Here is a 144179-nt window from a genome sequence, read left to right on the forward strand (position 1 = left end):
TGAAATATCTTTCAGATTTTCCACATTTCCAAAAATAAAATTAGGAAAGCTCCCAAAATAAAATCGTAAATACGCCACTGTATTATCTATCAATCTTATATATATATATATATATATATATATATATATATATATATATATATATATATATATATATATATATACCGTAAATTGCGTACACTTTGGCCCTTTAAGGGCAACTTTGGCCCAAATTAAGAGAAAGATTTATTTTTTTCTACATTGTTATTATGAACTCTATCAATAAGAAAAGATGTGGATCGAGGTATTACAACATTGAGAACACATGAATATTGGCGCTAGGGATTTGTTTCCAGAACGTGGGAAGCAAAATGTTAGCAATTGTTAGTAAGTAAACATTTATCATATTTCAAGTTTCACAACTTTTTTCATTGCATTGTAGTGACATATCCTGAATGCATAAGTAAGTAGAGTATAAAAACATGTTGATTAGTGAATATTAATAAGTTAATGCCTTAAATGTTTGTTCAATTATACACAAACTATTAACCGTTTAATTGCGTGGGGTAACATTGCCCCATATTTTCTGTGTTGGTAATGGCCAAATATTAAAATGAAATGAAATGAAGTCTTTAAGTTTTACGTCCCACAGTTATGCCGGTTAGGTTAAAGGAGACGGTGATAATGAGAAATGAATGAAATGGTGGAACAAAGAAAGTGGAAGGAAACGAGAGAACTCCGATAAAACCCACGAGCACGGTGTTTGTCCACCACAGGGTCTACACGGCGCGAGCTGGGATCAAACCAGGGACCCCAAGTCCCAGGGTTGAACGCTCTACCACTGAGCCACCGCGCCCCCTACCAAATATTAAAGATGAAATGGTGTACAAATGGTGCGATGTATTAAGGAAGATTAACCCCCCACTAGCTTCTAAAAGTGGATATTATACATTGCCTGAATTGCAAGAATTTTCTTCCTAAAACTGAGCAGTATGGTACCGGTAAAGTACTCTACCGTAATGAAGAATACGGTGCTCTTATTTTCGTATTTTAAGTATTCATCCATTTAGAGAGATTTTCATTGAACGATATTTTTGTTTTCCTCTAAACTGAACAAAGTGTTTTCACCCCTATGTTTGTAATATCGGTATTTTAAGTTAAGTATTCAGAAATTTGTAGCGTTCTTTTATAGATATTTCGTATTCACCCAAGTAGAATACAAATATTTTCATCAGACGATATTTCTCTTTCAATTAAAATTGAGTAAAACCATTGATAATTTCATCAATGTGTTTATAATACCCTGTTCTTCTGTTCTGCTTCTTAAATACAGTGCTACAATAATATCTTCGTGTATTAATTAGTCATTTTGACAAATGGGCTAAAGTTACCCCAATCATGAAAACTCTTGCATAGCGTCAAAAAATTGGAACAATAATCATCAGTCTTGGTCACACTGAATGTTTACTGCTCTCAAAAGAAAGCCAAAGAATTTCATTTTAACAAGGAGAAATGTCGTTAAATTACCTCCCTAATCTTAGAAGATGTTAGAATGGGAATTTTAAAAATTTTAAAAAATCGGCCAAAGTATACCCTTTTCGGTATATATGGTATATCAATAAGGTCATTGTGTCGAATATGCGCCCCCCTAAGGATAAAATGAGTTCTCAGGCACAGATGGAAGAAAGGAATCCGAAAATCAGTATGCAATTGGAAAGTTTAATACAAATGAAAATGAAATGAAATCTTTAGTTTTACGTCCCACGGTTATGCCGGTTAGGATAAAGGAGCCAGTGATGATGAGAGATGAATGAAATGGTGGAATGAAGAAAGTGGGAGGAAACGGGAGAACTCCGAGAAAATCCACGAGCACGGTGTTTGTCCACCACAAAGTCCACACGGCGCGAGCTGGGATCGAACCAGGGACCCCAAGCACCGGTGGTGAACACTCTACCACTGAACCACCGCGATCCCGAAAAGTTTAATACCTCCGAAAATAATACCATTAGCAAGCATGAAGAAAAATGTTTACAGAAAGGCATCATACACGAAAATAGGCCAAAGGGTGGTAAGGGCGCATATTTTCCGACGTTGGAGTAATATGCGCACCGTATGTAATTACGTTTTCTTACCAAAATGTAAAAGTACTGACAAGCAATACATCAAATATCTGATACCCTAATATTGAACCACGTTATAAAATCATACAATGAAGAAATACTGCAAACTTACATTATGAAAATACCAAGAAATTATGAAGAAACTTTTATGAAAGGAAACGTACATTTAATTTGTTTCTCTTTGGAACACAAAAACGATCTTTTGTTACCACTAAAGTACTTTCCCTGTATTAATAAATCATAAACGTAGTTCAAAATCCTTCTTTCAAGTATTATAACTTCTAACATAGGAAAGGAGTATCTGAAATGTCAACAAACTCTTGTGTAGGTATAATAAGAATTGAACAGTTACAAACAAAACACTATCACAAGAAGTAAAACTATCTTATTTGTGGCACTGATCACAGACGAAGGAGATCATGTCTTGGGCAGATACGCACGAAACATGATACCACACTGCGTATCTGATACACTGTATGCATTCTTGTTCATTTTCTTTTGTGTAAAAGTATCCATTACAGACACCGCAATAATTGCTTTTGTTACAAATTGCCGATGATGAATGGCCCCGCAATGCGATGTGTTTGTGACTTTCCTATTTTTCCTTTCCTGTTTTCTTTCTGAAGCAGTAGCCTTAGTAGGTCTTACCTGACGTAGCACAGTCATATAGTGATCAGATGTAAGAACAGTAGCACTTTTACGTTTTCTTCCCGTACGAGGGTTGCTATATATATTTCTGGCCTAGGCAACACTAAGTGTTGCCAGGTGCAATCTGACATTTCCATTGGAAAGTTTGACATTTTGTAGCATAAATGTACTCAGAACTTTTTGACTTACGACAATTTTTTTTTCTTTTACAGGTACTTGAAGAAATCAACTTGGCAAAAAAATGGAATTAACTCGTGAACATTTTCGTGCGATCATTTTTCACAACTTTCGACGTGGATTATCACGACAAGAGTGCATCGATGAACTTAAATCTTTGTATGGCGACGAAGCACCATCCTATAGCACTGTGAAAAACTGGTACAACGAATTCAATCGTGGCCGACGCTCGCTCAAAGACGAATTCCGTGAAGGTCGTCCAAAAACAGCCGTTGTGCCAGAAAACATCGATGCCGTACGTGAACTGATAATGCAAGACCGTCATGTGACTTACCGTGAGATAGAGGCATGCCTAGGCATTTCTTCCACCAGCATACATTCGATATTGCATGAACACCTGGCCGTAAAAAAGGTTTGTTCTCGTTGGATCCCGCACAATTTGACAATCGCTCAAAAGAAAGCTCGTGTGGATTGGTGTAAAGAAATGCTGAAAAAATACGATCGCGGTGCTTCAAAAGACGTTTATAAGATCGTCACAGGTGACGAATCATGGATCTATGCGTATGAGCCCGAAACAAAACAGCAATCGACCGTGTGGGTCTTCCAAGACGAGCCAAATCCAACGAAAGTTGTTCGTGGAAGAAGCACTTCGAAGCAAATGGTCGCCTGTTTCTTCGGCATAACTGGTCATGTGGCGACTGTTCCGCTTGAGCAACGTAGGACGGTCAATTCTGAGTGGTACACCACCATTTGTTTGCCTGAAGTCTTCGGAGAAATTCGAAAAATGAACAAGAGAAGACGAATCATTGTGCACCATGACAATGCGAGCTCTCACACATCGGCTCAAACCAGCGCATTTTTGACCGGCCAAAACGTCGAAGTGATGGGTCATCCGCCGTACAGCCCTGACTTGGCACCCAATGACTTCTTTTTATTCCCACACATCAAGAAAAAAATGCGTGGTCAACGATTTTCGTCGCCAGAAAATGCTGTTGAAGCATTCAAAAACCATGTTTTGGAGGTGTCTCAATCGGAGTGGAAAAAGTGCTTCGAAAATTGGTTTGAGCGCATGCAAAAGTGTATAAATCTTGATGGAGAATATTTTGAAAAACAATAAAACCATTTTCGTTGATAAATATTCGTATTTTCATTATTAGGCCAGAAATATATATAGCAGCCCTCGTAGTAGCAGATGACGTGTCACTGTGTGGCAATGGGTGCAATGACGCAAATGACGTGGTTGGCGATGGCCATTGAGATGCAGAACTGTTGTCATCGGATACACATGAAACATTGCTGCATAATACATTGGGTTCAGTTTGAGGCAATGATGCATTCTCATTAGTCACATTTTGTACAACCTGGCTCTCCTGATGGCATTGGCTATTGTCTTCTTCTGTTGGAGATCGTAAACCCGCAGATCGACTGTAAACATATGCAGGAATAGTATCTGCGTTTAACAGAAAAGTACTAGTTGCACGAAAAGCGTTGAGTGCCGTACCAACAGTTGCAGATTTATCCCTGCGACTATACACACAAGAAAGTAAACAAATTTCTTTTCGGTCAAGTCTACAGCCTGAGGTTTATTCCGACATTTGTATACTGAAAAAATATATTATAAATTTGAGTGCCACTCAGGTTCTTGCAACCCGTTTTGAGGTCTAAAGAGGTCTGGGTACCACGAAATGAAAAGTTACATAGAAATTTTCCTGAAGTCGTAATATGGTAACGACTGTAATAGGTAGTGTTTCTTTCGAAATCTAATAACAAAAGACATTAGTGGATTTTTAAAGGTTAATTTCACCTCCAGAGACTACCTCCTGGTGTAGTCGTCTTGCAGTTTCATGGGGAATTATACTCATCTTATTGTTCTACAGGGTGCGCGTTTTCCCGCAAAGTAGCAGGGCGCGTATTTCCCCAATCACAGTACACACACATTTATGTCGCCCTGCAGTGAAACTAGCATGCTGCTCCGAAAATTGCCAACTCCCTGTGCAAACCATGAATTGCTTTCACGGTGGCTACCGGAGTCGCAATAATCTTTGCTTTTTTTTCTCCTAAAGCACAATGCACAAACACTTAATATTAATCTGGCACTTTTTTGATGCCACACATACATATTCATACACTAAATTGTCCTTTTTGTGCACCAACACATAGCAGAGGTATGAACGTCTCCCTGTCAGTTAAGAACAACAACTTAACATAGCAACTTCTGTCACATGCTCTCCGTTTTCTTACGAAGTGCTCATTTTCCCCCGGGGCGTATATTCGATGCAATGACCTTATATATATATATATATAAATCAATAGTAGGTCTATATAGTATAGTAATATACTAATGTAAGACGTGAAACATATATTTCGGGGTCTCTTGCTTCGTGCCCCTACGTCAAACAAAACCTGAAATCACGCTACTGGTATGTTCTAATTAGATGGTTAATCCTTCCCCGTAACTGATCAAGGAATATTCTTGATTTTTCTGGGTGTTGTTCACTGTTGTAACTGAATTGAATCTGCCGAACTGCTTGGCTTACACTTGGATGAAATAACCCCTCTTGACTTCGTGTAATATCGTCTTAAATATACTGTATTCACAGGTACCTCAAAATGTTGGTCTAAATTTTTTTTCAAGTTTATCGTCCCATGGCCATGCTCTTTAGGCTAAAGGAGACGCATAATAAATGAAAGTGAATGATTGTGAAATTAAATTTTTGTGTTCTCCCGCCGGGAATCGAACCTGGGATCACATGTGATAGATATCGCCACTTTTGTTTTTAACTTAATTTCCCTAATTACTACTATTTTTTTAATTCATTTTACTAATTTCCATTGAAGTTTTAAGGGCAGGGACATGAACAGCGTAATATAGAGCACAGTTAAAATTCCAAAGGCTGTCACCGGGAATCAAACTCGGGATCACGTACACCAAAGGCTCACGCGCTAGCCACTAGACCAACATGGAGGGCTGAAAAGAATAATAATATAAGTTTTCCCAAAAACAACCCCGATACTTCGTTACAGCAAAGGCATAAATTGAATCGTCATGATTTTTTAGATGTCGCAGTGAGTGTAATCCAAAGTAAATTTACGGATCCGGAAAAAATCCGAATTCCAAGATAATTTTCATCAAATTTCAAACAATGAAATTCACTAGTATAAAAATCAGGGGAGACAATCTTCCGAACATTATAGCTACATTCTACGTTTTCGTAATATATATTCACACAAAAGCATTATCTGCTTTTAAACTATCCTAATGATTCTTGATCTCCATAGTATAACTTCATTAAAAATACACTATTACATAAATTATACACTTTTAAGCTAACATTTCGTTACTAATTTTTCATTTTTAGTTATTAATTATATTTTACTTCATAATATTTCAGTAGTGTAAGTTGCATCCTCAACCCCGTTTTGTGAGAAACTCTGTACGTAAAATATTTAGCAGTAAAATCATAGTACGTACCCACATCCAAGCAGATCATCCAAATTTTGAGTTTGAAATATGTTTACATTATTTTTTTTACCCATGAGTTGATCATGATAATACTAAGATATTTACAAATGGTGTCAAAACGCTATACAAAGAGAGTATTTGCAATTTGTTTAGTTACATGTGGATATGAACCACACAGACTTTCAAATCTTCATAAATAAATAAATAAATATAAATTTATGAAATTGTGTTCAGGTGTATTTTTAATAAGTATTTTTTAATAAGACGAATAATTTTAAAAATCAGCAAGTCGAAAGAAAAACCTCTTATAGTAGTTGTAAATTCATAACATTTATTCTCGAAATGAGCACAGATTTTTTGTTTTAAATATGTACAATAACATGATGATTCAATATATTAAAAAAACACCTATATAAACACATAGCTTTTAAATTTGTTTTTAGAAGAGAAGATACAAAATTTAATAAATAACGTATTACTAAGAATCCAAAATACTGTTTATGATGTAAAACAAAGCAATTTCGTCGTTTTTGAAATAGTCTAAATTTTAGAAGTCTGACATACAACTGTAAGAGTTTTAATTTATATTCAACATGATTTCATGATAATTATTTACGTTTAGTAAAATTCTTTCCTAACAAGTGAAGAGGACATATTTTTGCTGCTGTTTCTACTGCCTTTTTATTTTTATATTACGTAGAATGGATATAATATTAACAAAATTAGCACAGAAAACACAAAAGGACAGGTTTTGATATAAATTATTGATTACATTACATGAGCTATACATTACATACTTCTGCTATTAATCAGCCTTAAAGGAATCTCTTACGTAAATAAATACATTTTTATTCATGAAAATACAAGATAATCGAATTCTGTAACAACTGAAATTCGTAAGTGGCTAGCATCACAAAACTTAATATACGTAACTCAATTCTCAAACAACTTATCATGTATCTATATAGCTATGGCAATTATTACGCACACGAAACGTATGATTCATGTATTAAAACATGAAAATAGCCCTTCAGAAGTTGAAATGTAATGTGTACATATCTTTCTTACATTATATTAGTCCTTCCCAATTTAATCTTAGATATTTTTTGCTAAAAATTTTGTGACACTTAATTTTTTCCATAAGTTTTGCTTTGTATATAATTAAACAAACAATTTGATGAGTAAAACAATATATCAACATTTAAAAAACTACATACGTGTAACAGTTTCGCCAACATTTTGGTTTCAATGTGGATAGTGGATAATGTCTGATGAAGCCAAAGTGTTAGTTGGCGAAACTGTAACAAGTATGTACTTTTAAAATGTGAATATATTATTTTGCTCAGCAAATTGTTTGTCTTCAATTTTTATACTTGCTATTCATTTTAGGGAACTAAATTATTAATTTATCATTATTATTATTTATTGTTTTATGTTTTACAATTTGATTAGAATCTGAAATCTCAACTTGCATTTACAGAAAACAGCAAAGATTGCTCCTAAAGAGCAATGAATCTTACTGATATCTGTTTGAAACCTCCAATGTAAACTTTTTTGATATGTCAAGAACTCACAAAATAAATTTCAAAATATCTAGTTTAGATCCTACTTCCTTGTTTATATAATTCTTTTCAGAAGTGAAGTAGGCAAGGTAAAACTTTTCCTTGCGAAAATTATGAAGATTTTAAACATGTACGTATCTATATTTGTACTTCGTTTTAAAATTATCTAACGCTGTAACATGACAATCATTTCTTTCAAATGTGATTTTCATTGACAATATCCAATAACTTTACATAGTTTTTGAAATTCAAGTGTATGTGTAATTAAAATTAACATACATGAAATTCTCATAATGTAATTAATATTGTTGGTTTCTAAAGTAAATCTGTAATTATTCAAGGAATACAAGCATTAGTTTACGGAGCCAATATATATCAGAAACAGTCATTTTTTTAAAACTTTTGCTGAAATTCTGATTCTTTTTCATATGAGTTTATAGTATTAGTCGATTCTGGTCCCGTGTTTAATCATATGTGTTTCTGTCAGTTCAGCCAAAATGTACATAGTGTGCTTTCAAGGTTGAGAAATCCTTACGCTAATTGATTGACATTTTTTGGTTAAAATTTCCAAAGCTGAACTTATAAAATTTATTTTAATAGTTGTGGTAATGTTTGTCATCCTAAGTGCTCAACATTGAGTCATAGTGTAGGAATATATAGATATCTAAAGTTTAAATTTCAGAATTTAAATTATGCATTTAAACTTCAGTGAAACCACAATATGTATACCCTATAGGACAAAGATGAATCATATATAGGTGTAAATGATGATTGAAGAATTTGAGGAATGAATTAGGACTTAATGGGAGTACACATTATTATCCATTCCAACTTTATACGGTCTGGGATCGAACTAGAAATATTTCACACCAAATGTGAGCAATTAGTTATCACTCAACTACTGAGAATCTAGGATTAACCACACGTGCTCATTTCTTATACGGGGAAGATCCACCACAGTCCTAATATTGAAGCTTACAATTGTAGTTTTTCAAATACAATGCTATAAAAAAAACAATTCTCAATTTTTCAAACACAACAGTTCACATTAACAAAACAAATTGTATAAAACAGAAAGAGTATGATGTATATCGACCATGTGTGTGTTGCTTGAGCGTTAATATTTCTTATACATACTGCATTTTAATTTTTTTGTCTTAAAATATATGTGTATATCCCAAACAAGTTCATTAAAGAAATAAGAATGTGAGTAATTTTAATAAAATTAACAAAATCACAATATTTGGTTTCATTTTAGTCATCATTTTTTATAAAATATTCAGCTCTGAAAGCAACATATAATAGTTTAAACTTTAATAATCTAGGTTCAGAAATATTCATATTATTTAGGATGTTTTATGATTGCTTAAAATACTAAATATTTTTACTTGTACCGTTTTTCAAAATTATATTATTTCCTTCGTCAGCCTTTACTAAAAATTATTCAAAACTGAAATAGGTTAGAGTTGTATCTAATTATTTTATCGTAAATATTAATAAATAATAATAAGTTACGTCAAGATACTAGTATTATTGGTTACATTATGTGAGTACAATAACAACTATTACAATGTTTCCAAGTGCAGTATTCAAATTCTATTTTAAAAAATATTTCTTTAAAGATTTATATTAGAAATTAAGTTTAAAAATTTTGAACTCCATATAATTCTTATTGTAAAATATTAAACTCTTATCGTGGGTATAATTTTACACGTATATTTAGAAGAAATTATATTAACAATGTTAAATTTTGTGTAACATGTAGATGTTTCAACGTTTAATATTGTGAAAAAACATTCGATCAGTATATCAAGACAATACAATTAAAGTTGAAATTATATTTTCCAACGTTAGCATAACGCACACCGATTAAAGAATTTCAAGGTGATTGTCCAAGTCCATGAGCATAATAAAAGTCATAAAGTATTATATTCGTTAAGTTTTAATCATTAGAATATATGTTTTAAATATTGCATATATTTAAATATGCAAATATTTGTTAAATTTAATTAAGATACTTGTAATTTCAAACAGTTAATAAACAACTCTATTTTCGATAATTTCATGAAAAAGTTTGGACATATATATTACTGAAGATTTAGATTATCTAGTAATACTCATTTGCAATTATAAGTAACAAGTATAAAAAATAAAATTAAATAGAAATGAATCAATAAGTTTCTGTCACTATCAATTTTCATTAATGCCAGATGAAAAATTTTATTACACCTGATATGAAAAACTAATTTTCCACGATTGTTTAACTATTACGACTTATTGCTTCATTTATACTGTTCCTTTGATACTAATAAAAAGTATTTATTGTAAAATGTGCTATGTAACTTTTCAAATAATGTTTCAAATTTTAATGCAAATGCTATTATTAAATTTAATTTGTTAATTATAGACATCATATAATGACTAGAAACTATTTTTTTTTTTTTGCAAAAGTTAACTGTTCAGAGTTTTACTTGCTTCTTCAGATAGGGAATTTTATTCATTGCGGCCAATTTTGTAGTAAATCAGATCTTGATTATTTATTCACTTTGTTCAATGACCTTAGCAATACTTATTTATTAGCTATGTTGTATGATTGGTATTGTTTATATCACTACCGGTACATTTCTGTACTTGAAAATTTATGTATTTGATAAATAAGTTTGTACTGTAATTTTAGGTTATATTCAAAACACTGTCTTTTTGTTCTACTAAATCTTACAAACACTGTCAACAGAAACATGAAAACATTTTTTTAAATCACTTTATTATAATACCAACAACTATAAATAATCATGTTGATATAGATTCTACAAGTATAACAGAACAAAGTAAAAAAAATTAACAAAACAATTAAATTATATTTAAATACTGACTATATGGTATTGTTCTTATTGCCGATCTATTAATTGAATATCTGCACAATTAAAAAAATAAAACCATGCAAATTGACGAGATGTCGACAATAATAAAATAGTAGATTTTTCTGTAGAACTCATGTGCTACTTTTGGGATAATGTTTCATGTATTCGATTCTTTACATTTCCAACTCTCATCTTTGAAAATATTTAAAATATTATGATGGCCACAAATTTGTTTTATAAATTTTCTCTATAGTAATACTTTTTACTTAAGACTTGACATTTATGCAGTAACCATCACTATATGTTGCAGATGAAGTGTTTTTGGCCGAAGTAATGGGTACATACGATACTGATAATGCCTTAAAATTATATGAACTCCATTAGCAGCTTTTCACCTGTAATTACTAGTTATTCTTGCAGGTGAGGATATATTTCGTATCACATCGGAAATGTATGACCCAGAGAGTTCGAAGCCATGAAAGCTGCGTAAAGGATCAGAGTGCTAAAAATGCAGGAGCAGATAGGACGAAAAAGTGTGATTGAACATAGAAAAAAAGTCTGGTTCGTTATATATACAAAACCAAAACAATCTTTTCCAATTTATTCTTTGATTTTCCTTGATATTTGTAAATAATGTCATTCAGAACCATTGCGTTTCACACATATGTAGTCTCTATTTTCACAGTTTATACATGCGTCATTTTCTTGGAGAATTGTGTTCGTCAAAGATGCTAACCAAGATAAGTAGACAGTGCACACTGTATTGTGCAATATTCTTGTAATCAAGACTTATGGTGCCACTCGTACGAAAATGGATAGTGCTTTAGTGTTATACTCATTATAATATTTTGTGTGTTTCAACGTGCACCAAAAATATAGAATTCCTTCTTTGACACAGACTTTTTGGAAGAAAATTAACATAAAATAAGAAATCATTCTTACATTATTCCATTAGTACGATTTCTATGGCACTAGTGTTTAAATTGCATGTGTAGCCTTGTTGTACTCATAAAACACATATCTTCTAACTTATCGAAAAATACAATGTCGATGCAAATTAATATCTTCCATATCCCTCTTTCCTGTACTAATTTTAATCGTAAAATTACCAAAATTATTGTTTTGCCGAAAGCGTGTAAACGTTTACATAAAAAATCTTGGACTAGTTGCATTGCTGTAGTAAGCTTTGATTAAACATAATGCACAATTTTGAGTGCAAGATTACCTTTGATCAATATAAATTAAATAGTGTTGTGAAAAAATCAGGAAAAATTATCACAATGTACACTATAAGTGACATTACATTATTACTGCAGACTTACTTTTGATTGACATACAAATAATAACTATAAATTAGTAAGGTTCGAAGAATTTAAACTCACTTCGATCTGTATTATAATAAAGTGATAGAGAACATTTGTATCATGTTAATACTTTGTTAGTATGCACTGTACATAATTAAGAAAATTTTTACATTTTCTTTCGTTTGTAATGTTTCAATACATCCACAACCGCATCCCTCATAGTCATTGAAGTCATAAACAGAAATTAATATCTTCATGCTCATATTTCTTTCTTAAGTATTAGATTAAAACAAAATATAGACGTATGCTGTGCTAAAGTAAATATGAACCTAATTATATATAATTTGTGTAAATCACCACTGTTAGGATTTTGTATTACTGCATATTAATTACAAATAAATGTAATTAATAGACGTGCAATTAACAGAGCAAATGAAATCTTGATCGAGCATTGAGATGGTGTATTAAAACACAAAGGTAAAAAATAAACTTTCAGAAGCAGTACCGTAATTATTTGTTTAATTACTCCATACTCTGCAAATAATTGAAGTTATATTGATATGTGAACACGAGTAAATTTACCCTTGAAACAAAGAAATAACATGTATTAAGGGGAAGAATATACATACAGATGAATGTTATTCAAGTAATCAACATAAGCACATGGCAGTGATGCAAGATATTTAAATCATCTATTGATCGTTTAAACATATAGATAGAAGAAATTCAGTTTAAGTACACATGTACCTGAATTCCAATTGAAAAATTCTTTGTAAAATTCATTTTAGAATGAGTATAATATCATTGCTGCATACATATACGCACATACAATGGTGAAACGTTATACTTAGATATTTTAAACGTTTGTTCCAGAGTGGATTTTGTTCTAAATTTTCTTCACTACAAATGTGTGAAATTTAGAATACTCTAAAGTTTATGAAATCCAGTATTGTTTCTATCATTTAATAAGATCTACATTGGTCACTTTATATTTTAAAAAAGACAAGACTACATATTCTAGAATAAAAACAATAATTATGATCGACTAGAGCAAATTAATGAATATGGATGACTAGTTTCAGCAACATTTATGAAAGGCAAAAAGCGTGTAGATAATAAGTGTAATGCGTAGGTCTCCATTACGATCTTTGTAACACACTAATTGTTTTAATTACTTTGATAAATCACACAAGGGTTACTCGATACTTGCACATACTGGTAAATAGTGTAAACAACATAGCTAATACCTTGTTATATTATGAAGAGGAATATGATATAATGATGAATAAATACATATTTATTTATTCTTTTTTTGACGATGTAACGTAAACTTTAATAATAAAAATCTTCCATGAATGCTAAAGAAATGAATACTTCATTCAAGTTTGCAACCATCACAATCAAATACCTTCTACATTCCATACTTAAATCAACAATCAATTTCATTTCCCATCTTTTTATCACTTGAAATTAAACGGTCTCGCTCCCTCACTTAAAGAAACTTGTCGAAATCTGTTTTTTTCTCAAATAAACTGTATGAGATATAAATATATATATACTGTATATCTGAAGTCTCTGTTTCTTTCTTGTTTTCAACTAAAATACGTCGTTACATGATAACACATCGTCCCTTCTCAGCCCACGGATTGTTCTTTTTATCTGGGGCGTGAATTAGGGGATCATTCTTCTCATTCTCTTCTACATACTCTCTCATCCTGAAAAAAAAAGTAAAATACGTTAGTATATTATGTATAGTTGGGTACGATTTTTATATCATGTGTCACACATTTTGTAGAAACATCATGAAAAATTGCTTTGCATACGTATTATTCAGCTAAATTGGATATTCCTTTGCCACTTTTTATCATCAATTTTCATCACTGGCGTCAGCAACACATAAATTTTGGGGGGACAGACTACCGGGGAAACTAGGGTGTATGGAATTCCCCCCAATAGAGAGGAGACCTGCCCCGGAATCTTTTTAAAAAAAATTAGTCTTCGTACCAAGGTTGTTTTGTTTAAAACAAATGATTAAAACTTCTCGACACCAGTCAAATATGGATGGAAGTAAGAATAAAATAAATATTTCTTCTGTTGCATTTTTGGTTTCTTTGAAAATTACTCAAGTATGATTGGAAGTAAGAAGAAAAATATTTCTTTTGCTGCCTTTCTTTTCTGGTTTCTTTGAAGGTTAGTATAGTTAGGATGAAAGTAAAAACAAAATAAAATAGCTATTTTCTCTAAACATTTTTGAATTTCTTTGAAAGTCCAGTTTGGCTGGCAGTAAGAACGAAATAATCATTTTCTCTGCTGCCTCTTTTAGTTTCTTTCAAAGTTAATTATGACCTACGTAATAACAAACTATCTTGAACAAACGAAATTTGATATAATAATGCACCCGATAAGTACCGTCTAAAACCGTGAATCTGACAGGGTAAAATAGTAATTAGGATACTACTAAGTATACATTTTTCTTCCGAAATACTTAACTTACAGAGTTAGAAACTTCTCCTTCTATCTTAAGTGGTTGTCTTCATTCTGTGATTAAAATTGTGTCAATCGTTATAAGAAGGAGATGTAATTATCGTATCTGTTGAACTGGGCGAACGAAAAGTGTACGGAAAAGATTAATGATGTACAGGATGAGGGAGAGAAGAGGGTTGGATGGCTTCAGGAGATGACTGTCATTGAGTAATCTTGATGAATGAGGTTGTGATTCTTTCCTTAATGGTTCACACAATGATCTCTCTAATAAATACGGAAAGCATGTTCAAAAGAACAGAAAGTGCGAATGCATTAGTCTTGCTACGTTGATGACACATGCAGTGACATGTTATCCAATCACACATTCCAACATTGACACATATCATGCTTAAGTGCACAAACATACTACAGATTATGTTACAATCTTGATGGGATATTTCCTTTTGATTTGGAACTTGAGAAGTGACAGGCTTTCTTCTGGGATTCTAAGGATAGATTTTATCTTAGGTAATTTGCTGCCTCTGAAGTTTATTTGGAAGTAAGTGAAGTATAAATGGTAATAGGAGCAAAATAGACATTTTCTTTGGAAGTTGGTCAAATACTAGTACGATTAGAAGTAAGAAAAAAAATTTCTGTGATGACTTTTTGTTTTAAACGGCGTTACAAACATCTTGGCATTTGAAGGCGGCGCTCCAAGTTCCCTTTAAATGCTGCTAGCAAATGAGAGGCCAGCGGTATTGCCAGGTTTATTTTGTACACATCCATGTCTATCCTTTGCTACCTGATCACGCTGTAATTCGTCTGTTTAGCCATATCCACACCCCTTAGCATTCGGCAACATCGTGTCAGAGCTTGCGTTTCATTCGTTTAGCTGAAATGCCAAGATGTTTGTCACAGGCTTTAGTTTCTTTGGAAATTAGTCAATTATGACTAGAAGTAGAAACAAAATAAATATTTCCTCTGATTTCTTTCCTTTTTTTTTTTTTTTTTTTGATTTCTTTAAAGCTTAGTCAAGTATAACTAGAAGTAAGAACAACATATCGATTTCTTTTGCCTTTTTTCTGGCTTCTTTGAAAATTAGCCAAGTATGGATGGAAGTAACAACAAAATAGTTATTTCCTCTCTGCACTTTCGGATTTCTTTGGAAGTCAATTATGACGTGGAAGTAAGAACAAAATAGCTATTTTCTTTGCTGAATCTTTTACTTTCTTTGAAATATAATTGTGATTGAGAGTTAGCACAAAAAAGCTATTTTCTCTTTTGTCTCCTTTAGTTTCCTTGAAAGTTAAGTATGACTAGAAGCAAAAATAAAATAGCTTTTTTAAAAAATAAGTACTCTTTTGAAAATCTTCTACTGCAGCGCTGCGGTCGGATTCCGTAAAGCTTGAGTTTTTTGTTTTATTCTCGTTTTTTTTTTCGAAAAGTACGCATGAAGAGTCATGCTAACACATAAATATTTGTTTAGTTCAATTGAATTCTATCGACTCTTACCTTTGGATATCGATATAAACACGAGGTGTGTTCAAAAAATATCGAACCTTATTTTTTTCCCGCGTAAACCAATGAAGCGCGGGACACTTTCTTCAGTGTAGATGTAGAGGGGACACTCATGCGCAGTAGTGATTTTTTTTCGGCCAGCAAAAAGCGTCAATCGCTAGCAGTCGGCCAACGAGTAAAGACGTGTAGTGAAGGTCGTCGGATTTTTTTTTTTTTTTTATGACAGAAAAACTTGAGCAGTGATATTTGGTCATGAGGAGAGTGTCTGCGTAATTTGATTCAGGCTTTGATCGCCAAACACAACATTCATATGTGTCGTGAGGCTTTCTACTCACCCAACATGGCCCCGTGTGACTTTTGGTTATTTGCTAAATTGAAAAAGCCACTAAAATGGTCCCGATTTGAGTCAAGAGAACACATCATGCGGAGTACGACGGCATGGTTAATCAAAAGATGGAAAAAATAAAACTCCAATGAACTCCGTATCAGACTCTATAACTGAGAATCAAAAAGGTATTGATGACATAAGTGTAATAGATTATAAAATTTAATAACATAAAGATTACATAAATTGTAATAGCTTATATATAGCGTAGATATATTTTATAAAATATTCCTGATAGTCTTAATTTTTTGTACTATAAACTAATGGGTATTTTCTCGTATTAATAACAATATAAAATTAGAGGCATTTTAATTACTAATATATTTAGAACAGTGGTTTCCAAGACCTGACCCAAGTGACCCGACCCGTGATCCGATCCGATTGACCTGACCCGACAACCTGACCCGAGCTGACCTGACAATCCGACCCGAGTAGCCTGATTCGACAACTCGACCCGAGCTGACCCGACTGAGCCGACCCGACCCCTTTGAGAGCACTATGGTCACGACACTGGGTGAACGCCAAAATGCACTCCAATTGGGAATTAAACCCGGACCACGTGTACCGAACTCTGACACGTTAACCACTAGCTAGATCAAGCGGGAGACTTGTATATGCATCTTAATGAATATTTGGCACTTTTGAGGTTTGGTTATTTCTTTTTATAAATGATACCAATGTCTGACGTGGGAGAAATTTATTTTTTTTCTTGCTTTAGTTCTATGTGACGAAATTTTTATTCAAGATCACCTGCTCCGACGGCGGGGGTCTTCTCGGAAGGCAGTAGCAAGAGTCCCTTGGAGGAGACGAAAGGAAATCGTTTAACTATAAGGGTTGAGGTAACGGGAGAACACCTGTGATTTTTTCCAACCCTTCAACTTTCATTCCAAAATAGTTTCTTATGATTCCGGGACCCGCGCCACTTTGATTTTCCTTTCTCGGTAATTAAAATGTATTTTACAGTATATATAGTTGCAAGTAAGAAGATACATAATATGAATTTTGTAACTTAAAATTTAAAAATACAGTATGATATTTAATTATAAGGTACTAATTTTATTTCATCACTTTCAGCCCAACAAATGAAATTCAAACAATTCGCTCCCTGGGTCTTGGTCATCAATACTGCGTCTTATCCTTTGTCTTGCAGTCAAGTCTTGGTCCTGCATTTCGTTGTCTTGGTTATCTTTCATGCTATACAGGAGCCAAGAATGCTCGCATCATCGGTACAAATGAAGACCAAGTGTGATTTTGATTATGGTCTTTCATAACATACGGAAAGCAAGAAAATATGCTCATCGCCACTTGGTGATCACCAAAACAAGGCCAAGAGCAAGATTACTATGCACTTTGTCTTGCATATCCAATCTTTATCTTATTCTTGTATCAATATTCTTGGGCTTGGTGAAATAAAATGAAATATTCAGTTTAAGGTCCCTCGATTCTGCACCGAGGCTAAGGGATATGGTGACCATGAGAAATGAATGCAATGGTGGAATTTAAAAAGTTGGAGGAAACAGGAGAACCCCGAAAAAAACCACTACATGGCGTTTCTCCACCACAAAGCCCACTTAGCACAAGCTGGGATCGAACCATGGACACCATGCACCAGAGATGAATTCTCTACCACAGAGCCACCGCGGCCCTGCTTGGGCCTGGTCGTCCATATCCAATCTTTCTTTTGGCCTTGCTTAAACAACTTCTAGTTTTGTTCTAAATCTAGACTACATATTGGCGTAGATATTAATATTAAGTCGATTGGTACAATCAATCTTCCACATTTAAAAATTAAAGTACACACAAGTACAAAAATAAGCATTTACCATAAAAACACTAGCTGCAAGTGTTCAAAATAGATTTATGGTTTCTATAAAATCAATTGAAAATTGCTATTTTTAATTAGGCAGCTAGTGAAAAACAGCAGCTTTCGACTCCAGCCGAGTTTAAGCTCAACCTAAACTCAGTTGACCAAAGTGAACTGACCCGACCGACCCAACCCAACCCGACTGACCCGACCCGAGCTGACCTGACCCGATTGACCCGACCCGAAAAACCCGACCCAAGCTGACCCGACCCGAGTAGCCTGACCCGGCAACCCAACCCGAGCTAACCCGACCAGAGTTGACCCGACCCGACCCGTAACCCGACTTGAGCTGACCCGACCCGACACGTTTGAGAGCACTACACCAGAGGCAGCAACCATGTTTAGTAGTACCGGTACAATAGAATTACTACTTTATGGAAAGTTACACGTTTACACTAATATAATTTATACTACGTATTAATAATAAAACGAAATAAGTGTGTCACGATGTCACGGAAGTTCAATAAAGTGTGTCATCAGTCTAAAAAGGTTGGAAACCACTGTTTTAGGATATAAGTACACTGGTGTATGCTCTAAATATTCATTTTTTAATATGATAAATTTGCTTTGGGTGACTTGACTTGGAATTTTACGGGCGGATATGGTGATCCGTGGAGCATTCTGAATAATAAAAGTACGCCCTACTTGAAAAAATTAGAGCTCCCTAGTGGCTAAGCGGCTAGCGCACGTGCCTTTGACATGAGATACCCGGGTTCGATTCCCGTCGGGAGTCCATGTGGTTTAGATTCCACGTTAAGCTGTACTGTCTACGTCCCATGTAACCTCACTGCTCAAAGGAACGCTAAACTAAAAATCAAATTTAAAAAAAAATGAGAAACATTGGTATTTAGGATACAATTAAAATGTAGAAATGTTACATATATTCAATGTTTTTCTTCTAAGTAGAAAATTGGAGGGAACATGTTTTTTCTTACCGCCTAAAATAAAATGTCTTCTCAGTGCTTGCTTTGGTGCAGATAGATACGTTGGCATGTTCCATTAAAACTTGTTATTAATCCCATAAACAACATTTCTCATCAATATTTCACAGCAATTATTACTTTGTGGAAAGATTTCAATTCTAAAAGCTTTCATTGTCTCTCGAACCAACAGCCATTCTAGCAGTTACTAGCTCTTTTTTAAAAATAAAAAAAAAAAGAATTTAGTACACAACCAAAACTTCTTCATATATCAACATTTGCCATGTTCGCCCGTCTGTCCGTCCGTTCGGAAGACGAAAACTCAAAAACGATATAGAGGACCAAATTTTGGAATCGAGTCCGTTGATTGAGAAAAACGGTGTATCGAAAGTAAGTAGAAGTCAACGTTGATTATCATAGATAAAAAAACGAATAAGAAGTGGTTTCTTGCAATCGATTAAGCGTTCGAAGAATACTTTTCATCTTCGTCTTTAAGTTTTTACTAAAACGGAAGTGACAGAAATCGATCACAACTTCCGCTTTCAATATTGATCTACATAGAGCAAGAAACAATAAGAAAGAGTGAGAAGGCTGTTTTTTTTTTTTTTTTTTTTTTTTTGAATCGATTTACCGTTTAAGATAGGGACCATATTTTCTAATAATCCTCTATTCAAACTAGAAACTTCTAGTTTCAACGTTGATTGTTACGGAGTAAAAACAGTAACTGGTAGAGATAGATGATTTCCTGCAATCAATTAAACGTCGCAAGAACCTAGGCCTATTACGTCTCCAGTCTAATCTCTTTACTAATCTACTTGCTGCTACTTGTTTATTTTTATCTTTTTTCTTACATTTCTTCTGTCCGTTACAACCGTTTTAATTCTCACATCAATATTTCACAGCTCACTTGGTGAAAAGTCTTCTCTATGTCAACAAATGCCACACAAACATCTTTCCGTTCTCTAAACACACTTAATATTTTAAAGCAGTAAAAACTACCATGAAATATGGTTGTAAGAAATTTGGACATGTAAGAAGTAATTGCTTGATACTCAACAACTTTGGTCGCAATTATTTCCTTGTTGTAAACATTGTCAAAGAAAATCTTACTATTCAAACTAACATTTCTCTTGGTATTCTAGGCGCTACGGTCTTCAAATTATCTATAGTTTTCATTCCTGTTTTAGAATTACTAAGGGAAGAAAGTTACATGGCGTATATTTTACCTAACGTGACTCCTACTGTCCTGATCTAGAAAAGTGAGTAACTTCCAACTATTCGGATACTTCTACAAGGTTTATGTTAACTCTTTACTTTGACCACGGCAATGATATCCTATCACTGTTAATATTATTCACAGATTGTCACTGATTCCTTACTGTTCCTTATTCACATACATATTTTCTCAATAATGTCGTTGCTGTTCCTGATTCACATAGTATTGCCAAAGGTGGGTTAGAGCCCCGCAGGGCACGTTGTTTTCTGTCTTTCGTCTTGGGAACTGTAACTGTAACTGCGGGAACCGGTTTAGATGAATCGGTTATTGTCACTGCCTTGCCTAAAGTAAAGACTTACCGGTTTATGAAGTAGAAACAATTTAAACTCGAAGTTCTTTACTGATATTAGTCAATAAACGAATATGCCTCCTAGTGAAATATACCTAGGTATACCCATTAATAGAGAGAGTATCAACCTTTTTGCTGATTTTTGCTGATTAATACTATCTACATCTGCGAATTAATTATTAAGTTGAGGCAGTAGTTCTCTACTTATTTTTACTATCAGTACTTTACTGAACACTCCTGAAATTACGATTTACTTATTCGACTTTTGTCAATAATAATAATAGTATGTTGGTATTGCCTACATAGTTATTCTAAAATTTTGTATTTCTTTTATAGAAGTAAATATATATGCGCTCTATTTTTCGTCATGGTACTACTGACATTAAGATATTTGTCATATCATACATTAGTATAAAAACCGGCATGCTGACAAAAACTCGTGTTTACGCACGCTCCGTCGTTTGCGTAATGTTCCATGTATAAATAAATGTGTGTGTAAAAGTAAATTAACACATATTTGTTCAGACAATGAAACATGAAAACATTTGTTAAAAGCGTCCGTAGCCAGATATTATGTATCGAAGGGATAACAAAAATATGTTTAAATTTCACATAACAAAGGGCGAAAACAATCTATAAATCATTTACCAATTGCTTTTACTGTGAAGTCTAATCATAAAGCCGGTCTTTAATATGTTGCTGTTGATTTCACGGCATATGTGTTATTTTAGTCTCCCTACATATTTAAAAAAAAAAATCCCAATTCGGCTGTTCCTGGTCGATAATAATGCAACTAAACATCAAAAGAGATACCAAGAGAAAGAGAGAGAGAGAGAGAGAGCGGGGGGAGAGCATTCTTCATTAAAAATAGTCATTTGTGATTCTTTCAGATCAAACCATGAAAGATTAATAAATGAGATGAAGGGTAACAATGTGCTCAAAACGGACCATTGTTATCTCGGCTTCATATTCTGTTATCTCCTATACCGTTCTCTCTCTGTGTGTGTGTGTCACACGCTCACTTACTTTCTCTCTCTCCGTGTTTCAGTCTGTAATCAGGCGTCGGTTCTTTGTACGTGAGTTCTTTCGGTCTGACCTGCGTATCTGATGAATGAAGGAAAATCGATAGAACATCGCGGGCCACATTCGCTTGAAGGGTTTAGAAACGCTTTTGATGGGTACACAAATAGCAGATGTGGAGGTTTCCCCCCACCATCTCTTAACTTCCTTTTGCCTTGCAGCCTCTGTATGTATTATACAAGTTTAACCCCGAATCGCTAAACAAAGACGCATCGCATTACATTCTAATGACTTGTTTCTCTTTAAGTTTATCTGTTTCGCCATTACGGTCAAATGAGATCCCCCGAAGTTGTTCTAAACTCACAAAAGGTTCATTATGCTAAAAGATAAAACAATAGTATATATAGAACTTCATTTGAGAGGTAAAATTGAATAAGGGCGTAACTAGTAATTCTTAAAATTTTCAGGAAACCAGAAAAACAAAAATGATGAAAAAATTAAATTGTAGCGAAACTACCTTAGTCTTAATATGTTTTCAACTTAACATGCTTTTTGCTATTGGCTCTACTACTAACGAACCTATTATTTGATATTTGTATAATTATGGTGATAATGACGATTTTTCGGAAACGTTCTTGTCCAATTCAACAGAAAAAAGATTACCCGCGAATCTAGGCATAACTTATGGAAAGCTTTTATCCAAACAACTAACGAATGCTTTGAGGAAAGTACAAATGGCATATTACCTTAGAGTATTAACAGATTTCTTCTGAAAGTAATAGTACACTCTGATGTAAAATCTCTATGCTGCAAATGTATGTTTTCACGGGCACAGAATGCTCTGTTCCTCATAGAAATTAAACAGGAAAATACAAACACACATGACTATTTAAAAAGAAAGAGTTATGAACAGTGTAAAAACTCTTAACTTCCTAAGATTTGGCTATCATCATCTACACACTGATATTCTGGTAGTCTTTCTGATTCATTTGTATCCTTATGAAAAAAAAAAAATCATGATACTTTGGCGGAATATCATCAAGTATCTTCAATAGGTCCGTTTTCTTTAGTGGATTAATAGAGAGCGGTCCACGGTGTTTCTGTGAAAGTTAAATACATCTGAAACTTCTCTAGCTGATCTGGTACTCATATATTTACTCCGACAGTCTGCAGCTTGGAATTCCTCAGCCTCATTAAAGAGTTCTTAAAATATGGAATATCAGGTTTGTCGACTTAAAAAGTATCTGTCTAGCGTTGTGAAAGGAAAACGAATTCCCTGTATCCAATGCTGATTTCCTGATAATAAAGGAGCCCTTTGCACAATTTAGGTCTTTAAAATCCTCGTTTGCATCTTTAATTACATCTTGCCATTCTTGAAAACGAAAAACGTTGTCTCTCACTCTCTTCTGCTTTTCGATGTCGCCAAAATCCCTATCACTAGGCAGCATTGAGACTCCACTCTACGGAAATTTATGAACTCTCTCTTTTATTTTCACACTATTTGGACGTGTCAACCATATCGAGAATTTTTATTTATTTTATTTTGAAGAGTCACATAAAAGTCATTCCACATAATAAGCGTTTTGGGAAGAAGAGGCTTCAAAGAAAGGAACGTAGTTATACAAGATCCAATTTCATCAGCTCCTGTTTACGCAATGAGTTCAGTCCATAAACATGTTCGCTTGCTCTTCTTTTAATTCGTGAATGCCATAGTTGTACGTCCACAATTTGCGCAAAGGAAAAAAAAAAATCTCACTATTCAGCAAAGATGTAGGAAGAGCCTGTTGTAAATCGACAGATTTAACGTATCAATTAAGAGTCCCAAGAATACAGATGATTGATCCACCATGTGTCCTGGCAATAGCCCTGCACCGTAATCTCCATTGTAGGAGGCTTCGTTGAAGTACAGAAACGTGAATCTTAAGCTACTCCTCTTGGCAGGCTTTCCAGAGGACATGAACAATGATGACACTACGACATGGAAGTGCTTTTTTTTTTTTTTTGAGTAGCCCAAACCTGAAAAAAAATCCATGCGACTGGCATCAGGTGTCTTCGTTGGTATGTCGTGTCGTGGAAGGAAATAGCCTGGATGCCAGTGTTTGCCGACATCTGTTGCACAAATCTCTATGTACAACGGGATGCATGTGAGGTCTTATCCAAATGCACACAAACTTGCTTTATTACATTTCCATACAAATGGGCCAGACCTTCTGTATAAATTCATGTGAAGATATGTTGCTAATAAAATGCAGAGTTGATTTTGTAATTCTTAGGCATATGCTGAATCCTTAACTTGCCCTTTATAGTAGAATCCCGCGACAACCAGAAATCCTTTCAAGAAACTTGCTTTGTACTGACGGATGAAGTCAGGATGGGTTTTTTGAGTCTTGTGACGTGTACGTTATAGTAGGGGAGCTTAGGGGAAGTATCCTGCACTTTGTGTTAAAAAGGTGCCACTCGGATATGTTGTTCCCCTGGTCCAACTAACCAGGAATCGAAGTGGCCCCACTCCGACAGGTGGCCAGAATCCAATATGGCGGCTATCAAAGATGGCCGCCTCTGCGAATTCATAGTGTTGGTTTTAGAGGCATATATCTCCTTAACTAATAGTCTAATCTTCACCATTCAAAAACTAAACGACGTAGAAGATATCAGGGTCTAATAAATTGGCAAAAGGGTTTACCTAACGCTGAAATTAACACCTACAGAAATTATTTAATTTGGAACTTTACATTTCTTATGATCGAGTTAACTCATATTTTTTAAAATAACAAGTAAACGGCTGGGATTATCGAAAAAGGTGTCGTATAACTTTTCAAAGAGTGTTAAATTATCTTTCGTTTGGTGTATATTTCATTCAGATTGGTTAATAAACAACGAAGTTATGACAATTTAAAGATTCGCATTGAGTCAATTGACTTTCCCAAATGTCGAGCGAGAGTTCAATTACCGTAATAAAACATCACTGATGGATACTGCATTGTACGAAACAAATTCTTTTGTGATGTATTCTTCATAAGTCCCACTTTCACTAGAAGCACAAAGTAGCCTGACCAACAGGTCTGTATCCAGGGGGGTCTAGGGGGGCCGCCCCCCTAAATTTTTGCTGGCCCCCTAAAATTTTCACTGTAGGCTTGCAAATGAACTATAATATGGTGATGAGCTATAATATGGCTAGCTACGGGGCCCCCACATTTTTGGGCTGACTACGGGCCTACTGACCAAGCCCGGTTATGATTCTAATATGGCGGCCATTAATTATGATTCATAAAAATTAGTTTCTTTCGAAATATTGACCCGAGTATCTAGATTTGTAAACGAATACGGACAAAGTAATATCACCTATTCTATTACTATTCACTTTTATACATGAATCAAGTTTAAGAATATCTTAAGAAATTACGTGCGTAGCATAACGATAGAAAAGTTTTATTGTTTCATCTGAATTGAAAGAGAACTGCACAGGAAGACTAAGAAGTAAGTTCATGTCTTTAAACCATAGACATTGTCTTTATATTCTTTACAATATTATAAGGAAATTACATAAGGCAATATATATATTTTTTTTTTTGAATTCTTTAATAATTTCTTTCGTATTGAAGAACAGAAACACAACACAAACACTTGGTTCGATAATTTGAAATTCACAATATACCTTTTGGATTTTCCATGTGTACAAACAGTTTTATGATTTCGACGAACAGTTAATACTACTTTGTGTACAAGCTATTCTATAAAGAATCATACATTTAAGTTTATCTATTTATTGGTACGTTTCCAACGTGGTGTAAATTTACTGTGGATCAACTGAATATTCAAAAATAATGAGTGCTACTTACATCAAAGTTCTATTGGTCTAGATTTTCGTTTTCAGTTTCCATCACCTTTCCACATGTTCCCCTACACATAGAACAAAAAAGCAGCACGGGACGCTTGCACTTCTACAACGACATCTTGGGGTACATGTCTTGCAGGCACATTTCAAAAAGAGTTTCCTACATGCTTCGTATACAACTGGAATGGAAGTCCATGTTGGAGAAAGTTCACTTCCATTGTCAGTCCATCCCCAGTTTACTGGTGAAGGAATATGTGCTATCTTCTCTATTGCCTGGCCCCAGATTTGTCCAGCTTGGTATGCTGCACGCTTGATGTGAAGAAGCAAGGCATCACAATTTGGAGAAAGTGCAGTAAGAGGTCTGCCCTTTTCCAAAAAGAATTCTCGCCGGGCTTCATTAACTTTAAATTTTTCACTTGTTTTTGAATATAATAGGACAACATATCGTTGCAGTGAATTAAAACAATCTTTGCCTATGTTGATTACAGGGTGTGAAATAGTTAGGAAAGCTGTGGTCACCTCTGGATACAAAAGCCGTGTTTTCCATGCTTATAATTTTCCATGTCCGAGAAAGTATGACATTGTATCACATCCTATAAACGCGTGGAAGCCTCGTGACGCAGTTGATTTTTCTTTTCTTCATGCTTTTGAAATATGATGAACTTGGAGAAGTCAATGATGTTTCTTGGTACCGAAAGATAACCATAATTCTTCTAAACCGTGTCGCTCAAAGTCTTGGAAAAACGATACAGTAAGTATTACAACATCTGTGTCTACTGTGCGGATAACTATCTTCTTGTGTGCATTTAATGCTGCATCAAAGCAATGTAACATGATCCTAATATCAGCTTCTTCTAAATGATTTCCTGATGATTTGTTTGAAAATGTTGGAAGATTTCTTGAAGTTTCTATGTGATATCTATTACTAGTTGCTACCTCAAAGTTACTTCCTTCCTTTTCACACACAGACTTTCCAAGAAAAAGGAACAGTTCTTATTTATTTGCGTCATTACGAAGGAAATCGTTCCACTTGCTAGGAATTGGTGTAGTTGGTGTTACTTTTGTCCTTACTCCTACACCCCTGCTTTCTCATGTGGAAGATTTTATGCTCTTTGAAGAGTATCTATCCCATGTCAGATCCACTTGCTCTGCATGGAATGTGTCTGCATCTCTTTGAACATATTTGAAGAAATTACACTGGAAATGATCACAAAATGTTTCACTGATACTGGTTGCAAAATGTGAATCAAAATTGCTCCATGAAATAACGAAACATCACAAGAATTAGGAAAGTGTTCTTCTTTGATGTTGACTTCACTCTCTACAAGCATGACTAAGTCGGACTTTTTTGAGGATTGTGAATTATGGCAGAGAGACTGTGGAATTAGTTGACTCTCGTGCTGAAAGAATTCATCCAAATCAAGTCGTCTTGTTTGACTGACGCGTAGTAAGCGAGAGAATAGCTCAACGTCCATCTTAAGTAATTTTATTTCATTTCTATTTGTTTTATTCTTTTGAAGGGAAGAATGAAGCACTAGAGAAGATATTTTTCATGGGCGAAAAAGAATGGCTTGGTACATTCTACTGATCTTCCTTGCACAAATTCCTTGTACATATTAGACCCTTTTTTCTGCTGAACATACGGATTCAATTATTATCAGGATCATATTCCTTATATGGTATTTTGAATTCATTAATTAGTCTACTAATTTCTGGTCCCGTTGTCATCCATTTCACAAGAGCATTGTCGTCATGTAAGAGTCCAATCGCTCCGCCATCCCGTTTTATAATTTTGTTATTTTGTTCATGAGCTGATCTATAGCTATTGCAGAGAAAGGTTTTGATGTCTTTCTTATCACAAAGTAACCCATTTCGAAAGCATAATCTCAGGATGTGTTTCTTCCAACTTCTTCAAATCAAAAATGCGAACGGGAAGCCAACGAGCCTAGTTAAGGTGGTCCATTGCGAAAAACAATTCTGCCATTAGTTTCAGTGTTTCAACGTAGAGCTTAAAATTTCCTTGACGTATGACTCTGATGTAAATTAAGAGTAAAATCACGAGACGGTAATATATTATCCAAAACTTAAACGTTGGACACGAAGATTCCTTTTCAGTATACCAGTCATTGAAAGATTGCCCTGATGAAGAGTTCTGATATGCATCACGCAGCAAATGATGTAAAACTGTCAGAGTAATCTGATGGACAAAACGAGTTTTTGTAATGTGAGTTACTTTCAATATCCTGTCAGCGGTTCCTGGTGTTGCTACATCTGACTTGTATAAAATTTCTACCCAACCACTTCCATCTAACCATTTGCCTATAAGATACAGGAAGGCTTGTTCGATGTGCAATCCTCCCAGCATCAGAATTTGATTATCTCCGCCATATAACTCTGGCCAATTCCATTGAATTCGTTTCCTCAAGGCAAGTAGTGGTTAACCGGAACTTGTCCTTTGTTAACTTTGTCTGTAAGTTCCCGTACAACATTCATTTCGTGCATTCCATATCATAGCAACAGATATAGAGTCTTCCCTAAACAACGGAAGCAGGCAGCATATACTTAGCAATTGCAGAGTTTCAGTTTTCGAGGCATGGTGTACAGACCAAGTGCAAGTAGTGTCATTTTTTAAGCATGCTTCAAGCCAACACTCCCAGTTTTTTCTTCTGCGAAAAATCCATTTCGCGGAAGAACTTTCTCTACAAACTGCGGATTCTGTTGAGGTAAAACTGGTTCCTTATTAGTGATATAAGCAGGAGGTACTAGAGCAGGGATGCAAATAACCACTCGCCCGGGGCGAGTGGTTCATCGGTGCGTTCGAGTATTTAATATCGTAACCAAGGTAAGTAAATTATTTCTATTGTGGGATGTAGGTTAGTAGCTTTTTTCTTGGGTGAGTAAAATTTTGTTGCTTATTTGCATCTCTGTACTAGAGCATAATTATCGGGGAGAGCAGGAGCAGTTCTCATTTTTATATTCACTTATCCAGTGAGTCATGGTCACGTCGAATGCCAAGGTTATCTTTAGAAGGATGCTGGAAAATAAAAATGCTCGTACCATGAAAAGAATCCTTTGATGTTGTGCTAGAAGGATTGTAGTCAATATTATCTAATGTTGCAACGGTTAAAATACCTCAACGAAGATTGGAAGTCCAAACCCATTTCGCCACTTTGATTTATCAAGCACTGAGAAAGACTTGAAGATATTTCCTGTACACGTGTAGACGAATTGTCTTGTGAATGCAGTTCATTTATGAGTTTTTTTTTTTTTTTTTTTTTTTTTTTTTTTTTTTTTTTACGAGTTTTAGCATACACGCTCAGCCCAACATAGAGAGGAAGAGGTGGCTCGCGATTGCTTTATGTCTTGCTGCTTCTGTTTCAATATCGCCTGCTTTCCTATGGAAGTTGCAAAATATAAGTTGGCTTGCTATCAGGCGATAACCTTGAAGTTGCTTGACTGCGTTGCTATCAGGGGTGACAGATGAATCATAAAGTAACATATTAACAGCAGTTAGTGAAGGAGGAACATAATCTTCCTGGCAGTGATTCTCAAATTTTCTTGCAAAATGACTCTTGTTGTTTGCCATATCCTTTCGAAGCATCTTAACAACACGACTTAGTGCCATAGCATCTTCATCTATGTCTTCCTCCAGCTCACTTATTATGTCAGATCCTTCTGAAAGCAAAACATCTCTGCCGGACAGATGAGCTGTTAGCTCTGGCCTGTGACGAAGAATCCTTTCACGAAATCTTGTACTATGAATTTCTTCTGATTCAAGCTTCTTCATAATAGTCATTAACCGTGTTTTGTACAATTGAAAAACATCACTCATTTTGAATCGACGACTTCTTGGTAACACAAGAATTGCGTAGGCGCCTCGAACTTTGCCTTTTTGTGTGATTCCGAACTATTCCCGCCTAAACATTACACGGGATTTACGCCATTGTTACTTTCAATGGAAACACTTCGAGAATAGTGCAGTTGTTATTACTCCAAGTTTTTTAAACACTCGGTTCTATCCGATTCTTTTGACGTATTTCGAAACAAGATTTGGAGTTCATTCCTTCTCATACTTACTCAGTGGGGCAGAAGGATGGGGGAGAGAAAAATGTTTGTTATTGCTTTGTCGTACTTGTTTATAAATCTAGATACTTCAATAAATATTTCGAAAGAGACTTATCTTTATGGATGATAATTAATAGCCGCCATATTGGATTCATATAACCGGGCTCGGTCAGACTGTCTTGTGCTCTGGTGAAAATGGGACTTATGAAGAACGCATCACAAGAGAATGATTTGTTTCGTACAATGCAGTATCCATCAGTGATGCTTTATTACGGTAAATGAACTCTCGCTCGACATTTGGGAAAATCAATTGACTCAATGCGAATCTTTAAATTATCATAACTTCGTTGTTTATTAACCAATCTGAATGAAATATACACCAAACGAAAGATAATTTAATACTCTTTGAAAAGTTATACGACACCCTTTTCGATAATCCCAGCCGTTTACTTGTTATTTTAAAAAATATGAGTTAACTCGATCATAAGAAATGTAAAGTTCCAAATTAAATAATTTCTGTAGGTGTTAATTTCAGTGTTAGGTAAAATCTTTTGCCAATTTATTAGACCCTGTTATCTTCTACGTCGTTTAGGTTTTGAATGGTGAAGATTGGACTATTAGTTAAGGAGATATATGCCTCTAAAACCAACACTATGAATTCGCAGAGGCGGCCATCTTTGATAGCCGCCATATTGGATTCTGGCCACCTGTCGGAGTGGGGCCACTTCGATTCCTGGTTAGTTGGATCAGGGGAACAACATATCCGAGTGGTACCTTTTTAACACAAAGTGCAGGGTTTGACCATTTTTTTGCCTTAAGCTCCCCTACTATTAGGCTCGACTTTTGTCACTATCTGATCTATGCTTCATCAAGTGTGGTAACAAATTTTCACTTTTCCCTGATAAATGGCATTGGTGAAGGAGCCTGCAGTGGGTGTTTCTCTTCTTCCGATGGGCCGCAGTAAAGACATATTCACGAGTTTTAAACACCATCCAGAGCATTAATTTGCCACATAGGTTGCGGTTCACAATTGATTATACCACGTGAAATCGTCTTGGTATCATACGTTGTGTACGTGAGTTTTAATACAGAGCCATTCGAGGTAACTTCTGAGCCGCAGGTAGACTCACTACAATACAAAACGCTTCGCTTTCACTCGCTTCGTTTACAGGGTGAATTAAGTGTTGGGTGTTTATGTCGATTAATTATGTTCTTGACAGTCATTGACACCAATGTACATCCGTTTTTCCTGCATTGTTTTTGAATGTGTCACGGAAAACTTGGCGTGGAAGAGTGCTATGACGCAGACTTCCCAAAACCGATTCACCTTGGGAGCCATGATTGCACACACCATACACAAATTTAACGCGATACTAGAGGCCTTTGATTTTCTCCTGCTGTTTGGATCATTCGGATCGGTCTATTCTGTGAGCAGAGGAGGTTTAAAATCGGACAACATATAAACGGATCAACCTTCTGTATATCCCTTGTCCACTGTAATCTATTTCAAAAAATAAGACCTCAAACAAACATGGTGTACACGTGACACTGCTATTTCTTTACAGTATTAATGTATGCATAAATAAACCAGCTCTTCCAGCAGAATGAAACTGCTATTGGCAACGAATAACACGCTTTTTAGCGTCAAAAAAAATTCGCTTTTCAATAATTCTTGAAAACAACATCAGAATTTATTCTCAAGTATGGCATATTGTTCAGCTCAATAAGGTTTATTGGTTCGGTATGTACTTCATATCGTCCCTCTCGGGACGAAGAGGCGTATCTCATTTTTTCAACTTTTCCAGGAGTCGAGTTTAAAGACATTATCGTAAGTTTATTTTATCATATTCTGTCAAAATTTAATTTGATCTCGTAAGTTACTATACCTGACACGAGGGATATCAAACTAAGTTTTAAAAGAAGACGATAGAATAATTAATGAGAAAAGGTTTAAACTTGTATCCTCGAAAAGTTAAGAAAATGAGATATGCCTTTTTGTCTCGAGAGGGATGATATACCGACCGCCATTACCTGAGCAGAACATTTGGTAGGCCCTACGTAGGCATGGCTAAGATCTGGTAATTACGAAAGCATAGCTAAAAATACTTGACCCAATGAAATTTAAATTGTAAGTTGGCTAACCATTATCCTATAGTTTATATTGGTCAACAAACCATTTGCTGTCATTTATCCAGCAGTTGATCTTGACCACCAAAAAAATTGCTGTCCTTTATGCAACATTATGGTTTCCAACCAACCATTTGCAGTCACTTATCTAGCAATTTACATATATTGACCACCCAACAATTTGCCATCAGTTATCCAACACTTTATGTTAGCGAACCAACCATTTTCCTTCATTTATCCAGTAGTTTGTTTGCTACTCAACGATTTGCCGTCATTTATCCAACATTTTATAATGGCCAACCAACAATTTGCAGCCATTTACCTAGTAATTTATGTTGGCCAATCAACCATTTGCCGTCAGTTATCCAACAATTTATAGGGTCAATTGGCCACCCAACAATTTGTCGTCATTTGTTCAGCAGTTTATGTTGGCCGCCCAATGAGTGGTCGTCTCTTATCAAACAGTTTATGTTGTCCAACCAACCATTTACCGTCATTTATCCAACAGTTTCGACCTAGCAATCCTAATTACTATCTTATTTTTCTCGTAGATGTTACGTTGGCAGTTTTCTTGGTTTGCAAATAGCCGACAAAGCGGCAAGTTACAACGTAGGAACAACTTAAGCAGTTTACTAACCTACAATTTTCCCCTGTTAGTCCTATCCTATTGTCTGTGTCGCTAAAGACAGTACACGAAAAATGTGGTTACCTACCTACCTTTGAGTTCTTACTCCCATGTGTTATTAAATCATTCAATCAAACAAGAGATGTGAATCTTCTTTGACTAATTGAGAGGTTTTTTTTTTTTTTTTTTTTAATATCAGGCCAAAGTTTTTCGTAGATATGGTTGCGAGAACAAGCTTTCAAAAAAAGACGTAGGTGGCCAGTTTTTTTTAATGAAGAGTTTATATATTTATTTTTGAAATCTTTTCTCCGAGATCTTTTATTTGATTCTCCACACAAAAGTTTGATCAATATAGCGTCGGTTTAGCGTATATATACGTACAACACACGCTCACTTTTAACAGTATTGCGTTAAGCGTATGTAGTAACTACGCTTTTTAACAACATGGCATTTAGCGTATGTAATAGCCGCTAAAAAAATAAGGGAAAATCAAGGCGGTGAGCTTTGATGCGCATAGGTAAAGGCATGAGATCAAAATAGGTGAGAGAGGACAACGAACTATTTTTTTTAAAAAAAAATATGGATTCAGTATTTCATCTCTTCTTGAAGTCAAACACTTCTGGTTTAATATTTAGACCACCGTAGAGCAAAAGTGTAAGTGATAGAGATTTTTTTAAAAAAAGAATATAGTGTTGCCGACAGGATGAGACGAGACAAGAAATAACATTTTCCCGTCTTATCTCGTAATTTTGTAGAAGTCTCGTCTCAATTTTCGAAGAATTATTTCTCATCTCATCTCAATTCTAGAAAAGTTACTCTATCTTGTCTCGTTTTATGAATTTGTGCTCTTCATTTTTTTCTTAATTTCATCCGGAAATTTCAACTACAAGTCTTTCACGTCACGAGAGGTCCAGAAAGGGTATGACATAATATTTAAATCACATTTATTATAATAATAATGCGTAGTGACTTGCATATGTTTAAATGTTGATATAAATGCTCTTCACTGTGTTCGTACAACGATTTGATCAATTTTTAGTTTTTATACTGGTAATTTGTATTTTAATACAAAAACAGTGTTTGCAAAAAGTGAAATGAAATATTTCAGTTTAATGTATGCCAAACATGACGTTTAGACTACGGGAGACAATGATTAAGGCAAGTGAATGATGATTCAATCATTGGTGGAGTGAGAAAGTGGGAGGAAACGGGAGTACCCCGTGAAAAACCACGAACCCGATGTTGTCCACTACAAACTTATTTGGCCTGGGGATGGAATTAGGGATCCCTCGCAGAAGAGGTAAGCGCTCTACCACTTGGCCTGGGGATGAAATTAGGGATCCTCGCAGAAGAAGTAAGCGCTCTACCACTTGGTCTAGGGGATGGAATTAGGGATCCCTCGCAGAAGAGGTAAGCGCTCTATCACTTGGCCTGAGGATGGAATTAGGGATCCCTCGCAGAAGAGGTAAGCGCTCTACCACTTGGCCTGGGGATGGAATTAGGGATCCCTCGCAGAAGAGGTAAGCGCTCTACCACTTGGCCTAGGGATGGAATTAGGGATCCCTCGCAGAAGAGGTAAGCGCTCTACCACTTGACCTGAGGATGGAATTAGGGATCCCTCGCAGAAGAGGTAAGCGCTCTATCACTTGGCCTGGGGATGGAATTAGGGATCCCTCGCAGAAGAGGTAAGCGCTCTAACACTTGGCCTAGGGATGGAATTAGGGATCCCTCGCAGAAGAGGTAAGCGCTATACCACTTGGCCTGGGGATGGAATTTTTAAAAAAGGCACTTTTTGTCTTGCCTCTCATCTCATTGAGACGACACAAGAAATTTCTCATCTCGTGACCAGCACAACTCAATACTACCAGCCACCACGTTAAGTAACTGATTTAGCGACTATAATTTTAACATTTTACTCCCAAAATACGGTGGACTTAAAGTAGCACCAGACACGTGTCAAAAGTTAACAACACAACTAGGGTAACATTGAGCCATTGAGTTGAATTAACACGGCCATTATTTTTTTTTAAAGGGTAGAGATATTACTTCCGGGTTCAAACGTCATCTCTATAGAACAAAAGCGGCAAGAGATAGCAAAAGGTAGTTTTTTGGTATGGATTTAGGCACCCTTCCCTACGTTGCGTCAATGCGAAATGATAAAAATCATCCCATGTCCGAACCTCATTTATGTTGAAAATTTGATCGAGATCGGTAGGGTGTTTCAAGAGATTAAGAGTCATAAACATAGTCACTTTCAATTTTATGGTATAGATAGATAGATAATTTTTTTTTAATAATATAGATTCAACGTTCCAAGAATAGGACCTGTTACCATCTTTTCAATCTATTGAAACCGGAAGTGAGAGATACACACTTCCGGTTTCACAGTGTGAAACGAAACTCACCTTTTTTTCTCTGGTGTACAGAGAAAATTAGCATACTTCAGAAACTGTCTGGTAAGAACGAAATTCTTATTTGGGAAGTCGGTACTGAAATAACATCCAAATAAATAATCTGGTAACTTTTATCTATTCTTGGCTTGTACTCTTTCCATTCTGTTACGACGTTGCCATTCATGTTGGAGAACATAAATTATCATTTCAAGAACCTCCACGTGTACAGTGTGTTGTCATAACTCATTCGTATTCTGTTCGTCATGTTAGAGACGGAGAGGCTCTTTCCTTTTATACATTGCAGCATAACTTATTTTTGAGGCCGCTACCTTTAGCTTTACTTTACATATGAAATGCTTTCTCAAATAAATACATTTTTTTTTGCTCCTTTTATCTTTCCCACAGTCGTAACAAGCAACAACTCGGACGGAAAAATTCTTTGAATAACTTATTCCCGTCTCGTAGCCAGTTGTTATTGTTGACTTGAGTTCAACCCCACCCTCGACTCCTGTAAAACACCTTTTCAATCTTTTGTTTTGTATTGGATAAATAACTTTCTCTCTGTTTTCAGACATGCAGAACAGTGGCGGATCTAGAAGGTAAAAATTTCGGGGACCAACCCGAATCCAAACTATGATAGGTAATTATATCATGAATTTACTACAAAGTTTCAAAAATATATAAATAATAGCTTCAACTATTTTTGTCACTCAAAAACTGGGGGGCTAGACCTACCAGCCCGGGGTTACATCCACCACTGATTCTGAAATATATGTACACTTATAGAACAGCTAGTTCGACTGTTGACAGGTATCAGAGCAGAAAAGAAAAAAAAAATAAACAAACAAACGGAAACACGTTTTCCTGGGAATTGATACAGTGTCACGAATACTGTGATACAGTGCCAAGAATAAGTGCCATCTCATTCGTTAACTCTCTATTCAAACCGGGAGTGGTAGAAAATAAGCATTTCCAGTTTCAGGGTTGATCCCTATAGAACAAAAATGTTAACAGATAGCACTTTTTTACGTGAGTTGCGCCAGTGGTTGAACTTCGCTGCCTATGCAGGAGGCCGGGTTTCAATTCTGGTGGTAGGTACTGTGGTTTGAAAAATGAAATGAAATATTTCAATTTAACGTCCCATAAGTGCGTCCGTTGGCCTAAGGGAAACGATTGATTAAACCAAGTGAATGATGATGCTGGAACACTTGGTAGAATGAGAATGTGGGTTGAAACGAAGTACCCCGAGAAAACCGACGGATCCGAAGTTGACCATCACAAACTTACATGGTTGGGGATCTAACCAAGGACCCCACGCACCAGAGGTAAGCGCTTTACCACTGAGCCATCGTAGCCCCTACTGTGGTTTCAATTAAAGCCACGGATTTACGTCTAATATAGCCTATTAGTAGCTAGGTGCTTTATATTTCTATATATTTCTTGTGTCCTGGTCCCATTCGTTCCACTATAGAAAGAAAATACGTGGGTATTGAAAGATAAGAAAATAAAAAAAATAAAAAAAGGTGTCGGTGTCAGCTATCAGTTGCTTGGTTTATATTTCCGTTCGTACTAGTGACATAACTCGGTGGCACACCTGAGTAGCGTTGTGTGAAAAGAATAGATGCAATATGATTTTCTTTTTTTTTAAAAAAAAAAAAAATCGGTTCTGCGTAAGAAAAGATATCTTCACTTGCACATCTCTCTACTGAAACCGGAAGTGCTAGAAATGTACTACTTCCGGTTTCAAAATTGATTTTCAAAGAGCAAAAGCAATAAAAGTTAGCAACCAGCTGTTTTGCTTTTTTGAACCGATTCAGTGTAATTACTCCCTATTCAAACCAGAAGTTGTACAAATTAACCACTTCCGGTTTCAACGTTGGTCACCTTAGAGCAAAAACGGAAGAAGTGCTGAGGAGCGATCTTTTGGAATAGATTCATCAATTCAAGAATAGGATCTATTTCTTCCGCTACCTAATTATTCGAACTGCAAGTGGTAGAAATTAACCATTTCCGGTTTCAATATTAATTATCATAGAACAAACATTGTAACGGATAACTCTAAACGGTTTTTGGAATAAATTCAGCAACTGAAGAAAATAATATCTTCACTCACATTAATTTACCAAAACAAAAAGCGGTATAATTTTACTATTACTTCCGGTTTCAATATTGATTTCATACAACAAAAACAGTACGAAATAGCGAGTAATGGCTTTTATATATATATATATATATATATATATATATATATATATATAGATAGATAGATAGATAGATAGATAGATAGATAGATAGATAGATAGATAGATAGATAGATAGATAGATAGATAGATAGATAGATTCAGCATTTGAAGAGCAGGTTCTACTGTATTTTGTATTTTATTTCCTATTGCAGCTAGAAGTTAAAGATGTACTACTTCAAGTCTCAATATGAATTCTAATAGTTTGCCAGTCCACCGTAGTTGCACACTGTGATACGAAAACTCGTTTGTTTCTTCCTTAAAAAAAAAAAAAAAAAAAAAAAACCTTCATAATGTCATATTTAGTCACTTTCATCATATACAAATGATAATGCACATAGTAGTAGGCCTACCATAACTCTTAATAAATATTAGAAAGTACAAAACACTACAATGCAGTTTCGATAGATCTAGTCTTAATCATCCGATGTTTCTAATATTGCAAGGTTGAACAAAATGGAAGACCGGATACCATTTCTATAATTCTTGATACAAATTTCAAACTGAAGATTTTTCTTCCGTAGACCTTACGTTATTAGTTATTACCATTGTTATTTCTAATAAATTAACCACTAACTACTAACACTACCATTATTTTTATCCAAATGTATATCTGTACCAAAATAGATGAAACTAATATAAAAAAATAATTATACAGCAACCACATTATTTATATTTTTTTGGAACTTTTCGCAGCTTTTAAAAACTCCTATTTTCCAGAACTGTTTTGTGGGAAAAGTGAAGATCATTTTCATGTTCACCTAAACACAAAAGTAAATGGAAAATTTCTAAAGAAACCAAGTGGTAAATTCAACTTAATCAGTCTGCGAAGCTATGTTTCACGATGTTTGTGCTCGTAACATATTGCGTCAGTATTAAAAGATTAAACATAATTTCATTCTTTCTGACTGCTCCAGTCAATATCATTAACATCAGCATTTGCATGGATACGTTCTCGTTTTGAGAGTAAAACATTTCGTCCTATTTTGCTATACTAATGTTTTGTGAACAAATTCTCATATTTAAATATTTAAATGGTTAAATCTAAGTAATTCATGATTCCATTCTTATTATCGTGCTTACTGTATCCTTTCGGGCCAGCATATCACCCACTTAAGAGCCTGCCTTACTAAAAATAATACAAAAGTTACCATTTTTCTTTTGCTTGTTTTTCATAAATGAAAGGAGATAATGAAATGCAACTTACTATAATCATAGATAATGCTATTCTACAACAGAAAATATGAACCTGAAGAATGGTTAGTGTTGCCATCCATAGAAATTACAGTGTTTCCAGAATAACAACGCCCCTAAATTCTAAGTTAAGGCAGCGACTAGAGGAATGAACTCAACTGCATTTGGTTACGTATCATTTGTTTCGGTTTTAACATACAGCTTTCAAAACTAAATAATAATGTTATTTAAAAAGTAGTTCACAGGATACCACAACAACATGATACGTAACCAAATGCAGTTGAGATCGTTCTTCTAGTTGCTGCAACTTAGATTTTAGGGGCGTTGTATTTTTTTCTGGCAGCACTGTAATTTCTATGGGGGCACGGTGGCTCAGTGGCAGAGCGTTTACCTCCGGTGCTTGAGGTCCCTGGTTCGATCCCAGCTCGCGCCGTGTGAACTTTGTGGTGGACAAACACAGTGCTCGTGGGTTTTCTCTGGGATCTCCCACTTTCTCCATTCCACCATTTCACTCATTTCTCATTATCACCGTGTTCTTTAGCCTAACCGGCATAATCGTGGGACGTTAAACTTAAAGATTTCATTTTATTTTTTTGTAATTTCTATGAATGGCAACACTGAAAATTCTTCGGTTTATATTTTTTGTTGCAGAATAACATTATTTATGATTGTGGCAAGTTGCATTTCATTACCTCCTCTCATTTATGAATAAACGAGCAAAAGAAAAATGGTGAATCTTGTGTTATTTTTAGTAAGTCAGGCTCTTAACAAGGACAGTATACATTTTAAATACAAATGCCTCTACATTTAAACATTTCAGAATGTAATAACCATAGTTGTGATTGTTTATAACTTCTAGTTCGAGTGTATAGTTGAAAGAATAAAGGTAAGAGAAAGTGTTTCCATATAAACAAACGTCAGAAGTTGTCCGGAGAGTAGAGATGCGCACGAGACAAGATTTGAGACTGTTCCGTCTCAAAAATGTGCTGTAAAAGTGATGTCTCGACTCGAAAAATATATATTTTTCTATTGGAAGAGCTGTGTCTCGACTCGAATTTTGTCAGGAAAATTCTGCCTCGACTGGTCCCGTGCGCACCCCTACCGGAGAGTAAATCGAAGCAAAACCATAAAAAAAAAAAAAAAAAAGATTGCTAGAAAATATGGTAAGATGAATAACCGTAAGAAACTGGCGTCGAAATGGAAACAACATCGGATAGAACACATCTGCTCTGAGCAATTTTCCGAGTTTTGAGTACACAGTTTTAAAGGAACTTGATTTAACAAAGCTCTTTTTTATGTTTAACCTGTCTGTCCGTCCGTCCGTCCATCCGTCCTGCAGACAGAAATCTCAAAAACTACTGATGATCACCATCAATTTTGCCCGAGATATAGGTTAGTTAGGAATCGGGTTCGTTGATGGAAGTAATACCCAAACCAGAAGTGGTAAAAATCATTTCCGGTTTTAACGTTGATTATTAAAGATCAAAATTCATTCGAAATTCGTTGATCATTATAGAGACAACTACTACCACTTCTGGTTTGAGTACTAATTGAGAAATATCACGTCATATAAACCAAACTTGTTCCCGTGGTTTACACGTGACACTTCTTGTTAAAAATGTAGCATTATCGCTATTATATGAATTAATTGTGATAATAAGTTGACTCAAAAATAAATATACAATAGTTTACTAGGACTACATTGTATATCCTAATAAATGCTACATAAAACCCACGAGCACGGTGATTCTTATAAGGAACTAAGGCCTGTGACAAACATCTTGGCATTTCAGCTAAACGAATAAAACGCAAGCTCTGGCGTGACGTTGCCAAGTGGTAAAGGGGTGTGGCTATGGGTAAGCAGAGAAACTACAGAGCGATCAGGTGACAGGGGATAGACGTGGATGTGTACAAAATAAACGTGGCAATACCGCTGGCCTCTCATTTGTTAGCAGCATTTAAAGGGAACTTCGAGCGCCGCCTTCAAATGCAAAGATGTTTGTCACGCCGTTTAAGTAGTTAGCGATAGCACCATGCTCAGTGAAGAGGGCTTACTACTAAACGGCGTGACAAACATCTTGGCATTTGAAGGCGGCGCTCGAAGTTCCCTTTAAATGCTGCGAGCAAATGAGAGGCCAGCGGTATTGCCACGTTTATTTTGTACACATCCACGTTTATCCTTTGTCACCTGATCGCGCTGTAATTTGTCTGCTTAGCCATAGCCACACCCCTTAGCACTCGGTAACATCGCGTCAGAGCTTGCGTTTTATTCGCTTAGCTGAAATGCCAAGATGTTTGTCACAGGCTTTAGTGGGAAAGGTCCCTAGTTCGACTTCAGATAACGAAACCTTGTGGTGGATAACATTTTCTCCAAGGGTTTTCTGTGATCTTCCCATTGACTTCGATCCACTAATTATAGTATCATCTATACGTTGTTATTTATTATTTGTCATCTTTACTTTAAAGAAAATAAATAACCTTTTGAATGATAAACTAACGACTTCATTTCGGAATGATTAACACATGTTATGCATTGTTCGATTGTGTGTGTTTCCAAAATTATTGGAAACGAGGGTCGTGATTCAACTCAAAGGACTACATGGATTAAGAGATATTAATTTTCGGTCTAGAAAAGCAAGAATAATCCGTGCTCTGATCACACATCTCTCACTTGTACGTGCATCATTTGATCCGCCATAGTGCTTCATTAGTTGTCAACACATTTACAAGAGATGTTCATATTTATATTCCGTGTGTCTGTTCGTGTTCCACAACTGATGAACTTGCTCGTGTTACCTAAATAATTCACATCGGAAGTTAATGGTTAAATGCTAGAAAGAAGAAAAAGAAAAAAAAACTTGTACAGAGAGATACAGGAAATCATTAATGCTCGCCAGCCAAAGAGATTACACCATATAAAACAGGATGCATTGATAATGACCGGAAATTGTATCAATTTAATACCAAATAAAATCCGTAACAATAAAGCTGATCTACTATTACAGAAAGCCAGTGAGAGTACTGTTGCGGAGTACTATGTAACCAACTATCTAATAGAAATAAAATAAAGAGTTTGTTTGTCTGTGTGTGCGACCTGGGGACCAGATGAGTGGACCAAGAGTTACCAAATTTTGGTCACGGGTACCTTGGACCAGCCCCCACACCAAGACGAAGCGTTTATTAAAATTCGATCCAGGGGGTCTTAGGCGGGACCGAGACATGTAAAATTAATCCAAAATGACCGATATTAGTATCAAATCAATACTTTTTGCGAGGTCAATGGTGACACTTCCATCAGCGATGACTTTCAAATTCAGCTACCATTGTATGCGGGCCGGGATCACCTGAGGGGGGGGTACCGAGACATGTAAAAATAATCCAAAATGACCGATATTAGTTATAAATCCATAGTTTTCGCGGTCGCTGAGATACAACCACGGGCGCTGACTTCCAAATACAGCCTCCATGCGAACAATGGGTATTTTAGCTGGTATAAAATAAAATGTTTCACTGCAATATCGACATGAATATAAATTGAATTTAAAGGAAACGTGGAAATGATATTTAACGATTGAATCCAATGAAGAGGCCATTATTAATTACAAATAGTCGTGATTAATATGACTATTAGTCATTTTGTGAGTATTGTTCCTAACCATTCATTTAACATCTATTACAGCTGGATTACTTTTATTGTTCAATCGTACATGCATTGCGAAACAGATCACATGTGTTTCGGGAAGGAGCTCGTCTAGTTGGTGGGGATCACGACGTCATCTGTTTGGTCTTCAAGAGTACGACGCAAAATATTTATTTTGTCCTCGCAAATGCTGTCTAAAAGGTTTCATGGGATCCAAGAACGCATATATATGTCGTCGATATGATCATCAGACAGAATTTGCGTGTTAAAGCTTTTTCTTCTTCTTCTCTTCCCTCCCTTCTACAATTTTCTTATCACTCAGTTTCAAATCCACTCTCTATATAAACAAAAACTTAAGTTATTTTCTATTTTCCTCGGATTCTCCTTTTTCAGCTATATGATACAAATATGCGAATGGTATCGTTTGGAAGATTGCTTTATTTTGAAAAGACTAAGGTATGAACCAAAATCCTAGGATAAATAGTGGTGGTGCAATAGCTGCTTGACTTAAAGTTTAAAATTTAGCTTAAAAATCCCAAAAGGGTTAGGAGAAATCAAACAGAAATAATTATTACCTACTAGTTAGTAGTGTATAGTTTCCGTGTACATTACACAATTAATAAATAATCTATTCCAGAAGTACGAAAATTATCAACTATATCAGATTGGGAACTAATGACTTTTTATTTTCGGTACTTTTATATATACTCTTTGGGCAATATCTCCGTATAACAAGAAATTAAAGTTTATTTCTTAATGATAATTTTGGGCCATATCTCATTAGCCACGCGATGGGCTGGTCTTGCTAGTCATAATGAAGTGGTTCATGAAGTTACACTTAAGTATCAGTTTCACTATAATACGTGGTATGCTTCTTGTACAGCACTAATTTTTAACTAATTAACTAACTAACTCTATGGCCTATGGAACCCAGAGGTTCAATGCCGCGTTCACAAAAGCTCTCCGTTAACTTCTATCCTTAGCCAATGGGATACAGTTTCTACTTTGTACTCCTATTTCTGTGAGATTCATCCTAATATTGTCCTCCTAACTGCGCCTAGATCTTCCTAATGGACGTTTTCTGATTGGATTTCCAGTTAAAAACTTTCCTAGAGTCTGTTTCCACGGTGTTCCTGAGCACGTGATCCGAACAGAATTTTGGAAAATGCTCAAGGGGCTCATTTTGTAATGTTGTCACTGGAACGAAATGTGGCAAACCAACAGCAAATGGTGCGTTCCTGGCCATTCCAGCTCCAAATACAGTGATTTTTTTTTTTAAGTTTGCTATGCAGAATGTTTTAATTTGAATTCCTAAAGAAAAGTCATTCATAATTGTGTGTTGTTTCCATGATGTATTTTAATACCAGTTTCCTTAACAAAGCACTGCCAACTATCTGGGTACCGCAGCCACGTACTGGATATGTACTGAGTTTGTGACGTTAGACGTGAAAAAGACATTAGTTCATCCCTGTGTAGTGTTGCTGAGATGAGTTTTCCTACTAGACGGCAAAGGGACATTTCATTGCACCAACCTAACAATTCAATCAAGTGATCTTGTAATCATTAAATATTTAACTCAAAATGTTATTTAAAGTGAACACCGACAAATAAATGTTAACTAATTTAATCACATGTGTTAAACTAAATTTCTGTTCAAATATAAATCGAAATTGTCTGTCAAACTTGATGTAATGAACAATGAGAAATACAAACCACAAGTAATTACCTCATAATACTCAGACATCTCAATAATCTACGAAACCCTTTAGCTGAATCGCTTCTAAATGAAGTAAATTGGATACTAGCAAACTAACTACATTATATGTATGATATTTTCCAGCTCTCCATAGATATACATATATATATATACGCGCCAGATTCGCCAGAAGCATCGTTATTTACGGTCGAATTTTCTTTCAATGAAAACAGAAAAATCTGGGAAACGAAACAGCTTTTAAAACATTCTCATGGTAAACAAGCCGCTGCTGGTCGCTATGCAACGGAATCGCAATCGTCTGTATTTACCATGTTATTTTATATTTAATTCAAAGTAAATGTATGTCAGCAAAGCACACTTAAGCAGGAAAATGTTTATTTAAATATTTTTTTTTTTTTTAAAAAATATAAACTGCTGAAACATAAAAAAAACTAAACACTTCCAAACCAAAATCTAAAATGCTATAAACTAAATAAAAATGAATGTTTTTTTTTTAATCTCTACAAACTACGTTATTTGTATTCCATGGGGAAGTAGCCCTGCGTACCGTAGTCGCTAACGTTCTCCGAGTGGTCCCGGGCTCGATTCCCGGTAGTGCGACTCGGTCGAAAAAACGTAAAAAACTTTTCAGGCCAGTCATTCTGAATGAGGTTTTTCTATTGTTTCTTATTCACACCATTCAAATTCCGGGATGGTACCTAACATTTAGGTCCCAGTCTGCTTCCTTCCTTCCCTTTCCCCGGATAGTGTGATCGCCGAGGGACGTTGTCCTCCAAACGTGACGGGCTAACATAGTCACAGATGCCGAAAGTTCAGAAATCTAAATCCTGAATCCTTGTGTTCGATGGGCTCTTTAGCTTCCTTTGAGATGCGCTCTTCCAATGTGCGAGTCCAACTGACAGGGCCCATAGCCAAATTCTAAGGCAGAAATGTCTAGATATCTTACTTGGAGGGGGTTACTTAGTTATTGCTGTTATTATTAAACAAGATTTTACTTAATGAACACGTAGAAACTGGAGTTCTTGAAATAGATTCAAAATTAGCACAATTTAAAGTAATTTTAACATATACTGAAAATTAACAAGCGGAACATACATACTCGGAGAATTAAACTCAGAATTTTTAGACCATAGAATTGATTGTGGGAACAAATTTTCCGATGACTCGTACCAAATTTGTTAGAATTTATGCGAAATAATTGAAACTGTATTCTTTTTCTAAAGCTCAATATTGGTAATAGCGAAAAACTAATTCAGTACTTCTATTGTCCAATAACACAGAGTAGTCATTTATTTGCTTACGTATATACTTATTTAAAAGTAAAAAGATAAAAGGTGCCCTCCTTTCCGGAAAATCCGTGGCGACCAACGGGGAATACCGAGGTCATATTACGTAGTGCTGTTAAAATGTGGATGAAATTCGTTTTTCGAATAAATATTCAAACAATTATTGTGATAATGAATAATGATTTGGATAATGAATAATCATTCAAATAATAATTTGAATAATGAATAACCATTCAAATAATGATTTGAATAATGAATAACCATTCAAATAATGATTTGAATAATGAATAATTATTCAAATAATGATTTGAATAATGAATAATTATTCAAATAATGATTTGGATCAAGAATAATTATTCAAATAATGATTTGGATCAAGAATAATTATTCAAATAATGATTTGAATAATGAATAATTATTCAAATAATGATTTGGATCATGAATAATTATTCAAATAATGATTTTTATCATGCATAATTATTCAAATAATGATTTGGATCATGAATAATTATTCAAATAATGATTTGGATCATGAATAATTATTCAAGTAATGATTTGGATAATGAATAATTATTCAAATAATGATTTGGATAATGAATAATTATTCAAATAATGATTTAGACCATGAATAATTATTCAAATAATGATTTGGATCATGAATAATTATTCAAATAATGATTTGGATCATGAATATTTTTTCGAACACTTATGTGGATAATCAATAATCATTTGAAAAATTATTCAAAGAATTTTTCGAATGAGTTCCCCTTCGCTATATATGCGCCTTTCGAGCCGGAGACCTGGGTTTGATTCTCAGTGCAAGCTCATATGGTTCGGATTTCACGTTAAACTGTAGCTCCACGTCTAACCTAAACCTCAAATCATATCGACCAATTTTTCGAATATTGAGAAATATCCGGATATTCGAGTAAGTATTCAAATAATTTAACAGTAGCACTCTTTTTCTTAACATTGGCATATACCAGGATGTGATATAGTCAACAAAATACGTTCTGGCCTCCTATATTCCTCATATTTTCCCTAGAGACCAATTTTATATAGGCTGTATAGATATCTGAGCCGGTTAGGAAACATAGGAGAACGAGAAATCAATCTCGCCTTTATAGGCACACAACTAGAACAATCTGGATGTTAGATAAACGCTTTACCGATCACGTGACTGCGGCGCTAAAAGTCGAAAGAAATCCTTCATATTCGCCACTGTTGCTTTTCTTTCTTTCGCTCTTATGCAAGTATTCAGTCTTTCTGTTGGAGATTAGTTTTACAATAGAGAGAGAGAAAGGAAACGGACTTCTGAACCACCCTACTGTGTATAACGAGCCTATAAAACTGTACAAGTCGCAGAATTTACTGTCTTCGATGTATTGGAAATCTTTTATAAGGCAATTTTATAGAAAGGATCTATAGAGAAAACGAAGCCCATTTGGTAATGCGTTTCTCTTAAGCTTCTGTGTCCATGCGCATGGTACCTCTTCAGCTAATGCCTTTAGGGCGTGTGTAGAAGATGCAATAAGGCATAGGAAAGCTTAAAGAAGTTGATAGTTTGGTACGTCTATGCGATCTCACATTTCTTGTCTCGTTCTGTTCCAATTCAATTTCTTGTTTCCACCTGAGTGCATCAACGAACAGTGGAGCCGACGGCTAACATTGATTTCCTCCAGTCGCAAAGGCATCGTTGTGTGCGAAAAGGAGATTCTACCAGGCGCCATTTAGGATGAAAAAAAGAAAAAAAAACTCTTGTCACTTTCAAACTGTCGATAGTCGTGTTGAAGAAAAGGCTTAATATGTAAATGGCTTCTGGACACTCGATTACAATTCTAACTCCCCTCCGCCCCGCCCCCACACAAAACTTCGTATAAGAATAGTGGCCTGCACTTACATGATAACTTTTTGTTGTAGGACTATAGCAAGAAAAGTTTTGCAGATACAGCGATTTCTGTATTTCCTTGATCTAATTCTTTTTTCAGTGCACGGCTTTTCAATGCGTTCGCAACGCGTTTTTATGGCTTGGAATACGCTGACCATATATTTAAATCTGGATGGCTAATCACAATGCGCTGCAAACGCGAAAGCAATAAAAAAATGCGCAGAATACGGCGGCTCGAGCGTATTTGGTGCGTTTCGGAACAATAGACCGCCTGCTGTTTCGGAATCAATAAAATATGTCTAAAGGAAGCGAAAAAGAAAGGAAAGACGTATTGCCAGGTAAGGGGATTTTAGCAAGATGCTTTGTGCAGAGTATTGGAACTCTGCTAATATAAAGTATGTTCGTGTATAACAAAAGAAAATTCACAAAAAAAAACAAAAAAAAAAACAACAACAACAAGGAATTCCGAAAAATTAGCTAAGCACAGAAAAATCTATGTAACACGATCTTATTTCTCGTGATTCGCATGAATGAGAATAAGGGTGTGGCAGTAAGGTCTGAAAACCCTGACTGGCTCACAGTATGATTTATAACTCAGGTGAAAGTAAAATTAAAGAGTATTTACCTAGGTCGCGTACGCTGCAGGATCCGCGTAACGCATTGGAAACGCATCCTTGAGTAGCCATACACTTATAGTCATATCAACGGACACTTCAATTGTTTTTTCTCTTCGCTTCCCAACGCCTTATCCTATTTTTCACTTTAATTCAATTTCTTTCAGATCATAATTTCATATATTCTGCCATCTTTGGTAAGTCGTTTTCTTCAAATTAAAAAACGTTTATCGACTACAAACTTCAACTAACCTCTTCGTTTTAACCTAGCAGTTCTCTGTTTAATATCATTCATCAACTGAAGTATTTTTGCTCTTTCTCACCATACTAGCTACCCCATCCTACAGAATACGACTTCTTCACAAACCATGTTCTAACCTTTTTTTTTATTTTTCATTAATGTCAATATTATTCATTTCTTTCCTACTACTCCTAGCAATTCGTCATTGGTTTTCTGTTCGACCTAGCTAATTTTCTGAACTATTCTCCACAGCTACATTTCAAGAGTATCTACTTCCTTACTTTTAAATGACGAAAGGAGAGAAGACAGTAATGTTAATCGTGAGAATAATCAAATTCAAGATTTCAACGGATTTACACGGTTTCATATCTTGCACATACCGAAAAACATATTTCTAGATATCTGTCCGTGTGTTTGTCCCGATGTACGTACAGTTCCTTAGAAGTCATACCGTTCACTGTATCCGACCCAAATTTCAAAATGTTTTTTTATAACACTCTGCAGGGGAAATGGTTTTGAATTTTCTTCCTACCGCCCAAAATAATATTAGTTTACTAGAGGGTGAAAATAACAAAAAAGTGAATTTCGACAAAACGACTCTAATGGTTTCCTATATGTTTCACAAATCAACATTTTATTAAGAATCCTATAATACGTAATAAGTCATTTTTCTAAGAAAAATCCGAACAGAATATTTTACTCTCAGGATGAATTATTTTCGGACATTTTTCTTTTCTTTCTTTTTTTCAAAAAGGTTCTGGAGGTTTTGTTTGTGTCATAAATCAATAGTTCCGTAATAAATGTATAGCATAGCTTAATTCAATTCAAGATATGGAAAAGAGAAAGTTTAGTGCGGTCACCTATATCTTCGCTTTTAAATAATAATCAATGACTCATAAAAGTACAATTTTCTTCTTGGTAAAGATTAGATCGTCATTTCTTTCGTTGCTTTTATTCGATCATTTGCATTAGATATCATGTTACGTCATAGGTTCCTTTTCTCCTTCTCAGTAGTCACACAGAGAGAGCAAGGAACAGACTGGGATGTTGGTGAACAATAAAAGCAGTTGTTACAGGCAAACAAAAACATTGATGGCGAAGCCGGTGCTTTTGGAGATACGTTACTCGTGGATAATCGACTACTCGTACACTGACCAAATTTGCTTGATTCCGTTCTGCTGCCTTGTACTCTCCGCTCTCTTGCTCTACCTACTTTTCATTGTCTTTTCCTCGATCGTAAAAGCTTTTACTTTCCATACATCCTCCAGTTGGAAAGACTTGTTTTATTTCATGTTCACACTTTGTCTTCACTATCAATACTGGTACTACCTAACCTCCGAAAACTAGCCACTTGTTCTAGTTTCTCCTCTCCTTTCGTAGTTGATTCAGAACGCCTAATCTAATTGCCATTCCTCTTGTTTTTAACTTTGTTTATCTTTCCGTATTGTTTACGGTTTCTCTGTTAGTTCCCTAGCATCATACTGCATTTCGCTTTTATGTTCAGCAACAAGAGCCATATCCTCTGGAAACCACATACACTTAAGGGTCTTCACTACAGCGAAATTAAACTACCGCTAATTTTAGAGTTTTTCTGTAATATCTTTAAAACAAATAAAAATATTCGGAAAGCAGAAACGTAGTGAAGTAGACAATACGATTTTGCATGTGATACCGTTATTACAACTCATCTATCTGCTTTCGATTTGCAACTGTAGATAGATTTAGCAATTTTAGGAGGATCTGTAAATAACGGTATACCAAAAGCAGATAGGTAAATTGTGGTAAAGGTGTCACATCCAAAATCGTACTGTCTAATTCACTACGTTTCTGCTTTTCGAATATTTTTTATTTGTTTTGAAGATATTACAGAAAAACTGTAAAATTAGCAGTAATTTAATTTCGCTGTAGTGAAGACCCTTAATCCTTCTATCTCTTATCGAAATACCATCTTCCCTACGTAGACCATCTTTCAGTATTTCTTTGAGAGGTTGTATGAAAAAAAAAAATGGTTGATGGTACTACATCGGTTCTAAGCTGTGTGTTATCTCTCTTTATGTATCAGTCTACTTCTTTTCGTCTGAGCTTGCTTTTTTACTGTTCGGTTTTTTATCCCTTCTTTAAACATTTTCCTACACTTTTATCCCTCAGCTCGACGGGAACCACTCGGACTGGAGATATTCTTTCGTTGTTGTTAATTCAGCGTCGAGATTGATTTTACGCAACTTTCAAGGAGGAATGAAGCTAAATGAAAATCATGATTTAGAGCAGTGGTTCTCAACCTAATTTCTATCACGACCCCTATTTTATCACATCTTCTTGCCAGCGACCCCTTTGTAATAAGTTTGTGCGGGATTTTTAATATACCTATTGCGGAGATTTCACGATATCAATCTATTTCAATGATAGTAAAATCCATTTCTTGTATATAGTGAATAGAGTAACTTTCCTAAAAGCGGATGGATTAAAACCAAATTTGGTCACTTCATTCATATTACAAATATCGGATCAGACCCGCCATATTGTTTCAAAATGGAGGCCGTTTAAATATTTTAAAACTTCATAACTCCCTTAATTTTGAGTCATATGATAAAAGAAATAAAGGGATTTTTAATTTTGGTTAGAAAACTTGGACAGTTATTTAAAAAAAGTTATTTTGTATTTTAAATGACTTGATAATGTGTGTCACAAGGATTGAACCAGACATTACCGCACAAGTGAAATCACACCAGGCTCAGATATCTCATTAGATTTCAAATTTAAGTGTATTTCAATATGCAGGTTTTGTTGCATTTGTATTTTTCTGGTATTTCAATATGCAGTTCTCATTAGTTTTATATCATACCTCTTTCATTTAAATAGGGGGATTTTTAAACAACTCTGCACCTGTTGAAAATGTTTAGTAGATTTATTTTTTGTTGTTCTTAACAGTATGTATAAAAATAAAAATATACCTATCAGAACAAAATTCAAAATAATATTTAAAAATATTTTCCGCTATTAGATTCTAATTTTATTTATCTCTTCCGCTTACCTTCGTGAATCCCATGAATTCCTCTCGCGACCCCCATAGGAGTCCCGAGCCTCAGGTTGATTTATATAATAAGAAAATACAATACTACAGAGAGAGAGACTTTACTTATTTTAAAAAGTGAACGATTATAAATATCAAGGCATTTCTTTGAATTAACTTCAAATAATAGAATCATCTTGTCACTAGCGCAGTAGTTCCCAACCGGTGTGTCGCGCAATCCCTTAATGTCTATCGAGAAATTTTAGAACTTAATAATCATAGCATTTAATAATTAATTTGGATACAGATTGTACAAATGAACATTCTATCCACCTGCAGTAACAATGCTCACTACATAGAGTCGCAAATTTAAAGAAACTTAAAGTCTTACACTATTACCATTATTATTATTATTATTATTATTATTATTATTATTATTATTATTATTATTATTATTAATAATAATAATAATAATAATAATAATAATAATAATAATAATAATAATAATAATAATAATATAAAAAGTTAAATAATTGTGTCATCAGTCAAAAAGGATTGGGAACCTCTGCAATAGCAAATCCACAAGGTCATTTTGGAGCGGTAGAGGATCGTCTCCCGAATGACAAATGAAGCTCGAAGTTCAAATTTCATATCAAAATATATAAATATGTAAATAAAATAAGGTAATGCGATATAAAATGGAGGGATATTTTTATGTATCCGTACGAATAACGACCATAAGTGGATCTGTGAATCAGAATACCAAGCAAGCTAAGTAGGAAAAAGGTAACATTTGGAGGGGGCGGTCATCTCGTCTGCTTTCTCCGTAGATCTATTCCTACCTTTGGTTAATTACTATTTAATAGTAAACTAAATTTATTGAACGAATATCCTCGTATGGTTTTACGAGTCAGGCAGAAAATCTATGATGATCTATGAAGGCTAATGAAACGCAAGATTAATGAAAGTAACTGATTGTGAAAATATTTTTTGTGCTCTCTCGCCGGAAATTAAACCCGGCAATACATGGATCACTGGCACATGTGCTAGCCACTAGATCAACAGGGATGGATGCCATTACGTATTGCAGACATATGATGGATTTCTGGCTTCCCGAAGTAGTACAACACATACTGGGTATGATTTCCGATCTTTTCTTTACAACTATTCCATACGATGTATACCAAGCATAGTTATGTTTTCATAAATTTTCTTCTGCCAATTCTAAATAGGAAAAATATTTTTAATAAAATGCAATAATTCACAATAACAGAATTTCATTAGTTTCTAAGTTCCAATAACTTTTGGAAGGGACCTGGTTCTTCTAGTTGTGAGCGTGCAACTCACTAACCAGTAACAAAGTTAGATTTCGTTCGATTTGATTTTAGTGTTTCTTTCAGCAGCAAGGCTATATGAGACGTGGACCTATAGCTTAACGTGGGCTCAGAAGCATAGGAGCTCCTGGTGGGAATCGAACTCGTGTCTCTCACGCCAAAGACGTGCACGCTAACCCCTTAGCCAAGAAGAAGCTCTGTGACAGAGTTGAGGACATATAACCGCCCCCACGAAAATGTGAATGGATTATCTCTGAGATTAAAAATTTATACAAAATAAAAGAATAATTTGTATTTTTTTTAAAAAAAAAAAACAAATTTACTTTTGATATTAGGGAAATTCAGTCAATGCTCCCAAGTACAAAATTTGAAATATTAAGAAAATTAGTAACATAATTATAATCAATTAGAATAATAGGACCTAACACATTACGTTGAATCACGGACAAACATTGTTTTACTGCATGGCTAATCTATCGATGTAAACGCTGTCTAAACAAGGATTATTGGAATAAGCGTAGTAAGATGTTGTATATGAAAACTCAGTTCAGTTCTGTGAATTTCAAGAGTTATTTACATATGTATATATTCTTTTACCATGCTAATAGATTGTTAAAATTGGTTGAAATGAAATGAAATCTTTGAGTTTAACGTTCAACGGTTATGCCGGTTAGGCTAAAGGTGATGATAAGTAATGAATGATGATGAGTAATGAATGAAATGGTGGAATGAACAAAGTGGGAGGAAATGGGAGAACCCCGAGAAAACCCACGCACACGATGTTTGTCCACCACAAAGTTCACTTGGCGGGGCCTGGGATCGAACCCGGGACCCCAAGCACCAGAGGCGAACGCTCTACTACTGAGCCACCGCGGCCCCTTAAAATTGGTTGAGTAGTGTCCGGTATTAGCTCGAATAAACCTTGTTTATTCCATAAGACTAAGTAAGCTAACTACTTAAACAATATCGAATGAATCGACAAGCTTTTTTGTTTTAACTATTCAAATTTCAAACTTTGTTCACTAATTCGCAGTTCAATGACATATATATACTCACATACTCATATATCCTTCTAACGTATTACGAATCAAGTACACCGATTAGCGAAGACACCATGACCCCAACCAATCACAGAGCATCTTTTGCTTATTTTTTTTTTCGGACAGTGAATATCTAACTAGAGGTTCTGATCAATGGAGAAAGTTAAGTATGACTCCCACTTGAAAATTAAATTAAATTTGCTTGATACAGACACGTACGTAGGAATTTATTTCGGATCCAAAGCTTTTCCAGAGGATTCTAAATTCAATTTGACCATAAAATATATTAAAGTTAGTAAAATTACCCATAAAATTAGATTACATTTCCAGAAAAGTATTTTAGGGCCTGGAATCTTATGACTCACCGCTGGGTATGTCCCTGGGGTGATATGATTTACATAAATCAAAAGTCCTTGAGAACAACTGCAATTATAGGGAAAATAATTACTATTAAATTTACCTGAAATCTAAATATTCTCTTTCGTGAAGATTAGGCGTAACAGGAATTAGGGAACCAATCGTAGCTTAAAGTCCCATTCCAGTAATGAGACGTGAATCTACAGTTAAATATGAAATAAGAATCACACGCAGATCCACTGGGAATAGAACAAAGATATCCAGCTTCAAAAGGACGACTTAATCAAATAGCCACTAATGAGCTATTCTCATATGAAGGTAAGGGGAAATAAAACAAGGAATGTCCATGTGTGTGCTTTAACGGGTACTTTGTTCTATCTGTTGGTGACTTTTGGTACTATTTGACTGTATATGCCATGCATGCGTAGATATAAAAATATCCATGTAAAAAGGGGCAAAATTTGACTAACCCTATTCAATTTATACGTGTTTTTCAATATTAAAATGCAGTTTTGTGATATTTCTCGAAAATGCAGTTTTGTGATATTCCTTCCCCCCCCCCCCTTACCCTCCATATACCTTTCGTAGGACATTAAACTATAATGGTCTCATTCAATATTCTACTTGACACAACATCGTCCATTAATTAGAAAGAAATAGATGTAATTATATTTTGGTTGTAAAGAATTTGTTTCGTACTTAAACGAACATTAAAGTGGCAGAGAAACCCTTGACATAACAAATAATTTCCGTTTAAACTTTTAGAAGGATCTGGTTCAAACTACTTACAATTATCAACTAAAATACCTAGTTACTCAATGTATCAACCTCAAAATATATATATATATTTTTTAGAGTTTTGAGCCTCAATAAACCTGAACCTCATATGTTGAGGTCGAATGAGCTTGATATCTCTAGATCTCATAAGGTTCAACCTCTGATAGTATTAGCAACGAAGGCTGAAATTTTTCGTCGAAAATTTCTCTCTTTTCCTGTTGACTTACAGAAATCGATTAGGAAACTCGGAGGAAAACAAGACAGTTAAATATTTTATTTTGGTTGCTTTCTTCTTCACCTGGAGATCTATTTTCTTTCAAGTCTCTATCTCTGGAGATAAACTAATCTTTAATAGAGCGATACTATGACTTTGCAAGATAATAAGCAAGAAAAGAAAATAGTTTCCAGAAAGCAACCGTTCCGCATTAACGGTCCGCTTTTCTCTCGTAGGAGAATCCAAAGTCATATATCAAAACTCTGAAACTCAAGCAAAGGGATGCTAGGAAAAAAAAAATAACAATGAATAAATAAATCTCAAGCAAAGGGATGCTACGAACACATAAATAACAATGAATAAATAAATACGAGAAGTCAAAAAGTTCCCGGAATGCTGTTGTAGTTTTGGCATTTGTAATGCAATCACAGTGAATCTTGTACAGACAGTGCAGTCCTTAGGTTGCCTAATTATGAATTTGACAAGAGTGAACAGGTCATAACAGACACTGGACAGAAAAGTATGTGGTGATGAGTTGGAGCAATGTTGCAGTTGAAGCAACGTTCAAACTTCAACTTCTTGTGGAAATTGGAAAAACTCTGCTTCAGAGACTTTGATAGACTTAGAACAATAACAAGATCAAATTTTTGGCTCTACTCAAAGGGAAAGTGGAAATCAAAGGTACCCGTTTGCCCACAGTAGAGACATCAAGGCTAACATGACAACTGAACTTCGGAAGATACCAAAATAGAACTTTCATTGGTATTTCCAGTAAATCAAATGAAATTACGTTTAACGTCCCATGGTTATGCCGGTTAGGCTAAAGGAGACGGTGATTATGAGAGATGAGTGAAATGGTGGAATGAAGAAAGTGGGAGAAAACGGGAAAACCCTGAGAAAACCCACGAGCACGGTGTTTGTTCACCACAAAGTCCACACAGCGCGAGCTGGGATCGAACCAGGGACCCGAAGCACCGGAGGTGAACGCTCTACCACTGAGCCAACGCGTCTCCGGCATTGAAACCGGATGAGGCACATACAGTAATTCCGGTTTTAACACAAGAATAAGGACAGAGATTAACTTTATCCTTGGAAAGCTGAGTCTATATAAAAATAATTCTTATTATGCGTTACCGGTTTTCCTCTGTTCAGGAATCAATATTGAAACCTTAAATAGTTATCCTACCACTTCTAATATTAATAAAGGGAATCTATTATTGGTTTGAAATGAAATGAAATTTTTGAGATTTACGTTCCACGGTTATGCCGGTTAGGCTAAAGCAGACGGTGATAATGAGATATGAATGAAATGGTGGAATGAAGAAAGTGGGAGGAAACGGGAGAACCCCGAGGAAACCCATGCACACGGTGTTTGTCCAACACAAAATTCACTTGGCGGGAGCAGGGTTTGAACCCGGGACCACATGCACCAGAGGTGAACGCTCTACTACTGAGCCACCACGGCCCCTATTATTGGTTTAAATACATATTCTGCTTAAGAAGTTTGACTTACCAAAACTACTTTAAATATTTAAACTATCTATCCATCCGGGACTCAGGAACTACTTTGATGGATCACCATTAATTTTGGCTAGGACGTAGAGAGTCAAAGGTTACGAAACAAGTTAGTTGATGAAGGGAATCCATTCACCGGAAATTATAGAAAGCAACCATCTCCGGTTTTAACGTTTATCACTATAGACCAAAGAACGGAAGTAAGTAGCGAGAAGCAGTTTCCTCAATTGATCAAGCATCCCAACAATACATTTCTTCTATACCTACTAAAGCCGGAGGTGATTGAACTTGATCACAACTTCCGGATTCAATATTAATCTATGTAGAGCAAGAACGTTAAAGCGAGAAACGTTTTTTTTAATCGTTTTTCTTTCTAACAATATATATCACATTCAAGCCGGAAGTGGTAAAAACAAAGCACTTCCGGTTTTAACGTCGATCACTATAGAGTACGAGGGTAACGAGAAGCTGTTTTCTGTAATCAATTAAGAATCCCAAGAATATATTCCATTCACTCTAATTTCTCTAGTAAAACCGGAAATGGTAGTATATTTCTATTACTTCCGGTTTCAATATTAATTCAGGAAATACTACACCTTACAAACGAAGGTCCTTCAAGTAGTGTACACGTGACACCACTACTTATTTCTTATAAATGCTACTGTCTGATATGTGTCATACAGACGGACGGATGGAGTTCCCTATAAGCATGTGTCATACAGGTTCACATCACAGCATATAGCTTCAAATCGTCGCAATCTCTTACCCGTTCGTAACACATTTTTCTTCATTAGAGCGTGCTTAATTTCTGGTTATTCGAATTTATGTTTTAATCCCAAAAGAGCTGAATCAATCATCTCGTATTATTCTCTCCTATAGTAGCCTTCTGTAGATTTATATGAATGAACAGCTTTAGGTCTTGTAAGTCTTTAGGTATTTCTCCAGTTTTGGAAAGGTTACTGGAAGAAGATAAAGTTCTTCGATTTTTTCCCTAGCAATTCGCAAATACCGCGTGATTTTTCTTCAGAACTTATCTCAGTAATGTTATTTGAGGACAATTCAACAGATTTCAGAAGTCCTGATAGAGTAACAGTCCTTCCTTAAAATGTTTTATTCAGCAATTCAAGATAGGAAAGTAATTCGAGAGCCACAATGTAGGCAATATAAGTAGCTCCATTTTCTAAATTCTGAAGACAACTACTAGCTTTCTCGTACGTATCTTAAAAAAAAAAAAAAAAAAAAAACTCCAGAGTTTATAGTATTATTTCATATTAGTCTATAGCTACTTCAATCTTATATTTTCTACATGGCCAACAAACTGGACTCAGAGAACGTATGTTCGAAATGTTTGTCAAAGAACAAAATGGAATTTGTCTCTGAATATGATGAAATTTAGCTTTTGTTTTGAGAGAATGGCTATTGCCAAGTCAATTCATCCATTGCATTAAGTTATGAGCAACACTATTCTTCATAATTAAATTTACACAGTGTGACTTAGGTAGTTTTAATCGTAGTCACTATACGAGATCTTCAATAATGGATGCTATAGCTTCGTCAGTTGTTGCCATAGCTCTGTAAAATTCCATGAAGCTTTCGTTAGGTATATCGAATACAAATAGTCTCGTGATATCTCTACTCCCATTATAAATCACTGAAAACTATGGGATTGCTAGACGTAATGTGGGCACATATTGATGAGTTAGCTAACTCGACCAAATATCTTTAAAAATTCACTTTGAATTTCAGGATGACACACGGTTCCATGATCTTGTTGTAATCGTTCAGTTAACTGAGGCATATCTTCGGTTCTTATTTCAACAGCTCCGCCGAGTTTTCCTCGATATTCAGGCGACCTATCAGACCTAAACTTTCCCTATCTAAATACTTTATTGAACCACTTTGTGTACTGCAGCGGCGCAAATCTGTCTTCAACATTCGGGGGGAGGGGGGGGCGAGTAAGACCGTTCCAATATATATATATTTTCGATTTCCAAAATATTTATGAAATCCAAAACCAATGTTGTGGAGGATCAGGGGAGTAGAGTTGTCTTTAACATTGGGAAGCGGACAGATTTCAGGCTTATTCTGGGAGACATCAATTTCATCTCACGTTCCTTTGTGGCAATCGGATAAAAATAATCAAATTTCTCTCCAAAAACACATTTCAAATCGGATTATTGGGAGGGGACAGTCCCCCTTAGTTCCAAAATTAGAGGGGACATGTCCCCCGATTACCCCATATGCGCCAGGAGTGTACTGTAATTTTCATAGGATCATAATGAAAATCTTGATCACTATAAGCTGGAGTATTAGTTTCATCGTAAGAGATGGCGTTCAAATCGTACAACAATAATTTCTAGGTTTACAAAAGAAAATAGTTTTTTTTTTTTTTAAATATAAAATTACTTTGAATGTTTAATTTGAAGGGGCATTAATTTGTTTACCTCGGCAGATACTTCAAAAAAAAATATAGATAATAGCAATATTTTTTTAGCTTTTAAGCGATTATTATTATTATTATTATTATTATTATTATTATTATTATTATTATTATTATTATTATTATTATTATTATTATTATTATAATAAACATTTTAGGCTTTTATTATTTTGCACTTTCTAGCGCTTTGTTGAAGTCCATTAATATTGTATTTCTTTTTCAATTTTTATTTTCATATATATACATAAACATTGCAAAACCGATGTGCTATATTCCTGCAAAAATATACTAAAATGATTACGTGTACTCATCCCAATGGGATTTCTATTCGCATGCATCATAATCTTTCTTCTCGGAATCAATAACGCTTAAAAGTATCGACATCTATTCCTTTTCGAATCACGCACCAACCACGTGAGTCATTCATGCAGACGCTTGTCAAGAAAATATGACTCAAGAAAATAATATCATTCTATAAAGAAAAATGGAGAGCAAAGCGAAGGAAGTGATGTTACAAATGTGAAATATATTATTGTTATATAACGACTTTGTACAATATTGGTGGGAAGGATGTAATATAAAGATTTTAATATGATATTAAAATCTTATAAAAATGCACCGTATTTCACGAGTTCTCTGGCTACTTTCGTAATATTCCATTTCATAATTGTACAACGTATTTTTAAACTCTTGTCGTCGTGTGACCATGCACAGAGTGTTTCAAAATAACACCGGCAACGTTTGTGAGGTGATCCCTAACACCAAGATAAGAGAAAAATATAGACCAACCTCGGTTCACAAATGCTTCTTTTCGGAGTTATTGGCTGCCGAAAACATGAAAAACTTAACTTTAAACGTCCACATCTCCAAAACTATGGGACCTATCGTAGTCGGGCCAAGACTTCACTTAAGAACTAATATGTGCGCTATTCAAAATATATGCTTCAGAATCATCACGAAGCAATTTTTATAGAGGAAGTTTGGCAACGGGCATATAATTTGAAGTATTCTCCAACTACCTCTATGCAAATTGTTGCGGAAGTAACACATAATTCTGAAACTTAGATATTTGGATACAGCACATATTAGTTCCTAAATGAAGTCTTGATCCGACTACGGTAGGTCCCATTGTTTTGGAGCTATGAACATTTAAAGTTTATCTTTTCATGTTTTCTACACCCTATAACTCCGAAAGGAAGCATTTGTGCACCCAGGTTGGTCTATAATTTTGGTCTTATCTTGATGTCAGGAATCACCTCCCAAATGTCGGAGTTGTTTTGAAACACCCTATATATACTAGCTAAAGAGATCGTTCTTCGCACTGAGAGAATATGTTTATTGAAAATAGCAAATAAGGTCGATTTTAGACATGCTATTTTTCAGCCCTTTTCCACCCTAATACTGACGGGACTATTCGTCTCAATGACCCCGAAAACTATGGATTTGATAGACATTAATATTGGTCTTTATTGGATATTTTTACATGTTTCACCCTTCCCAGCCCTCATGCCGATGAGGGATAAATTTTGACTTAAATAGCGTCAGATAAATGGATACTGCTGAAGTTCTGCATTTTCGTGGCATTTTATGTCTAAATGCAATGAAATGTCCAAGGATACATGGTCTCTTTGTCGTCAGTTCTATGGTCAGTCTCAAGTAGTATTCTGTGAGGTCCCTAGTACTGAGTAACTAAAAGTATCTAAAATTAAAAAAGAAAAAACGGTTTTCGGAGGGGACAAATTCTCTCTTAAACTTTCTTAAACTTTCACAAAAAAGTTCGCTTTGATAATAAATTATAGTAATAGATACGTTTGCATTTCGCTATTCAATGTTTTGTCTGCATCATATTTCTATGATTTTGTGTAATAAACTGAGATGCGATATCAGTTTAGAAGCGCTGGACTTTCGTGTAATTTGCAGTGGTATGTTATGCATTACTCTCTTTAAATTTGCAGAACTATCCTCAAAGCATCCGTCAGCAAAGCATCCGGGTATTTGCTTCTTCTTCTTCTTTTAATATCACATTTAAAACTATAAACCTTTGTATTTAAAAACATTATCCGAGATACGTAGAAGACACTAGCCACGGTGTATTCTATATATGCATATATATTTATAGAAACCTTGTGTAAATGAAGTATGTTTAGCAAAAGATATAATAAAATAAACAAACACACTAGAAATGTTTCATTTATTCTAGTATAAGACGAATGATAAAATCAACACCTAATGTAGATATTTAATTTAATACTGTGTGTAAATAATAATATAATGTTCATGTATAATTTCTGCGTGGAGAAAACAGTAAATATTTAAGGAAGTTTTGAGAGTAAAATATTTTCGTTAAGAAAAATTAAATACGAAAGTATCTGATTTTCTGAGTTTAAACTACAATCTCCTGGGAAATTTGTGTAGTTAGTGGTAAAAGAGTGATTAAACTATACTGTATCTAAGGTTTTAGTATACAGTTTATAAAAAGAGGATGGATCAATTGTGGAGAATATTATAACTGTACGTTAGAGATAATTGTGATAGTTCAGTGTAGATTAAGTTAAGGGCACCAAAATTTGGAAACTTTTTTTGGTAAAACTGAGAACTTTGCATAAAAATGCATATTTATAAAACACACATTTCTAAAAAAAATAGAAAAAAAGAAAAGAAAAGAAAAGAAAAAAACAGTGCTAAACATAAAAACGATAAGAGCCATCGCACTAGACTTTCACATTCCTATTTCTAAATTAAATTATGTCAATCTGAAGTTCTTATTGAGTCATTTATGTAATATGAACAAAATCGCCCGAGTCGTTTCTTAAAGATAGCTAAAAACGAAAAAGCTTATTAGCAAGAATAGGCTGCTCCATGTGGAATTTTTGGGGAGAAAGGGTTTTTATGCCACGACCCGCTCGGGAGAGTAATACTCCCGGAAGTACGTTTTTTGCGCGCTACTCTAGCGAGCTGTTTTACGCGCTATCCTAGTCAGTTGTTTTAAGTTGGTCACAAAATCTATATCATTTAGTACAAGGGAAACAAAACGAGCCTTATATCATGGAGTACAAGGGCAACTAAACGAGCCCTGCGGGGCTTCTAACCCGTTCCTACTACTACTACTACTTATCTGCACAAAAGTAAGTAAATCACATTTTTGAGTATTATTTTCGTATTATTTTAATTTAAAAAGTGTTGTAAAAAAATGTTAAAAAAAACTTTCCTCGGGCCGGGTTTGAACTCACGCCAAAAGAGATTTTCGTTACTAGCATATAGTGCTAGCCCACTCGGCCACGAGAACCGACAACAATTGTCTGAATTCTGCTATTTGAGTGCAACGTGGCAAGACATAGATAACGCCAACCAATCAGAACTGTGTTTTTCGTTCCTACTTCCGGGAGCATTACTCTCCTGAGCTAGTCCTTTTATGCCATATTAGATGCAGTGTTCGTAGTTTGAGAGAAATTTCCCTAATCTAGGGGAAATTTAGCAAAAAAGGAAAAAGGGATTTTTTAAAAAATAAAAAAGTGAAAATTCAGGGAAATATTTACACTGACTGATTGACCAATGTAAATGCTTAAATGTTTCTTGTCTCATTTGGCCGGCGGCGTGTCTCATATGGCTAAACAAACTGGGTAACTGGCAAACTCATTGGTTAAACAGGCAAACTGGCAAATTCACTTGGCTAAACACCCACTAGTGGACCAAAGTTTTTTTTTCTGGAAGGGGGCAAAAGCAGGTCTGGGCGGGGAGGGCACAAGCGCGGGTCCTCTTTGCAGTGTTTTAAAGGTGAACTTCGTGCCTCCTTTATGGGTCTTTGGGGGTTTTCGGATACAGGTCTGGAACCGGTTCCTAAGATCCGCTTCTGTTAACCAAGTTTTCGGATACAGGTCTGGAATCGGTTCTGAAAACCGTATCTTCAAGAACCGGTTCCTCGCAGAACCGCGGAACTTTGTGGCCATCCCTAGCCTCTAGGTGTGTTTCGGATGGACGTAGAGGTAAGACAGAATTTCTTAAAATCACTATTTCAGCATGTAGGGGCTTGAAACTTAAAAAAGTTGTTGATTTTTTAAAAATATTTTTTAAAAACTTTTTCTCATGATTATCGAACTTTCTTCTTTTCTATCGTCACTAAAAAGTAATAAAATGTGCTACATCACAGATCCATTACAACAAATGTTCAGAAATTAATGATAGTGATTTACTGGTCTCTCCCCGTGCGAGTATCTAGGTTAAGCAGCGGCGAGTGTGTTTATAACATGTATGGATGGTTATAGGAGAAAATCAAGATAATGTTGATAGTGTGGCATTTGCACAGAGTTTATGGTGGTTGCAGATTCCCCTTCTCCCAGGTACTTTCAGTACACAGGGAGTAAAAGTACTGCGAAAAAAAAGCGGTAACTCACGTTGAGCACGAGTTGGAATTACGTCCCGGACGAAATTTCGATGGTCTAGGAGAAATGTTCTCACCCTCGAGTCACCCTTTAAAATTATCCCTGATTGTAGGGACAATTGTGAAGTGATATTAACCCTTTTTGACCGTGTGATTCCATTTGGAATTACAAGCTTCCTTGGCTTTTATAGCGCATATATCGTGCCGAATGATTCCCAGTTGTCTCATACGTTGTAGTTCTAGCGCCCTGGCAATATATAATTTTGAGGGGAAAAAATAGATTTTCTTACTTCCTTAAACATATAATCCATTGAAATAATAATTAAAAAATCTTCATTTCCAAAACATAATTCAGGTCAGAAAGGGTTAATGATGGATATAGTAGATTATGGGCAAGAAAAAACAGCAACACAACAATGGAATCAGCGATATATTGACCACACTCTTACCAATTAGAAATCATCGGCTGCTGGTATGCCAGAGGGAGAAACTATATTCACTATCATCAGATGATCGGAAATCATTTATTGGCACAGCTTTGATACTTTGCATAACTTGTCCTTGCACCCTACGTTGTAAATAAGATGTGTTTTGCAAAATGTGACCTATAAACAGGGGAAAGGGGGAGTTGAAGGTTTTTAGACGTACTTCAAGATTTCCGGAACTATTAAGTGTGAAACAGTGACATTTTTAAATAAATATTTCCCATGCAGCCTAGGGTGACAATAAAATGAAGTTTTACGTGTTGTAATCCCTAAAGGGAAAATGGATAAATGTTTATTACGTAACTCCTTCAAACTTGCAATAACAGGAAATTTGAAATCAGAAAAAGTGGGAATATGTTTGAAAAATTTGCAAAAACTTTTTCTTCTCGGCGAAGAATAGATATTTTGCATTATTATTATTATTATTATTATTATTATTATTATTATTATTATTATTATTATTATTATTATTATTGACATTTTTCTCTTTCAAAACAAAAAAAAATCCCTATCAATTTCTACTTACTGGAACCCCTGTAATCTGGACATTTCTCTATCATATAACTTGGGACACAAACATTTGAAACAAAGTTGGACTCCTGAAAGAGATACCACAAAAATAAAGAAGAATGAATTAATCGTTGACAGCAAGTTATGATTTGATGATTCGCGACTTAAGATTTTTAGAATTCCGTGAAGAGGTAGTGGGTGAAGGAGCAGAGCAAATTGCCTACTTTCATGAGAAAACAATCATGAAATTCCGAGAACAGGCGGAGGCGGATTGGAAGTCGGCAGAATGGCCAGCTGGATTTCGTATGAGAATATTGGTTGAAATTGTGTGGATGAAGAACAAATTACAGAAGATGAAACAAACCCTCGTAACCGATCTCTTCACGAAAAATTCAAATTGTGAAAAACAGTATATTATACTGCAGAGTTTGTGCTTCTACTGTTCAAATTAGGGATGGCCAGACGGATCCGGATCTCGGATATCCGGATCCTATAAGATCCGGATCTCGGATCCGGATCAGAAATTTCGGATCTTGGATCCGGATCCGAAGTTTTGCATCTTGGATCCGGATCCGAAGTTTTGCATCTTGGATCCGGATCCGGAATTTCGGATCTTGAATCCGGATCCGAAGTTTCGGATATTGGATCCGAATCCGGATATCCGGTTCCTGGATCCACACCCGAAATTTCGAAGTTCAGATTTGGACTTCTGTTTTGAATATTTTAGGCCTTAGATTGAGACCCAGAACTAAAATATCCATATGTATAAAATTTACTAGGTGAATTTTATCTAACTCAGTGGGAAGACAATTCAATTTAAATGACGAAAGATTACATCAAAATCTCATTTTCACATTTTTCGGGGTTAGACCACTTTGCGCACACCCCATCATTTAGTCTTTAGTATATCTTTAAACGTATTACAAGTATGCCACTTTCATCTCAAGTCAGTAGTTGTATAGATCTGCCTTTTGTTATATATTAATCAAGTTAGGATTAAAATTCGATTGTTTGTGAGACCTATGATAATATTTTCAGAATGAGGTAAAACGTTGAAAAACTACATAGTAATGCTGCATATTTTCTTTGTGGCACATTGGAGTTTAATGTAGTCTATCTTATACAGTCGGTTTTTATGATTAATCCAATGATCTGAACTCCTGCAGCATTACGCTAAAATCATGGATGTCTTTGAATTTTCATCATCATTTCTTTCTTTCTTTCTTTTTTTCTTTTTTTTTTTTATTACGAGCAAAATAAATATCATAAGCGGTATTTTGCATAATACATATAGACGCAGATCAGTCAGTTGATTGCTTAAAGTTTATAGCAAAGCTATTACATTTCTAAGACACTGGCAGCCTTAGAACAAAATCCATGGCTTTCTCATAAAATCTTAAATCTCACTATATAAAAAGGGCAAAGTCCTGAGTGACTGAGTGACAGATCACCGTAGAGGCCAAATCGCTTAAGCTACAAACTTGAAATTTGGACAGTTTATAGGCTTTGTGACGTAGGATACCACTAAGGAAGGACTTTGGGAAATTCGACGAGGAAGGGGGAAAATGGGGTGGAAAATATTGATGATTCTTGACGTTAGATACTTCAAATTTGGTATTTGGGTTTCTCATTGAAAATAATTTGATACTTGTTTAAGTGTTTTTTGATATTTAAATTAGAAGGGGCAGGGAAGATGTAGAAAGTAAAAGAAGGAGTGGTAATTGCAATTATTGCAATTAGTATAATAATATGCATATATCTCGGAAACTTAAAGGGTTAGAAACATGGAATTTGGTATTTGGACTTCTCACTTAAAATAATTAGATACGTATTTCAACGTTTTTTTGATATGTGGCCCAGAAGGGAAGAAAAAGGGCAAGAAGAAAATTAAATGGGGATTACAATTATTGTATTAATATGTTCAATCCTTTGAGGTTAGAGACTTGAAATTTGGTATTTGCATTTCTCATTGAAAATAATTTGACATGTGTTTCAGTGTTTTTTGACGTTTTAGTAAAAAGGAAAAGAAAAGAGATGGAAAGGAAAGAGGGCGGGGATTGTAATTATTATAATAACATGTCGATATCTGGGAACCTCTGAAGGTTAGGAGCATAGAATTTGGTATTTGGACTTTTCATTTGAATAGGTATGTACTTCAGCGTTTTTTGATGTATGTCTTAGAAGGGAAGAAAATTGGCGGGGAGAAAAAGACTTTTATATCTTGGAATCCTGGAATGTTAGAGAAATGAAACTTATTTGAAAAAAAAAAATTCGTTATGAAATGAAATCCTTGAGTTTTACGTCCCACGCTTATCCCGGTTAGGCTAAAGGAGACGGTGATTATAAGAAATAAAAGAAATGGTGGAATGAAGAAAGTAGGAGGAAACCCCGAGAAAACCCACGAGCACGGTGTTTGTCCACCACAAAGTCCACATGGCGCGAGCTGGGATCGAACCAGGGACCCCAAGCACCGGAGGTGAACGCTCTACCATCAAAGTTTTTTAAATGACAAAAATAAATGAAGCTATTATTTATATATTTTTGAAAGTTTATAATAAACTCATGACATACCTATCATAGCCTGGGTTATGGCTGCCCCCTCCTAGTTTTTACCTTCTAGATCCACCGCTGTTGGACACCCCTGTAACTTGGATAGTTTTCGAAGAAACCGCAGGGGTTTCACTGAATTATTATTTTATATTATTAGATTTGATTTAAGTTTAGTGTTCCGTTCAGCAGCGAGGTTGTGTAAGATGTGGACTTGCAACTTAACGTAGGATCCGAACAACCTGAGCTTCTGCCGGGAATCGAGCCCAGGTCTTCCCTGCCAAAGGTGCGTATCCTAACCATAAGCCCACGAGGAGTTCCATTATTAACAATGATAATGAAATAGATTCATTAATTAGATAAAAACAGAATAAGATTACTCCAGCATTAGTTGGAATCATAGCCTGCACCGTTATCTAAAGGCGTATTTTACACAACGCTACTGTATCAGACAGTAATTCCAATACATGATGTAAATAATAAACAATGCAAAGTTTTAGTTAGACGAATCTATGTATTTCTGATTAGCAATTTAAACTAACTACATTTGCAATTTTCATATCTACTTCTGCTGATGCGAAGACCAACTTTTACCATCAATCCTTAGTTCTTATCCAAAATCAAATCTTGAGGGAAAAAAAAAGAAGAAGAAGCCGATGTGGTTCTCATCAGCTGTCGCAGAGGTATTCCGGAAATTAAACAGCCTGTAGGAGCAGGAAGGAATTCCAAACGTTGTATAGAATTAGTTTACCACGATGTTTGTCTTATCTATTAACAGAGAGCGCTCGCTACTATCTACCACCTTCAAGGAAGCCAAGATTTTTCTTTTTTTTTTTTAGTTGTCATTTTAGCTACATATATTGGTGGGCCACACATGGTGATTGCTTCTATGTTTATTTTCCAGCAACCTCGTTACACAGCAACCGGGCGGATTTTGTAAAACACACATATACACACAGATGTTACCGTCCTTGAATCAAGGTGCCAAATTTTGAAGGACGCAATGTGGAGCTACCGTTTTTCTTTTTTTCCTGAATGCAGGTTTATTTACTTGGTTCTTCTTAGCTTAACGCTCCTTTCCTGCACCAAGATTACATGTAAGACATGGATACGTCAATTTCGTACCACATCACCCTCACGGATAATCAAAGCTAGGTCTTCCGAAGAAAGCAGAGAATGTTCTTTAAGATAATCTTTAAATAGTTTGTAGGTTGTCCTCACTAAACGGTCTAAACAAGCATTGTTATTATTACGGTGTACACCACATCCAGGATTTTGGTTTGTCAAAAAGAACACAACGTGAAAATTTAATTTGATTTTTTTTTTTTTTTTTGTATTTCCCCTCAACCTCAATTCCCCACTCAAGCAACTTCGTGGCTAAGCCTTTAGCGTACACGCCTTTAGCGTGGGAGACCCGGGTTCGATTCCTGGCGAGAGCTCATGTGGTTCGGATTCTACGTTAATTAGTAGGTTCCACGTCTCATATATCCTCGCAGCTGAACGGGACGATAAACTCAAAATCAACTCAACTCAATTCAACACTCAAAATCTTTGGTAAGTTAGATGAGTATTTAAAAATTAATATATATATATATATATATATATATATATATATATATATATATATATATATATATGTTTAAGCCTTTAGATTCGTCAAGCAGGAAGTCATTTAGTTTCATTTTAGCGTTGTATTCATGGACAGATTAGTATTTGTATCCTGAGCATTATACTAACCCGCTAATCTCAACAACACTGCTGGTAGTCTATCAAGCTAGGATTATATCCATAATTACTCCGACAGGAATACGCAGGGAACCGATTTTTGATTGTCCATATCTTGGAATCAACTGGATGGATTACCCTCATTAACAATTTGATTCCTAACTTGTACATTCTCTACACCCTGGTTAAAAATTAATGGTGATCTCTGAAGCAGTTCTTGAGATTTTAGTTCCCCCAGACGAACAGAATAAATATGTAAGGGAAAATGTAATATCTTTTAGTTTAGCGTCCCACGATTATGGCCGTTAGGCTAAGGGAGACGATGATTTAAAGCAAGTGAATGATGATGGAAGAATTGGTGGAATGAGAAAGTGGAAGGAAACAGAAGTACCCCGAGAAAACAGATATGTTCACCACAAACTTACTTGGCCGGTGATCGAACCAAGGGACCCCACGAACCAGAAGTAAGCGCTCTACCACTGAGCCACCGTGTTTCCCCTTTAAATATATAAAGGAGCTCTTGGTGAGCAAAAACCTTTATTTATTTATTTATTTATTTATTTTTGAAAAAAAAGCACATTTTCATTTCACATTGAATCTAGGGCAGACTTCCTACCTATGGGGATTCAATATACTGTGGGTCTATTACTTCCGGTTTCGGGAGAAGGATAAGGTCGGTCGGACATAGAACTTATGTTTCAGATGCTGATTCTATTTTACATACGTACACACACACACACACACATACATACATACATATATTGTTTGTATCATACTTGGAGAGAACGGTTCATTGAAGTTTTACTGTATTTTCTATGAGTTCATTGCTCTGTCCTGATCATACCACACTGTCTGGATTCCGCATTCTTTAGTGTACTGCCGGGTTCTATGATAGAAAACTGCTGAATTGAACCTAGGAAGTGACTTCTGAATAAAATCCAGACTAGAGTAAGGCTAAGGATAATTCTCGTTAGAACCTCTGTCCGTCGTCTTGGTGATCCTAAGTGAAAGGGGTCCTGCAAAAGGAGAGGTGGTGGGTCCGGTATGGACAGGAAAAGAGGTATGTACACAAAGTTTCTTGAGTATAATACAAACAATATATATAGGGTGTTTCAAAACAACACCGACAACGTATGGAAGGTAATTCCTGACACCAAGATAAGACAAAACGTATAGACCAACCTGGGTGCAGAAATCTGTCATTCCGAAGTTATTGGCTGCCGAAAACAAGAAAGGGGGTCGATTAAGTAAGGGAAGTAAAAGATGATGTAAGAATTGGTGGAGTGAGAGTGTACAAGGAAATGGGAATACCCCGAGAAAATCCACGGGCACGATGTTGTCCACCACAAAATTACTTGGCTGGGGATCCACGCACCAGAGTTAAGTCCTCTACCACTGAGCTACCGTGCCCTCATTTTTTCTTTTAGAGATTCGTTAGACATGGTACTCCTACTACCCATGTTTCTATAGAACCTTCGTAGTAGATAATACACTGCAGTTCGTAATACAGGGTTAGCATAAATTACTCATTGGATTACAAAGCACTGTGTACTTAAAAGCATGACATACATACACTCACTAAGTTTCAGGTTCATAACAGATGTTCAATGTCTGTATCGTTGGGCACATGTTCAAGCTACGTACGATGCTCTGTCTCATGTACTTCACGGTTTTCTCTGAGACAGGTGGTCACTCAGTGCTTCACTGTTTATATAAACAACCTGTATCACGAAACTGACAATACAAACGCAAAATCCTCTGGTGATCAGGTGTATCTTTGCTGTATTGGAGTACGAATGCACGCTGGACTATCATAACCGATAAACACTTCATACTTTTCTTCTTGCTAATAAAGCTCCAACAGACCAAGGTATATCTGTGTTACAGTTTCGGCTATGTAATATAGCCTTCCTCAGACACATTATGAAAGAAATATCCAATTTTGACAACTTACACACAATCTGAATGCACCCACTTTCTCTTTACAAAACGTAAACTTTTAATTGGTTCTAAAAAGTACATTTTTAATTGGATGTTGTCACTTCCTTTTTTAGCGCATCTGTTATGAAACTTTTAAGAACTAAACTCTTAATTAGGTGTTTGTCACTTACACTTTCTGTTCACTATTATACCTGTTGTTACCCATTGAACACCTGTCCTAATAGCTCGTGTTAATCCTTTGAATTCTTTCTTTCTATTTTGTCTATCATCTTTTCCCATAATTCAAGTATCACAAGTCCACTAGACCAACTTATCACCTTTTCCTTCCCATATTTCTTAATCCACTGGGCTTCTTTCTACTTTCTTATCACACTTCTTTTTTCCCTTTCTAATCCTTTTATTCCTTCCCAATCTATCTCATGTCCTGTTTCTTTAATGTGTTTATATATTGCGTTGTTCTCTCTTTTTAGTCTGGCATCGCCCTTATGTTGTTTTATCCTTTGTTCTAATCTCTTTATTGTTTCCCCTATGTACTTCATATCACACTCTTTACTATTAGCCTGGTACACTACTCCTTCCTCTTCTGATCGTATCTCCTTTTCTTTCTTCTTTTCTTTCTCTCTCACTAAGTTTATTATCCTCTTTCCTTCTTCCCTGTAAGTTTTAATCCCTTCCTTCCTCAGCAAGTTCTTCAGGACCTCCGTTTTCTCGCCTAAACTTTCAATTCCAAACAATCTTTTTCCTTCTTTCTCTGCTTTTTTCTCTTTTTCTTTCTTTTAAAACTTCTCTTCTGTATCCGTTTCCCTTTAATAACTGGCACAGTATTTCTTTCTTATTCGTCGCTATCTATAATTTCTATTCTCTTTCTCATGTTCTTTACAAAATTCTTCTCAGTTCCCCTGTCTACGTTACTCCGCTTATGTCAGTATATCCCGGTATCGCATTTTTTTTCTGTACCATTCAGGTTCGAATTTTCCTCCTATTTTCTCTAGTCATGTCCATGAAGTTTATTTTCCTCTCTTCTTCTATCTCCATTTCTAGCCTAATCCCTTTCTCTTCGTCCTAAATTATTTTAACAAATTTCTCCAACTGTCTCGTAGTTCCTTTCCACATTCCAAGGCAATCATCTACATATCTAGAAAACATTATAAGATTTTATCCTCCTTTTACTTTCTGTTCCCACCTGTTCATTACGATCTCTGCTAGTAGCGGTCTCAGTCTCGAATCTATGAATAGCCCCTCTTTTATCCTCACCAATTATCATACACTATTCTCCCATATCAGCTTCAGGGCCTTCAATACTTTCTTCTTTTTCCATTTTCTTACAATCTTATTTTCCATTTCTTCTTCTATTGTTTTTTACTTACACTTACTCCTTCTTAATGCTCGGGAACATTGCCTTTACACCAACACTGAACAATATGGTTCATTCTCTTCTGTTTCCCCTCGTTCTAGGGCACGTTTTACCTACTCTGTGTTTCTCACTCTGCTACTCTCCTGTTCTCTTATCTCTTCTGGATTCTGCTTTATTTCTTCTTCCAATGGTTCGAAAATGTTTCTACAATACATCACTGGTCTTAATTTCTTTTTTTTTTATGTAGTTTTGGAAACCTTTCATATTCGGCATTCTTCCTGTTTTATTCAATAATTTCTTGAAACCTTGTTTTCCTCTATCTTAAATTATTTTGTTTCTTATATGTTCTTTCATATCTTTATCTCCCACTACTTTATAGTGTAATCACAGTTTCTTGTTCTTGTTTCTTGTAATCCCAGGTTCTTCCAGTTTCTTTTTGTACCATTCCTTCTCCATTACCACTGTCGCTCCTCCTTTATCTACCTGTTCTACCACGATATCCTTTCTCCTCCTTAACTTTCTTAATCCTTCTTTCTCTTCTTTCTTAAGGTTTTCTGTTTTCTATTTGTTTTGTTTTACTATGGATACTGGTTTCTCTGTTGTTGATCTTTTATCTTTTATTTCTATATTGCTTGTTCTACCGTAAATACTACCTCTTTTATTTCTGTCCTCTCTTCTTTCACAATAAACTTGTAGCCTAATTCCAAACATTTCTTTTCTTGGTCTGTTAATTTTAAATTTTCTATAAGTACTACCCTATTTACACTTACTTCTTCTTGCTCAGTCCATCCAAGTTTCTTTCTTTCAATCTTTCTCTTTCTCTTCAAATTTCTTTTCCCAGTTGTTCAGATCTCTCATTGCTTCTTCTCTCACAAATATCGATAACTTGTCTTCAATTTTTGTTCTCTTTTTTCCAATCCCTCATTCATTGTCTTCCACTTCTGTGTCCCACATGAGCTGCTTTTCTGCTTTCTTAATCAACTTTTTGTATCTCACTGATTGATACAACAGTCCGTTCTTAATTATCTGTAGTCTTTTCGGCACTGTGTTCTCCTCTACACATTTCCTTAAAAACACTATCTGCTTTCTCTTTGATATCTCCTTCCTCCTTCTGTCCTTCCACTTGTCTACGAGTATTCTACTTTTCATCACCGGAGGTACTTCAACTTGTAAATTAGTCATTGCAGCTTTGGAAAAGTCAAAATTGCTGATAAAACTCCAACTGACCAAAGCAGTATGTATATATATATATATTAAGAGTATATAGTTGTGTTACAGTTTCTGCTATGTAACATAGCCTTCCTCAGACACATTATGAGAGAAATATCCAATTTTGACAGCTTATATATATATATATATATATATATATATATATATATTTATCTATCTATCTATATCTATCTATCTATCTATCTATATCTATATCTATATATATATATATATATATATATATATATATATATATATATATATATATATATCATAATGTGTCTGAGGAAGACTATTAGCCGAAACTGTAACAATAGATATATACTCTTAAAATATACAGTATATACTGTTTTGGTCAGTTGTAGTTTTATTAGTAATCTTAGTTTTTCTTCTGCATTACCGCCATGTTGTAAAATGTCGTCACAAACCTACCATTCAGTGTATGAACGTGCGACATATAGCCTATCTAAAGTTAGTTAGCATATTTATAATTTTATGTATCACCCATCTTTGTGGGTTTAATACATCTAAATATACAGCGTACTGTAACTCAATGAATCATTTATTCTAACTCTGAACATGCATTCATAATAAAGCCGTCGTCGGATATGACAGGAATTCCGTTAGCTAGTTGATAACTTTAAAGTTTAACCTTCATTTTAGTATCGAGGCTATGGGAGACCCCATGGACCTACAGCTTAGAACATTGAATTTTAATGGGGCGAGCTATTTGTTTTATGATTATTATGGCGTCATGTGAAATGCAATACCGCTAAATGGTGTATTGATAGAAACAAAAAAATCCCACATAGAACTTTTGGAGCCGTGAAAGAGTTTTAAAACAGATAGGGTTATTAGATATACTTTGAGTTACGGAGAAATCATGCTATGAGGGAAGGAATTATATTCAGAGAAAGGCTGACACTGAGATGGAAATTTGTGGACCGAATAATACAAGATGTGTGGTAAAAATTACACGCAAACAAAAAAATCTTGTGTCGTTGTCGAATGGGAAAAAAATATAGGATCTAAAGCTGCCTCAAACCAGTGAAAAGAATACTGATCCAAAAACAAAGATGGATAATTTGGAACTTCAACAGCCCTAACTGATTAGCAATAAGAGAGATATGTCACATGAGTACAGCAATGAACATAAAATGATTAGTCTGGAACCTCAAAGTTTTAAACAATCTACATACCAGTAAATATGTCAAAGCGGAGCCAGGCTACTAATTTGTGGGTCACCCTGTATATATAAAATAAATCAGTTTATTAATATATGTACAATAAATATGTAATCCGTTTCCTGTTTTTTTAAATCTTTTAACTAATAGTAATTTGAATTCATTTACGAATTCCGATCCACACCATTTATAAATACCCTTTTGATATTAACAAATTCTGATGCTACGTGGAAGTATTCGTCTAATTTTTCGCATGACAAGGTAACAGGTCTATTAATTTCCAGACACCAGTTGATTATATAGTTTGTGTAACTACTAAAACATTCATAACTAGCTACGCAAACGGAAAGATAAATATACGTGTCTAGCAGACACAAGGTTAGAATTATTGATATCAAAACAGCATTAGTAATCAGCAGACGAATATTGTCGCATTTCGATGGTGTCTGGCCTTGAAAATATTGATTACAGAGCTGTCTTTTCCAATATATAATCCTTACTAACTCAATATTCTTAATAAAGTTACATAAAAAAAAAAAGACATAAGCATGACTCATTTAACGGTATTCACTTGAGCATTAATAGCACGACTTGTTTTTTTTTGTTTTTTTTTTTTTTTTTTGCATGACTTCACTCATGTACATAAAAACTTATGGTAGACGTAGCGTGTTTACCTCTATTGGAAAGACATAGTTCCATTTAGGCCTATATGTTTTAATTCTATGAGTTTTTTTTAATGTATAATAAAAGGGTGGTTCTTAGTTTTCGATTTCCTAGCTTTTTTTAAAACTTCTTATAAGTCTCGCCACTCTAAAATTGTTCTATACTCCTCCAAACTAACCTATAAGAAAAAATAGCTCAATTCAGTGGTATTAAATGGTGTCCTAAGCGACATCAAGTTTTGAATGCATTTACAGTACGCAATATGAGGCAAAGATACATTTTAAGATTGAAATACGATTGTAAGTTAATAAACGGAAAAGCTTTTCAGGAGCTTTCAGGTTTACGTCCCACGGTTAAGTCGGTGAGGCTAAAGGAGGCGGCGATGATGAGAAATGAATTCAATGGTGGAATGAATAAAATGGGAGGAAACGGGAGAACCCTGAGAAAATCCACGCACACGGTGTTTGTTCACCACTATGTCCACTTGGCCGCGAGCTGGGATCGAACCAAGGACCGCACGCACCAGAGGTGAACGCTCTACTGCTGAGCCACCGTGGTCCTAAACGGAAAATAAGAAGAATGATTATAAATAAGTTGGAAGTAACGTCAAATATGTGTTTGTGGTTTAAAAGAAAAAAAAACTACCCCAAAAGATTGTCACTTGATCCCTACGGATTAAAAATTTTGAACCTGATTGTGAAATTTTCGTTTAGACACTATACATAAATTTAGCCTTTGTTGCTATTTTGTGATTTGTCAATCGTCATATTATATTCTATGTCATGGAATCACTTACATCTAGATCTTATTGAACTTGACTCTCTCCACATTTGTATCGCTCAACGCTCTTTAAAGAATACTCAAAACAGAGGGATTAATTAGTTACACATGTGTTAGTGAAATCATTTGATTAGCGGAAAACAAGTGTGTGTGTAATGTTAAAGTTGAATTACAATTTGATTTACAAGTTTTTCTTGACAGACACTTACTCCTTTGCACTGGGTGTAGTTCGCCTGCAATAGTTGTGTAGTTAAATGACTCAATCTGAGGTTCGTGACCCCTGGCAATTAACGAGTAAAGCTACAGGTTGTAAAAATAAACTGCTTCACATGGTTAAGCAAACTTTACGGATATAGCATCAATTTGTAAGGAACGGATATTCTAAATTTAGGATTTAGCATCAAGTAGCTCATGTCAATCTTCATTATATGATTGGGTGGAACAACATTATGTCCTTGGATTCAAGTGAAAACGAAGCTTGACGAATTTTGAGAATTAAGACTTAAGTGAATCGTCATTGAGAAGGCTTACGAAGAAAAAGAAATTCGTATATCTATTTACTCCCTTAGCATAAAAATATTGTTTTGTATCTAAATTCTTAAAAGAAGTTTCGTTATTCTTCTGGATTCCGTAAAACTCGAGTGGGTCAAGATGTGGGCGCCGAACTTGGGGGCTAAGGAGGCTCGGCTGTGTCCAAAATTTGCTAGAGCCCCCAGAATCTAAAACTACTTGTTTCATCTTAGATTGATTATATTACAATTAAACACATATTTGAACGGAGTCTCCTCCCACCCCAAAGTTATACAGAAATCGGTGCCGCAGGTCCCAGATTAGAAAGGTTGAGAAGCCCTTATTTATATTGGGTTGTTGTGGAATTAATGTAGGATTCTGAACCGTAATTGTAAACTGTCATAAGTTGCTTGAAACTGAACGAAATTAAATGAAGTAAAAATCATAACCACAGGTCTGTTTACTATAGGATCCTAGCAATATAAAAAGTTGCAGTTTGGAGTTAATAAAGTCTTCGAAAGCATCATAACTTAACTATTGTTTTGGCTGTCAAAGACGTGTCTCTACAAAGCCACTTCCAGACGATGGACAAGCTGCAAGCCACTAGGTGGATAGGGCAGCGTTTATCGCAATATACACAATCATTGCAGTGTTGTTTATTCATATTATTGTCGTGTAACTTGATCAGACCTTTGCTGTTGCCAATGCCCAACACAGGCACTGTAGTTTTTGGTACATTTCGTCACTCCCCTGAATTACTGAATTTGCTTGGAGTAAGATATAGTAATTAGTGCAGCCACGATAAACACGAAGCACTTCATAGCCACTATATACTTCTTCGAATGCACCGTCGGCGCTAGTGTTGTCAACGGCTCGAGCGGCTCGGCTCACGGCTCAGTCACCACCGAGCCGATCCGAGCCAACAGCTCACCCAACCGAGCTGGCTCGAGCCCTCGGCTCATTTGAGCCGAGCCGAGCCGATGGCACACCCCAACTGAGCCGGCTCGAGCCGGTGACTCACCCGAGCCGAGCCGAGTCGGTGGCTCATCGCAATCAAGCCGGCTCGAGCCGATGGCTCATGTGAGCTGAGCCTAACCGAGCCGAGCCGGTTGACATTACTAGTTGGCACTGGAGACGTTTTAGGGCAGAAGCGTGATAGAACAACTAACAGAATGTGTCGGGTGTGAAACAAAATGAAATGAAATTAAAAAAAAATAATAATAATAACGTTCATAATTATGTCCTTTAGGCTAAGGGAAACTATGACTAAACCAAGTGAGTGATGATAGAATAATTGGTGAAATGAGAATTTCTAGTAACGGTAACGTAATACAACTAGTAAAGTCCGTGTTATAATGTTTATACATGTACGAATTAACATTAAGTACAAAGTTGATATTAGCAAGTACAATTAATAACTATTATCACCGAAAAGACTTAGTATTTTATGTGATATTATTCTTTGAAGTATATCTGCTAGAAAAATCAGTCAAAAAAATATAAAGAATGTAGCGTCAAGATATTATGGTAAATTGTTAGTCATTAAATGCTTCTATTCATTATATGCTTCGACAAGCATTCATTGTGTGTACTCGAGAACAAACTATAATTTAACGACGTTGGAATAACAATTAAAGAGACATTCTGTTATTTAGAAAGAAGTTAGAATAATAAACGCATGCGTAGTACTGCATATATTTCGTAACAAAAGTGTTGCTTGTAACTGTTTATGACTATGATTATCAAAGGTTCTGGAAATAATAAGTAAAGTAAAAATATTAATATTTGAAATATATGCATGTTACGTTTACTACATGTTTATATTTGTATAGCACGAATCAAGCTAGCAATATAACTTATTATACAATTGTTCTACTCCTTGGCTTTTAAAGAATGGCTTCACGATATAAGAATAGTTTTGAATTTCTTCCAGAATTGTTAACTAGGACTATATTTTCCAATAGGCTTAATAGACATGAAATTTGAACATGTTGAGTATAATATCGCTCTTTATATTGAAATAACTTCAACTTTTGTCTGACAACCTGCGATGCTTTCATTCAGTTTGTCTCGATTCCTCTTTATTGGTAGTAATTAGCAAGTTTTCCTTGAAATGTGAAGATTTTGCACATTCGCCGATTCATGATGTATGGGAAATGGGATATTCCCCAGTTCGTAAAAATATCGACGATATTATGATAGGGACCGCTAAGTTCCAATCATCTCTGACGTTTTCATCCCATATTCGTCGTAGTTTTTCCTGTTCAGATTCCGCGACAACTACTATACCATCTTCACAGTATATGCACTTAATTCTACTATTTTCTACCAAAATATCATGTTTCGTATATAGATTTATCTTCACTACCTCTTATAGAGAGATATTGTTGGGTAAAAAGTGTTTTATAATGAATACTAGCTCTTCAGGGATTTCAAAAAAAAAAAAGCTGCTATATATACAGGGTGTCACAAAAAGATCGGGACGGTGGAATATCTCGAGAAATACACGTCGTATCATAAAATACAAAAACACGTGGCAAATTTATTTTTAAATTCTTATTTTTTGGATGGAACAATGTATGTGGAAAAGTTCATGTCAAAAGAGCAGTAAATAAGAACAATAAAATGAAAATAAAACTTTCTTGTACATTTAGCAACATTTTGTTTTACTCATTATAATTTTCGTATTTATAATTCTTTTACTATGAAATTTACCACAAATATACATTTTCCGATTATACACATAGTATCAGTATTAAAAGTACCCTGCAAAATCATTTTTGAATTATATTCTTACAAGAAGACAGTTATAGATATGTGACGATCATTTTGGACATGAGTGTACATAAGTCTGATATGACTACGTTGAAGGTGATGATGAAAATTAGGATTTAAGGTCAATTCTCTTATTTTTACTAGGAAATTCCCAGAAATTTTGGGCTGTGCTTCATATGTATCTCTTTGTTTTGACTCTTTGTAGGAAAGAAGTTTTTTTTTTTTTGTTTGTTTTAGTGTTATTAATGCGCTGTGTGTTAAAAAAGTTAAATAATGCTTTATCTGTTGAAACATACCTCGAAGTTATACTTTGTAAAACAAAATAATCTCTGTTTTACTGTTATTATTTTGCTTCGTGTTAAAAAAAAAAGAAAAAAAAAACTTCATCTGTTGAAACTCACTCTGAAATAATGCTTTGTATAAGTGTTCTTTGTTTTACTGTTATTAATTCGCTCTGTAAAGAATACCCTCATTTGGTGAAATTCAATCCCAAGTAATGCTTTGTGAAAAAAAATCGTTATTAATGTGCTCCGTGTAATAAAGTTACTCTCACCGAAATTCACTCTGAAGAAATTCTTTATAAAAACTGTCTGATGAAGCCAACATGTTTAATTAGTTGGCAAAACTACTACACAATTAATATTTTTAATTGAAACTTGCTTTGTTCAGTCATTTTTGTGTTTTTCAAGTTTATAAAAAAATGATCTTCCTTTCACTATGATTAATGTGCTCCGTTTTTTTTAAATTTAGCGTCCCACGATTATGCATCGAAGCTAGAGGAGCGAAAGCAATGAGATTGATGATATTGATGGAATGACGAAAGTGAAAGGAAACGGAGGAATCCCGAGAAAACCCACGCACACGGTGTTTGTTCATCACAAACTCCAATTGTCGTGAGCTAGGATCAAACCTTGAATCCAACGCCTCAAAGATAAGTGTTCTACCAGTGAGCCACCGCGGCTCCAATGCGCCCTATGTTAAAGAAAATACCCCTCATCTGTTGAAATTCAATCCGAAGCAATGCTTTGTAAAATAATGTTCTTTGTTTTATTATTAATATGATCCATGTTTTTTTTTTTTTTTTTTTTTTTTTTTTGTCTCTCGCCTACTGAAATTTACTCCGAAGCAATCCTGGCTCTCAACATGGTATATCAAGCCATATATTATAAAATGAAATTATCAGTTCATATCGTTACGTACGTATTCCATCATCATAGGGAAGTCACTTGCTGCGAATTCACAAGCTTATATGGATTTCAGTTTCCCACCAATTTCTACATTTCAATATAATGATATGATCAAGCAATTCTATAATTTTTCTTCTCCTCCTTTTACCTTCTCCCATACATTTTATCATCGTCTCCCTAGTAATATAATACCATAAGTGATACGATAGCAATCAAGAAAAGGCAGACTTAATACTGTTGTGAAAACTAAGGATAGAAATGATTTTATCTTTAAATTGTTCATAAATGTTATTATACGTATTTACATGGAAGTTCATTGTGTCCACTAATGAAGAACTTCTGAGGATATTTATTTAATTTCTACTGGAAATCCATTATAGTTGTAATTTTTTTTACTTTGTATTCAGAAGTCTCGAGAAAAAACTTTCGGCACCCATTTTCTTGTCCCAGTTTCCTTAAGTGTCTCATTGTGAAGTACGCGTATTGTAAATTCACCTGATGCTCCTTTTTCACAAAATATTTAGATATTCTGACAATTTTTCTTTTCTCACTAAACCCTTTTGGGAGCACTGAACTTCCTAATAAAACGCTCTTTTTATTCTCCATTCGTCTTTCTGGGATTACTTTGTTATGCCGCCTACTTAGTTTAGTTTGTGTTTTCGTTGATGAAAATTCAGTGCTGGACATACGAATGAAGCACGCCCGAAATTAATACTTCAACTTCAGTACAGAACTTCAAGTTTTGTACAATTACAGTATGAACTGTGTGCATTACACTATCTATCTATCTATCTATCTATCTATCTATATATATATATATATATATATATATATATATATATATATATATATATATATATATATATATATATATATATACCTTGTGATATAAGTGAAGAAGTTCAGGAAAATATTCTTGGCTATCAGTTATCATCAACTTGTACTTCTTTCTCTTCTTCATATTAAAATGAGGTACATAATTACTAATGTTTTAACTTAGTTTCAATCCATCATTGTAGTAATAAACCTACAGCTTCTTATAATTTTCCTATTTTTACTTAGTCTGTTAATGTTTATTCCTTGAGAAAGTGAAACCATTTTGAGAATCGAGAAGGGTATCTTACAGTCAGACATTTGTTTCATGGAATTAGTCATCCTACACTGCAAAAATGAATAAATAAATTGGTGTTTAAAAGTGCTTTGAATATCTTATTTTTTAGAAATGACTTTTAGTCATTGTTTATCATGTATAAAAATATTATATCATTAATATTATATCATTGAACAAAAATGTCTAGAATGGAACCTAACAGCCGTTAATAGGAACTGTACCAAGAGTGTTACAAAGGTGCTTGCATTTCTGATGCATCCAGTGAGTATGTGGGTAGAATAGACTGTTTAATCAGTATTAGGATACTTAACACATTGACCATTTCTACATTTACAAATCGTTTCTAATCGTATACTCGCTGAACAAATCAGAATTTCAGGTACACTTTGAACATTTCTTGGGCATTTCCAATTAACCACTGTTAGGATGTATCTTGATAGAACACTTCGACACATTTTTGGACAATTACCAAAAGTCGTTTCTAAAAAAATGTCCAAATAATGTTCACACATTTTTCTATCGATCACGAATCGGCTTCAAACTAAGTAATGTAGGCTTTTCGTATATTAATTGTTAACAATAGTATCGAAAGTGAATTTCAAATACTTATCACTTTTTACATTATTCGTAACTCTTTATTTTAAAGCGTTTCCTCCCACTTTCTTCATTCCACCATTTCATTCATTACTCATCATCACCGTCTCCTTTAGCCTAACCGGCATAACCGTGGGACGTAAAACTCAAAGATTTCAAAGATTTCATTTCATTTTTTCTTTATTTTAAAGCTTTTAGTTAATATCGGTATTAATTTTTTAAAAAAAATATTGTCGGAAGTACTGTAAAAAAATAGAAGCCGCGGCTGTTAGGTTCCATTCTAGACATTTTATAATCTAATTTAGAAGAAACCAATAACGCATACTAATATTCCTTGTTTCTTCAAGAACGCATACTAATATTTCTTTGTTACTTAACTTACAGATATTACAAGCGATGTAACAAAAAGGCGTTAAATTAAATACTGTACAAATACAAAATAGCTATCGAGTAAGAACTGTTATTTCATTAAGAATAAAACTGCTAATATAATAATAATAATAATAATAATAATAATAATAATAATAATAATAATAATAATAATAATAATAATAATAATAATAATAATAATAATAATAATAATGCACTACAATGGATGCAAAAGTCTTGCTGGAAATAAATATAACTTGGTGACATTATTATTATTATTATTATTATTATTATTATTATTATTATTATTATTATTATTATTATTATTATGGTGGGTGCGCCATATATGGAATACGTTCCTAATTTGAAATACCAGACTATTTCGTCTACTATGTGCTTCCGCCGAGAAGACTTTACGTAAACTTGTACACAATGACACCCTCAGTCTGCGCATGACTGGTTTGCTGCCGAACGATAACATAACATTTCCTTTTGTTGCAGAATAGTTTTTGGAAGAACTTGAGTTTTTCGGACGTACATTTCCAGGCTGCTGAATATACGCAAAGAGGCATATATTATTGTTGAGTTTGTGATATTTAGATTACATATATAGTGTACCATAAGGGCATAAAGATTCAGTACACAGAGAATCACGTAAGCGTATGTAGGAAGATAACTATCCAAAATGGCCATTTTCCTAATATGGAATACCAGCAGGATCCTAATATGGAATATTCCTACATAGGTTTATACGTATGTGAACTAGAAGTGAAGAAGAATAACTGAATTGTAAGTTATATTAGACCTGACATTGTTTTAGACCGAGCATCAGGGAAGTCTCCTAGTCGAAATGTTTCGCATTTGTGTTGTTTGTCTACAGGGTGTCCATAAAGTCTGGATACATGGGGAAAAGCACAATTTAGTCAATTTAATGCTAATAAATAATATTTTCTACATTATTTCCGTGCTGTTCAATGCATAATTTGATGCGCTTTGTAAGATTAAGGTGAACTCTATGGAATAGGTCTGAATTGCCGTCGATTTCAGCACACCGATTGGTAATGCGTTCTGTCAGCTGATTTAAATTGCTAATCTTCATCGAATAAACTTTCTCTTTCAGCATATCCCAGAAAAAGAAAACAAGTGGAGAAAGGTCTGGCGAACGAGGGGACCACTTCACATGACCTCTTCTCCCAATCAAGTCAGGGAAATTGTCATTCAACCAATCTCTAACAGCTGCAGCAAAATGGGCAGGGGCCCCATCCTGTTGAAACCTGTCTGGAAGTCCTTCACTCAAACACTCAATTTCAGACATCAGTTTGTCTCTCATCATGTTTAGATAAGTCTCACTAGTTATATGTTCATCAAAGAAGAAAGGTCCTAGCACGGAACGGGATTTGTCCAACATACTGTCTGTTTCTTTAAACTTGGTGATTAATTTCAAGACAGCAGTAAAACAAAGGTTGACAATGATGGTATCGAAGGTTAAATTCTTGCGCATTTTCGCGATACGATCATCCTTTTCGTCCACTTAAGAGTACCAACTCGACTCGTTCTTCTTTAGTCAGTCATCATTCAATCTGGAAAAATAAAAAATTACTAGAATTCCCTATTTACACAGACTTTATGGACACCCTGTATGTGGGTATCTGTTTGTGTGTGTCTGTGTGTCTCGCGATAACTCCTGAGCACATCAACCAATTCGAATAAAACTTTCACAGATTAATTATTTGTTCAAATGTCTCAACTGCCGTGTCGTATACAGTTTAAGTGAAGAGAACAGCACGACAGTACCGATTGAAATAGTGAGTCCGCTACCACAACTACAGCTGCAGCATCGCAGCACACGTAGTCGAAAGCAAGGTGGGCAAAAGTACTTACGAGTACTCCGCACAAAAACGATTTAGAAGCTGCCTTTACTTCATCACAACGGGCCTTTACCTCATCATTGCAAGTAATTAAAAATATGTTTAGCTTTCTAAGCCCCACCCGACAAAACAGCCAAAGAAAAGGACTTCACACTACTACAAATTAGATAGTTAATCCGAAGAATCTAGGAGTGACTTGAACGAAAGTAGTGGCAGTTTACTTGATCCTACTGATGATGTTGACGATGATGAGGAAAGCGGACATTGTGGTAAATTGTAGTCGCTCAGTGCAGGGGAGGGAGATTGGTTAAAATGCCCAGTTTGTAAAAGGTAATCCCACGAAATGTCTCCCGTGAAAGGTGGAGAAAAATATGTTTGTGGCCATTGTTCCGCAAAGTAAAATTGGAATCAAAATTTAGACGCCATAAGACACGCTAATCCAGTATGTTTGAACTTTTCCTTTTATATAGTTTTTTTTTTTTTACTTTATTTGTCGCACGTAGTTTGATACCCGTTCTATTATTTTTATTATCGGTTGTAGCTTGTAAACATACTTATTCCAAGTTAAAAGATATTATAGCTACTCCAAAAGTTAAAATAAGTAGATATTATAGCCTATTACAGTAATTTACAAACATAGACCTAATAATGAAGAAATCATGTGAAGTTCGATATTATCTTTGTACTACCTAAAATTCTGGTATTTCTGCTGTTTTATATTTTAATTATCTTAAGAATGTTATGTAATTTTATGTGCACTTGTCTTACAGACCTACCAAATATGATATATAGGCTACAATGCCTACAACGCGACATTTGGATAATTCGATCATGGGCACGATCCCTGCTCAGACCACCCATCCTGAGTGAAGATTCTGTGGTTTCCCTCAGTCCTACCAGGCGTATGTCGGGATGGTTCTTTCCCTGAGGTTAGGATCGAGTCCTTTCCAATTCGTAGACTTATCTTAAGGGCCGATGTGATCTCGGAGTTGGGCCTTTGCTCCTTTTCTTGAACTAATAAATAAATTTACTTCTTAAATAAGCAAATAAACTGCTCGAATGCATTGCCCATGCTCGAATTGTCCAAATGTTGCATTGTAGGTAGACGCACATATTTTGTTCTAGTATTCCATTTTAAGAACAGGTAGTGTTCCATATTAGGAGCGGGGTGTGCCTAATATGGGAAATTGAGTTTCTTTCTATTTTGTAATATTATAAAAAATCAATAATTTGGAACAAACTTTCATACTTGTATTTTGTTTTACAAAGGTACCACAAGTATTATGATGTATAATACTTTTATTCTGGAATACACATTTCTGGGAAATAAAGAAGAAACAAAAAGTATTCCATATTCGGTACCTTTACCCTATTATTAAAGATTTGAGAATTCATGTTTGCTAATAAAATTCCAACTGACCAAAGAAGTATATATATTTTAAGATTATTTATTTGTTACAGTTTCGGCTATGTTACATGTTACATAGCCGAAACTGCTTTCGTCAGTTGGAGATTTATTAGCAAACTTGAATTTCACAAAGCTGCAATTAATAATTTACAAATTGAGAATTCAAGGCTGCATCTGAAGACATCAAACAAATAAACATGTATGACCAACAAAGCGATGAGCCAATAAACAAAGAACAAATAAACAAAATTGGATATATCTACAGGTATCTACAAGATACCTGTAGATTAATCTATAATGAAGCAAAAGTGAAGCAAAAGTAAACAAATAAAACACCATTGAAAAACACTTTTAGTGCAAATCTTGAGGGGAAAATTGATGACACAGTGTCTATAAAGTGTGCTTCGCGTATCCAAAAGTATTCACACACCGAAAATAGTATCTTTCTACCACACATTTCAAACACTTCTCGGCAAACACTTCGAAAACAAAGTGATGATTCGTACAGACATCTGAGACATACTTGGACAATACAGTATCTGAGTAATCTGGAGGTGTTCAAAGAGTGTCGTCGGTAATGGGTAAAGTGTCCTACTGTGTCTAAAAGTAGTTTTTTTTTATTATTTTTTTGAAGTGTGATAATAGACTGCGAGAGACGCTTTTTTTCATATCGATTTTCACTGCAAAAAATAAATAAATAAATAAATAAAATTAAAAATAAAAGGTAAAAAAATCAATTTGGGGAATTTTTTAGAAACAACTTTTTCTCATTGTTTAACGTCCAAAAATGTCCTCAAGTGACCTATCAGTGAACAAAAACCGTCTAGAATAAATTCTAACAGTGCTTAATAGGAATTTCCCTAAGAGTATTCAAAATTACATTATATCTGAACTTCTGATGTGTCCAATCAGTATATGTCCACAGCAACGATCTTGTAAACAATGCCAGGACAATTTGCATATTTACAAATCATTTTTGCCCTATACTTACTGATTGGACACAGAAATTCAGACACATAACACTGTTAGGGCAGTTTCTTCTAATCACTGTCAGGATGAAACAGTTCTCGTTTACTGACAAAACATTCAAGAGATTTTTGGGTTCATTACACTAACAAAAGTATGCCCAAATTATGTTCAAACACTAATTTATTTTTTGCAGTGTAACGTCTTAAGAAGCGATTTCTGTCTTCATTCTTATTCCTCTAGTGAAAAGAAGTAATGAATAAGTCCAGGGGCGGCGATTCGGGGGGTAAGAGGGGGCAGTTGCCCCCCCCTCCCGCACTTTTTTAAGTGATCCAATTTTTGTATGTATTACTGGTTCATAGAAGAAATTGTGCCATTTAATATTTGTCGTTGCGTGAGTACGTATTGGTTACTTGTCTCCCCGTGGAGTTAAGAAAGCTACAGGAATTGCGTTTTAATTGCAATTAATATTGCAATTGCGTACGGTATTTCTTTAAATGTTATAGGATATGCCTGTAGTATTTAAAGTATGGGACAAGAATAAACGACCAAAAATGCCATTAAAACTAACGGCGATTTTGGTTGTTTATTCTTGGCCGGTACTTTACTGTCTTTCATTATTTAAAAGTAAGAGTAATAACATACGGCATGGAATTTAATGTGTGGAATTAAAAATATGTTGTTCATTAATCCCCAGTTTCAATATAACTTCTACAAAACAAGCCTAATTATTCATTAGTGTGATTACTGCTATCCCTTCTATTTATTTGTTTTGCAAATATGTTATTAAATAATTTGATCACACAATTCCAGACAGAATTGTAAGATGTTCATGAGCAAGCAGTTAAATCTCTTCTTACACTTTCGTTATTTATGAGTACCTACTTGCGTTGCTCTTGTCAATTTATTTAATAAAATATGAAATACGATATATGGTATTTTAACTTAAAAAGATAGTATCCTATTAGTTATACAACCTTTCGTCAAAGTGTTAAAAACAATCAGGAAAACTAACATTAATATACAAATATTCAGATCATGCCTTGCCCCCCCCCCCCCCGTCCCACACACACACTTTTAACGTCCAATCGCCGACACTGAATAAGTCTATTACTTTTGGTTACAATTTTGAATCACTATACCTTTGAACCTTTCCCGATAAACACCTCCTTTACGAAGACAATTATGAGTCGGGTGGGGAGGATTGCATGCTACAGTGAAATTTAGCGGTGGTAGTTCACTACCAGAAGGGCCACTCTTAAAGAATTGGTCTAAATGGAGTAGCTGGACGAAGAGTGTTCTGGGAGAAGGCAGCAGTTCTCCAGTAGCCAAGATGGCGGAAATCATAGTGATTGGTACTGTAACTCGGACGTTAGTCCCAGGTGTGGTCAGAGTGACTTTAATGGCAGGGATACTGCGGGGTGTAAGGCAACGGGAAACCACCACTCTATTTTTCTCTAGTTTTCTGGCAGCAAAAAGAGAACATATGTACAATGGAAGCGAACGTGAAATAAAAGCCAGGATACGAATGGCGAAAAAAGCGTTTAGGAATAAGAAAAGTCTGTTTTGTGGGACTTGAATAAAGAGTTGAGGAAAAGAGTCATAAAATGCTTCGTGTGGAGTGTTGTAGCCTAATGTATGGGGCGGAAACATAAACATTACGTAAAAGTGATTAAAAAAGACTGGAAACCTTCGAAATGTGGATGTGGAGAAGAATGGAAGGAATTGGTTGGATCGAGCGGAAAACGAATGAGTATTGTTAGAAATGGTGAAAAAAGAATACTTCTAGATATTGATAAGAAGAGGAAGAGAAAGTGGTTGGGACATTGCCTAAGAAGAAACTGTATCATGAGGGACGTCCTAAAGGGTATGGTGGCGGGAAAGAGATGGAGGGGGCGAAGGAGACTACAATTAATGAATGATGTAAAAACAGAAAGATCATACTTGAGGACAAAGAGGTTAGCGGAGGACCGTAGAGCACGGAAGCAGTGTTTCTTTCAGAAACTATATTCCGGGGAACACACTTCGTATTCCGGGGGGCACTGCTGGTACTATTCTATTTATTATTATATTATAGATGTATTGTTTCGGTCTCCTCCGAGAGAGCACTCTCAGAGCTCCGGGAGGCAGTGCCCCCCTAAAAACATGTCTGGAAGAAATACTGCATGGAAGCTGTTCAGCTGCGGAAAGTGACCTGCCAATATCAGAATACTTATGATGATGATGATACTTTTGAAGTGGATCATACTTTCACTGCGAGAAACGAAGCTCACTTGTTTAACAATTGAAATACGCATAGTCGTAAACAATCGTCTTTCATTTTTTTTTGTAAAGAAGTGACCTTTATTTGTTATTTAAGCAACATTTATTATTATTATTATTATTATTATTATTATTATTATTATTATTATTATTATTATTATTATTATTATTATTATTATTATTATTATTATAAGTGTTCTTCCATTTGGCAGGTCCTTGGACTAATGAGGTTTTTTTCCTTTTCTTCTTCTTAGATTTCAGTTTGGGCCTGGAAATGTTTCTTCCACGTATCTCGATCTTCCGCCTCCTCTTTTAACTCCCAATATTTTCTTCTATTTTTCAAATCAAGAATCAGTTGAGTTCTTCTTCCTATTCCTCTCTTTCCTTCTATGGCGATATGAAAAAGACAATTTCTTTGCAAAATGTCTAAAATCCAATTGGCTTTCCTACCAAGGATGCTGGCTAGAAGCGTCATTCTTCTCTCGTATCTGTTTCAAATCTTCTTCGTTTGTTGCTCTCTCTGTCCATTTTATCTTCTCCATCTTCCTCGCCTCCAATATCACGTTTCGAAACTCTCCAAATATTTCTTCTGTAACTTCCTTAATGTCCAAGTCTCTGAACCATACAGTCTAATCCTGCATATATAGCACTTAATCAACTTCTTCCTTAGTCCAGCATTGAGCCTTCTAGTTAAGTGATCTTTTCTTGGCTATTCTTGACCTGATCTCTTTGCTGTAGTGTTTCTCATCAAAATACTTCCCAGCTACTTGAAATGATCGACTTCTTTAAGTTAATTTTGTTCTATCTGATCCGTAAGGGCGCATTTCCACAGGATGTTCCCATAACATTCGAGTTTTCGATGTTGATTTCCACTCCACAAATAGAGAGACACTAGTGGCAACTATTTTGTCTATCATCTCCTGTAGTCCTTCTCTACAGCATAATATTTCACACTTTTATATAGCACGTTAAAATCTACCGCTATGCCAAGTTCTGTCAAGATCGGATTTCGGAGAATGAATTTTGGTTTTCAAAAATGTAACTCAAATTTTGACCGGCCATAACTCAGGGAACAGAAAGTCTGCCCAAGATAATATTTCACACATTTATATAGCAAGTTAAAATCCACTACCATGCCGAGTTTGACCCTAATTGGATGATTTTGGTGGTGTATGACCTTCTGTTTTCGACTATGGGACTCAAATTTTGACCGCCCATAGCTCAGTGAAACTGAAAATCTGTTCAACATAATATTTCACATATTTAAATAGCAGGTCAAAATCAACCAATAGGCCACGTTTGAACCCTAATCCCATGAATTTGGTGTATGACTTTATCTTTTCGAATATATAACTCAAAATTTCACCGAAAGTCTCTTCAATACAATATTTCACACTATTTTAAAACACGTCGAGTTCTATCACTACGCTAAATTTGTTTCCAATAAGATTTAAAAAAAGTTCGGTTGAACTCGAGCGATAACGACGAAAATGTAGGAAATTAGGTAGGTAACCAGTGAATAGTGACAAAAGCTGGCAACACTAGAAAAAACTTCAGCCTATTTTTAAATGAGAATTAGCTATTTATTTTTCTGATTTATTATTATTATTATTATTATTATTATTATTATTATTATTATTGTTGTTGTTGTTGTTGTTGTTGTGGAGAGTATTCTTTGAATAAGTTCTTATGAAAATTAAATCAATTTCTTCAGAAATTTTAAGAAAACAATAGATTGATTATGCACATAGGTATTTGCCTATTGTAATTATTTTACGGTTCATTTTAACCTATATCCTTATTAATAAGAAAACGTTGAAGTTTTTTTTTTTTTTTTTTATTGTAGTATGTTCGGAGATATTGTATGTTTTTAAACATACTAGTTATGTGCAATTCCAAGCTATAAGCCCTAATCACGAAAAAATTAATAAATGCAATACTTTTGTTAATGTAGTTCATGTCTGATTTAAAAAAGATCATTTTCGTAAAAGTAAGAGAACTTTATAGAACTATAAAGTTCTAACTTTTGTTGTATAAACGTCTTGATTCAGTGACTTTGGCGTCACGGATAGAGCTACAACAGAATTTGAACCCGGTACAATTGACGGAAGCACAAATCATACAAGGATGCAAGATTATTTTTAACAGAATACTATAGTGCTGCCAAAATGTCTTGAGCCGTGGCAAAAATGCGAACTAACATCCCACCCTCGACACACCCACGCGTTGAGCCAATAAGAGTTCAGCTGTTGCTAAATGAGAGAGCTGTAGCGAAAGGGAGTGGAATTCCTTCAGCCGATAGCAGCGCCTGGAACGGAAGACTAGGTGTCAAGTCAATGTGGTACATCTATAATAGTCCTTTCTCCGCTATACTATTTCACCTCCGTCTGTGCACGTTGTCCCAAACAGTATTTGCCGCGGGTATTAAAAATATATATATATATATATATATATATATATATATATATATATATATATATATATATATATATATATGGTTTGAATACCACTTTATAAACACTATATCACATCTCGCATAACCTTGTAGTTGACAAAGGAACGTTAAAACTCGAATAAAATAACCATCCGAGCTCGCCTCCTGCAGAGCTGTTATCACTGAACCGTCCCACAGATTTAGGCAGATGGAACATACAATATGAAATGAAATCTTCGAGTTTTACGTCCCTCGTTATGCCGTGTGAACTAAAGGAGACGATCATGATGAGAAATGAATGAAATGGTGGAATGAGGAAAGTGGGAGAAAACGGGAGAACCCCGAGAAAACAAAAGCACACCGTGTTTTGCTTGCCACAAACCCCACTTTGGGTGAGCTGGGATCGAACCACGGACCCCACGCACCAGAGGTGAACACTCTACCACTTTTTGTTTTTTACGTGTCTCAGTAACTTACTTGAACTACTTATTACTAATTTTACTTGCTTTATTCGTTTTAACTTGCTTTTCCAATCACCTAGAACGACAGGGACACGACCACAGAAACATCGAGGACAGTTAAAATCACAAAGGCTCTCAAACCGGAAATCAAACACGGGACCTCGTACACCAAAGGCGCACGTGCTAGCCACAAGACCAGCGGGGAGGGCACCACTGAACCAGCGCGGCTCCCAGATGAAACGTACGTACCATACTGAACAAAAATACTATATATAACTTGACTGGAAACATAATGCGATGCATAATGAATGTCGTGGACTATTAACCATCTCTCTTGCTGTTTTTTTTTTTTTTTTTGCCAGGCGCAACTCATGACGGAAATCACATATGTAAAAAAAAAATTACTTTTTATTCCTTCAAATAAAGGGAAGGAAAGATATCAAAATTTCCAATTCTCTTAGACAACAATTAGAGCAACACGGTACTTTTCTTTCCTTAGTTTGAAGCGATAAAGCATGATTTTTTTACTTGTGTGACTTCCCTCAGGAGCCGCCTCTGATTTTTTCTAAATTAAACAACGAACTGCTTTGGTCTTGACATATTAAAAATAAGAAAATATGGTTGTCCATTTAATGACCAAATAATTTTTTTTTTCTGTGTATGAAGAAGCACGTGCCGAAGAGAAATTTCACAAGTTGCACGGGTGTTAACCTAGTAAATTTGACACATACATTTACGTATTTATTCATATTAATTTTCAGAATGGAAGTAAATATACGTCTAGGGTTAATTTCCGTTGGGATAAATGACAATTATGATCAATAACAACAGAAGTAAACAAATGGAAAGAAAAATATCGGAAAAGAGCTTATATCCAAATACATCGTTAGAAATTTGTCTAGTGAAACTTAAGGAAAATTTTGAAAATACCTTTGTAAGAAATGGTAATAGGGCACAAATACGGCCTATAACTAATAGCATTACTAATAGCCTATAACTAATATATATTAAATATTGGATCCTCGTTCCCAGTATATATATCTACTGGGAACAAGAATGCTATTCCGGGGTCACAGTGAATCAACGGTAGGTTTCTCTCCTCTAATGTGAGGGATCTTTAGTTCGATGTTGTTATGCACAGAAAAATCACAGTACTACAGTACAAACGTATTCTTCATTTTCTGGTCATAGAGCTAAAAGTGTCAGAAATCATTTTTAATTAGTTACGAAATAAAGTTTAAACGTAAACTTATTAGTCTTCCTCGTGTGACAGTAGAACTCTTCCTCTCCTCTCTCTCTCTCTCTTAAAAAAAGCGAATCCACATGGAGAAAAATCCGTTCTCCGGACAGCGGTATATTGTACAAATACACGGAATCCTCTTGCTTACTACAGAAATCAGTACGGAGCATACGTTATCCGTATGCTACATAGGCACACTGCCCTTAGATGTTACATCATGCCGTTGCAGGATGTCTGATATCTAACAGTCTTCCTTATATTAGACTCTACATACATATAAGTATGTTACCTGCATCAGCTATATGTTATATACGTACGTTCATTTGTATGTGAGATCCTGACCGGCTAGATTGTTTCATACGGAAAGTACGTACAGATGGAACACTTATACAGAAAGTATTATAAAATATGCGTTCTCAGTTATACGTTTGTTGTACGTTAAGTTCAAAAACTACAGGATTTACAAATGTAAGAAACGATTTTACGTACGTCACATGTATTTTTTTCTCAATGCAAAGGATTTTAGTATCATAAGTTTTTGTTGTACCATTTTAATCACGATAATTTTGTGGAATTTTTGTTTTCCTTTATAAACTTGAATCAAGCGTCTATTTTACTATTCGGATCATGGCCGGATTAAGGAACTCATAGATCCTACCTAAGCATTTAGAAGATTTTGGTGGCCCCATATTCATGTAATTCAAAATATAAACAACAATAAACCAAAAAAATATATATATATATATATATATATATATATATATATATATATATATATATATATATATATATATATATATATATATATATATATATATATATATATATATATATCAAAATTAAACCAAAGTTACAGTAAGATGGAAAATAGTGTTTATTTCTGTACTTTAAGTTTATTTACATTGTATATTTGGAAAGTTTTCTCCGATTTTTTAAAATTGCCAAGTTTTTCATTAGATTTGCATTCAGTACTATAATAATTATTATTATTATTAATCCTTCAATAAGGTTATGTTTCTAAGGAAGTGTGTGTATGTGGGGGGGGGTTCCACTGACGTTGTGCGGTAAGTATTTACAAGTTTCATAAACTGCATATAAAGTATCCCCTAGTTTTATTTAGGCCATGTGGGACGATTTTTCTCCTTTGATTTCGTAACCCTTGGCGAAGGTCTCCACTCTCTGACTATTTGTAGCTAAAATGCATAAACCCAAGTTTAAGACAAATGGAAATTTTTGACAGGACATAGGATTTATGACGTTAAGTCCCACAAAGGAAGGATTTTTTGAAATTCGACGGGAAAATGGATGTGGTAATTATTATAGTAAATTCCCCATACCTCCGAATCTCTGAAGGATAGAGACACGAAATTTGGTATATGGATTTCTCATTTAGAATAATTAGACACGCGTTTCACCATTTTTAAATATTTTTCCTAGAAGGGAAGAAAAAAGGATAAGGATTCACAATTGTTATAATAGGATGGCCACATTTGTAAATCCTTTAAGATTAAAGATATTAAATTTGCTATTTAGACTTTTCATTTGAAATAATTAGACATGTTTAAGCGTTTTTTTTTTGTTTTGTTTTTTTTTTTTTACTTTTTCCCTAGAAGGGAAGAAAAAGGCGGGTAGGGAAAAGAATATGGGTTGCAATTGTTAAAATAAAGTGGCCATATCTCGAAATCCGTTCAAGTTAAAAACATGAAATTTGGTATTTAGATTTTTTCATTTGTTTGTGTTAGAAAGTGTGGCAGATAATGTTGTTTTTTTTTATTTAACAATAGTGGCCTTCAACAATGAAACTAACAACAATATGTGGAATCGACACGTACCATTCCCTAGATATTTCAATCTTAAATGGGTGTGCAAAGTTTGGTCAGTTTCTGGTAGAAAGTACGGCAGGTAAAGTTGATTGTTTACTTAACAATGGTAGCCTCTAACAATGAAACTAACAATATGTGAAATTCGGCACGTACCATTCCCTAGATTGTGTAACGTCCATTAGACCAGATTATATCCGTTTTTGCTTAATTTTTGAATTATTCATTTTATTTTTGATTGTTTTAATTTTATTAGTTGCATATGTAACATTGGTGAGGGTGGCGCCATCTACCGTTTTAGACACAAACTATTTGGACGTTAAAAATAACCTTAAAGACATGTGTCAGCGGTTTTAGATATTTTCTCTACTAGGAAAGAAAAAAGGAGTGAAGAAAAAAAGAGTGGAGGTTCAAGTTGCTAAAATAAGAACATCATATCTCGAAATCGCTTAGATTAGGGACATAAAAATTGGAATTTAGAGTTTTATTTAGAAATAATTAAAGACACGTTTCAACGTTAGAAGAGAAGGTGGAAAGAAAAGGGGTAAGGATTGCAAATAATTTAATAAGCACTGTGAACAATTACGATCACATTTACTGACCGATTACTGTCAATTCTGGTTGCCAACCGATTACCCTAAAATTTACGGTATTAGTGTTAAAGTTATGGCAATAGGGCACAAATACGGCCTTTTTTTTTATGGCCTATAACTAATATCGGGGTACAGTAAATTTTAGGGTAATCGGTTAGCAACCAGAATTGACGGTAATCGGTCAGTAAATGCGACTATATAATTTTTTACAACGAGATTAACATATCTCGAAATCCAATAAGACTAAAGGTATATTAATAAATGTCGTGTTTTAGCATTTTCTTATGTTTCCCTTAGAAAGGAAGGTAAAAACGATTTAAAAAAAGAAAAGATGGGGACTGCTATTGTCATAATAAAATGGCCAAACAAACAAGCAAACTTTTCCATTTAAATTAGGGCTATTAATGAAAAGTAAAGATTAATTACATTAACGAAATATATATATTTTTTTAAATTAAATATTGGATCTCCGTTTGCGGATCCTGGTTCATCTGCACCATTTGCAGTATCACACCGCGTGTCCAATGAATCACGGTAAATTCGGCTATGAAAATTTTCTGTGGTACCCTCTTCACTTAATGACCTACACACGTGCTTTTATTTTGGGTTAGATATAAGAATGCTAACACACTCATCGGTTTCCAATTGTATATTGATGGAACTGAAGCAAGTAGCTATTAGATTTTACACTCTTCACGAGAACAATATGCTTCACAGTTCTATTAATGGTGACTCTTGTTCATCCTAATTCCATCGGAAAATATTGAATAATTTTGGATATTTTTATATTTTTTCTTCGTCCAATATACACTAGTGTACTCCATTGACAAGCTATTATGTTGACAAGGACAATACATAACAAATCACTCGAAAAAGCATGCACAGTTAAGTGATAACAGGGAAATCGTTTTACCGGTGCTTTTTGTAATGTGTTTTGTTATCATGTGTCGTCTACAACCAGTAAAACAACAAAACAGTAAGCTTTTCCCAAGATCTCGAGAAGGAACCTGTTTAGTACCGGTACATTTATTGTTTATTTCTATGTTATAATATATGTATACAGTCTAATGCAACAGCTGGGGGGAAAATAGTAAATTTGTGTATATTGTTTCTTCTTCCGGTTACTTTTAACTTAGGTTTCTATATAAGAATAAAGTATAATGTAATAAATACAATTTGGAAGTGTAAAATTCCTAGAAGGGCTTTTGAGTTACTGAAAATGCGCGGGCGCACGTGCACATTCAGAGCTAAATTGGGATAATTCTGCAAAATTGGCTGAATTTGGATCCAAGACCGACTAATCAAGACTAGTTTTGTATCATTTCTAGCGTACCTTTTTTGATAACAAACTAAAATTCAAAACATGCTTTAGTTATCAAAAATAGATATACTCTTAATTTCATTTCGAATTTTGTGTTTAAATATGTATATTTTATGAATATGACTCACATTTTGACACGTTGGTATCGAGAAGCGAAAACGTCAATATTATGAAGCCGCTGTCGAGACACAAAAACAGCACAGGTCTAACTGAGAACATGGAAAAAGCTTTGAAATTACCGAACAGAAACAGTTTAGTAAGTTACTTACGCTGCTATACTTTTGGATAACGGCCATCTCTCCATTGTTGCTTGATACTTCATATTTTCTATTTGCTTTTTCAATGCGTCTTTATCCATGGCTGCTTGGCGCTCACTTTATCGACAAACTGGAAGGCACAAGTGATTTCCGCGCATGCGCTGTGTCGCTACTTCGACTGTCACGCCTCCTCTTTTCCCCCTTGCTGGCTTTTTACAGTGACGTCGAACAAAAGCACTGTTACGTCAAGTTAGCATGCAATATAAGCTTATTTGGCTTCTGGTTTGTAAGACTTCAAAGTGATTCTTGGAGCCTGGCTTTTATTAAATTTACTAAAGGTAGATGCGTCACATACAGTCTATGTTTTCTTCTTTCAAAACACCTCTGATAATACCTTTCTCCCCTCTAATTTCCCTTTATGTTCAGTTCTGTTTCTTGAACACCACACAAATTGATGTAGATAACATGGATTGGTAATTGTTAAGACTGCAATTATCAGTAAGCACTATTTAAAAAAGGGATGATAATACTAGTCATGTTTCAAAATCAATTTATTGGAAAATAAATAATTCTGAGATATAACTAACGGCAACTTTAACTATAATAAAAACAACACGAAACGTTATTATCTAAATAATCAATAAAACAACTCAAAATCACACACATACACACAGATAAAGAGCGTAATAACAATTTAGACATATGGTTAAGGCTACCAGATATCCCGATTTAATCGAAATCTGTCAGTTTATCCCCGTCCGGCTAAGAAAGACAAATGATAAAAGTCTGGTGAATGATGATGGTTGAAATGGTGGAATGAGAATGTGGAAGTAAACGAGAGCACCCCAAGAAAATCCACGGATACGCTGTTGTCCACCCCAATTTAATCGAGACAGTGCTTTCTTTTTGTTCCTAATCCTGACTTTTTTCCAACTGAAGTTGAAACCAGAAAACCTTCCTATTTTTTTCTTCAACTATCAGTTATTTTATTTTATTTATTTATTTATTTATTTATTTATTTATTTTTTAAGTTTCATAGTTAACATGCATAATTTAAGTCATTACATATGCATATTCTATCCAGAAGCATTAGTCTATTATTATTATTATTATTATTATTATTATTATTATTATTATTATTATTATTATTATTATTATTGCTTAACAGGAGGAATAACTATCTGTAGCAATGTTAAAGAAAATGAAATGAAACTATGTCTTGGGATAGGCCCGTAGCCAGCCCAAAAATTTACGGGGGCCCGGTCGAAGATTGGGGGGTACCAATCGAACTACATTATAGTTCATCACCATATTATAGTTCACTTGTAAGCCTACCGTGAACATTTTAGGAGGGACCAGTAAAGATTTAGGGGGGGGCCGGTCGAAGTTTGTGGGGTTCCGATGGAACCACATTATAGTTCATCACTATATTATAGTTCACTTCTAAGCCTACCGTGAAATTTTAGGTAGGAACCAATAAAGATTTAGGTTGACCCGGTCGAAGTTTGTGGGGTCCTGATCGAACCACATTATAGTTCATCACCATATTATAGTTCACTTGTAAGCCTACCGTGAAAATTTTAGGAGGGACCAGTAAAGATTTAGGGAGACCCGATCGAAGTTTGTGGGGTCCTGATCGAACCACATTATAGTTCATCACCATATTATAGTTCGCTTGTAAGCCTACCGTGAAAATTTTAGGAGGGACCAGTAAAGATTTAGGGAGACCCGATCGAAGTTTGTGGGGTCCTGATCGAACCACATTATAGTTCATCACCATATTATAGTTCACTTGTAAGCCTACCGTGAAAATTTTAGGAGGGACCAGTAAAGATTTAGGGAGACCCGATCGAAGTTTGTAGGGTCCTGATCGAACCACATTATAGTTCATCACCATATTATAGTTCACTTCTAAGCCTACCGTGAAAATTTTAGGAGGGACTAGTAAAGATTTAGGGGAGGCTGGTCGAAGTTTGTGGGGTAACGATGGAACCACATTATAGTTCATCACCATATTATAGTTCACTTGTAAGCCTACCGTGAAAATTTTAGGTAGGAACCAGTAAAGATTTAGGGAGACCCGGTCGAAGTTTGTGGGGTCCTGATCGAACCACATTATAGTTCATCACCATATTATAGTTCACTTGTAAACCTACCGTGAAAATTTTAGGAGGGACCAGTAAAGATTTAGGGAGACCCGATCGAAGTTTGTGGGGTCCTGATGGAACCACATTATAGTTCATCACCATATTATAGTTCACTTGTAAGCCTATCGTGAAAGTTTTAGGTAGGAACCAGTAAAGATTTAGGGAGACCCGATCGAAGTTTGTGGGGTCCTGATCGAACCACATTATAGTTCATCACCATATTATAGTTCACTTGTAAGCCTACCGTGAAAATTTTAGGAGGAACCAGTAAAGATTTAGGGAGACCCGATCGAAGTTTGTGGGGTCCTGATCGAACCACATTATAGTTCATCACCATATTATAGTTCACTAGTAAGCCTACCGTGAAAATTTTAGGAGGGGCCAGTAAAGATTTAGGGGGCCCGGCCCCACCCTCTGAATACGGGCCTCCCTTGGAATCACGGCAGTTTCTATCCTTTTTGCCTCGTGGTAAAGTTTTGTTTTTGCGCCCAACATATTCACTTGAAGTGACTAGTAATTACAGAGATGGATCACTAAAACACAATACCTATTATATTATTTTATAAAACATAATGGGCATAAACGTGGGACGTTCAACTGAAAGATTTGATTTCTTTTCACATGAAACATAATATAGCCTACAGTTGGAACGCTACAGAAAAAGCCCGAATTTCAACATCTGAAAATTTAGTGGTCTTACATAAGTATTGATCGCGCCCCTAAACATGATTTTTGTTATCCAAAAGCTCAGGTAAAACTAAAGCCTATGACAAACATCTTGGCATTTCAGCTAAACGAATAAAACGCAAGCTCTGACGAGACGTTGTCGAGTGTTAAGGATGTGTCTAGGGCTAAGTAGACGAACTACAGCGCGATCAGGTGGCAGAGGATAGACATGGATGTGTACAAAATAAACGTGGCAATACCGCTGGCCTCTCATTTGCTAGCAGCATTTAAAGGGAACTTGGAGCGCCGCCTTCAAATGCCAAGATGCTTGTCACGCCGTTTAAGTAGTTAGCGATAGCACCATGCTCAGTGAAGAGGGCTGTGTCGCTCAACCGATGTGTCGCAAGACACTTGTGTGTTACGCAGTCCTCTAAGGTGTGTCGCGAAATTTTAGAGTTAAAAAGTAATGAAGAATTTAACAATAATTAGTTAAAATTGGGACAGACTGTACCAGTCAACACCTCCAACAGCCTCAATAATGCTCAGAGTCATGATAAAAACAAATAGGCTTCACTTTATAATAGATATTATTAATAATAATAATAATAATAATAATAATAATAATAATAATAATAGTAAAAGTGTCAAACAAGTGAATCGCGATGTTCTGGAAGTTCAGTAAAGTGTGTCATCGGTTAAAAAAGGTTGAGAACCACTGCACTAGAACCCCGTCTATCCGAATTTGATGGGATCAATGGCGCTTCGGTTAAACGAAAATTAGATTGAACAGGAATCAAGGTTTATTGATATATAGTAATGTATATTTTGATATATTATAGGGTTGCCATATTACCCGATTTTAGCGGGTACCACCCGATTTTCATTTTCAGATCCTATATTCGTGCCAAACTTAATCATCTCTTAAGAGTCTTCATCCCGGCGAAATTAAAATACCGCTAATTTTACAGTAATTATATGATATCTTCAAATAGATAAAAGATAATTGAAATATGGAACAAGAGCGCCCTAGACAATATTATTTTGCGTGAGGTACCATTATCACAAGTCACCTAGTGGCTTTCCGTTTTCAACTGTTTAGAAACGCGAAAATAAATGCCGATTTTCCAAATGGCTCGAAATCAAAAGCAGATAAATGAGTCGTGATAGCGGTTTCTCATGTAAAATAATATTGTCTAGGGCGCTCTTGTTCCACATTTCGATTATCGTTTATCTATTTGAAGATATCACATAATTACTGTAAAATTAGTGGTATTTTAATTTCGCCGGTATGAAGACTCACGAAAAAACACCCGCTTTTTTCGACTGGAGATTTTATGCAATAGAGATTTTTTTTAAGAAAGTTAAAGGGAGTGAAAAATATGTTTTTAAAAAAATGTGGCATAATAATACACATTTTGGTTCAACCCATGAATACTAATGTATGATCTCATGGGTGCGTATTTCTTTGATGACCATTCTGTCCAGTTCAGCTGAACAAGTCTATGTTTTTACCTAGTCTATGTGTTCACCTAGCCTTTATATATTCAGAAATGATTATACAAAGTGAATTACGGTATCCTTAGCATTTTGTTTTGATTAGATTCATTATTAATATTGTTTTTCTTTTAAAATGTTTATGCTGTATTTCACATACAGAGTGGCCCAAAAGTAGGCATACAGTTCTGCAATGATCAAGCTTTGACATTTTAGTTTATTAAGATAATTAGTTCTGTTCCAAGCTTGAAGTATGAGTGAAAAGAAAATAAGAAAAAATAATGAAACTGTCACTATCTTTATGGATACATGTGTACATAATATATAATGCCATGAGCCGGACAGTACGGGACTCTATATTTAGTTCTGGGCCACCCTGTATTGTGAAACCGTGGTAATTTTGTATGTTAGTCCAATTTCAAATAACAATCTTTAAAAATGATTAGAAATTTTGTAAGAGATGGATGAAGTCTCGTAAATATGTGTTTTATCTTTCTTGTTATAAAAAAATTAGAAATTATTTTGTTTCTTAGAGAGAAAACCGTTTGAACAATATCTGCCATATATCGCTTTAAAAAAACTTGCCTCACAGATATCCTTACAATTCCAGATATCTTACTGTAATACTTATTTTACAATTCGAGACTTACATTGGTTGAACTTAATAAAACATTAAAGACAAAAAAAAAAAAAAACTAAATTTGCTTTACATTAGTTTCCTTAGAAAAGTACATTGGAAGTGTCACTTAACAAAGAAATTACTAAAAGAAAATGTTCTGAAGGATCCCTGGTCAGTATTTGTAACACAATAATTCACATCAGTACTTAGGGTTAAGCAGTGGCGTATTTAGGGGGGCTTCCGGGCTTAAGCCCCGCCCCCCCGAAATCTTACTTACTATAGTAAAGTATATGAAATATCTTGTAGAATTTTCACATTTTCAGGCAAATACACCCCCCGAAACAAAATCGTAAATACGCCACTACGGTTAAGAATTCCACACTTTTCTAATTTTAAAATATGGCAACCCTATATATTATGACATATTAAGCGCGAAAAGATGTTGTTGGGAACATGTTATGCCTTCGAGACTGAACATAGCTAAACTAAAACCATACGACTGAAACAATGAAATTTACTTGAGCTTGTGAGAAAATATTATTATTATTATTATTATTATTATTATTATTATTATTATTATTATTATTATTATTTTATTATTATTATTATTATTATTATTATTATTAATAATAATAATAATAAAATTAAATGTATTCTTTTTAGTGATTCGGTTAATCAATAATCGGCTAAACGGAACTGTAGTGTATGTAAAATAAGACGCAATTCTTCGAAAATGAACCGCCTGTTAAATAGTCTATAATTATTGTGGCCAAGAATGAAATCTATTATTTTTATTTATAACAATGAAAATGAAAAGCTAGACACTTCAACAAATTATTATTTTAGAATCTAAGTTTCTCCATGCTAATCGCTTAATTAAAAAAAAAGAAAACTTTTGATAAATAATATCCAATGTTTGATTGGTTTTACTAACAAAGATAAATAGAATGGAAAAGGATGGATAGATTCCCACATTAATGAAGTTCGCCCATTCAATCTGGACATGCTTTAACTTGAAACAGCAAGGAGGGGGCTCGGTGGCTCAGTGATAGTGCGTTCAGCTCCAGTGCTCGCGCTTTGTGAACTTTGTGGTGGACAAACACCGTGCTCATAGGTTTTCTAGGGGTTCTCCCATTTCCTTCCACTTTCTTCATTCCACCGTTTCATTCATTTCTCATCCTCACCGTCTCCTTTAGCATAACCGACATAATCATGGGACGTAAAACTCAAAGATTTTTTTTTCATTTTATCTTGAAACAGCAAGGACGATTGGAAAGCTTCAAAGGCAGTGGCGTATCCAAGGGGAGGGCTATACGGGCTATAGGCCCCCCTTGACGCTCAGGTATACACTGGATAAAATGATTTCAATCCTGCTTTACACTGGATAAAACGGCAAAATATGGTTTAGCCCCTCCCTTGACCATATCCTGGATCCGCCCCTGTATGTATATATATCGAGGAAAATTATGTTCTTCCATTTAAATATGGAAACTTGGAAGTTTGAGAAGCCCCCTTCATTGATAGCAACCAATGAGGATTATAAGAAAAGAATACTCGAAAGAAAAATATACGTTAAACTTGATCAAAATTGAGTTTTTTTTTTTTTTTTTTTGTAATATATATTGGAAAACTTTACAAATACAACATAAATACAAATACAAATACAAACAATATATATACAAATACAAGTACAAACAATATATATACGAACAAATTTACAACATGAGGTGTAACAAATTTACACCATTTTACCAACTAATTGCTGGCGGATTGCAAGTGCAACCACAAACAACAGGGTTACTTTAGAAGATTATAGAAGGATGTGCGTGGTACACACACACACACACACACAAAAGAAAAAGCCTGCTTCGTACAGAAAACGAAAAAAACAAAAAATGGAAAACTTCGCCGACAAAATTAAACAGGAATCAATATGATGCTACTTGAATGTTTATGGTGCCAATGGCTACCCACACACACATATACAACACGCCAGAGAAAAAAGCCCGTTTCGTCGAAGATTTTTTTTTTTTTTTTACTTTGCTACCAGATTCATATGTGTCCATAACAGAGCACTGCTTAAGGACAACACAAAAACACCTGAAACTGAACAGACATGGTTCACACAGAACACTTTCCCATGTAAACACTTTTTTTTGGGGGGGGGGGAGCATAGGCTCTTACACAATACGCATGGTACCACACTTGACACTTTTGAGCTCTGGATCCAATTCAGGAATGACTGGTACTGGGTGTGTGAAAGGATCTGTGACAAAAACCACACGAGTCAGATGTGGTATCCCGAGAAGCGACCGAAGAAGCCACAGCACGATCTGCCCTACGACGTACGTCCACACGTGATACCTTTGTCAGAGCCTCAGCACCATTCTTGCGATTACTCCAATTAGCAGTTTGTGCAGGAATTTTGTTTTTCGGAGACCGCAATATCAACCGAAGTGATTCAGCCACGGTGCTTGTATTCATAGCTCCATCATGCTTCTCAGAGGGATCTTTAATACTGTCATGTTGTACCTCACTGCTGGCAATGAACCGTGCTTCTGAGATGGCCAATCTATTCAAGAGAAAATATCAGTGATCCTAAAGCCAGATGCAGCATTTTCTTCGAAATCTGATTTTCCCCAGGCTACGTTTAGGAGGTGACCAAACTGGATCTTGGTGATAGACTAACCGGGATGATTAAAAACACACTGATTACAAACCTTTTTGTAATATGTAGATAAAGGCGTAAAAAACGCTTATCTAGAGATTGTAGCTCATGTGTTGTATGACATCGCTGTAATGTTGTGCTCGATACAAAATTCCAGGACGTCCAAAGACTTATGAGCTGCAATGGCAATCAATCAACAACAATACACGTCCTGGAGGCTTAAATGTATCAAAATGGTTAAGCTACGAAAACAACGCATCGGAATTAACATGTCCAGATTCTGTCATTCACACCTATGAACTTATGGGTGAACCATCACCAAAGCCTGACCGCATCCTGACACCTTTGAATAATACAAATGGTGGTATGGACATGTCAGCTGTATTACAAGAAGCAATAACGGTAACATCAACCCTTTCCTTACACACGTCACGTTGTTCTTTCTCGGCAGTTACACTTCCTGGGGACTCATTGTTGAGCGGCAATCTGCTTTGGCCAACATTAAAAATTCTGTCCCCTTACCTGCCAATCCTAACTCTGTGATTGCATTTTCCAATAAATTGAAAAAAGTTCCCAGCTGCTTTGTGTGTTAATCCTAACACTCTTGCCTGAGAGATACCGACAGGTGTTCTAGTTGACAGTTCAGGATGTCACTTCAAAAATCCGTTGAGCCAATCGTAACAGGCAACATTAGTTTGCTTATTAAAAGGATGATCGATGTTCAACCACTCTGCAAAACGAAATGCTCCTCGTCACACGTCTTCTGGTGTTAATGGAATCCCTCTTCTTGCCATTAGTTGTAATCTGTAGGATAAAGCACTATTGATCTACTGTGAACACGAGTTTGCCACTAAGAGGCAATGGATAGTTCCTCCTTTTCGCACTTCAACCTGTCTTCCCAGTTTAGCGTATGTAATCCCAAACATTTTGCTGCTTTCGTAAACATAATGTCCGGCAAGTACAAAAGTAATGGCAGCTTCCTTATTATGCTTCTCCCACCTGAAAAGACGACTATCAGCTTTTCGTTTGTAAGTTCGGGGCATCTGAAAGTAAGACAAGCAAAACAAATGTAATCTACAAAATGAGCATGCCGCCACAAGTCAAGTTTAGTCCCTGACAAATCAGGTACGCTTCTGCAGTGGCGCATCTCTAACTCACGCCTTTGGTAGTATCAATTACATACAAACATACAACAGATTCAAACCGTAATATATCAGCGCATAAGAAGCTTAGCATTAAACAGTGGTTACGCTTGTCGTCTTGTAATTAAGGGTCCTGGATTCGATTCCCGGTAGGACTCAAGTGGTTCGGATCCCGCGTTAAACTGTAAATGCCGTAATTAGGACGTTTTTATTCTCCCATGGAAGGCAATAAGAAACCACCATTGGTTCACCTAGACCAGGGGTCAAAGAACTGCCTTCGAACAGAACACTACATAACACACACACACATTATATATATAATGTGTATACAATACAATATTGTATATAAATACAATATTGAATGATTAACAGGACTATTCATATTACCCCAAAATATGTTAGTTACTTCATCCTACATCATCGTCTTTTTTAAAATATGTTTTGTAGCTTTGTGTTCACAATATATTGAGGCACATCTATATACATGTGTACCTAATATTCGCGTGATACTGCTGTGGAAGTATCGGGTACAACAGGATTACTTCATGAAGGAATTGCCCTAGTTTCTTACTGTTTCATATTACAACAGTAGCAAAAACAACAAAAAAACTACAAATCTACTCACTTCCCCTACTTTCGCTGCATCTAATAGTTCGCTTCTTTCCTCTGTACACTACCTTCTTCGTCAGCCCTAGACTCAATACTGCACACACAAGGGCTTGTCAAAGTCAGCGCCAATCATGTTTTGTTGCCAAATATCATTAACCTTAACTATTCATTTCACCCCTATGGTCACTTTCCCCGAATTACTCTCTACATCATTGACGTCAGATAGAGCAATTTAAGCAACTGTGTTTTCATGGTCACCATACTGTGAAATTGATGCGTGCAGAGGGTATACCTCTACGACAGTGATAGATATGTAAAAACTATGGACAGTAGAGAGCCGTACGCAACGACGATATCTTAATATGACCACATAACGAATGATAGATATCTTGCCAGTATAACTATGAATAATCCTACAGCATCGTTTGTAGTGTTTTCTCGACGTTGATCCTAGTAATGAAATGAATATGTGTGCAACTGCGACTGCTAAACGTTTGACTGACGATAAGGTTGCGTTTCCATTGATCCACAACCATAAAATACTTATGCTACAATAAGCGCCTGCATATCGTTGCTGGAGTCTCAGGTGATACGATCGTGTTTTCCGAGGAGTGCCTCAACCTTTCTTACAGTTAAGGCCGCATACGCGTTAGTCGCCATTGTGGTGAGCACAATCTGGTAAAGTGAATTGACGAATGTCATAACAGGCGGACGGCAGTTAGTATGCTATGAATGTCATTAATTAAATCACTGTTCTTAGCTGCTGCAATTTGACAGCAACCTCACCATGACCATTGTGTCAAGGAAATTCTAGAGGCATTGTCACATTCTTCCTTTGATTACATCACCGTTCTTAGCTTCTGCAATTTGACGGCAACCTCACCACGACCATTGCGTCAAGGAAATTCTAGAATCATTAGTCATACTCTTCCTTTTATTACATCATCGTTCTTAGCTGCTGCAATTTCACGGCAACCTCACCACGACCATTGCGTCAAGGAAATTCTAGAGGCATTGTCATATTGTTCCTTTGATTACATCACCGTTCTTAGCTGCTGCAATTTGACGGCAACTTCACCACGACCATTGCGTTATGGAAATTCTAGAGGCATTGTCATATTGTTCCTTTGATTACATCACCGTTCTTAGCTGCTGCAATTTGACGGCAACTTCACCATGACCATTGCGTTAAGGAAATTCTAGAGGCATTGTCATATTGATCCTTTGATTACATCACCGTTCTTAGCTGCTGCAATTTGACGGCAACCTCACCATGATCACTGCGCCAAGGAAATTCTAGAGGCATTAGTCATATTCTTCCTTTGATTACTGACGTCATACTTCAGCAATACAATACTTAGCCACATTTACAAAACAAAACGAGAAAAATATCGAAACAACAGTAGTAAATTTTCTTGAGAACCAAGACGAGATTTCTAAAAATTACAAGACGATACGAGAAAGACTTGTATCTCGTCTCTGTTGGAATATAAAAGTACATAGGTGGATAGTGCTTTAAAATGTGACACCAGCAGTTTCTATGGTAAATGGTTATGAGTATGTGCAAATAGAAAGACATAAGGGGGGATAAGAGATGGCGCTGTAAACACTAAGTATTGGGGAGCTTTGCTCTCATTTTTTATTCAATTTTTACTATTTACATTTCATTATTTTTGACAATTTTGTGATTTGTTACAATTTTAATATACTGCTATTGAATTTAAATATGTTCATGCTCCGCTTATCCTTCCTTATTACATTAACAGTGAAAAAACAATTATTATTAAAACAGGCTAATTCGGCCATTTTGGCACGAGCCATCTTAATATATAATTTTATTTCAAACAATTTTCATTTAAAACAACATTAATGACGCAGTCCACAGGACTCTAAGCCCGGGACTTCTTTTATATATAAATCTCCCTTAAGGGAGGTAACTGGAACTGGAAAAAAATAAGATATAATGAAGATATAGGTTAATGATGTTATGAAAAGATATGATTTAAGATTTCAAGATTACAAGAAAGATTAAGATTATAAAGGTAAGTATGATTTAAGAAGATTTATGATACTAATGAGATTTATATGAAGAGATAGTAGGGCACAGATTAAGAATAAATAGATTCAAGAAGATATATGAATTAGTGATTTTGAGCAGCTTACGATAGAAGTAAGTTAGATGCAACAAAGTTACATTGATACGATATAAAGATTTTAATTAAGTATACCTAACAGTCTCGTCTCGTAGTCAACACTAATACCTCCTTACTTTCCTCCTTCGAACAATAAGTGAATCAAACTTCTAAAATTATGGTGCATAATTTGTTAACAATTAATGTAACACCATTTTAATTGAGCAACGTCAAAATTACTTTTTTCATTCATTGATTTTCATTGACTGTTTTCATTCATTCTTTATTAATCTTCTTCCTAATATCCTGTGCACGGGTCACTAAGTAGGTGGAATATTATCTTGTGTTTCCTCTGATTCCACCGTCACTGACTTTATTTATTGAAATTGAGAGGGACTGAAGCTGAGGTCAGACTTTATAGTTATGTTGGTTAGGCTAAAGGAGATGGCGGTGATGAGAAATGAAGGAAGTGGGGAATGAAGAAAGTGGGAGAACCCTGAGAAATCCCACGCACATAGTATTTGTCCACCACGAAGCTCAGTTGGCGCCAGCTGTGATCGAACCAAGGACCCATGCACCAGAGATGGACACTCTACCACTGAGCCACTGCGACCCTCGGATCTTATTATAGACAAGCTTGTAAGTTTGACCTCTTTCGCTATCTATACTAGGCATTCCACAACGGCAAAATAAACTCTGAAAAACATCGTTAAAAGACCTTAACATGTTGTTAAGAGGGTCAGTTTAGAAATAAATAAAAATGCTTGTAAACATGAAACTTTTGCACTAATTGGAAACGTTGCACGAAAAGGAAGCTTTTAGCATGCTTTTAGTGGACCGGAAGCTGTCAATGCGTGGCTATCGCAAGTACACTACAAGCTCGTCTCTGCCTATTAATTGACGAGAACCCATGCACTGGCGTTAATAGATGTTTGACATTAGTCATGACGATTTATTCGACCGTAAAATCACAAGGAAGAGAAAACGAATTACTAGAGGCCTATCGTGCGAATAAAACAAACTAGTAACTTGTTCTCTCTCTTTAATAGTTTTAAAATTATAAATCTTTTTTCGTAATAACCTTGGACAAAACAAAAAGCTTGGCACCAATTTTACTGTTTTCCAAGGCTGTGTGAATTTACTTGTACTGTTCCTTTTATGGACATTCTAGCCTACGAAGTTTCAGATGAAAGGTGACCAACTTACAAAAAATAATTGTAATTTGAAACTATAACTGTTATAGAGTGTAGTATACCTATTTCAATGTGATTTATTATTATTATTTACATACTAGCTAAAATACCAGTTCTTCGCACGGGGAGAATATTTTTATGAAAATAATTTGAACCTCTTCCTTCCCTTAGGATACTTATTTCAATGGAAGTACTGTATAATAACAAAAGTACAGAAAATACTATACTTTTGGTATAAATTGTGAAAAAGTCTTACCACCAAAGAATACGTCTTGGATAAAATTGATATGATTAAAACAAGAAAAATACAGCTTTAGGTGTTTGCTAACTATGTTTTAAAAGTCAATTCAAACGTGACAGCCGTTTTCCCGATCCCGAAAACTAAGAAATTTGACAATTATTTCAGTCATTTGAGATTTGTTTTATTTTTCACTCCTTCTCAACTTTCATGCCGGGGCTGAGCTTAGACTTTAACGCTATCAGGATTGTGAGTATTCACCTCCAAGACCTGTAGATTCGACATTAATATCAATTGTTTTCCATTACTTTCAAGAGTGCTAATGAACGTTAAACGTGGACTTAAACTCCATCGGGATTCCGTCTTATTCTTCTGAGGAATTCCGAAAACTAACTATGAACTTGATACTAATGTAGGTCATTAAATTAGTATTTCTTCACATTCCCTATTTCCATGTTATTCAAGGGGCCCATGGGAATCTTAGGAATCTTATTCCCACTGAGGGCTAAACTTGCACTTAAGGGACATCGAAATTATCCCAAGCAACTTAAGGACCTCAAAAACTATGGATTCGACACGAATATTGGTCTTTTTGAATATTTTAATGTCACCATTTCCCAGCCCCAGTGGGGCTATTGTGGACTGGACTTGGACAGCATCAGGAGTTACTATTCATGTCAACAACTCCGAAAACTGTGATACTAATGTCGGTATTTTCAATCATTTTTATATGTCACCCCCTAACACTCCCAATATGTATGCTAGCAAGGTCTTACCCATGCGCAGGCTGAACTTGAACCTAAAGGGTATCAGAATTTTCAAAAATCAACTTAAGAACCCCGAAAACTACGGATTCAATGATAATATTCGCTTTCAACCATTTTTAAATGTCACCATTTCCTCCCTAAGGGGTATTAATGGGGGATGAATTTACACTTAATCGGCAACGAGAATGTCACTATTCATCTCAGAGACCCTGAAAACTGTGGATTCAACACACATTTTGCTCATTCATGATCATTTTTATATATCAACCCCTCATACCTCCATCCAATAGTACTGCTTTTCAGACTGTAAGTATTATCTGTATGAAGTTTGGTTAAAATTACTCCAGATGATCCAGAATTATGCTGGAACATCAATATATATATATATATATATATATATATATATATATATGCAATATAAAAACATTACATGCAATAAATATTCTAGTATTCAATTCAAACAGTATGATTTAAATGTTAAAATCTCTTTTTTTAAACCGACTTATCAAAAATGAAGGTTCTGAGTTTGACCTGTATATAAGTATGTATATAAAGGCTGTACAAAATTAATTCGAAAACTGCTGATCATCTTTCCATGTGATTTCCACTAAACGAATAAGGTTTTTCAAGGAAGGTTTATAAATATAAAAAACTGAAAAAAAATAATTTTAATAAATCGACTAATTTCTGCAAATGCCCAATAGAAGTCTATCCTAAAATATATTGCAACTAGAAATTCGACAAAGTAAGTTGGGTTGCGTAAAATCAAAGGGTAAGAGCACTTTTCAGCCAGCTTTCTCCAATGCGAATAATGGATGTTCAGATCATTAGCGATGTTATGACTGTTCACATACCAGTCTTGCTCCAATTTTACCATCATGTGATCCACTTCTTCGGCGATTGGTCGCCCACTGCGAGAAGAGTCTTGGAGATCAGAATTTCCAGAACAAAAGCGACTGTTTTACTGACTTTTGTGACGGTTTGTGTTTAAAGTGCCTAAATATCCGCAGCCTACTAAAAACAAACTCAAAGAAAGTCATGATGCCCATTGGCATAGGCTTACATTTGGCTTCGAGAGTCGGACATTTGATTCCTGGCCATGTGAGATTCGTTGCAAACGACACTGAGAAAAAGAGAAGGGAAAGAGATTCAAATATGGCTACAGAGGGATACATTCATACATGCAAGTTTAGGATTGAAGAAAGAAATGATCGGACAGTATCCATCGCAAAATTGTGTTTTTCTGAAACATAATAAAGGTTGATAGTAAAACCTATAAGCATCAGGCTTCCAGTTGTCGAATTAAGGTGGATAATTCTTTTTGAAGAATCAGATGATTCCAGAGTGAAAAAAATCTTAACACATGGATTATGAAGACAAAAAAATACAGCCTTCGAACCAAGAACCTTTCGATTTTAAAGTTAAGATGTTAACCACTTATTTATAGAGCAGGCTACTTGATAAACCATGTTTTTCTTGCATATGTTGAGTATGCCAACACTTTTGAGGCATGAAAATTGGAAATAATTGTACTCTTATATGTCTCCTGTTTTAAATACGTAAATATCCACAGCCTACTAACAGCGAAGTATAGGAAATCACGATAGTCCATTACTAGAGCCATTACACCCGGTTCCAAGAGTCGGAGGTTTGATTTTAGACCAAAATCCAAGATTAGAATTGTAGAAACAAATGTTCGGACAACATAATATTATGCGGAAAATTGTGATTTTGTAACGCACAAGAATGAGAGTTTATCAGTCTAACCTGCAACCATAACACCCGCAGTTATCGAATTAAGATGGAGAACTCTTGTTTTGAAGCATCAGATGATTGCCTAGTGGCTTTTCGTTTGCAGTCGGTTAGAAACGCGAAAATAAATGACGATTTTTATAATATCTCGAAATCGAAAGGAGATAAATGAGTCGTGATAACGGTATCTTATGTAAAATGACATTATCTACGGCGCTCTTGTTCCACATTTCGATTATGTTTTATCTAATGGAAGATATCACATAATTACTGTAAAATTAGCAGTATTTTAATTTCGCCGGGATGAGGCCTTTTAATACCAGATTACAGCATTCTACCAATGGGTAATCGTGACTTCCTATAAGTTTCTTGTTATTATTCTTCAGGTATTTAGGCAGTCAAACAGCAAACATAGACAAAAAAATTAATAAAATAAGAACTAAAAATAGGCACATAAAATTGCCTAAATGGACATAACATTTATCAAAAATACTCAAGAACTATGTGAACATTTGCATGTCGTTCTGAGAAAGGACGTTAATCATTGAAGAACACTAATTTCTTTAGTAGTTTGTAAGTAAATGAATCCAGGCGAATTTTATCTCTGAATAGAAGGAGTATATTATGTGATAGCAGCAATGAGTTGACGATGGCTGCTTTAGACAATTTGCATCTTTATCAAAATAAAATTGTAAAATATAGCGCAGTTTTAGGGAAGGTTCACTTATTTTCACGGCGGAATACCTTACGTTTGATTCTAAGAATACAAACAATTTGCACATCTAGTAGCTTCAACTATCTGTTCTTAATGATGTTTGGCCAAACCTGCTGCGACTGATATATCTTGCGATTTGAGACACTAATACCATCTAACGTTCAAAAGGCTAACTATATTTTAAAGTACGTGGTATTTTTTGTGTGTGTTTTCACGAATTTATTTATTTATAATAGTCCTCTACAGACCCAAACTCCATTTACAGAGGAACATAGGTATACACACATAATTACATATGAAATACATATATATCTATATATTGAAAGAAATAAAAAATATACATGTAAAGAAGGAAAAATTACAAGTAAAATAATAAAAACAAAAGTAATGTGGATCACTAGGTGTTCAAAGTGATATGCTAAACGCTGCTCAAATAGAGTGGCGTTGCCAGATAGTGTCGAGTGTTTACTGATGCCAGATAATATAGAAAGTAATCATGGAATTGTGCTTGGATACTTCCTAAAGAAATTAGTTTTCGACCCTTACCGCAATTCCGCTTCTCGAACTGCAACGCTAGAATCTAAGAATTTTCTTATTGTGAGTACTACAGTAAATGTACAAATTTGGCAACAACGCATTATTGCGTTGTGCGCAAGTTTCGTCTCAAAATCTATTTCCTTAAATGTAAATTAATATTTAAATAAAATATGAAACATAACATGAAAAACGGTCAAACAATATATCTATTTCGTAATAAGATCGTTACTTTAAAACACTTTACATATACAAATAAACATTTTGTAAAACTGAGCACTTCATGTAAGATCTTACAGCAAGTGTCATCTTGTATGCTCATTGTAAAACGAATCAAATATTTTCTTTTATTTGTTACATTTTTCGATATCAGGAGACACAACCAAATGAGTCAATGTCTTGTGCTGTAGCTGACATATTACTCTATCTTATAGTGCAATATTTATAATATGTAACATTTCATTGCGCAGTAGTTAAGGCAATGAGCTAAAATATGTACTGAATTCCGGGTGGTGATCCACCTTAAAATACTAGTAGTATAAATTTTAAAAATGAAAAATATGAGAAATGGAAAAAAATAGTTTCCAGTATAGGTTCAACATTCATAGAGATAACACTTCTTATTTAATTGTTATTCCATACATAAAGTCTTTTCAAAATATTATTTTTGAGAATACGCAAATATACAGAGATAGGACAACACAAGTCAAGATCCAAATTTGAATAAACAAGCTGATTGAAACTTTAACAAGCTCTAACTGTGCGTATGAATGACTCCTGGTGGATTGTAATATGAGATCTCAACATGTTAAATACTAAATTCTTACGCAATGATCGTTTTGGTATATTGAAATTAACGTATTGAAGTAAATTACAATTATCTGTCACTGAGTTTACTGTCTTGTATGATACAAATATATTTGTTGAATAAGGAAACGTTTGCCGTAAAGAGAGTGCATATCAAATTTAAGTAAAAGAGAAGAGTAAGAGATCTCATTTTTAGTTGTTGATATATGAAAGAATTTGAAATAAAGATGTTTCAAAAATCTAAATTGGACTCGTTCGTTCTATGTTATTTGCTTGTAATTTATGAATAGGATCCCAAAGAACACAACAGTATTCCAACTTACTCCTAACCATCGCTATAAAGAGGTATTTTAAAGCTTGGATATTATGTAGGTCTCTCGTACTCCTTATTGAAAACCCTAGGGCCCTGTACGACTGCAATAATTTTATATAAGTGACATTTAAATGCACTGCAATGACATTCAATGATATATTCTCAAGGAAGACTGTTATTTATATTTTTAAAAACAATAATTTGATAATTAATTATTACGCATTTCCTCACGTATGTTTCGTGGGAAAACTCATTTTATAGGAAGTTTGTCTGTCTACCTTTAGTTTAGGCGTCTAATTACACTATTGGGTAACGAAAAAATGAAAAAAAAAACTTAAAAGAAAAATAACTAATTCCAAAAACGGACTAAAAAGCAGAAAATAAAACCTTTTTTTGAAAAATAGAACAACCAGCTTTAAAAAAAGCACTGAAAAGCAAGATATAATAAGAAACTTAAAAATAAAAACATGAACAGACTTTAACAGACACTAAAAGGTAAAAAAAAAAAAATAAAAGCACTAAAAAGCAGACAACAATAATAATAATAATAATAATAATAATAATAATAATAATAATAATAATAATAATAATAATAATAATAATAATAATAATAATAATAATAATAGCTCTTGAAAGCAGTTATATTTTTTTGAAGTCGGGGCAAGCCAAACACATTAATGACTCATAAAATTACCATCGAAATAATTTTATATTAGGTCCCCTCACTGCCCGCTTCGTATAATGTTGGAGGTAGCTCATCCAGTTGATCCCAAGAGTTGGACTATGAAAAATCGATTCTTAATGTACTCCTATAGAAGTAGCTATAGATATCCTTGCTCGATAGACTACCTGCAGTGCTGTTGAGATTAGTAAGTTAGTATAATGTTCAGGATGCGAAAAAAATTGTAGTCCCTGAAATACACGGCTTAAATGAAAATAAAATACCTTTCACTCGACAAACTAAATGCTTTATTTGTTTGCTTTTGTATTTTCAAATATTCACTCATCTTAAAATATATTTCATTGAATTTAATGTAAAATACTATATTTAAGCCTAGGCTTGCTAAAATTTAACCCAGTTTAGGCCCGATTTCGGAGAAAATGCCCGCGTCCCGATGTGGCTCTGTCGGAACCTTAAATGTCCCGAACCTTCATGTTATTGAAAAAGTAGTGACTTCTATAACTGGGATTTAGTTTTCATATTATTAAATATACGCATAAAGTATGAGGTTCGTACTGACCCCATGGTTTTTTTTTTAATGTCAGTTATTCAAGGTCATAATTTAAAGAAGATGTGCAGGTGTCAAGATATGTGCGGAAAATACAGTAGACCTACTTCACGAGTCTCTCAAGCTAGAAGAATCATGAAACTCGGTCCAGTGTTTTTGTTAAAATCCGTTTTAAAGGGGTGAGGAAGTGAAGCATTTTCTGTTTTTGTTGCCATATTGAAATCGACGTCATCTGCTATTTGTGATCGCATCACGGGAAAACGGCTGGCTCGTTTGAAATAAATTTTGGAAAATATGTCGTTAGTAGCTACCTCACTGGGTCCTTATCAAGTCATTTTGATTAAAGGGCGTATTGTAGGTGTATAGGGTGTTCAAACCTTTATGCCAAAAATAGATTGTCTTGCGGGTTTCTATCAAAGTTTCTATCGGAAGGAGTTTCAAATACTTTTTATAAACCTGTTATCCCATGCAAAGAAGGAAAATTTCAACTTACATATATCGTATATAGGGCTTACTTTATTGTCTGAATTTCGAAATATTATATAGCCTTTAGGCTAGGAATGTAATACACCAGCAAATTTTGTTATACAAAATTGTAAACTATAAGATAATATTACATCCAGTCGAAAAGAAATAGAAAGAAAAAGAAAATACAGTAACTTAACGGAGAAGTTCCAATTTGTACCCATTAGCATTGAATCCAATAGGTCGTGGAGAAAAAGAAGGCTTCAAATTTATAAAGGAAGTAGGTAAACATATCACCCATTTATCCGGTTATGATAGAGCAAGCACTTTCTAATTCAAAGAATAAGTATGGTAGTACAAAGAGATAATGTAGCCTCTATATTGGGAACCATACTACCAGATAAAGAACTAAACGAAAATTTTCCTACTTTAAATTGTTTTACTATTGTTTGGAAAATATGGACATTATTTCAATACAACTATGGATTAATATGAGAAATGTAACAATAATTAAATTACCTTGTTAAAGATAGATATTACGGAATGTCTTTGGTGCCTTGGAAACGAGGGAAGGCTTTAATATGGGATTTCACTTGTACCGATACCCTAACCCCCTCTAATCTTCCTTCATCTTCCACAAAAGCTGGGACGGTTGCAACTCGCAGAGGATATGAAAAGAGACGAAAATATAACAACCTCTTCGACAAATACCACTTCGTCACCATAGCCATTGAAACTTGTGGGTCCTGGGGTCAGGAAGGTCTAGACTTCATTAATGAAGTTGGGCACCGCATAACTATTAACACAGGGGACACCCAAGCCTCATCCTATCTTATACAAAGAATAAGTATGGCTGTGCAAAGAGGGAACGTAGCAGCGATGCTAGGAACTCTCCCTCCGGGAAAAGCTTTAGACGAAATTTTCCTTTTGTAATCACTCTCATCTCACCAAACTCTCGCAATCGCTACTAGACGAAGAATCAACCATTTTCATATATTTTGATATATTTATAATATTTAAAATGTAGTTGGCCCTAGGACCGTACCTTGTGGCATTCATTTCGAAAGTTTCCAATTTTGGACAATATATTTTGTTACACAAATAGCTACAATCCTCATCAAATAATAAGTGATAATTAATAAAACTTGTGAACCCTACAATATAAATACATAAATATAATCTTGGTTTTATTTGTTTGTTCCTAATCTTTGTTAATGAGGCAATAATACTGAATTACTAAAAAAAAAGTTGAGAATGCTCCAAGAGCATTGCCAGCACAAACTTCAAAAGAATTTATTAATTTTATACCAATTGTTCTATGTACTTTTATTATTATTATAATTTTTTCCACATATTTTGTATAAAAGTCTTATTAAAACGCTTTAAAAAAAGATATTACAGAATCTTTGGAAAATATCTCATTTAATCCTGTGTTGGAATTAGAAACAGGACAGAAATTTATTTTAAATGTGATATTCCAAGAACTGAAAAAATTCAAGAACACTCCCTTAGTATATTTGTACAAATCATATGATGATCTAACAGCAAAATAAATCCAATTTTGGATTTAGAAGTTCCCTTGATAACGTTCACAAAAATTAAAAAATCGATAATTAAATATTCAAATGGCTAATGGTATGAATATTATTTAAAATATCGTTGTCAATCTTGAATTTTAGCACTGTATTAGACACTCGTCATTGTTAATACGTAAAATGCTATTAACAAGAATATGAATGCTAAGGTGGACTTTGTGGTGGACAAGCACCGTGCTCGTGGGTTTTCTCAGAGTTCTCCAGTTTCCTCCCACTTTCTTCATTCCACCATTTCATTCATTCCTCATCATCACCATCTCCTTTAACCCAACCGACATAACCATGGCACATAAAACTTAAAGATTTCATTTTATTTATTTATGAATGCTCCGACTTGAATATTAGATCACTAGATCACTGGACGATAGATTTTTGTATGTATGTAGCGATTTATTTAGATTAGGGATGCGCACGAGTCGAGACATGTCTCGAATCTCGACTGGACTCGACTCGAATTCGAGTCGAGATTCGAGTCGAGACACACTTTGTAAAATTCGAGACGAGTCGAGACAAACGTGTTTCTCGACTCGAATTTTCGAGTCGAGACACGAGTCGAGTCGAGACAGCTCATAAAAATCTCGACTCGACTCGAATGTCTCGAAAATCTTTCTAAAACTTTTAATATTATTATGAAGAAATTATTCACTCAGGAACAGCCTTGAAACCAATTCCAGCATTTATTACTTTAGAAAGGTACAGAACGTATAAATTTAATAGTTAATCTTCCGAGATCAAGATCTAATTTTCAGCTCAATTCAGTTAATTAAAACTAGTAATTAATGTCGTGATATTTGATTGTACTTCAAATATAATAATAATAATAATAATAATAATAATAATAATAATAATAATAATAATAATAATAATAATAATAATAATAATAATAATAATAATAATAATTGATTATCTAGTTTGTATAAAACTATTATCCGTAGCCTATATCTAGTCTGTATAAGAACATTGCAATAAAGTGAACATCATAAATTTTCTGAATGAGCAATTGGCAGTCTATAGTAATTTAGCATAGTTATAACTATTGTGTTTTTATTTCCATGAACGATATAGGGCTACATAACTTCTGGTCAGGGCCAGATTTAAGTGGGTGCAAAGGTGCACGCTACCCCCTTTGTTGTAAATATACCTGTCTAAAATGAGAAGCTAGCAGTGAAAATACCGCGACATTGGTGTGTCGTGAATGGGCCACTGATGTACCGCGAGGATATCAAAACAAAATTATTAATTCTATAGCAATCAAATTGCAAAACGTAGGGGAAAATGTATATTTGTATTGCACATTACTATGAACCTCTACTATGAATTTATATATAACAACATTTATATATATGTCTGTATTTTCATTAATTTCGATCGTGTCTGAAGAAGGATATGCTAGATATCCGAAACAGTAACAAATTATAATTTAAAATAAAGTAAAGTATTAAGCTTTGGTCAGTGTCTCTTTTGTTAAAACAATTAATCCAAAGCCATGAATAGTCTTACTCTACTATGAATCTACAATTTTAAGTTTTATGACGTGTTACTTTTCTGTACATTTCTAATGTTGAAAAAAGTATTTGTTATTGTTATGACCTATTGCTTCTTTATCGTTACAGACTATTTCGTAACTTGAAAATTTAAAATATCATTCAATCCTTTCGATAAATTATTTACATTTGTGTTTTAAAAGTAAAATAGATTTATTTGTTCGTTCGTTATTTAATGATCTTCATTCTTAGTAAAAGGTTGGATACAGTTTTCGAAAGAGTAAGCGTATTTTTAATAACCTGAGTCCAACATTTCATTGCAGTTGTTTTCTCCTTTTAAATTAGAATGAAAAATAAGCATAGTGATATACCACGAGGAAAACCCAGTGATCGAGCTTTCTTCTCTGTGCGAAGGAGATCAGTAATCAAAGAAAAAAAATACCAGTGTGTTTTATATTTACAAATAATAATATCTATAAGCGTGCCGCGAGAATCCATGTTACACCCATAGTGTGCTGCAAGTTGAAAAAGGTTGGGAAACGCTGGTTTAGAGGAAAGAATAATTGGTACACTCCCTCCTCCCTGCTCTCTCTCTGCCTAGTATATTTTCTTTATTTTATTGTCTCCGAAACACCATTCCAGACAAATGCTTTTCGGTAGAAAAGTTAGAAACAAACCATCCCGCTCTTGGACAAAGTGGGCAACATGCGGTAGTCAGGTCAATGAACCTGCTTTGGAAATTTTCGTGCAATTTAGGTTACTGAGAGGGTGTAGTTTCTTCAACTAAGCCGCCTTCTACTATGGCTCGTGCCATAAATAAGTCATCGTCTGATCATATGGGAAACACCGCTAGTTGTCCTTGCCTGACATCTGTTTCATATTCATATAGCAAATGTTTTTTTTTTATAGACGGTGTTGTATCTATCCAGAGTAATATCATCCGCCCCTGTTTCCATTTGAAATGTTGCGGTTGACCCCCTTGAGCCTTATGATGGGAGCCCTGGGGGACTTGCTTCTTACAATGTTCTCTTGGCCCTCGACATGAGTACATTCCTGTGCAATTGGATTTGCAACATCTCTTTTCGCTTCGCAGCAATTTGAGATCACATTGTTCGATGTCATGTTAAGACAGCACATATTTGTGGCGTCCATTTTGAAAAACATGCTTCATATAGCAAATGTTTCCTATATATGTTGTTGCACATTCCATGATCAATCGAGAGAGGTAACACTCGGTCCCTGTTTCCTTTTGAAAATTTGAAGTTGGCTCCTGGGGCCCTATATTGGGGATCCTGGGGGCACTTGCTTCTCAAAGACTTTTATCACCCCCTGACATTGGTACATTCCTGGACAACTGGATCCGTCACATTTTTGTTCGTTTCGCAAATCTTTCAGGTCACAAAGTTTGATGGGACACCCTGCATATTCCCACATACGACCCAACCATTTCATGTTCCCCGACTTGACATTGCCTCAATCACTCTAACATTGATGCATTCCGAGTGATGCCTGTTGCCGGAATTTTCTTTTTCTGAAGCGAGTGGCCTAACTATATTAGACTTGTCTGGATGTCCATGGCTAGTCTTGCCAACTTTGGAACTCGTTTTTCTTTTTGACTCTAGGTACGTCGGTTTCCTGCATATTCGGTGCTTCTTGTTTTGTTCATTCTAATATGTACAGCCCCTGATCAAATGTGGCGCATTATGGCCAACTCCGTTTTTCCGTATTTTTCGTACTTCTGTTTTTTTCTATTTTCTTTTGTTAGATTGTACCACTGATTAGACACGCCATATCTTATGTTCTACATGACAGGTTGACACTGAATATTGCACACACTTCATATAGTGTTCTTTGCAAAACATGTACTTTTCATTGCAGTTGGCAACACTGTTAACCCTACTGGTGGCCTCCATTTGTTCCCTATTGTGGCAAGTCTCTTTCTATACATCAGTTGCCAGCATTGTATTTTGCCGTGCCCCCCTTTTTTGCGGAATTTGCACTTTTCCCCCTTGTCCAACCTTGCTGTTTCCCGAACTTCCACCCCTTATATTTCTTGGACCTATTGCTATGGGCAGCTAATTTTTTGGGAATGCTCATTTCTGTTACAGCTCTTTCAATTGGCATAGGTCACACCTTTCACTGCAGCTATCATTTTCGAAAGGTTCCCTTGTGAGATCCGAACGAGACAATTGTGTTCGCATTGGATATGTTATATAACTAGACGAATCCCGAAGTTATACGTGTCACCGGGCGGGATATCGTGAGTTACAACATATTCAACGAACTTAAAAAGTTCGTTACTGAATTCTCTATGTCTGTGTGTCTATCTGTCCGTCCGTCTGTTATTTGCAATTTTTTCAATTTTGTACACTGCATTAGATAGAGCATCAAAAACTATTAGACAAAATGGTTAAATTTTTCGCGTCAATCTAACCGTTCGCAAGATAGTGGCCAAAAAATGACCGATTTACAGAAATTTAAGCAGCCATATCTCGGTAACCGTAAGTCATAGAGAGATCATATTGGTGTTGATCAATATCTAAAAGGATGGTAAACATTTTGGTACCAAATAGTAACCGGTAGTCACTGTCCAACTGGCCAGTGGTTTGGCCAGTGGCCACCAATTAATATCAGGACAAAAATGTTTAGCATTCTATTAGGGATTGATTACCACCAATATCATATCTCTATGTCTTGCCGTTCCCGTGATATTGGCCTAAAACATTTCCAATTTCTAGATATTTAAAAAGCCATAGCTAGGAAATTACCTGCTAGAATAGTTTGAACCGAGTCATTTGTTCGGAAACGATTGGGTAAATGGAAAACTCGGTGAACATGTATCCTATCATTTTCAAGGCCACACTTTTTTGGGGTAAAAAGTTTGCCTCAGGGTTCCCCGCAGGGCCCCAGACGGGATCCAACTAAAAAGTTTCAAATGGCAAGGGGGGTTAAGTAGCACATCGTTTGAAATCTGTTGTAAAATGAAGGAAAATGGAGCAAGTCTCGACTCTCTACGACAACCCTGTGCAAAATGGCAGCGGGTCAAAATGAAAACAAAAACTTAATTGAAAAGTCCACGGCCACCCGTATAAATCGAAAATGGTGAGACAAATGTAAAAACAAGAAAGAACGTGTGGCATTACGAGATCGAGCTGAAGAGAATTTTACAGTAAATATCAAGCTCAAGCTCGAATTAGTGAGAAACTTGACTAGTGTGATCCTCATTGAGATTAGCGAACGCGAGCTCCATTGAGGATAGAGAGCATGAGCCCGAGTGAGTCACGGTTGCAAAATTACCAATTTTACTTCTTTCTTTCTTTCTTTCTTTTCTTTTCTTTTTTTTTTCCTACTCCAATGCGTAAGGTTTATGAACAGCAGAAGTGCTTGCTAGAAAGACCTTAATTAGCATTGCTTGAATTATCCATAGACAAGGAACTGCTTAGATATCTAATGCAACTTACGTTCGCATTTTAACAATTCAGGTTATAATTAAAACCTTGAATACTGGGCAGATGAGCACGCAGAATGTTTTGTTGGGGTGTATTTCTAATACGCAATTAATTCTTCGTAAACAAATACAACTCTATAGTATCTGAAGCGGCTTGAGTTGGATTGAATGAAAACGTGAACATGTATTCGAACTGCGCAATGTATTGTTAATTATCATGAACTGGAAAAATTAGAAAAAAATGGAAGCGCGACTGATGAGCACCAAACATCAAAATTTCACAAGGCATGGTCAAAGCTCACACCTCAAAAACCAGAAAAAAAGATTGCCCCATCAACTAACCGTTGTCTTGTCCAAGTCAGTTGCTTCTTTTCATTGTGAAATTTCCTGCAAGTTAATCAGAATGTTGAAAATTTCCTACATTTTAAATTTATTTAGTATGTACTGATCAGTCAGAACATTATGACTACCAACCTACTATCGATATAATTTCCGTCCAGGCGATATCTGTGTCACCTGCCGACGAATGCCTGCTAGTCAGTCACGCGTACGGTGCATGTAGTATCAGTGAGAGTGCTGGCCGTGTGTAGAATGGGGAAGGCGCGCGATCTGAGTTTGACCGAGGGCAGGTTGTAATGACCCGCATACTCGGCAGGAGAATTTCGGAAACTGCAGGACTTGTCGGATGTTCGAGGAGTGCTGTGGTGAGTGTCTTCAACAAGTCGCGAAACCAAGGGAAAACGACGTCCAAACGTCGAGGGGTTGGGCGCCCCCACCTCATTACAGATGTCGGACGTCATAGGCTGGGCAGACTGGTAAAACAAGACAGGCAGCGAACTGTGGCAGAACTAACATCATACTTTATTACTGGGCAAAGTACAAGTGCGTTTGAACACACAGTGCACCGAACACCCCTAACGATGGTCCTCCGAAGCCCATGTCCCATCTATGTGCGAATGTTAACACCACTACATCGGCAACTGCGACTGAAATGAACACATGACCATCTTCATTAAACCTTGGCACAGTGGCAGAGCGTTGCATTGTCTGATGAATCCCGATACCTTCTTCATCATGACGATGGGAGGGTTCGAATTCGTCGTGTTTCAAGAGAACAGTTCTTTGACACCTGTACTGCGGGACGGAGACAAGCTGGCGGTGGCTTAATTATGCTCCGGAAAACATTCACGTGAGCATCTATGTGTCTAGTGAAGCTCGAGCAAGGCACCATGACGGCCAAGGCGTATCACACACTGCTTGCAGACGACGACCATGTTTCCCAACGGTAGTGGCATTTTTCGAAAAGATAATGCACCATATCACAAGGCCAGGATTGTGATGGAGTGGTTCGAGGAACACAGGGACAAGTTCCAAGTGATGTGCTGGCCGCCCAACTCGCCTGATCTGAACCTAATCGAACACAAATGGGATGTGATTGAACATGACTTCAGAGCGCATCGCCCCTCTTCCCGGAATTTACGGGAATTAGATGACCTGTGTGCAAGGGCGCCGATCCTGGAGGGCCGAGGGGGCCCGGGCACCCCCAAAGCTCATGTGAGGTCCCCGCATTGTATTTATGAATATACAATATTTGGCATAATTTGAATACAATTCGTCTTAAAATCCTCATATATATGCCTTCTGCATCTGAATGCCCCCCACATTTACCGAAAAATCGGCGCCCTTGCCTATGTGTACCAATCAACTCTCTCCAGTGACCTTTCAAGGATCATTGCGTCCATGCCAAGACGCGTCGCCATTGTTATCCGTGCCAAAGTTGGACACACTGACAATAAGGTAGGTAGTCATAATATTCTGGCTGATGTGTGCGTATATTTTAACTCGTATATTTTGTCTCGACTCGAATTCGAGTCGAGTCGAGACAGAGACTGTCGAGTCGAGACACGAGTCGAGACAGAAACATATTTTCGAGTCGAGACACGAGTCGAGACAACATTTTCTCGAGACGAGTCGAGACAGGCTTAAATCTCGACTCGACTCGACTCGAATGCATCCCTAATTTAGATCGTTTCTTTTCATTGCTTGGTTTTATCTTAATATTTTTTTTGTTTATTTTATTTTTTTCTTTTCATTATGCACGTAAATAATCTTTGTGTTTTATTTGATGCGTACATTATTTTATTGTATTCTTTATTAATATACGTATATCTAATTTATGTAATCATTATTTTTAAGCCTTCTATAATTGGAGTTAGTTGTTAGTTACTCTGCTGAAGGCGTAAATCTCTCTATATAAAAATGAAAGTGGCTATGTTTATGACTTATAACTCTTGAACCACTAAACCGATCTAGATAAAATTTTCAACATTTCAACATAGCTGGGGTTCGGACCTGGGTTGGTTTCTATTATTTCACCTTGATGGTGCAATTTAGTGGAGGGCGAATTATATATATATATATATATATATATATATATATATATATATATATATATATATAATGAAGGAAATGACCAATATTAGTATCGAATCCATAGTTTTTGTGATCACTGAGACGAACAGTGACACTTCCGATTCCGTTTAAATTCAAATTAAGACCTTTATGCCTAAAATGAAACGTATTCTCCCCGCACGAAGAACGGGTATTCTGCTACTAAATAGATACTTAAATATGATTTGATTTAAATTGTTCCACTTTCCTTCTTTTTCAATTAGGTAATCGCTACAGAAAAAGGAGTTCGCTGCATAGTGTTCCACATTTGGCTTTGGGAAGATGGCAACCCTACTTGAGCTGTATTTCTCTCCTCAACATGTGTGACCCTGATCATGACTTTGTTCCTTATGCAAAATTATAGTTTCTCTTTTTTTTTTTTTCTTTCTTTCTTATTGAATAGCGTAACAAACAGATGGTGGTTGGACTTTGAACTTGGAGATAATGTATTATCACTTCAGACACCACTTGGTTTCATCTGCGAATGTCTTTGGACATTAATACACAGGTTCATTGCGATATGCACGTATCAACAAACGCTACGTAATCGTGGGTTGTTTCAGTGAGAATAAACATTTTTTTAAAAAAAAGAAAATCGCCATGCTGCTAGTATAAAGTAAGGAAATCAACAAAATTATATAGTAATAAATGAAAACAGAGGATCACAAAAATAACTTGATAAGTAACAGCAGTGACTATTATAAACGTTCAATTGTTGAAGATAACTGTTTCTAGTTAAGACGAGTGATAAGATATTCTGGCACTCAAGTAACCAGGTGTGAAGTCAACAGTCGAAGATGGAGAACTCAACACTGAGGAAGCTAGCAGGCTTTGGTGACGAGATATCTAATTATCAGTATAAAAGCGTGAGTACTCACTCTTTTCTTTAGTTAAGACAGACTTTGCACATTTATCAGGAATACGATGACATAATATCAACAGCTAAATGTGCGTGATTTTAAGTTTAACGTCCCGTTCAGCAGCGAGGCTATATGAGACGTGGACCTACTGATTAACTTGGAAGCAGAATCACATGAGCTCCTTCCGGGAATCGAACACAGATCGTACACGCCAAAGGCGTGTACGCTAACCACTTAGACACGAAGGAGCTCTAGCTAAATGTGGCATACTAAAATAATAAAAAATAATAGCATAAAGGCACCGAATATGGAATACCTTTAGTTTCTTCTTTATTTCTAAGAAATGTGTACTCCAGAATAAAAATATTATACATCATAATACTTCCGGTACCTCTGTAAAACAAAATACAAGTATGAAAGTTTGTTCCACATTATTGATTTTTTACAATACTACAAAATTGGAAGAAACTCAATTTCCCATATTAGGCACACCCAGCTCCTAATATGGAACACTACCTGTTCTTAAAATGGAATACTAGAACAAAATGTGCATCTGCCTATAATGCGACATTTGGACAATTCTAGCATGAGCAATGCATTCGAGCAATTTATTGTTTATTTAAGGAATACATTTATTTATTAGTTCAACGAAAGAAGCAAGGAAGTGTTCGAGCCTTAAACTCCAAGATCACATCGACACTTAAAATAACTTTACGAATTGGAAGAACTCGGCCCTGGCCTCAGGAAAAGTACCATCCCGGCATACGCTTGATGGAAATGAGAAAAACCACGGAAAATCTCACTCAGAATGGGCGGACTAAGAATGGATGGTGTCCATGGTCGAATTATCCGAATGCCTCGTTGTAGGCATTGTGGCCTATATATCATATTTGGTAGATCTATAAGACAAGTAAACAAAAATTACATAACATTCTTAAGATAATTAAAACATAAAACAGCAGAAATACCGTAATTCTGCGTAGCACAAAGATAATTATTAGTGCAGTCAAAATACGAAAAAGGAAGGAACAAATTAGTAACAAGCTGAAAATTGGTACAGATGTTAGGAATGATATTCCAAACAACATACTAAAAGTCCCCTGAAATCCCAAGTGACCTTCGCCGCCATATTGGAAAATGGCCGCTGGAAGGTTCAAATGAACAGTACCCAAATAAAAATAGCAATTTGGCACCTTTGAACACCAAGAGATGTGGGGAAAGCAGGGGTAAAAGTGAGCGGGAACGTAAGTGGACGCCGTCCTCCTACTTATAGAAAATATATGTGACGTCCCCCTAGTTTCTAAAAAAAAAAAAAAATACAGTGGGCAAAGATGGGCATGGGGACGGCATGACGTCATGCGTCCCCCTACATTTACATATCCACTTTTACCTCTGAAGGAAAGTGTGTTAGAATCATGTAGCTAAGCTTTGATGACTTCTGGAAGATGAAGTTGTTCTAATAAAATGTAGTAAAATTATACATCGGACAAGTACAGAATGATGTTTACTGTTAAAACCTTAAAAGTTGCAAAACTCTATAATTTATTTTCTAATAATATTGTAAATGAAAAAAGTCAAATCACCCGATTTTACCCCACACCGGTAGAACCAGTGGTGCTATTCTAATTTTTTAATACCCGGTTCTGTACATAATGAGAGAGAGAGAGAGATAGATAGTGGATGTATAGGTAGATAGATATGATTCTCTTAGGAAACAAATCTTACAAGGTGGACAAAACCATTTTTTTTTTTTTTTTTACTGGATACAAGTGATAAAGAGCGATGTATATACAGCATCCTAATACAGGGTGGTGTAACGAAATTATGCTGCACTGCGAATATATTGAAAACGAATTGTCCAAGATAGATGGTTGTCAAAAAGTATTGGAAAAACCTTCATCCAGCAATGGTTCGGTAATTGACAATAATGATAGGTATGCGTTTCAAATATCAATAACCCTCATCACATCACTCATATAACTTCAGTTCTCATTTTGATAGAGATCATATGTTTAATCCTGTAACTATAAGAATTTCTAAGAGCAAAGATAAAATGAAAACTACCGTTTCTCCTCTCCAGTAATTTTCTGATATGTGGAGCAAAGCAAAGTTCTTTAAATAGGTCATTTGTATTAGGCTGTGAAAAATTTGAATCCAACAAGGTCTTCCTTCCAGCTGCTTGTGTGTATGAGTTTATGACTTGGTATAACAAACGGTTCTGCGAACTCGAAATATTTTAACAACCGGTTCTAGTGAACCGGTGCGAACCGGCTAAATAGCACCACTGGGTAAAACGGAGTACACATGTAAATAACACTTTTTTTTTAAATAATGCCCATTCGTATGGTAGAGTACACAAACAAGCTTTGAAGTTTTGTTGTAATATATATATATATATATATATATATATATATTATATATATATATATATATATATATATATATAGTAGTTGCATTGGATTGTTTTGTACTTTCTTGACTCCATGATTGTCGGTTCGACTTCCGTTGTAATTTCAAGGCATCTTGAAATCTGGAAACAAAGAAGCTATAGATCTAGAACGTGAATAACTACTGCCAGGGCAGGCTGTATTATATGTAGAACACGTGCTTTGCAAGGGCAGCAATTTTCGAGGGGCTGCAGCCTGTCATAACTATATTATTAAAAAAATATTTCTCATTGGAAACAAACTTCATTATGATGGTAATTATTTTTACGCTGATCTATTTGAATACTACCTTCATAAATCATGTTTAGGTCGCATTAGTTTAAGGTCACGTGGCCAGTGCTAAAGCAAATGATCAAACAAATCCCAGCATGAATTGCTTGATTATTGTCAAATACAAGAACTGAAGTCTCGAACAGTAGCGAACACCTGTTCCATTTAGTTAGTTATACAGTTTTGATATGAAAACTGGTCTTGATTTTGTCACAAACAAGTTCCTTATCATTGAAGGTGGAAATAAGTTTTTTTTTTAAATTTATTAACAAACGTAGAAGGAAAAGCAAGAAATAAAGATAAAAGAGCTAGTTGCACTGGAATTGCAAACTTATATATGAAGAATGAAGCTCGATATTGAATTCTATAAAAAGGATTAAAATCTTTTCTCTGCAAGTATCTTTGCTTTATTTTTAATTAATATAATAGATTATTATTTAAAGAAAAAAACAGACAACGAGAATGTATTTGTAGTGTTTTGGCTTTTCTGAGTGCAAGTGCGTTTTCCCTCCCCTTCGTTGTTCATGATGGGGTAGCATGCATAAAATAAGGTTTAGTATGCAAATTTAGTATGCAATAAGATTTAGTAGACAAATCTTTTTTCATGGCTTTTTTTTACCAGGGAAATTTTGGGCTTTTAAAAATATATCAAGTTTCGTGGAGAGAGAAGAGTATTTTTCACTTTGGTTTACACATTCCAATAGGCCTATCATTTAATTAGTGCATTCTGAAAATAAAATCCTGAAAAAGTTTAAGAATCAAAGAAAATCGGTCATTCGACACTACAAGAAAACTACAAATCGATGGAAATACTCTAGTTCTAACAGATTGTTTATAGAGCTATTCGATTAATGTACAACGACATTTTTTACTCAATAATTTAATAATTTTAGCAATAACTGTTGTGAAGATGTAGTAGATTTCATGGGACAAAATTATTATTTAAAATTTATAAATAAACTAAAACTTCATTATAAGTATACGTATATTAACATTTATTGAAACTTCGAGGGAAATTGGTTTACACCATTATTGAAATTGGTTTAAAACATTATCCACAAATTTCTTGTTTCAAAAATTTTGCCACGATATAAGAGTCAAGAAAGAAAGTTTTATGACTAATAATGTTAAACTAACATCATAACCAAAATAACGGTTTTAAATTTAATTTTGTAAACTTGACTCTCTGAAGCTCAGGATAAAATGCTCCTCGAACAGAGAACGGATTATGAGCAAGATTTCGTACAAAAAGCAAAAAGATTTGTATATTTTTATTGGTTTAGGGTACATTTTTATTTTCTACAAAATAGATTTTAGGCAATCACTTAAATACCATATATATCGAGGTTTACAACTCTCAGGTATTTGATAGTATGGTTAGGCAAGCAAAACGACATTTGAGGTATGGTAGTTGCATATCACACACTTGATGGCAACAACTGCAATTCCAGTTTTGAAAATCAATCAAGACAGCCAGCAGCAGTCTGACCTTAGGAATCATAAGTACTGAATGTCAAATGCACTCACTTTCTCCATTGTAGAAATCCACTATAGGGAAACAAAAATGGTACTTGAACAGAAAAGTTATAAAAATTTTAAAAATACAAAAATTTTCAGTTTTCCCCGAAATCCGACTTTTTACAGAAAAAAAAATCTTCCGACCCACAAAAGCCAGTTTGTTTTTTAATTTATATGAACAATTATGAGAAATCTCATAGAATTACTCTAGTTAAACGTATTTGGCACGAAGGCCCTAGTTGATTTTTAGTGGGAGCTCATGTGATTTGGATCCCACATTAAGGGGATCTTCTACCATCTCCGCTTAGGTTTCTAACTCTCCATTTGATAACATGTAAAATTTAATATGGTAATTTCTAACAAAGTATTGCAGGTAATAACTTGAAATTTTTAATACAAATACACAAGACCCATATAAATCCAACCACGGTCTCCAATTTACGTTACATGCGTTAGATTAATTGCAATATATTCTTCAGTAAGTTTGGCAACAGAGAATAAAAAGTATGCTGCAGAGGGGAGAGGGCTGACCATCTGTTTGCTTGTTAGCTGCTTTTAAAAGGACGCTCTTACCAGAAAAATCACGTTGTGATTCTCACTTCTCAGTGGTTAGAATGGTCTGGACTGGAAGAGCCCAAAACCTCTTCTTTCTTCCTTTCACGGTTTGTTTGTTTCTTCCACCCCCTGCTGTCACAAGAAGACAACTTGTTTCGGAAAGCACTTTGAATTAGTAGCGAAAAGCCAAACTGAATGACACCACGGACGGATTAAAGGGAGGGGCGGTCACTCCCTCCGAGAACATTTGAATACTTTGAATAATCGGAGTAAGAAACTAGAAATTGCGTAATCTAATAAGAAAAGTTTGTTGAAGTATACAAATCAAGACGCATTTTAAGTGTCACAGCATTGTACTCTCATCCCCTCCCCTCCCAATTCCCTTCTGAAGAAGTTCGCTTTTGTTTCTCTGTTCCATATTAGCCTTTACACTTACACTTTCATTATCCAGTATTGATTTTTACCATACCATCTGCACAGAAGGCGAATAAGGTTTACGAGTCCTTCCTGCTCCCTTTTTTAAAAATTGCTAATTATAATAAAATTTATTGAAAACAATTCATCTCAACGATAAAGACTTATACACATTCATTATTGCAATTTTAAAATAAACTCGCCGCCTGTCGCGTATGCTAGCGATCTAATATATACGAATAGATGAAAAGTTAGTTTGAAGCGTATTGTTTTTCTGTAATTAAGTCCGAATTCATATTTGTTTCTATTGTTGCATCGACAAAAGTGAGTGCTAAATCGATTTAGGCTCGTTGGTCTTTGCGAGGTCCCTCAAGATGCAAGGCCGTGGGCAGTTGCCCACCACTTGAAACGCCTCTGCACTAGAGGTCTGCACGTGCTCGGGCCTACAAAGAATGTATCACTTCGGGCCCGGGAGGGGTTCGGGCAGTAGCGTCATTTCAGATTTGACTTGGGGGGCGAAGACCCCTTGATATATGTAAAATTTCGCGTTTTTCACTGATTTACTACTATGCTATAGATAAAATTATATAAATCTCAAACTCGGGAGGGGGGCAAATGCCTCTCCCTGTCCTCCTAAATGACGCCCCTGGGTTCGGGCTGTGAATTTTTAAATATACAACCATATTTCTCGGACTTTTTCGGGCCTAACTTTGTAAATATAGTGTAAAACGATACAAATTGCACCGTTCTTTCTGGAGGACTTTTAAAACACAACTACAAAATCAAACCTCGAATTGCTGTAAATAAAAATACAATTTTGCATTAATAATTAAGTTTCTTCAATTCGGGCTTATTTTGGGCTCATTTGATTATCACAGAGCTCAGTCCGGGCTAGGGCCTAAATGCTAAGACATATTTTGGACTCGGGTCGGGCCTCACATTGTAAATTCACAGGCCGGGCCCGGGCTGAAAATTCCGGCCCGTGCAGACCTCTGCTCTGCACCCCCACACATTCCTTCCTAGTCCAGAAAATCTCCTCCCCTCCGCATCGTCAATAATTGTAAATTTGTTCCTCGTATATTTGCTTATTATTGTAAGAGAAGTTCAAACCAGAACTCTAAAATTTGTTCGTTCTCTGGGGTAATGTGAGTAATGCAAATTAAGAAAGATAGGCGTAATATACAAATGTCAGAAAAACTTGATATCAATTTGAATAACCTTTTACGTAATGTTTATTTTAGAAATAATAAACTTATGCAAGTATATCGAGGCATCTGAAATTTAATGTTAAATAGTGGCGAGTGAGCCAGAAGGGGCGTGCACTATTCAGTTAGTCAAAGAACTCATATATGTAGCTTGAAAACTAATACTATTTAAACCAATATTGAATTAGACAAATTTGATCACTCTGGCCACAGAAAAGGCGTCACCTTCTATGGCCCACCCATCGCATGATGGGAATGAAAGACAGAGGAAAAAAAGACAAATTTGTAAAAAGTAGGATAACCATAATTGGAAATAGTGTGTGTATTTTTTAAGAAGGAAACCCAGAAGTACGTTCTCGATATAATAATAATAATAATAATAATAATAATAATAATAATAATAATAATAATAATAATAATAATAATAATAATAATAATAATAATAATAATCTTTCTCACTTCAATCATAGGTTGATGCGCAAGAAGGAAATTTTAAAACTTTTCTCTCCCCTGACAGAGCTGATTTATAATTTGATAAGGTCTCTTTTTTGTAACAGCATCTATCCCTGATCGGGCCGCGGTGGGTCAGTGGTAGAGCGTTCACCTCTAATGCATGGCGTCCTTAGTTCGATCTCAGCTCGCACCAAGAGAACTTTGTGGAGGATAAACACCATGTGTGGGGGTTTTCTCGGGGTTTTCCCGTTTCCTTCCACTTTCTGCATTCCAGCATTTCCTTCTTTTCACAACATCACTAGCTCCTTTAACCTACCAGGCATAACTGTGGGACGTAAAACTTATAGATTTTTCTATCCTTGATCTTCCACTTCCTGGTTTTTCTTCTGCCTTTTCCCCTATCAACATGGTGATCCAATCGGAGTGCCGAATAAGATGTCCAAGCATGCTGTTTCTTTTTTTTTCCTATTATCTTCATGATCTGTCGTCCTTCATTAGCTTCCTTTTCCTTATACAGTATTATTATTATTACACAACCACACAAAATAAATAAAAGTTCTGTGCACTGGACCCCAGGGTATTGATTCGATGTATTTTGGTACCCAGAACCCAAATTTCGAAACTCCAGGACGATTTGACCGTGTCAACTTTGTTTTATGGGCGAAGAACGTAAGTGCTGTTTTACGTTTGCTTATGTTTATCGCCCATTTAAAAAAATATCACGGTCAATCGTCCTGGGGTTTCGAAATTTGGATTCTGGGTACCAAAATATTTTGAATCCATACCCTGGGGTCTGGTGCACAGAACTTTTATTCTTTTTGTGTAGCTGTGTTATTATTATTATTATTATTATTATTATTATTATTATTATTATTATTATTATTATTATTATTATTATTATTATTATTATTATTATTATTATTATTATTTTCCATGCGTACATTTTCTCGAAAATATCCTCCCCCTAAGAGATGATCAACAATTCATTCCTGAATAGTACTCAGCTTCTTTTCCTACTAATGACTATTTAGGAGTTTTTTCCTTAGCTGAATCTCGTTATATTGTGTCTCCATTGTACGTAGAATAGGATTCGATTGCCAGTGTAAGCTCACAACTTCCGAAGTTGAGTCAACATCGTGAAAGAAATGGAGAACTATCCGAATAAAGTGGTAGCGATCTCTGGCCAAGACAGACGAAAGGATTGTTTGATGTCATTGCACTGATCACGATCTTCTAGGTTGTGAATGTTTACCAGCTGTCATGTCCAGGCCCCTATGGGCTGTATTGCTGAGTTTAGATTTTAGACTAATAAACAACTGTCTTTAGAAAATAACCTTGTAATACAAATATGATAGTCATGAGTTCCGAACCATAGTGTCAAGTGGTATAAATCTCACTTGGGTGGTAAAATTTGTTATTAGACATTCGTGGAAATCAACTGCTCTGTTAAAATATTTCAGTTTTCTAACATTGTTATGCCTAATTATTATTAAGCATTAATAATTAATTATTATTAAGAAGAAGCTGAAAATCGAGAAACATGGAAGAAATATTTCAAGGTCCAAACTGAAAATTAAGAAGAAACGAAAAAAATCTCATCAGTCCCAGGACCGGCCAAAAGGCAGAATACTTAATAATAATAATAATAATAATAATAATAATAAGAATTTTAAAATTTCGTTCTTGATTATAAGAATACATTATACATTATAAAAGTCGTATACAAAGAAATGTATACATCCTAGAAATAGTATATACATATCAACGAAATACCTTACTACTGTCAAACAACATTTGTACTGTGTATACATTTATATTAATTCTATAGACTGTCACGTCTTTTAATCACGTGGCTCCCCAGCTTGCGTCACAACGATGAGCAAACGCCAATGATATGAGTATTCTAGTAGGGAATCGAACCTAGAATCACGCGAACAGGAGTCAAAAGTTCTAACCACAAGACTATGGAACCGCTTAGTATGACGTTATGCTTGAAATTCAAATGATTCTACCAAAAACAATTATCAACGAAATAGTTTATTACATCTCTAACACATTACATTTATACTGTGCATACATCTATATTAATTACATTATGAAAAGGAGTAGAATGACTATATGCCTGAAATTAAAATGATCCTACAAAAAGCATATTTTTCAACGAAATACCTTCCTATTGTCATGTATACGGGTAATTTTATTCGTGGGTGGAAGGAGGAGTCGCCCGAAGTAAGGAAGAAATACAATACTCTCCTATCTGATAATTGAAATCATGAATAAATTTTATTATTATTATTCTTTCTGTATATGTTCATCTTCGAGTTAATCATTCCATATCGGACTCCCGAAGAAAGAAAAAAAAACTATCGAAACAACTTATTGACCGTGCTGATAGCGACTACTCCCCGTCACGACACCGTTTTTCAGTTTTGTTAGTGTTAGGAAAAAGAAGAGTGAGAAAGAAGAGTAGCAGAGGGAGGCAGAGAAGAAAAGAAAAAGAGAAAGAATGAAGAAAGATAAAGGATTGGAGGAGAAAGGATTACTGGATAATTCAGGAAATATAGTAATGAACTTGAATGGTTATTAACGAAGGATCAATTCCGAAGTGATCCGGAAATAGACACATGTCCATAAATACGAGCCTGATCTGGGTCCAGGCGACTGCACAAGAGGGAGTTGCCCAAACCCAGCCCAAGCTAGGTGAAAATGGAATTTAATTGGTTGTAAGGTAATCCTGAATGGTAAATATTAACTATCCAGTCTCTGAACTCCATACTCTGAGATCGACCACACATATGAATTAGCTTGGCGAGACTTCTTTTTTGGAAGGAGAGAGTACCAAATTCTTTTCCTCTTTGATTCCTTCATTTTGTCACACTTCTTGCAACACAGATATTATAGCACAACGACAGTAGAATTTCTAGTAAGTGCACTTTGCAGTTCGTTTCAAGACTATTCTAAAACTCAAGGGTCACAAAATCACCCTCCCCTCTTTCCCTTTTCGAAGGGATCTTTCGGGGGGGAAAGGTGAAAAATGTGGAAACAATTGGATACAATTACTAAGAACATTTTCCTTCTTCCTTCACAAATCTCTTGTTTATGGTCATTTCGTCTTGTGTGATAAGGCGGACTTCAGAACACAAAATTGCAACGCTCCAGGTTCCCTACCCAAATTGTCACGCGGTTCGTATGTCAGTCTTCGAGTTTCTTCAAAGAATGTTACATTATCTGCTATGAGATCTGCAAACGATCTCCATTGTATAACTGCTATCTCGATAGAGGCAGTGGACAAAACTGAGGACAAAGCTGCCCAAAACAAGTTTTTGACACAAAAAAAAGGAAGAAACAGAGGCAACATTTGTTTTTAGCCAGAAGCGCTCATAAATCACTACCACGTGACGCGAAGACTATTAGGGCTAGAGGTTCAGCAGAGAGCTCTCAATTCCTGGAGAAATTCTATCCTCTACGTTGCCAAGTGTAAACGGAAGTATACATTATAATTAATCTAAATTGATCTGGGGCATTAAATCAAAAACAGAAACCATGAACATATAGGTATTGCTGTTGGAAAATATCATGGAAAATTTTGAGACGGTAAGTGCAATATCTTGTTAAATATTCACATAGAAATATCTACGTGTTATCTTATAGGGATCCTGAAACACTTGCAAGTGGGTAGACATCCCCTTAAGCTGTAGGACCACGTCTCGTATAGCCTTGCTGCTGAAGTGAATGCTAAATCCAATCCAACTTAGTATGTCCGTCTCTCAAGACATCAAACCAAGAACGAAAAGAGGTTTTGTGAAATGAGCTCAGCGTCCCAAGAATAGGTTTCATGACTGAGCTTATTCTTCTATTTAAACCTGGAAGTGATTAAATCAGGGATACAAATAACCACTCGCCCCGGGAGAGTGGTTCATCCCTGCGGTCGAGTTTTTAATATCACTATTAAAATACCGAAAGTAAGTAAATGATTTTTATTGTGGGATGTGGGCTAGTAGAATTTTTTCTTGGGCTAGCAAAATTTTGTTCCTTATTTGCATCCCTGGATGTATGTAACCACGTCCAATTTCTGTATTGGATGTGTATGAAGCAATATATATACACGAGGGTAAGTCAAAAATTATCCGCAATTTTGACATAACGCGTCTTTCATTGTTCATACTCACATCTGTCATCGTTTGTTTTATTGTTATGCTGTTGTGGTCATGCTATAAAAGTTTATCCTAATTCCTCCATTTGTCTTCCTTTTGTTGCAGGTAGATCATAGGCGTTCCAATAGAAGTTTGCACCAAAGAGGAACAACAAGCAGTGATTCGGTTTATGTAGTCGGAAAGTGTATCAGGTGCCGCAGTCCATCAAAGACGTTCGGCACAATACGGGAACAGTGTCTCGCAGCAACGGAGTTTCTAGGAATGGATTTAAAATTTCAAAACTGGTCGCACAAGTGTTATGCACGAGGAAGGATCCGGACGACCATCTACGGCCACAAAGGATAACATTGAGCGCGCACGTAACATGTTTCTGAAACACTGTGGCTATTCATAGCGTTCTCAAAGCGTTATTTTGATCATGCGTACGCTTTGAATACGCTGACCATGTACTAAAATGTGTATGGCTAATCACAATGCGCTGCAAACGCGAAAGCAATAAAAACGCGGAGAAAAGGTCAGTTCGAGCGTATTTTGTGCATTTCGGAACAATAGACCGCCTGCTGTTTAAAAGATGTCTAAAGGAAGGAAGAAAATGAAATACATGCTGCCAGACAAGGGGATTTTAGCAAGATACAGCTGCTTGGAAGATGCTTTGTGCAGAGTATTGGAACTCTGCTATTATAGACCTGGACCTGGCAAAAAGACCTTGAAACCATGTCTGGCTCACAATATGATTTATACTCTGGCGAAAATAAAATTACTGAGTAGCCACCTAGATCGCGTTTGTTGCGGGGGGAACGTATCAAAAACGCATTCTGAAATAGCCAGATGCTTAGACAAACGAATGACTGTTGATGAAGTAGCACATCGTTTGGTCCCTGATGCACGTTTCGAGCATAAAAAGCGGATCACTGTTCGTTGTTCCTCTTTGGTGCAAACTTCTGATGGAGCAGCTATGATCTATTTGCAAGAAATGGAGGAATTACACGATTAAACTTTCATAGCATGGCCACAACAACACAACAATAAAATAAACGAGGACAGAGGTCAGTACGATGTAAGAAGAGTTATGTCAAAATTGCGGATAATTTTTGACTTATCATATTTGTACAGGGTGTAACATAAATGTATGGCCAAAAGTGACGAGGTAATTGGGGACATCCAAATAAGTAAAAATGTTCCTATAAACATGGGTCCGGTGCCGCTTCGTTTCCGAGATATAGGGTGTTCAAATGTCGTGTCATTCCAATGTCTCACTATGGGAAAGTGAATGGAAATGTTCAATATTATAGGAATAATACAATCAAGTGGAATTATGCCTGTGCAGTTACATTTACACTAACATAGAGAATGAAACTAATCAACATTTGAGGTTATTGAGTCCCCAGTGTTGCCAACCTGGTACACAGTATTATGCTTTCAAATAGCAAATAGCACAAATAGCATCAAAACGTTCCTAAACATGGGACAGATTCCGCTTCATTTTCGAAAGACAAGGCGTCCAAATGTGAAGTCAATTAACGACTCACAACGGTTCATAGATCACAATTATTGCATGTTTCCAAAGATAAGTAATTGAGAAAGGTAGTCGATGGAGGAAACGGCATTCGTTCATACCGTACATACACTTCAGAAGACAGTGTCCCAGAAAAGTATTGAAAAGTATTGATATCAGCAATCATATGCTAACGTGTGGACGTCTAGTGCTATTTGAAAACATAATAGTTTGTACCAGGTTGGCAACACTGACAACCCAATAACCTCAAATGTTGATTAGTTTCATTCTCTATGTTAGTGTAAATGTATTTGCACAAGCATAATTCCACTTGATTGTATTATTTCTGTATTCAACATTTCCATTCACTTTCCCGTAGTGAGTCAATGGAGGGATTCGACATTTGAACACGGAAACGAAGCGGCATCGGATTCATGTTTATGGGAACATTTTTACTTATTTTGTAGAGGTAAGGCTCCGTTACTCAATAGCTTTCTATTGAAACCAAAAGTAACATCACTTCGGTTTCAATGCTTCCACATAGTTTTAGAAGTATGCTATAGTTTCACATTAACGCCTTACGAGCCAACTTTTAGTGTTATTAATTAAAGTGTTATTAACTGTTACACTATGTTATTTTCTGTTTGTCCAACCAATAATGTATTGTTTTGTTCTCAGCTGCTGGAATGGTTTGTTTCATTTAATGATCCAGTAGAACTATGGAATGCTCAGCCATCCTTCATTATATCCCAGAGTGTCATTTTAATTGGTGGAATCATTACTTTATCTCACGGTAAGACCTTATTTTTTTTCACTGATTGTCTTCCCATAAGGATAAGCTAGAAGTAAGTACAAAAGCAGTGTTGGGTTAGTTACTTGTAAAAATGTAACACGTTACAAGTTACTTTACTTTCTCTTAAAATGTAACGCGTTAGTAACGCGTTACTTGCCTCAAAAGAGTAACTGTTACTTTACTTCGAAAGTAACGCGTTACTTTTAGGTCCGAAACTTTAAATATGTGAAAAAATTATTACTTTAATTTTCCGTACTACTATTACTACCACTATTATTATTATTATTATTATTATTATTATTATTATTATTATTATTATTATTATTATTATTATTATTATTATTATTATTATTATTATTATTATTATTATTATTATAACAACGCTGTATATAAACATGAAATATAGGCGATTTGTATTTGAATACTAAAAAACTAGTTCATTGCCAACCCCGGTAGTCGTGAAGTCTAGGAGTCAAGAATATTGTTTACGAGCTTCTGAATTTGGGTTGAGGGTCTAGATTGAGTATTTGGGCTCGAGCCAAACACTGTTAAAAGTTATAGGGCACTGGCCAAATATTTTCAAAACTGCTCGGCCCGGGTTTAGAATTGTGAACGGCTCGAGCAGCTCGGCTCACAGCTCATTCACTATCGACCCGAACCGAGAAGTGAGCCGAGCCAACAGCTCACCCAACCGACTCGGCTAGAGCCCTCGGCTCAGTTGAGCCGAACCGAGCAGATGGCTCATCCCTACCAAGCCAGCTCCAGCCGATGGTTCACCTCAAGCGAGCTGGCTCGAGCCATCTTCTCAGTTGAGACGAGCCGAGCTGAGCTTGTTATAAAAAATCTCTTGTGGTCTTGCTATCGAGACGAGATGCGAGCAGTGTCTCCTCTCGTGAGCAACACTAAAAGTATTCCATATTACTGCTTAGCTTACATTTCTCATGGCTTTCGCTTTCCAGTGTAATCAAGCCATGATTTCAAGACGAGTTAAAACGAACGAGCCATTTATCAAACTCGACTGGACTCGAAACTCGACGCGAAAACTGAATCGGTTCGGAACTCGACTCTAGAATATTACCTTTGACTTGACTCGAAACTCGACTTGAATTCGAGTCGAGTCGAGTTTTAGCTTGACTCTTGCTCATCCCTATGCGTTACAAAAAATGATTGCTTATTATTATTCTGCTAAACTAATTATATAATAATAACAATGTTGTTATGTAAAATTAAAAATACAGAATATAGAGAAATATTGCACTACAATTAATAAAATGAAAACACATGAACTGGGGTGAATCAAAACTTGCCAGTAACTCTAAAATTTGTACATGCTTTTTAAAGCTAGCAAACTCTATAATCAACGGGACTTTAGGATAAGCAAACTGATCTGAATGAACTCCAATATTACATACCATCAGCAAACTATTTTCTAGTAATAAAGTAGGCCTGCTCATCAGAACACAGTTTATTCATGTTAATCCTTTACTGTATATCGTTAATTATGGCACCCTAGTTGTTGATAAATATTTTCCGCCGGGACACTTGAGACAGTTTACTTTTAAATTCTGTCCACCATCATCCTCAGCTCTTCAGAAAAAAAAAGTATTCTTTCAAATGTTCGAACGGTAAAATATTTTCGTTCGTCATCTTTATAAAAACAACACCAATAAAAGTAAAATAGACTACTGGTATCATTGCACTCCTAGTTCACTCACTGAATGTATTGATTTGGAGCTGTCAAAATTCACGACAAAATCTTCCAGGTGCTTGCAATCAGTACACGTGATTACCCTAAGGCTGTCCTCATCTTCCAAAAACAGCAAGTGGCACTACGAACTTATCTGTTTCTCTGTGTGTCGGTGACTGTCAGTCACTGACATACGTAGTTCATGCTCGATTGTTTCATTCTGAGAAATTCACTTACAGGTAAGAAACATTTGTTTCCGAAAAAAAAAAATACATATATTGTAGTTACTCATCCGAAATGTAACGCAAAAAAAGTAACGCAAACTAGGTACGTTACTTAAAAATTTGTAACGCGTTACCGTTACAGTTACTTTGCGAAAAGTGTAACGCGTTACTAGGAAACGTTACTTAAAAAGTAACGCGTTACAAGTAACGCGTTACTTGCGTTACGTTACTTCCCAAGACTGTACAAAAGTTAAATGATGCTGTGCCGTATGATAATTAGATTATAATACGAAGACAGGGATTGAATGAAGAACAATAGTATTTTATAGATAGCGAAAAAAAAATGAACAACTTTTGCTGATAACAGTAAAAGAAACAGTAGTTTATACAAAATGTTACAACAACGATATACTTTGTGTTTATTCAATATTGACTACTTGTACTTATCAAGTTTCCAATAAGTAATCTGTATGCTCATAGATTGCATAATTAATCTATAGACGCGCAGTGTTTATGAGAGAGCACAGTGACTTGGTGGTAGCCCGCAGAGGTTTTCATCCCCCTCAAGGGCTTGGGGTGTGACCCAACAATTTTACAATTCCCCACAAATTTACCGTTCTCCGCCCCAAATTTACCATTCCATCAAATTTTCCATTCTTCGCCCCAAATTTATTATTCTCCTCAAATTTACCAGTTTCCGCTCTAAATTTACCACTCTCCACCCCAAATTTACCATTCCCCTGAAATTTACCAGTTTCCCTTCTAAATTTACCATTCTCCGCCCTAAATTTACCATTTCCCTCATATTTACCACTATCCCTCAAATGTACCATTCTCTCACCAAATTTACCATTCCCCTCCCCAAACGTACCTTTCTTACCCGAAATTTGCCACTGCTCACTTTATACAGTTTTCATGAAAAATTTTGTCCCCTCCTTTAAATATTCTCAACTTCTCACGGATGAAACCTAGATTGAGTGTTGTTTGCCACGGTGTCGTTTGCCATAACTCGGTTTTGATGTTTGCCACTGGGCTGTTCTCTGTGATTTCTGTTGCATCATAATCGTGAAGATTTACACAAAATCGACTCATAAGCTGAGGGTTGCCAGATGACCATATTATAACAATCAAATCTATTATAAACAGAATACATACAATGCAAACGATCTCAGGCATATTATTGAGTTACTGCGCTATTGGTTATTAACGCCACAGTTAAATTTATTCAAGTTGAGTTCAAGCACTCGAGGTAATAATTTGTGTGCTTAGAAACTCCCGAAATACATTTTGAAAATTGATCGTACACTTTGTGTGTGTTCGAATGTACAGCCAACATTAAATCTAGGTATACCTATATCTTGAGGAATACCTATAACGGGAGGAGAGGGTAGCAATCTCGACAAATTGGACCTGGACATTCTGGGGGGGGGGCATGATATCTTTTTCTTTAATATTTCATAACTTATCTAAAGATTAAATTAAACAAATTTAGATTTAAAAAATAAAGTTTTAGCAATCTTTATACACCTCTAGTGAGAGGAAGCAAATTTAGTCTGTTGGTAATACAAAAGTTTAATGACTTTTATATTGTTACTTGGCTATTTTCAGGCTCACAAAGATTATTACAAATACGTATTATTAAAATACACAAGTGCGCTGTCACTTCGTAGCCTTTATGAAACAAGATGGAGTGTGCACAAATTGGAGTGGACTTGAGTTAAGCGTCCCGTTCAGCAGCAGACTATATGAGACCTGGACCTACATCGTAACATGGAATCCGAACCACATGAATTTTTGCCGGTAATCGACCCACCTACACAGGAAAAAATCGTTGTGTTATTTCAACGACATGCCTATGCGTTAACACGATTGTGTTAAAATATAACATTAACAGGTGGTTAGAACAACTCACTCTCCATTTGGAGTTGTGTGTAAAATGCTGGTAGTTGAAATGACACACAGCCTGTGTGTTAAATTAACACAAGTGTAGAATTTTCGGTGTTGTTTTCTGCGTGATTGCTAAATGTGTTGGGCATCTAATTATAAAGGCTTAAGAATTGAAGCTACAGGCAAATACAGTAGAAAGAAATACTTAAACAAATCCAGGTATACGCAAAACTTCAACATGCAAACCGTGCGATGAGTTTTCAATTATTTTACATAATATTTCTGAAGAAATATGTCAACAGCGAGAAACAACATCGTATTACTGTGTCACTTCTACACTGCACTAGAGCTCACGAGTCAACACCATGGACTGTGCTTCAAAAATGGCGGGAAACAAGTAGAATCACGATTGACAGGCAAACATATTATAAAGATATAGGTAAGAGTTTCCTATCATTCTTGAACAAGATGTTGAAGGTTGTGTTTCGCACCATCAAGAAATACTTCACAATAAATGTTGGTGAGGACGACAAAAATTGTTATGAAGATTTTCTATATGAAGTGTTCTGTAGTTTACTATTCTTATTTTAAAATTAGAATCTTCGATAAAAGTAAGCATGCACACTACATGGCTTTTCAACTCAGAGAAATGGTTACATCAACAACAACACACGGAGTTATTTCAACACCGAAATAGGTGTTGTAGTAACACATAAGTGGAGTCGAACTAACACCAAAAACGGTGTTAATCTGGTGGTCTGACCTTGAATTTTAACACAGGGAGTGTTGAATTAACACCAAAACGGTGTTACTTATACGGCTTTGACCTTGTATTATGACAGATTGTGTGTTGAAATAATAAGAGAATGATTTGGAAGTAACACATAGACTGTGTTATATTGATACTTGGCATGGTGTAATATTAACACAAAATAATTAACACATTGTGTTACTTTCTTCGTGTTAGTGAAACACCGCCACAAATAACACTCAACACATTTCTCCACACTACCAACCCTGACATGGTGTCGAATCAACACCAGAAATACTAACACAGATCCGAATTTAACACCGCTTAACACTGGTTGTATGTTAAAGTAACACACCCTCTGTGTTAAACGCCAACACCGTGGGTTTTGTGTTGAACTAACACCGCATAGTGGTAGTCACACTGGAAGCACTGCCTTGTGTTAAAATTGAGTTGACTTAACACAACCATTTTTTAGTGTGTAGAAGTTTGGGCCAAATGTGATGTGGTGATATAGTAATTACTTTATTTCATGTTTCTTGGCGCATAAATTCTATTCTATAGTATGTTATATCTGTAGAAAGTCTGCTGCGGGATATTAGAAACGAGTTAGAAATAACAGAAGGGCTATATGACAAGCTTTTAGGT

The 144179-nt window shown here is 35.4% G+C and overlaps 2 protein-coding genes across 2 annotated transcripts in view; one reads left to right on the forward strand and one right to left on the reverse strand.

The window, feature by feature from the left end:
- Positions 1 to 6692: 6692 nt before the first annotated feature.
- Positions 6693 to 96521, reverse strand: Ggamma30A (guanine nucleotide-binding protein subunit gamma-e). The gene is made up of 2 exons (XM_081731742.1): positions 96366 to 96521; positions 6693 to 13829 (listed from the first exon to the last, which is right to left on the reverse strand). Exons 1-2 carry the CDS (start codon positions 96452 to 96454, stop codon positions 13724 to 13726), a joined length of 195 nt encoding a protein of 64 aa, XP_081587868.1. The 5' UTR covers positions 96455 to 96521; the 3' UTR covers positions 6693 to 13723.
- A 28785-nt stretch (positions 96522 to 125306) lies between these two features.
- LOC145663763 (uncharacterized) overlaps positions 125307 to 144179 on the forward strand; it is a gene marked incomplete at its 3' end in the record, with an annotated part of 79192 nt that continues 60319 nt past the window's right edge. Inside the window, 2 exon segments of the mRNA XM_081729852.1 lie at positions 125307 to 125687; positions 138871 to 138985. Coding sequence (XP_081585978.1) covers positions 125619 to 125687; positions 138871 to 138985 — 184 coding nt within the window.

This window comes from Thermobia domestica, chromosome 11 (assembly GCF_964235325.1).
Source record: "Thermobia domestica chromosome 11, izTheDome1.hap1.1, whole genome shotgun sequence".
In the NCBI taxonomy this organism is placed as follows: Eukaryota; Metazoa; Arthropoda; class Insecta; order Zygentoma; family Lepismatidae; genus Thermobia; species Thermobia domestica.

Bases quoted from the DNA above. Each gene is read 5' to 3' on its own strand.
- Ggamma30A (XM_081731742.1), bottom strand. From the start codon at position 96,454: ATGGATAAAGACGCATTGAAAAAGCAAATAGAAAATATGAAGTATCAA. The intron at 13,830-96,365 runs GTAAGTAACTTA...TTTTTTTTTCAG, and splicing joins TTATCCAAAAGTATAGCAGC to GATGAGAGAGTATGTAGAAG.